This window comes from Mustela putorius, unplaced genomic scaffold (assembly GCF_011764305.1).
Source record: "Mustela putorius furo isolate JIRA1106 unplaced genomic scaffold, ASM1176430v1.1 tig00003853_pilon_pilon_pilon, whole genome shotgun sequence".
In the NCBI taxonomy this organism is placed as follows: Eukaryota; Metazoa; Chordata; class Mammalia; order Carnivora; family Mustelidae; genus Mustela; species Mustela putorius.
The window spans coordinates 75,156,477-75,300,655 of record NW_025422005.1 but is presented as its reverse complement, the minus strand read 5'-3'; the positions used below and the strand labels follow the sequence as shown (position 1 = coordinate 75,300,655).

Sequence of the window (144,179 nt, the reverse complement as noted above, 5' to 3'; positions counted from 1 at the left end):
CCACTGCCCAGTCACACTGACATGAGTTGCCACCCAAGGGCACTGCTGTGACATACTCCTGGAGCACCCTTGGTCCCCCTGCCTCCCAGTCTGACCAATCCTGCACACCCCCATTCCTCCTGAGCGTTCCCCATTGTGAAACAACTGTGTTCACCCTCCTGGAGCATTCCCTGTTCCCCTACCTCTAATTCTGGCCAACCTTGCACACCTCCAGTCCTCCTGAGTGTCCCCTGTCATGGCACTTGTCACATAAGGCTGTCATTTGTTTTCTCTCTGTATGTCCTTTTTGCTTGGAGTAGATCTCTTTCACAGATGCCTGGCTGGATGACAGATGAATGAATGGTTTCAGGATCTTTTGTCCTAGAACAGCAGGCATCCTTCAAAAATCTGATGAGCAGGGAAAGTCTCTGTCCCTCTGTGTGCCCCCTGCCTCGGTAGAACATAGTGTCCAGGACAAGGGACTTGGGAGTCCTCCCAGATGATGTTTGTTCTATGAAGGTGACTTCTTTCTGAGGTCACTATGCAACCATTTTGCATGGCCGTTCCTGTGGGAAAGAAAACACACTACTGTATTGTATTCTTCTTGCACACTATGGCTACCAAAGAGGAAACATACACTCACCCTCACAAGTTCACATGTACACCTCAATTTCCGAACATCATTACCATGTAAATGACAGGGAATTCTCCCTGAGAGTGTAGAGCTGTAGATGTGCCATTCAAGGTGTCAATAGAGGAGGATGGAGATAGCGTTCTGGCTAGAGGGATGGAAGTCCTTTTCTCTGGGGTTGAAGAAATTAGATTTTACTCAGAAGGCCTTACATTCTATTCAAAGAAGGGAGATGATCCTAGGTTCTTTGAGAACAGGGATTGGCACAGACTTTTCTGGAAAGTGTTCTGTAAATATGTTCTGTGAGGTGTTGCGGTCCATGTGGTATCTCTGACAATGATTCCACTCTTGCACTGTGGCTTTAAAGCAGCCACAGACCATCCATAACTAATGATCGAGACACGCTGGAATGAAAGAATATGGGGGGAGGTCCTGTTTGGCCCATGGGTGGTAGATTCCCACACTCTAGATCTGCAACATGATGGATGATGGGGGAGAGGGCTCTTCTTTTCCCTTGTCAGAGTGGGAATACACTGGAATCTATACTGTATGATCCTGGCTCTTCCAGTTGAAAAGAAATAAAAGATGATAGTGAGATTGGCCAACAATTAAGGCCTCAGGAATTCTCCCACCTTTCTCTGTTGGCCTTGAGCTTGCCACAAGATGTTTGTCTGTGTTTGAATTCCATGTAGGTATAGTTTGGCTTAGTCAGTCCCCATTGCCTGGCAGGTATATCTTGTGTGTTATATACCACACAGATGGTCATCTTGTTCAGGCCAATATCATGAGCACACTTAGGATTCCCCTGAGTTAGCAGAGGATTCAGCATGTGTGTGCTTCAGGACGAATCTGACAGCCTTCAGTAATATTATGGAGTGCCTGGCTTCCTGGGCCCTCTGTGGCACTGGCATGAACCAGGCCTAGGCCACTTTTGCAGTCACGATAGAAAAGCCCCTGGCCTGGTTGGTCCATCCCACGCATTGGCTCTGCAGGCTGAGACCCAAGATTCCTTCCACCTCATTGGCTGGGACCAGGTCACATGCCCATGGATGAGCCAATCCCTGTAGCCAGGGAGTGCTGGCTTAGCACCTAGCACCTCAGTTCCAGCACCTCAGTACCGTTGTACTACTCTTCAGAGACAATGTCTGAGAATGAACAAGGTGGATGGAAACTGGTCTGGAGTGCACAAGGCAAGGTTGTGTGACTCTGTGTGTGTGTGTGTGTGTGTGTGTGTGTGTGTGTGGTTGGAGATAATAGCTCTGGCCAAGCTCTATCTCCATATTATCTAGGTAATATGGGTAATCTGTGACGTTTCACTGCCAATTATTTGCAGATGGAGAATATGCCTTTTACACGGAGTGTGGCAAGACTTGTTTCAAGTCTTGTCTCAAGACTTGTTTCAAGTGTTGTCTAGTTGGTATGGAAGCTGGGAAGAGCAGCACCCTCCATCTGTTAGGATAGACGTGAGAGGCTGAGTGCTCTCAAGAAGGTGTCTGGCTTTCACGGGGCTCACTGTGAGCCTGCATACAGGACTAACTAGGACAATTCACGGTTTTGTTCTGAGGGTGGAGTGTCAGAAAAACAGGGTGCCCCATGTGATCCCGGGCAGGGGACAGACCTGGAGTCCACTGTAGAGTTACTTTGTGGGAGTGGTGGTGATCTGCAGCATCCACTTCACGAGATGTCTGTTCTTTATTGAGTTCTGGGTGTGGTTTCTGTGACTTTGTCCTAATGGCTGGGATTTCCAAGGAGTGGGATTTTTTTGGCTTCACTGTAAGAGTTGGTCCACCGGAAGTGGGCAAGTCTTGTTCTGCTGCTAAGAAGTGTGTCTCTAGTGGCTGGAGTGTCTATTATAAGCCTAGAGGTCAATGGTGAGGTGGTTACAGTGGTCAGCGGGCTATTGTTGATGATTTTTATGGGTGAATTCCAAGGACGAGATGTTAGATCTTATGGTTAGGGATCCTCATTAAGTGCCCATCAAGGGTGCTTTTTCTGAATTTCATATATGATACCTTTTTTTATTGCTTCTAATAGCTCTCCTTGTACTTGGTATTCCAATGAGCAGTGCATTACAACATTGCCTGCATTTTACCCCCATGTTGATGAGGATTTGGGAAAGAAAAATATTGTCAATGCTTCCACAAATTGTACGCTGGAACAGTCAAATAATAAAATCTTATTTTTGACACAAAGTAGGAAGTATCCTGCTCTGATTCTTAGTTTAAAGTGAGGAAACATGCCCTCTTTCAGTACTGGTAATGAGTACCATAGGCCTTCCTAGGGAACATTATCAGATTCTATTGGAGACTTGGTCTCTGTTATTGTGGAGGAATCAGGAGTCAACCAATTATTTGTCTCCTGTTTCATATTCCATGAACAGTTCCACAATATTTAGATTCACACTCTACCACTGTGAAGTCATCCCAGGTTTGGCACCAGCTCAGCCTTCTCTGCCAAGGGTATGTTTGAGCCAAGATAAAAGCTGCTTCTGGGTGACTGGGAGACCCTAGGATCAGAATACTGTAGGAGGATAGTTACTGAGATCCTAAAATTCTATCCCATCTCCTGAAACCCAGATGAAATACATTTCAGATTTAGAAACTTCTGATAGAAATTTTGTGTCCATCGATGTGGATGGAACTAGAGGGTATCATACTTAGCGAAATAAGTCAATCAGAGAAAGACAACTATCATATGCTCTCCCTGATATGAGGAAGTGGAGATGCAACATGGGGGATTAAGGGGGTAGGAGAAGAATGAATGAAACAAGATGGGATTGGGAGGGAGACTAACCATAAGTGACTCTTAATCTCACAAAACAAATTGAGGGTTGCTGGAGGGAGGAGGTTTGGGAGAGGGGGGTGGGGTTATGGACATTGGGAAGGGTATGTGCTATGGTGAGTGCTGTGAAGTATGTAAGCCTGGTGATTCACAGACCTGTACCCCTGGGGATAAAAATACATTATATGTTTATAAAAAATAAAAAAAATTATAAAAAAGGACTTGAATTGAAAAGTCACACTCTCCAAAACTGGGACAGTTTGTTCACTGAGAAGAATAAATTTCAATGTTTTAATATAATATCAAGTATGTTTGAGTCCATAAGCCCAACTGGTGCTAAAAAATAACAACAGCACCCAAAACCATAAGATACCTAGGAATAAACCTAACCAAAGAGGCACAGAATCTATACTCAGAAAATATAAAGTACTCATGAAAGAAATTGAGGAAGACACAAAAAAATGGAAAAATGTTCCATGCTCCTGGATTGGAAGAATAAATATTGTGAAAATGTCTATGCTACCTAAAGCAATCTACACATTTAATGCAATTCCTATCAAAGTACCATCCATCTTTTTCAAAGAAATGGAACAAATAATTCTAAAATTTATATGGAACCAGAAAAGACCTCGAATAGCCAAAGGGATATTGAAAAAGAAAGCCAAAGTTGGTGGCATCACAATTCCAGACTTCAAGCTCTATTACAAAGCTGTCATCATCAAGACAGCATGGTACTGGCACAAAAACAGACACATAGATCAATGGAACAGAATAGAGAGCCCAGAAATAGACCCTCAACTCTACGGTCAACTAATCTTCGACAAAGCAGGAAAGAATGTCCAATGGAAAAAAGACAGCCTCTTCAATAAATGGTGCTGGGAAAATTGGACAGCCACATGCCGAAAAATGAAATTGGACCATTTCCTTACACCACACATGGAGAGACTCAAAATGGATGAAGGACCTCAATGTGTGAAAGAAATCCATCAAAATCCTTGAGGAGAACACAGGCAGCAACCTCTTTGACCTCAGTCGCAGCAACATCTTCCTAGGAACATCACCAAAGGCAAGGGAAGCAAGGGCAAAAATGAACTATTGGGATTTCATCAAGATCAAAAGCTTTTGCACAGCAAAGGAAACAGTTAACAAAACCAAAAGACAACTGACAGAATGGGAGAAGATATTTGCAAACGACATATCAGATAAAGGACTAGTGTCCAAAATCTATAAAGAACTTAGCAAACTCAACACCCAAAGAACAAATAATCCAATCAAGAAATGGGCAGAGGAAATGAACAGATATTTCTGCAAAGAAGACATCCAGATGGCCAACAGACACATGAAAAAGTGCTCCATATCACTTGGCATCAGGGAAATACAAATCAAAACCACAATGAGATATCACCTCACACCAGTCAGAATGGCTAAAATAAACAAGTCAGGAAATGACAGATGCTGGCAAGGATGCGGAGAAAGGGGAACCCTCCTACACTGTTAGTGGGAATGCAAGCTGGTGCAGCCACTCTGGAAAACAGCATGGAGGTTCCTCAAAATGTTGAAAATAGAACTGCCCTATGACCCAGCAATAGCACTACTGGGTATTTACCCTAAAGATACAAACCTAGTGATCCAAAGGGGCACATGCACCCGAATGTTTATAGCAGCAATGTCCACAATAGCCAAACTATGGAAAGAACCTAGATGTCCATCAACAGATGAATGGATCAAGAAGATGTGGTATATATACACAATGGAATACTATGCAGCCATCAAAAGAAATGAAATCTTGCCATTTGCGACAACATGGATGGAACTAGAGCGTATCATGCTTAGCGAAATAAGTCAAGCAGAGAAAGACCGCTATCATATGATCTCCCTGATATGAGGAAGTGGAGATGCAACATGGGGGCTTAAGTGGGTAGGATAAGAATAAATGAAACAAGATGGAATTGGGAGGGAGACAAACCATAAGTGACTCTTAATCTCACAAAACAAACTGAGGGTTGCTGGGGGGAGGGGGGTTGGGAGAAGGGGGTGGGATTATGGACATTGGGGAGGGTATGTGCTTTGGTGAGTGCTGTGAAGTGTGTAAACCTGGTGATTCACAGACCTGTACCCCTGGGGATAAAAATATATGTTTATAAAAAAAATTAAAGTGATCTATATTTCATGAAGCAAAATAAAAAAAAAAATAACAACAGCAAAAAGGAAACCCAGTAGTAACTGATGGAAAATTAGGAATTATTCTGAAAACGGATACAAGGAAAGTATCAAGCAATTAACTCTCCCTTCCTATAAAGATCTATACCTCAGAGTAATCTAAATGACGATAAGGGGAAGTTTTTTTTTTTTTAAGAGGTGTTCCACTTACCAAGTGAAGAAGAAATGATGGAATTAGGAAAAAAAAAAAAAGAAATTTTGTGTTCCTGGTGACAACTTAAGAAAATGTGTTATACTTAAACCTAACCTTAACCCCTAACTTTAACACTGACACCTGACCCAACCTTAGTTCAAACTGGAATCCTGAATCCCAAACCTGAAATCGAATCCGAAGCCTAGACTTTGAACCTGAGCCCTGTATCCAAACCCTGAACCACAAATCCAAACCCTAAACCAGAATTCTGAGCCATGAACCCTGAACCCAAATCCCAGTATGAACCCAAACCCCAAATTTGACCTTGAACTTTATCTCTTTATCCCTGAGTCTTACACCCTAAATCATAAACCTAAAGCCCTAAACTCCAACTCTGTTTCCTTGCCCCTCACTCTAAATCCTCACCCTGACCCTAAACTCAAAGCCCGATATAGAACTCTGGCTGAAAGCTGAACCTGAACCCAAATTCAAATCCTTTACCACACTTTGTTTATGAATTCACCACTGGTGGATATTGGCAGTTTCTACCTTTTGATTCTTGTGAACACTGTTTGGGTTGGGTGATAGGGTTAGGGTCTTGGATTGGGGTCAGGGTCAGGCTTGAGAACAAGCTGAGGTCAGAGTGTGGGTCTGTGTCAGGGCCAGGGTCATGTTCGGAGCCACCGTTTGGGTCAGGGACTGTTGTCATTCCATATTGTTTCCAATTAATTGTTCCTTAGCTTTTTGGGGGAAGCTGGGGTTTTGGGCTCCATGCAGCTTGAATTTCCAGAATGAAATGGCTCCAGCTGGACCCTGGGAGGGAGCAGGTGCTGCCATTGAAGGGTGAACTCCCTTAGTCCTGCACTTCCCTCCCACGCCTGCAGAGGGCGCAGGATCCCAGCTCCTGCCCGGAGCCTGGCCTGCGCAGCCCCAGCTGGGACAGGAGTCAGGCCTCCTCAGGACACACTGTGGAGACTTCTGGAGGAACTGGGGTTCCTCCCATGCTGACAGCACGAGCTGGGGAGTATGTGGGTCCAGATCCATATGGACAGGACCCACTGTGGAGGATGTGGGTCCGTGTCCATGCTGACAGCAGCTTGCCCCCTCAGTACAGGCTGCTGGAGGAGAAGGTGAGAAGCTGCCTGAGTGGGGACTGGGGAGGTGTGTGCGTGGTCGCAGGACCCCACAGAGGAACGGCGTGCTGTGTAGTCACTGGGGCTTCCATGGTTTTGTGTGTGGTGACGTGTCCTCCTGCAGTGCTGTTTGCTGGGCTGTGGGGTCCCCTCTTCTGGGCTCAGATGCACGCCCCGTGTCCCACGTCTGTGTTTGTGTGCATGCGGATTCGGTTCCTGGGGCTCCTCAGACTGCAGTCAGGGAGTGGCCGCCTGCCTTGGTGCTCATGCTCCCCCCCCACCTTGGCCTGTAGTGTCCTTCCCATGTCCACACCCGCTTCAGGGTTGGTCTGGAGTCTGGCAGTTCTGGAGCAACAGTGCAGACTGTGTAGATGGCTTTGGGGAGAGTAGGTATTTTCCCAGTGTTGGTTCTTCCCTGAGCACAGACTGTCTTCCCGTCTCCGTGTGTCTCCCTCCCTATCTTTCATCAGTGTCCCATGGCTGTCAGAGGACAGACCTGTAACCTCCTTGGTTCAGGGGACTTCTATCTTGTTCTTTTGCATGCAATATTAAATGAGATTTCTCTCCATAGTGTCTTTCTGATGGTTCCTTGGAGCACATTTGTGTGTATTGATTTTGTTCCTTGCAAGTTTCTTAAATTTATTAGTTCTGTTCACCTTAAATGCAAACTGCCAGTTATTTGGCCAGGAAAATGGGTTTATTTGGAAATAGCAGAGAGTGGCAATCTGGGCTGAACAAGCTCCATCACATCACAGGCAAGTGCAAGAAACAAAGGAAAGGAACATTATTTCATGTAGAAGGAGGAAGAAGTTGGGAAGGTTGATTGGAAGGGAAGTCCACTGGAGAAAGGTAGGGGTTTGGGGGTGATGGAGGATTCTCACTGGCCAAGCTGTGGGGATGGTGAATTTCTTGTAGGAGATGAACCCTCTAGCTTCCCCTGTGGGGCCTGGAATGTATGAGTCTCTCCCGTGGGGGATTGCAATGTGGGGTCTATAATTGAACACCAGGTGCCCCCTTCCAGCCTCCCCTTCTGGCATCCCCAGTTTACTTTACTGAAGCTTCCCTTCATGCTTTTCCACAGTTCTAACCAGGTTGTGGTGGAGCATTGTGGAGATTTGGAATTCCGAATCCCACAGCTTCTACTGCACCCAAGACACAGGGCCCCGATTTAATCTTCCCACGGATCTCTTGCTAACACGTGGCCTCCTCCAAGGGTGTGTGGTCTCTCCATGGTGGGGGAACTGGATCTGGTGGGACTTGGCCTTCATCCTGATGTCTGATGTCTTCTCTGCTTCTGCAACATGGTACTAATGTGGATGTCCGGAAGAGTCATTTACTCTGTGGTGATCTCAAATCTGCAGTAACTTGTTACAGCAGCACAAATGTGCTTTAGTTCCACACTCAGACTCCTCAGCTGTCATTTCTTTACCACGTTTGCCACTTCACACAGGCTACTTCCATGCATTTTACCCCAAACAGGGCCATTGTCCCACACAACCACCACGTAACCCCAAGTGAGGAAATCATCATGGTTCCCACATTTGAACCCAGACCACAGGCCCACTTCAGCTGTCACCACCTGCCTGATGGTCTGAAATGTATTCTCCATTTGGAAGTTTTCTTCTTCTGGTGCTTCTTCCAGGACTTTCCCTTATTTGGGTAACCTTGATGGACTTAAGGAGCACAGACGGCTCCCATCTAAGTTGTATTTCTATATGGCTTATGTCACTGGGGCTGTTTTCAGTGTCCATCTACACTGTGACATCCATCAGTCCTTAATTCACTTTTTCACAGTGGCTAAACATAAGAACATTGACCCCTTAAAACATTCCAGGTACATAATTATCTGGCCTTAGCTGAGTTCCCACAGTCGTACATCATTCTCCAGAATTTTCTCATTCTCCCCAAGGGAGTCTATATGCATGAAACACCAACTCCCCATTGTCCTTTCCCCTCAGCCCCCTGCAGCCACATCCAGCTTTGTGTCCCAGACACCTCATCCAAGTCGATCATACAGTGTCTGTCCTTCTGTGACTTGGCTGATTTCACTCAGCATAATGACTTCCACGTTCAACCCATGTTGTAGCCTGTGTCAGAACTCCCTTCATTTTTAAGGCTAAATCATGTTCCATGGTGTATCAACCACATTTTGTTTATCCATTCATCTGTCAGTCGACACTTGAGTGGCTTCCACCTTTTGGCTGTTGTGAGAAATGCTGCTCTGAATATGGGTACTTCTACTTTCAAAATTAGGGGCCATATAGGCTACAGTGGAATTCTGTGTTTAATATTTTAAGGAACTACCATATTTTTTCCCCACAAATGAACCATTTTACTTCATTCCTTCATAGGTCAGAACAAGATAGCCCATTTATGGATCTACCTCATTTTGTTGATCCTTTTCCCCATGGAAGGACATTTGCATGTCATTTCCAAAAGGACATCCTTTTCCTCATGGATGGACATTTCTGGTTTTGCCTATTGTGAACACGGCTGCTATGAATATTCCTGTACATTTTTGTTTGTTTGTTTGAACCAGTGTTTCCAATTTGGGGGTTATATTTCTAGGAGTACACTTGTTCAACCATTTTACTATGGTAATTCTGCTTTGAACTATTTGAGTAAATGCCAAACTATTTTATATGTAGACTGCACTATTTTTCACAAGGGAGGTTTAAGGTTTCAGTTTCTCAATATCCTATTGTTATTTTTTGTTTTCTTGATCATAGTGATTCTACTTGTATAAAAGAACATCTGACTGGCTTAAATCTCCATTCCCATAAAGACTAATGATTTTTAACATCTATTCATGTGCTATTCACCATTTGTATGATTTCTCTGGAGAAGGGTCCGGCCAAGTCCTTTGTCCATTTAAAAAATGGGGTTGTCAGGTGCCTGGGTGGCTCAGTGGATTAAAGCCTCTGCCTTCCACTCAGGTCATGATCCCAGGGTCCTGGGATCAAGCCTTGCATTGGGCTCTCTGCTCAGCAGGGAGCCTGCCTCCTCCTCTCTCTCTCTCTCTCTGCCTGCATCTCTGCCTACTCGTGATCTCTGTCTGTCAAATAAATAAATAAAATCTTTAAAAAAATGGGCTTGTCTTTTTGTTGAGTTGTAAAAGCTCTTTATAGATTCTGGGAAACAGACTCTTATTAGACACACAATGTACAAATATTTCCTTCCTTCCATTCTGGGGGCTGTCTTTTCACTTTCTGGATAATATCTTCTGATGTACAATTTTTTTAAAATCTTTTTTTTACATTTCTTTTTAAAGAGTGAGTGAGAGAGAGTGTCCAAGTGGACAGGGTCAGAGGGAGAAGGGAAGAGAATCTTAAGCAGGCCCCACACTCAGTGTGGAACCTGACATGGGCTCAATCTCATGACCCTGATACCATGATCTGAACCAAAATTAAAAGTCAGATGGTTAACCAACTGAGCCCCCCAGGTACCTGGGACAGATTTTTAATTTTGAGAATATTATTTTATCTATTTTTTCTTTCCCTTCTCATGCTTTGGTGTCATATCTAAAAGCATTGCTAAATCCAAGGTTATGAAGATTTTTAAAAAAAGATTTCATTTATTTATTTGACATAGAGAGAGAGAGATCACAGGCAGGCAGAGAGACAGGCAGAGAGAGGGGGAGAAGCAGACTATCCACTGAGCAGAGAGCCTAATGCGGGGCTTGATCCCAGGACCCTGAGATCATGACCTGAACTGAAGGCAGAGGCAGAGGCTTAACCCACTGAGCCACCCAGAGGCCCGAAAGGTTATGATGATTTATCCCCATTTGTTTCTTCTAGGGTTTATAATTTTACCTCTTACATTTAAGCCTTTAACTTATATGGAATTAATGTTTATATGTGGTGTGAGGTAATGGTCCAGTTCCATTCCTCTGTACATGGATATCCGATTGTCTAACACCCTTTGTTGAAAAGACCATTCTGTCCCCCCAGTGTAATGTTGTCCACCCTTGTCAAAATTCAGTGGACCATACATGAAGGGGTTTATTTCTGGGATCTCAGTTAAATCCCACTGGTTTCTATGCATACTTTAAAAAAAATTATTTTATTTATTAATTTTTTTTAAAATTTAAATTCAATTAATTAACCTATAGTGTATTTTTTGTTTCAGGGTGTAAGCATACCTTTATGACAGTATCACAATGTTTTATTTACTGTTGCTTTGTATTAAGATTTGAACTTTGGAAGTATGAACTTTCACCTTTGATTTTCTTTTTCAAGATAGTTTTGGCTATCTTGTGGTCCCTTAAAATTCCATATGTCTGTTAGGATTAGCTTATGCATTTCTTCCCAAAGGCCTTTGTTAAATTTCTTGGGAGCACATTGAATTTCCACATTGCTTTATGTACTGTTGCCATCTTAACAATAGTATGTCTTTTCATCACCATGGGGTGTCCTCTGATTTATTTAAGTTTCCCTTACTTTCAGCAATGTTTTATAATTTTCAGTGTATAAGACATACACCTTGATTACATCTATTCTTACATATTTTGTCAATGTTCATAATCCCTAGAATGGAATTATTTTCTTAAATTCCTTTTTGGATGATTCATTGCTAGTATATACAAATAATAGAGATTTTTGTGTATTGATATTTTGTCCTGTAACTTTGTGGAATTAGGGAACTGGCTATGATCACTTTTTGTTGATTCTTTAGGAAGCTTTCTATATAAGATGATGCCATCTCTGGTCTCTGAATAGACCTTCTTCTACTTGTTTCCTCTCACATGTGGATTCCTTATTTCTTGCCTTATTGTTCTGGGTAAAACTTTCAGTACAATACTGAACAAGCAGTGAAAGCCTGCATGAGGGACTTGTTTGTGATTTCAGAGTAGAGCTGTCAGTCCTCAAAATTGAGCATGATGTTTGATTAGGGTTAGGTTAGGGTTTAGGTTAGGGTTAGGGTTAGGGCTTAGGGTTAGGGTCTTCCTGTTCTCCACTGTACAGAGCCCATTCTTTTCCAGTAACCAGCAGAGTGATCTTTTCAGAACATAACCTTTGAGCCTCTCTGTGATCCACTCCCCACCTGCCAGTCCTTTCCAGCCTTTCCTCTTCCACCATATTCCCTCCACCCTCATGGGCCTCCCAGGTGTGTGGTTGTCCCACATGTGCCTCAGGCCTGACTCTAGGCCTTTACACTCTCTCTGCCCTCTTCCTGGAGCACTCTTCTCTCTCCCAGCTTCATGTCTGGCTTGTCCTCCTGTTGGCTGGACCTGAGCTTGCCTCCCGGTGACCTGACTCATGTCCGCCAGCTGTGTGTAGCCTTGTCCCCTATTTAAATGTAGTGCCTACTTTGCCTGTGTGAGCAATTTACTAAGCTGCCAGGCATGGGACAGGCACTGGGAAGTAGCCTTATTGCCTGTGTGAAAAAAATCAGTCTCAGGGCACCTGGGTGACTCATTCATTAAGCATCTACCTTCGGCCTAGGTCATGATCCTGGGGTCCTGTGATTGAACCCTGCCACGTTGGGCTCCCTGCTCAGTGGGGAGCATGATTCTACCTCTCCCACTCCCCCTGCTTCTGTTCCCTCTCTCCTTGTCAAATAAATAAATAAAACCTTAACAAAATCAGTCGCAAAGGGGCTTACTACCCTTGCTGACAATGGGGGAGCTGCTCTCACCACAGGTAGTCCCCTTAGAGAGACAAGACTTCCAATTGCTTTAAGCCTGAGAAATGTATACCTGGACCTGGAAGCTTCCACTCTTGGATTCACAGCTGGGGTCCAAGCAAGCTCCCTGTATTTCTGGAGGTCCTCTTTCCCCTTTCCTGCCCATGTGCTATACCTGATTCCTGATCTGGGGAAGTTAGAGGGTGACCACTCCTAAGAATAGCCACTCCTAAGTGGTTGGCTGATGGACCTTGTCAGCAAGAGGCCCAGTAGCCTTCTAGGGAGGACCCTATGGGGTGGAGACAACTTTGTGGGAGACAGCGACAGCCCACTCAAAGCAAAGTGGGGCAGGAGGCCAACCCTGCTGATTCTAGCCAGTCTGTAGGCCATAGAAAGGAAGGCTGTGCCCAAAAGTGGTCCACTCCTGGCAGGTGGGGACAGGACCTGCAGGGAGTCTGCCAGGGGAGGGCACCTGCAGGGTTTGCCTGGGAGCATTCCTGGCTCCAGCATGCTGACTGTGGGTTTGGTTTCCCACCTCTGAAGCCTCAGGCTCCCCTTTGTATGATGGGGTGCTGATAGCCCCCATCTCTGGGGGCAGAAGTTAGGGAAGCCCCACAAGCAGACTTGCTCAGAACAGGCTGGGAGAGCAGCTGTTGCTTAAAGCAGCCCAGGGCATGCCCCTTGAAGAAGGTACACACATCCATGCCTCCTGGCCCCCAGCTCTGGGGTCCTGCTGCCAGCCTTTGACAGTGACCCTCCTCCCACCTTGTCCCTTGTCCCTGTAGATATGTGGTCTTCGTAGAGCTGTTCCAGCAGAGGGTGGAGAAGCTTATCATGGTGGAACACAGGGTCACCTACTAGATCGTCACCGACCAGTGGGCTGCTGGGCCCATGTGCCCACCGGGAGGGCTGAAGGGTGGTGGACCTTGAGGAATCTGGCACCCCACTCTGGCAGGATGTGTCCATGAAGCACATGGCGATGGTCAGCCATTTCTGTGAGCAGCGCTTCCTCTGTGAGTTGGATGACATGGTGGGTGCAGATATGGACACGAAGTTCTGTGACCCTGTGGTCATGGAGATCCTGTCCCCCTCTCTTTGGCACCCTGCACCCCAGTTTCTACCACGTGTCCTGTGAAGACTTCAGCTACCAGTGCCAGTCACAGTCCCAGACCCACAACCCCCGGGACCAGGATGATGTTTACTACATGGGGGCCTTTTTGGGGGGGTTGGTGGTGGAGGTTCACTGACTGACCTTGGCCTGTCACTAGGTGATGGGGGTCGACCTCGCCAATGGGATCAAGGTTGTGGGGGGTGATGACAGCCACTTGAAGAGGTACTCGCTGGACCACAAACCCACCAAAGTGCTATCCCTGAGGACCTGTGGGATCTGCGATGGCTGGGCTGTCCCCTGGAGGACCTGTGGTACTCATGGTGGCTGGACTGACCTCCACTCCCACTTCATGAAGAAGCTGAGATTCAGGCCACACCCAAGAATCACCAGGACTTCCAGGACTCATGAGGGGCTGTCCCTGGCTCCATCAGGGGGTGCTGTCCTGAGCAAAGCTGTCAGAGTAGGTTACTACTTCTGTCCCCTCAAGGGATACCATGGAACCCAGCCCTGCCTACATGTCCAGGCATGTCCACGGCCCCAGTTGCACCCGCACAGAGGAGGCTCCCTGGGGACACAATGTCCTCTCTTCGTGGTCACTACATTTTGATAACTTCTGGGTCATTTGAATCTGTAAATGGCTCCAGTTTTATGTTGGATGATTTCTGTGTCAGTGCTGAGCAACCGTCTTTAAAAAGAACAATCAAGAAAAAAGATCTTCTTCCTGGTTCTAGACAGATATGGCCTGGTGGGGCTGGGAGTGGTCTTGCAGCAGCCCTGGAGCCACGTTGGCCTCTGGTAGGGTCTTCCCTCCCAGTCCCTGCACCTTGCCACAGCCATGGGGCTTCAGAGAAAGGGGTGTGCCAAGCCACCTCTCAATCCTTCAGTAACCTGATTGCCAGAGGCCTTGGCTGTGCCCACCAGCTCAGCCTCCAGGAGCATGGAGCTCTCTGAATTATGTATGGTTTCTGCCTTGGTTTTATTTTTTATTTTTTAATTTAATTTTTAAAATTTAAATTCATTAGCCAACATATAGTACATCAGTAGATTTTAATGTAGTGTGCAGTGATTCATTAGTTGCCTGTAACATGCAGTGCTCATCACAACATGTACCATTCTTAATACCTGTCACCCAGCTACCCCATCCCCCTACCCCCTCCTTTCTGTAACCCTCAGTTTGGTTCCTGGAATCCAGAGTCTTTCATGGTTTATCTCCCTCTCTGATTTCTTCCCATTCAGTTTTCCCTCCCTTCCCCTGTGGTCCTCCACTCTGTTCCTTATGTTCCATGTGTGAGAGAAATCATATGATTAGTCTTTCTCTGCTTGGATTTCACTCAGCATGATCCCCTACAGCTCCATCCATGTCAAAGCAAGTGTTGGGTATTCATCCTTTCTGATGGCTGAGGAATATTCCCTTGTATATATGAACCATATCTTCTTTATCCATTCATCTGCCAAAGGACATCTAGGCTCTTTCCACAATTTGGCTATTGTAGATATTGCTATGATTATTGGGGTGCAGGTAGCCCTTTTTTTCACTACATCTGTATCATTCCGGTAAATACTCAGGGGCTCTATTGCTGGGTCATAGGGTAGTTCTATTTTCAACTTCTTGAGGAACCGCCATACTGTTTTCCAGAGTGACTGCACCAGCTTGCATTCCCACCAACAGTGTAAAAATGTTTCTTTTTCTCCACAACCTCGCCAACACTTGTTTCCTGTCTTGTTAATTTTAGCCATTCTAACTGGTGTAAGGTGGTATCTCATTATAGTTTTGTTTTGTGTTTCCCTCATATAGAGGGATGTTGAGCATTTTTTATGTGTCTGTTATGAGCCTCCTCAGTCTCCTCTGTTCCCCTCATTTTCCTCCTCAGCCTGAAAATTGACCCCAACCAGTTTGCAGCTTTGAAGACCAGTTCAGTCCAGATGCCGGGAACATACCCCGGGGGTCTTGGACTCACTTATGCCATCTGTTCTGTCCACATCAGGTGCCTGAACCTCCCTCCCACCCCCCACAGGCTGGCCACCTTCTCCTCTCACAGATGTCCCCATCTCAGGAGAGGGAAACACCAAGTCCAGACTCTTGGATTCCTCTGTGACTTGTTGCTTTCCATCAACCCTCCCAGTAGTGAGGTGGCTACTGGGGGACATTCGATGTCCAAAGCATCTAAAGTCATATGTGAGTCTCTGCTGCCTAGGGCAATGGATAAGAGTTGGGAAAATAGAAACCAAGCAGAATCACCAGAAGAAAGGCTGAGTCATGAGGAGCTTTTTAGGAAGAATGGCCTGGAAGCTCTAACCTATTCCCGAGCCCCGGGGCACTGCATGCATGGGCTTGGTGCCTGCTCAGGGCCAACCTGAGAAGGCCCTAGGCTCTGCCCTCTGGTGATAGTAAGATTTGGCAAGTAGGAAGTGAAGGCCAAGGCAGAGTGGTAAGAGGCCTAGGTGGTGCTGCAGGTGTATCCCGACACCCACACACCCAGAACCCTCCTCCCCATCTGTGAGGACTAGACTTTTTTTTGTTTTGTTTTGTTTGTTGGTTTGTTTGTTTTTTCAGAAGGAGGGCAGTTTCCAGATGTTTAAGGAAATCTCACCCAGTCGGCGGTTGACCACTACTTTCACAGACCAGACACTTCTGTGGCCACATGACAAGGAATACAGATTTGACAAAATCAGTTCAGAAATGTCACTAAGCCAACAGCAGAACTGCAGTGAGGAACAGCAGCAGTGAACCCTGGGGAGGGGAAGTACTGGCATTTGACTTGCTACACTATTCACAGTGTCCCTGATCTAAAGGCAGAGAGACGAGTGGTGGTGACACAGGGAAGGAATGTATTTCAGTGCAGCTGACACCAGAAGGCTGAGGACTGGCATGGTCTCAAGGTGTTGAAAACACTCCTGGACTTTTATATGAGGAAAATCTAGGACAAAGGTCGGTGGGCAGGTGCAGGGGGTCAGTAAAGTTCCGGTCAATCATTGTCTTGGGATCCATCATGTGGGGTCTTGCTGGTGTCAGGCACTGGTTATTGCTTGAGGGGTTGTTTTGGTGCCGTCTGGGTCTTTGAGTTGAGTTAACAGATGAGACAGAAGGAGGGATGTCATCAGTTAGGAAGTACAGACAAAGGTCAGAATGGAGGTAGGTAAAGGCCTCTTTCACTCTGAGAGTGGGGGAGCTCAGAGCCTCTGCTACACACCTTGCCCTGCTCATTGTTTCCAGTTGCCTGGTCTTGAGTTCTGTCCTTTTACTGAACTGGTCATCTAGTAAGTAACGTGTTTCTCTAAGTTCCATGAGCCACTCAAGCAGACTATTCTAACCTGAGGATAAGGCTGTGGGGCCCTCCCATCTGTAGTCATAGCTCAGAAACACGGGTGACCTTTCTGCCAAGCCACTGGCTGACCATTAAGTTAACAGCACAGGGATTCAGTGGCCACACACAGCAAAGAACACAGACTTGACAAAGTTAGTTCAGAAAAGTCACTAAGCCAACAGTAGCAATGACAATGAGCAGCAATGAGGAAGCCTGGGGTGGGGAGGGTCTGATATTCAGGATGCTTCCATTGTAATATTCATCATCACACACTGGACTTGTCAGTGGGGCCCAAGTCCCCCAGCTGGGGGTCAGGTAGCTTCCTATATGTTCCACCTGCCTCTCCCTGGCTCCCCCAGCCCTGCACAGCCCTGTGCTGCTTCCCAGCAGAGGGTCGTTTTAACCAAGGTCAGGAAGATGAGGTGGATTTTCCTGACTCCACCTGCCACCGCCCCCTGCCCAGGGCTGCAAGAGAGGAAAGTTTTCTTCAAGTCATCTTAAAGTCCCTGGCTGGTCTGGAAATTGACAAAGACAGATGAACAGGAGAAAACCTGGCAAAGTGTGTTGATTTTTTTTACTGGGAGGCTCACAAGAATATGGAGACGAGCAGAGGCAATTGGAGCAGACAGTCCTACATTTTAGCCAAAGAAGAAATAAATGTATGAAGAATTGAGAGACACAGGGGTTTGAGCTAGGGCTGGTAAATGGTAAAAAAGTAACTAGGAAGATAAAGGTTAGTTTAACCAGGTTTGTTCCTCTAGCCTTTGTGGCCCTAAATTCCTTGACTCTGGTGATAAGCATGTCCTCCCTGCAGTCTGGGGAGAGAAAGTGTCCCATGGGAGTATTCTGACTTGCTTCAGGGAAGAAAGGCTGATGGCTGGGGGTCAGAGAGAACTTTCTGCTTCTGCTCTATGGAAAATTCTTTCAGTTTCTGTATTTAATTTGCCAAGGTGCCATATTTGGGGTAGTGTGTCCTGACCCTTAGTGGACTGGTGCTGTACTCCATCTCATAGTATCCAGGACATTGAATGCGCTGCTGAGGAGACCTCCCAACCATGGGGCAGCCCCTTGTCCAGGGAGGCACCTGCCTCCAGGGGAGGGTTGCCTATGACTTCCCACATGGGTGCCCTGTTGCTAAGCGTGGCTACCCCTCCTAGGGGAGATTGGGTGAGAGTGTGCAGATCTTACTTCAAGAAACTGACTTAATTTCTTACAAATGTCCACCCAGTAGTGGGATTATAGAGGAGTTCTATTTTTAGTAATTGGGGGAAACTCCATACTTTTCCCAGCATGGCTGTGCCAACCAAGGTCAATTCTGGATGATTTTATCTATAAAACAAAGATTCTTGAGGAACCTCTCCGGCAGAGAACAGGAAGAGAACATTTTCAAGGACTTGCAAAGTATACTAACCATAGGAACGAACTGGTAACTCAGAAACTATTGAAATGAAGAACTCATTCTCTTTCTTCTATTTCTGGCTAGCGCACTGGTCTGTGGCTCAAACCCACCTCAGGGAGCTGGAAGGTTGACCTCCCAGGTCGGTTGCCACTGAGATGGCTGCTGTTTCCAGAAATTCTTTGGGGTGTGGCCAGGTTTCCCCACCTATGCACAGGTGGAGTTGGTGACCTCTGACAGAGGAGCCACAGGTCCTCCAGACATGGTAGCTCCCTCATCCCCCAGTGGAGCCATCACACCGAGGGTTTAGGGGGATGGGAGCTGCCCCTAGGCAAAGCCACCAGAGACTCTCACTGTCCCTACCTGACCTTCAGATGCTCCCCAGTTACTCCTGTTCCTCTGGTGTCTTCCTGGAACCCTGACCTGGCTGTTTTCAGACAGCTTGTCCAGCAGTAACCTCACTTTTTGGGAGGGAGATTTACTGGAGTCTGCAAGGTGTCCTGCTGCCCCACCTGGATTGCTTTTTGAAGGCACATATTCTGGGCTGCCTGAGGACCCAAGACTGTGGGTCTGTGGCCTGGAGGGATTCTGAGCAGAGCTGGTGGAATGAGCTGCAGGGCACAGAGGCAGGTTTCCAGAAAGCTGTCTGGGGTCCCTGGTATTCTACCACCTTTGAATCAAAGCCCTGAGATCTTTAAAATGCCAGAAATGTTACAGCATGGGCCAGAAAATCATACGGCTCTGTGTGCCCAACACCACCTAAACTATTGGGCATTTCTTGCACGTGAGCTGAGTACAAAGGATTGGGAGTAAGATCTTGAGAGGATGTCCTGGGCCAGACTTTGTGTTTGGGGACATAGGCCATCTAGACAAGCTTGTGCTGAGCCTCAAGAGGAGGCCTGTGTGGAGACCCCAACTGCAGACACTGCTGTCCACTGATGCCCTCTCAGTCCACCCCAGTGCACGTGCTCCTGACGGAGTGCCTGCCCCCTCCTCTCTACCTGAGGGCTCTCTCCTGTACCAGCTGTGCATCTCCCCTGCCAGTCACTGCCAGCCTGAGGCCTGGGAGGGTGGATACCCCAATGACCTCCAGCCTTGGGTACAGATCCAGTGCGGGTGGGAATTGGTCTCTTAGTAGGACTGAGCACCAGGCCCCCAGGGTGCTCACTGTCCTCCTGGGGGCTCACTGTGCCACGTCCTCCCTCAGGCTCTCTGGACCCAACTCCTTCTCAACTCAGGCACCACTCTCAGTCCAGACTCCACATGCTGGGACTGGGAGTGGGTCGTCTGGACCTTCCATGCCTGTGATGTGGACATAGGCTGGCCTCAAAGGCTCATCAGAGGAGACACAGGGCAGGAAGATGCAGGCTGTTTCAATGGAGAAGCCAGGTGATTGCAGAAGGAGCACACAGACCTTGCACAAAACAGGGCTTATAGAGCCCAGTGTGGGATGTGGGCACCCATCCAAGGCACAAGGGGGATCCTGGTGAAGATGGCCTTGGTGGGGGCAGGGGAAACCACAAAAGGGTTGCAGAAAAGGTATAAGGATGAGGATGACGACAGGACAGAGCTTCCCAAGGAGGTTGATGGAAGAGTCAGACAATCACAGAGACGGTTGGGAAAGCTCGGAGGCTCTGGAGGCTCTGGCTGAAATGCAGTCCTTTGGTCAGAAAAGTTGTGTCTCAAACTCCCAGTTGACACTGGATGATTTACTCTTTTCTTCTAGGAATCAGGGCATATGGGCCATTAGCACTCATATTGCATGAAGTCTAGGATATATTCATTTTTCATCACTTTTCAGGGCTAGATTTTTCTAGAGGAAGTGCTAAGCCTGGGCCTCTCCATTCTTTTCTTTGTGCAACCAGCCTCTGTTTTCGGGAGTAGATTCCTGGTGCTCATTACCACTGCTAGCCCTGAGGACTGCCCCTGTCACCTCCCACAGCGGTTATGACCATGTGGGTTCAGGGGAGTGCTCACTGATGAAGGCCCAGTGCTCAGTACAGAGCAGGGACCCAGATCTTTTGCTGAATGAGCGAGGGAGGATAAAGAGGGAGAGAGGGAAAAGTGGGAAGGAAGGAAAGGAGTAAGGGAGCGGAAGGAGGGAGAGCAGGATGGAGAAGGCATGGAGGGAGTGAGGAGACAGGGAGGGAGCGAGGGAGATAGGGAGGGGAGAGAAGGAAGATGGCGGGGTGGGAGGAGGGAGGGAAGATGGGAGGGAAGGCAGGAGGGTGGGCGGGATGGAGGGAAGATGAGAGGGAGGCAGGAGAAGGAGGGAGGAAGGATGAGAGGGAGGGAGTGAGGGAATGAGGGAGGAGGGATGGGAGGGAGGCAGGGAGGGTGATGGAGTGGGGGAGGGATGGGAGGGGTGGAAGGGAGGAGAGAGGGGGTAATGAGTGAGACGGTGAATAAATGAGGTAGGGAAGGAGGGGATGAAAGAGCAGAAGTCCAGTCCATACATCAGGAGCCATTATTTGGGGTGAGGTCCAAGGGCATCACAGCCTGGCCCCTGGATGTTGGCTCAGGGCACATCCCTCTGTCCTCCCAGTGCTGACCTTCTTTCTCCTTGGCCCTGCTGTCACCCTGGATCCTCTCTAGCTCCTCAAAAAATTCTGAATATTCCCAGAAGCAAGGTGGCAGGAGCGGGGTGGGGGGGGGTCTCAGGAGGGGCTTCCCGGATCCTGTGCCCAGACAACCCTGGGACAGGAGCTACAGGACATTCTATCATGAGGACTGGGACTGTGGATCCCTTCCATTTCCATCCCCTTGAACATTAGTTCTGTTCCATTCCCTGCTCTCTCCACCACTGCTGTGCTGAACACTCCTAACAATACATCTGTGAAATATCGTGCCAGAGTTTTGGGGACCGAGTCTGAGGCTGAGCACTGCTAGGTGATGGATGTACCTGCAGCCTGGGAGGGGTGCTGCTCACTGTTTTCCCAGACAGGGGTGCCTGTCACGCTTCTCTCCAGGGGACCTGCATTGAACCTCTGGCTCTTCACATTCTCTCCAGGTTGCCAGTCCCCAGACCAGACACCCGCCGCTCTAAGGGTGACCAGCGCTGCCTTCAGAGGGTTTCCTTTGCCAGAGCCCTTCCCCAGGAGCTCCCGCATCTCTGACACATACTCCCCAGGTGCCTGTCCTCCCCCCTGGATTTGCATGGATTTGGTCTCTGTCCCTGTGGAGCCCTATGACTTGGAGCCTGGTTTGGAGCAGTCAGGTGAAACTTTTCTCTGGCCTTGGGTTGTGAGCAATGTGTTTGCCCTCTGTGGTGTGTCTTCCAGCTTTCTGCATTTCCCTGGTTTCTGTGTGGGCCACAGGAGGAACCAGTTCAGTTCTGTCTGGGGTCAGGCTGTGGTGTCCCAGCAGGAACAGGGGTCTTGACCCCGAGATTGTGCTCATAATTCCTAAAGGGGCCTCTAAGATTACTTCTCATCTGTAATCCATCGGGGACTTCAATATCGAATAAGGGAAATTCTATGTCACATAAACAGAAAAAAAAAAAAACAAAAACCCAAGTCCCCTCTGAAAATAGGTGGGTGGACACAAAGGCACATATTGTGTGATTCTACATACAGAAACATCCAGAACAGATAAAGGAACAGAGAGAGAAAGCAGCTTAGGGGTTGTGAGAGGCCAGGCTGGAGAAGAAATGGGCAGGGAGGGCTTTGGGTTCAGGTCTCCTTTGGGGAAGGAGATATCTTGCAGGGATGTTCTGTGGTGTGGTGGCACAGGGTTGGGAATGTACTTAATGCTCATGAGGTGTTTAAGTGAAAACAAGTAATTTTTATTTAAAACAAATAATAAGAGTATGCAGACCATGGAAAGATAAAATAACAGTTAATATGTACAGAGAGAAAGAATATACAGGTAGGGGATGAAACATTCCTGTGGGTTGTCAGGGTCGGGGATAGAACAAGGGGTAATTGTATGAGGAGCAGGGCTGAGGGCTCTGGGTGTGGCTTTGGGAGCCCCGCAGGAACAGAAGTACAGGCAGAGGCTGAGACAGGGCAGGGACAAGAACCAGGACAGATGCAAGAGCAGGAGCACAGGCTGGGGCAGGGGAAGGGGGAGCGGTACTGGCAGGGGCAGGGGCTAGAACAGGAGCAGGAGCTGAGGCAGGGGAAGGAGCAGGGACAGGAGTAGGAACTGTAGCAGGAGCAGGGGCTGGGGCAGGGGAAGGCACCAGCTCTTCTGGGACAGTGTCAGGCTCTCAGTGGGCAGGTACCTGATCACCTGCTGGCTCCTGGTCTCCTGATGAAGTCTCTCTAGACACCATCCCCCCTCCTCTTGAGCTGTGGATGAAGTTGGGGCCAGCTCTGGCTCTTCAGAGCTAGACCCAGGTCTTCAGGCCCCCACATTCCAGAGATAGCCCCCTGCCCAGCTCATTTCATTGAGGATCCTGGAATGAAGAACATGTTTGCATGCCTTTGCAGAAATAGAGCTCAGCCCAGGGTGTCCCAGAGAAGCTACAGCCAGGAAGGAACCCTCGCTGGGACATCTCCCCAACTTGCAGTCCACCCGCTGGGTGCTCTGAGCCCATTCATTGCTTCTGGCCCCACACCAGCCTGTGGTGTCTCCTGCCTGTGGGGCCTAGTACCAACCCATCCCCAGACACCCACATACACCCAGTTGTGGACTTGTCACACTAGCTCTCAGCATCTGTGGGATGGACTGCAGTCCAGTGCGGTCCCAGCAGGGACAGTGGCCTGGGCAGTGTCAGAGGCCTTCCCAGGCAGTCCCTAGTCCCTGCTCCTGGAGAGACCGCTATGGTCACTCCCTGTATAAGGGAGATGGAGCTGGTGTCTGCTAGCTTCCTCCCTGTTTCATCATCCCTGGTGTCCTGCAAAGACAGGGACCAGTAGCTGGCCTAGGTGCATCACAGCCTTGCCCAGCAATCCTCACTGTCCTCCTGCCCAACCCCCTGCTGCTCCCAGATCACAGATCTGTGTGTGCACAGCCCCACACCGGGGACAGGGACCCATACCTGCAGGACACAGGATAAAACCTGGGGAGAATATCACAGACCCCCACACCCTGTCCCCACACCCCAGCCTTGACCTGGGGTCTGAATATGACCTGCTCACCAGGCATCTGACCTCTGCTCTTGAATCTAGTGGGCGCACCCCACGAGAGCCTTCTTTACAAACATACACACACATGGGGAGGGCACCTTGGGCTGCACAGGTTGGATCAGAGCCTGGGCTGGCTCTGGGCCTCATGGTGTCACTTTTCTGTACTTTTGGCCAAATGACTAGGGATGCCAGGGACCCCTGATATGACATCCCCAGCGAGGGAAAGTGTTTGCAGGGTGTGCTTTCCTCGGCCTGCAGCCTCTGGACTTTGGGATGCGACATGCAAACATGTTTTTTTTTTTTAATAATTTTAAAAATTAATTAATTTTTTAAATAAACATATAACATATTTTTATTCCCAGGGGTACAGGTCTGTGAATTGCCAGGTTTGCACATTTCACAGCACTCACCATAGCACATACCCTCCCCAATGTCCATATCCCCACCACCCTCTCCCATCCCTCTTCCCCCCAGCAACGCACAGTCTGTTTTTTGAGATTGAGTCTTTTATGGTTTGTCTCCCTCCCAATCCCATCTTTCATTTTTTCTTTTCCTACCCCAAACCCCCACACATTGCATCTTCACTTCCTCATATCAGGGAGATCCTATGATAGTTGTCTTTCTCCAATGGACTTATTTCGCTAAGCATAATATGCTCTAGTTCCATCCACATCATCGCAAATAGCAAGATTTCATTTCTTTTGATGGCTGCATAGTATTCCATTGTGTATAATACCACATCTTCTTTATCCATTCATATGTTGATGGACATCTAGGTTCTTTCCATAGTTTGGCTATTGTGGACATTGCTGCTAAAAACATTCAGGTGCACGTGCCCCTTCAGAGCACCACGTTTGTATCTTTAGGATATATAACCAGTAGTGCAATCGCTGGGTCATAGGGTAGCTCTATTTTCAATTTTTTGAGAAACCTCCACACTGTTTATCAGAGTGGTTGCACCAGCTTGTATTCCCACCAAAAGTGTAGGAGGATTCCCCTCTCTCCACATCCTCGACAGCATCTGTCATTTCTTGACTTGTTAATTTTAGCCATTCTGACTTTGAGGTGGTATCTCATTGTGGTTTGGATTTGTATTTCCCTGATGCCGAGTGATGTGGAACATTTTTTCATGTGTCTGTTGGCCATCTGGATGTCTTCTTTGCAAAAATGTCTGTTCATGTCCTCTGCCCATTTCTTGATTGGATTATTTGTTCTTTGGGTGTTGAGTTTGCTAAGTTCTTTATAGATTTTGGACACTAATCCTTTATCTGATATGTCGTTTGCAAATATCTTCTCCCATTCTGTCAGTTGTCTTTTGGTTTTGTTAACTGTTTCCTTTGCTGTGCAAAAGCTTTTGATCTTGATGAAATCCCAATAGTTCATTTTTGCCCTTGCTTCTGTTGTCTTGGCGATGTTCCTAGGAAGAAGTTGCTGCAGTTGAGGTCAAAGAGGTTGCTGCCTGTGTTCTCAAGAATTTTGATGGATTCCTTTTTCACATTGAGGTCGTTCATCCATTTTGAGTCTTTTTGTGTGTGGTGTAAGGAAATAGTCCAATTTCATTTTTCTGCATGTGGCTGTCCAATTTTTCCAGCGCCATTTGTTGAAGGGACTGTCTTTTTTCCATTGGACATTCCTTCCTGCTTTGTTGAAGATTAGTTGACCATAGAGTTGAGGGTCTATTTATGGGCTCTCTATTCTGTTCCATTGATCTATGTGTCTGTTTTTGTGCCAGTACCATACTGTCTTGATGATGACAGCTTTGTAATAGAGCTTGAACTCTGGAATTGTGATGCCACCAACTTTGGCTTTCTTTTTCAATATTCCTTTGACTATTTGAGGTCTTTTCTGGTTCCATATAAATTTTAGGATTGTTTGTTCTATTTCTTTGAAAAAAATGGATGGGATTTTGATAGGGATTGCATTAAATGTGTAGATTGCTTTAGGTAGAACAGACATTTTCACAATGTTTGTTCTTCCAATTCATGAGCATGGAACATTTTTCCATTTCTTCGTGTCTTCCTCAATTTCTTTCATGAGTACTTTATAGTTTTCTGAGTATAGATTCTTAGCCTCTTTCGTTAGGTTTATTCCTAGGTATCTTATTGTTTTGGGTGCAATTGTAAATGGGATTGACTCCTTAATTTCTCTTTCTTCTGTCTTGTTGTTAGTGTCAAGAAAGGCAACTGATTTCTGTGCATTGACTTTATATCCTGACACTTTACTGAATTCCTGTACAAGTTCTAGCAGTTTTGGAGTGGAGCCTTTTGGGTTTTCCACATATGGTATCATATCATCTGTGAAGAGTGATAGTTTAACTTCTTCTTTGCCGATTTGGATGTCTTTAGTTTCTTTTTGTTGTCTGATTGCTGAGGCTAGGACTTTTAGTACTATGTTGAACAGCAATGGTGATAACGGACATCCCTGCCATGTTCCTGACCTTAGCTGAAAAGCTTTCAGTTTTTCTCCATTGAGAATGATATTTGCAGTGGGTTTTTCATAGATGGCTTTGATAATGTTGAGGGATGTGCCCTCTATCCCTACACTTTGAAGAGTTTTAATCAGGAAAGGATGCTGCACTTTGTCAAATGTTTTTTCAGCATCTATTGAGAGTATCATATGGTTCTTGTTCTTTCTTTTATTAATGTATTGTATCACATTGATTGATTTGCAGATGTTGAACCAACCTTGCAGCCCTGGAATAAATCCCACTTGGTCATGGTGAATAATCCTTTTAATGCAATGTTGGATCCTATTGGCCAGTATTTCAGTGAGAATTTTCGCATCTGTGTTCATCAAGGATATTGGTCTGTAATTCTCTTTTTTGATGGGATCCTTGTCTGGTTTTGGGATCAAGGTGATGTTGGCCTCATAAAATGAGTTTGGAAGTTTTCCTTCCATTTCTATTTTTTGGAATAGTTTCAGAATAGGAATTAATTCCTCTTTAAATGTTTGGTAGAATTCCCCTGGGAAGCTGTCTGGCCCTGGACTCTTGTTTGTTGGGAGATTTTTGATGGCTGTTTCAATCTCCTTACTGGTTATGGATCTGTTCAGGTTTTCTATTTCTTCCTGGTTCACTTGTGTTAGTTTATATGTCCCTAGGAATACATCCATTTCTTCCAGATTGTCGAATATGCTGGCATAGTGTTGCTCATAGTATGTTCTTATAATTGTTTGCATTTTTTTTGGTGTTGGTTGTGATCTCTCCCCTTTCATTCATGATTTTATTTATTTGGGTCCTTTCTCTTTTTGCTAAGTTTGGCCAGGGGGTTGTCAATCTTATTAATCCTTTCAAAGAACCAGCTCCTAGTTTCATTGATTTGTTCTATTGCTTTTTTAGTTTCTATTTCATTGATTTCTGCTCTGATCTTTATGATTTCTCTTCTCCTGCTGGGTTTAGGCTTTCTTTGTTGTTCTTTCTCCAGTTCCTTTAGGTGTAGGGTTAGGTTGTGTACTTGAGACCTTTCTTGTTTCTTCAAAAAGGCTTGCACCACTTTATATTTTCCTCTGACTGCCTTTGTTGTGTCCCACAAATTTTGAACCATTGTGTTTTCATTATCATTTGTTTCCATGAATTTTTAAAATTCTTCTTTAATTTCCTGGTTGACCCATTCATTTTTTTAGAAGGATGCTGTTTAATCTCCATGTATTTGGGTTCTTTCCAAATTTCCTCTTGTGATTGAGTTCTAGCTTCAGAGCACTGTGGTCTGAAAATATGCAGGGAATGACCCCAATCTTTTGATACCGGTTGAGACCTGATTTATGACCCACGATGTGGTCTATTCTGGAGAATGTTCTATGTGTACTAGAGAAGAATGTATTCTGTTGCTTTGGGGTGGAATGTTCTGAATATATCTGTGATGTTCATCTGGTCCAGTGTGTTATTTAAGGCCTTTATTTCCTTGTTAATCTTTTGCTTGGGTGATCTGTCCATTTCAGTGAGGGGAGTGTTAAAGTCCCCTACTATTATTGTATTATTGTCGATGTATTTCTTTGATTTTATTATTAATTGGTTTATATAGTTGGCTGCTCCCATGTTAGGGGCATAGATATTTAAAATCGTTAGGTCTTCTTGTTGGACAGACCCTTTGAGTATGATATAGTGTCTTTACTCATCTCTTATTATAGTCTTTGGCTTAAAATTTAATTGTTCTGATATAAGGATTGCCACCCCAGCTTTCTTTTGATGTCCATTAGCATGGTAAATGGTTTTTCACCCCCTCACTTTAAATCTGGAGGTGGCTTCGGGTCTAAAATGAGTTTCTTGTAGGCAGCATATTGATGGTTTTTTTTTTTTAATACATTCTGATACCCTGTGTCTTTTGGTTGGGGCATTTTTCCCATTAACATTTAAAATAACTATTGAGAGATATGAATTCAGTGCCATTGTATTGCTTGTAAGGTGACTGTTACTGTATATTGTCTCTGTTTTTTTCTGATCTACTACTTTTAGGCTCTCTCTTTGCTCAGAGGACTCCTTTCAATATTTCCTGTAGAGCTGGTTTGGTGTTTGAAAATTCTTTCCATTTTTGTTTGTCCTGAAGCTTTTAATCTCTCCTTCTATTTTCAATGATAGCCTAGCTGGATATAGTATTCTTGGCTGCATGTTTTTCTCATTTAGTGCTCTGAATATATCATGCCAGTTCTTTCTGGCCTGTCAGGTCTCTGTGGATAGGTCCACTGCCAATCTAATGTTTTTACCCTTGTGTGTTACAGACTTCTTTTCCTGGGCTGCTTTCAGGATTTTCTCTTTGTTGCTAAGACTTGTAAATTTTACTATCAGGTGACGTGGACCTATTTTTATTGATTTTGAGGGGTCTTCTTTTTTTTTTTAAATTTTTTCAATCTATTCATTTTCAGAAAAACAGTATTCATTATTTTTTAACCACACCCAGTGTTCCATGCAATCCGTGTCCTATATAATACCTACCACCTGGTACCCCAACCTCCCACCCCCCTGCCACTTCAAACCCCTCAGATTGTTTTTCAGAGTCCATAGTCTCTCGTGATTCACCTCCCCTTCCAATTTACCCCAACTCCCTTCTCCTCTCTAACACACCTTGTCCACCATGATATTTGTTATGCTCCACAAATAAGTGAAACCATATGATAATTGACTCTCTCTGCTTGACTTATTTCACTCAGCATAATCTCTTCCAGTCCCGTCCATGTTGCTACAAAAGTTGGGTATTCATCCTTTCTGATGGAGGCATAATACTCCATAGTGTATATGGACAACATCTTCCTTATCCATTCATCTGTTGAAGGGCATCTTGGTTCTTTCCATAGTTTGGCGACCGTGGCCATTGCTGCTATAAACATTGGGGTCCAGATGGCCCTTCTTTTCATGACATCTGTATCCTTGGGGTAAATACCCAGTAGCGCAATTGCAGGGTCATAGGGAAGCTCTATTTTTAATTTCTTGAGGAATCTCCACACTGTTCTCCAAAGAGGCTGCACCATCTTGCATTCCCACCAACAGTGTAAGAGGGTTCCCCTTTCTCCACATCCTTTCCAACACATGTTGTTTCCTGTTTTGTTAATTTTGGCCATTCTAACTGGTGTTAGGTGATATCTCAATGTGGTTTTAATTTGAATCTACCTGATGGCTAGTGATGATGAACATTTTTTCATGTGTCTGATAGCTATTTGTATGTCTTGATTGGAGAAGTGTCTGTTCATATCTTCTGCCCATTTTTTGATCTGTTTTCCTGTTTCGTGTGTGTTGAGTTTGAGGAGTTCATTATAGATCCTGGATATAAACCTTTTGTCTGTACTGTCATTTGCAAATATCTTTTGAGGGGCCTTCTTAGCATCTTCTGGATTTTGATGTTTGTTCCCTTTGCCATATTAGGGAAATTCTCTACAATAATACTCTCCAATATACCCTCTTCTCCCCTCTGACTTTCTTCTTTTTCTGGAATCCAAATTATTCTAATGTTGTGTTGTCTTATGGTGTCACTTATCTCTCGAATTCTCTCCTTATGGTCCAGTATTTGTTTGTCTCTCTTTTGCTCAGCTTCTTCATTCTCTGTCATTTGGTCTTCTATGTCACTAATTCTTTCTTCTGCCTCATTTATCCTAGCAGTAAGAGCTTACTTTTTTTGATTGCACCTCATTAATAGCTTTTTTGATTTCAACTTCATTAGATTTCAGTTCTTTAAATTTCTCCAGAAAGGGCTTTTATCTCTCTGGAGAGCATTTCTCTAATATCTCTATGCCTTTTTCGAGCCCAGCTAGAACCTTGAGAATCTTAATTCTGACCTCTAGATCTGTCATATTATCAATGTCAGTATTGATTAGGTCCCCAGCCTTCAGTACTGCCTTTTGCTCTTTTTTTTGTGGTGAGTTTTTCCGCCTTGTCATTTTGTCCAGATAAGATTTGCTTTCTCCTCCTCTGGAATTCCGCTGTTTTCCTTGGTGAGTGAAGTTGGTATTGGTTGGCTTTCTAGTTGATCTTCTGGGGGAGGGGCCTGTTGTAGTGATTCTCAAGTGTCTTTGCCCCAGGCGGAATTGCATCGCCCTTACCAGGGCCTGGACTAAGTAATCCGCTTGGGTTTTCTTTCAGGAGCTTTTGTTCCCTGAGCGCTTTCTGTAGAGTTCCAGAGGATTGCAAGATGGTGGCCTCCCAGTCTCCGGCCTGGGGGAGCCAAGAGCTTGAGGTCCCGCTCCTCAGTGTGCCCTCAGAGAAAAGCACCCAGCTGTCTCCATCTCCCTGGCCTCTGGCTGTGCTTGGAGGAAAGCGCTCAGTTGCTCACACTTGGAGAAAAGCGCCCAGTAGCTTCTGTCTCTGTAGCCTCCAGCCACACTCAGATCTCACCCAGCCTGCGATGGTTGAAGGTAAGCCCGAGTTGAGAGCTCACTCCTCGGCTTTGTCGCTGTAGCTGGCTTCCCCACTCTAATACCTGCAAGCTCTGCGACACTCAGACCGCACCCCCATCCTTCTGTGACCCCACGGGGCTTGGGGTTACGTTGCTCCCACGTGGGCTTTGCCTTGGTTTAGCCTCTGGAGCGATGTCCCTCAGCAGAACAGACTTTTTTTTTTTAATTTTAAGATACTATTTATTTCAATTTCAAGTAGGTGGAGAGGCCGGCAGAGAGATAGAGAGTGAGAGAGAGAGAGGAGGAAGCAGGCTCCCCGCTGAGCAGAGAGCCCGATGTGGGGCTCGATCCCAGGACCCTGAGATCTTGACCTGAGCCAAAGGCAGAGGTTCAACCCACTGAGCCATACAGGTGCCCCCCAGAACAGACTTAAAAGTCATGATTTTGTGCTCCATTGCTCTGCTGCTTGCCAGGAGCTGGCCCCTCCCCCACGGTCTATCTTCCTGTCACTTTGGATTCACTATTCTGCCAGTCCTATCTTTCAAAAAGTAATCAATTTTCTTTTTCTAGAATTGCTGCTCTTCTTCTCTTTGATCTCCTTTTGGATCTGTAGGTGTTTGGAGTGGTTAGATAAGCTATCTCGCTGATCTCCTGCTACCTGATGTCGTCTCAGCCCGCTACTTCTCCGCTATCTTGACTCACACCCAAACATGTTCTTTTGAGGCTCTTCAATGAAATGAGCTGGCAGAGGGCTGTCTCTGGAATGTGGGTGCCTGGTTACCTGTGTTCCAAATTCTGTTAGGCTCTGTTGTCAAGAAAGTGAGGTCACCACTTCCTGGAGACCCTTTACCTGACTTCCTCCTCACACCAGAGCCCCCTGAGGGCTCCCCTCCCCTAGCTGCTCAATGCTCACCCTCTACGCCATGCCCCATCCATAGACTGACACCCACATAGCCTACCCACAGCCCCGTGAGGCCTCAGTGTCCCCGCTGTATGGACACAGTGCTGGGTTCAGACCAGGCTTCTGCTCATGCCCAGGACTGTGACTCTGGACAGACTCTGAGCCTCTCAGGGCCCCGCCCCCCAGGTTCCCCATCTGCACAGTGGGGTCTTCTGGCTTCTAATTCTAGGGACGCCATCAGGAGTAGGACCTCTACATACGTTCTTGCTCACAGGAGGCTGAGACACACACGTGGCAAAGCAAGGGTGAGTGAGGGGCTGAGTGGGGCATAGAACACATATCAGAGGGGCCTGGGTCTCTTTTAGGGCCACCCTCCTTCTGCCTGTCTCCCAGCCCCCATGGGAAGGTTGCAGTAAACTGATTCTGACCTTGCCCTCTTGTGACACAGATTTTCAGGGGCTCCCATTAGGTTTAGGCACAGGTACCAGGGCCTCGTCTGTGCCCATGTGCTTGGCAGTCCCCACAGTGCTTCCTGGCATTCCCGAATCTCGGCCACACATCCCTGTGGAATTCTCTTCCCTCCAGGGTGGGTGGCCTGTGAGACTGTGCTCTAAGGAATAGAATGGAGCAAAATGATGGGATGTTGTTTCCAACCCGATTGAAGAAAATCTGTGACTTCTCCTGGTTCCCTCACTTGTGTTCAATCTGTTTCTGTCTTCTCTGTGTGTCCACCAGGAGCAGGACCTGGGGGCTCTGGGGGCAATGTGAGAAACCTCAGAAGCCTACTTGCTCCCCGTTTCCCTCACCTGTCCTGGTGCTTGGTTCCTTCCTAAGCCCTCCTTACCCTGACCAGAGCACTGACTCTGGAACCTCTTCCAAATGGAGACCTTGAGGCTGCAACAAGGAGGGTCTTCACCTTGGTCCCTAGAACAGTGGTCCAGTGCTCTGCCATGTTCTGCAAACCCAGGTCATCAGGCCCCCAAGCCTGTAGGCTGTTCTCTGCTCAGAAGGACCTCAAGGAAATACAAAGCATTTTTCCCACGACTGGGAGCACAGTGGGTCAGGGATAAAGATCCAAGACCAACAAACTTATCTACACATCTGTGGGACCCTAGGGACTCCCCAACCCTGTAGTCCAATTGACAGAAGAGTAAGTTGAGGTCTTTTGTGCTATAACCCCATTTGGACTTGGGGGTATCTCTTCCCACTTCCAATAGCCCAGGATGGTGATGGACACCAGACCCCAGACTCTGTCCTCTTCCAGTGCCCTGGCAACCCCCCTGGGCCACTTGGGGACCCTCTGACATCAGCCTGGCCTGTCTCCCAACCCCATGCTATGGATTTGGGTTCTTACCAGGGGTCCTGATGCCCATGCCCCATGGTCCAGCTGTCTCTGACTTCTTTCTCTTTCCTCCTTGTCACCCACCTTGCTCCAAGTGTGTCTGCCCCTTCTGACCCTGAACTGGGCAGTCATAGTGGGGTGTGTGTGTGTGTGTGTGTGTGCAGGCACACATGCCTCTACTTGTCTGGGGATACCCAAGGTCATGTCTCCACATGAGACGGGGGGGGGGTAGCTATCCCCAAAGATCTGAGGGGCTCTCATTCCCAAAGCGAACCTCATGGGAGGGTTGGGGCTGGCCTGGGACTGGAGAGAAGCCCTGCTTCTTGGACTCTGTAGCCCTCCTTTGTCCTGGGTGATTCCCTGTCTCTCTTGACCCCAGGTTACCAACTGTCCCTGAGGGTTGGACTTGGAGATGTTTGAACTTGGCCACTCCTCCGGGGGTAGGTGGAGGTCAGGTGCATCAGACATACAAGCCTCCCTCCTGGGAGGGCCCAGTTTGCACAGGAGACCTGCACACAGCACCTGTACCATGACCCAGTCCCGTGGTGGACATGCATGACACCCATGCCTCTGCACCTGACCAGTCCCCCATGTTTCCTCAACACTGCCAAGGTGTCTGTGGCCCCAAAGTCCACTTAGCACTAGAACTGTGCCATGCTGGGCAGAAAGCCTCAGTGTGCAAGGCCAGGTGGGTTGGACATCTGAGGACACAAAGGTCACTGAATACCTCCCACCCATTTGGCCAGGAATGCAGACTGCTTCCCAGGATCCACCTAAGTGTAGGGCTGGTCCAGAGGACCTGGAGGCAGCAGTGGAGGCCAACTCAGGGTGGGGAGAAGAGCAGCCCACCACATTCCCCTTCTCCTCTCCTTCTTCTTCCTTGTCTTCCTGGCAGGACCCTGGGACAGAGATCTGGCCTGTCCCTGGCTGCAGCCCTGGCTGGAGTCAGAGATGTGGGAAGGAGGCTAGGGAGGAGGGGTCCACCAACAGGATGCCCAAGTGTGAGGATGTTTATTACTGTAATGAAGGACCCCATGGACATTCAGGGCTTTCAACCCTTTTTAGACATGAGCAGTGGCCCAGGACTTGGCCCCGACTTATCCTTCACCATCCACATGGCCTCACATCTCTCCCAGCCCAGTCCTTGTCTGCAGCCCTTCCTCCCTCCAGCCTCAGGAAATCCAACTGCTCCAAGGGCTGCAAACTCATTACAAGCTGCAGCCGAGTCAGCCCTATGGGGTCTGGTTCTGGGCCCTGGAGCTCCACAGTGAGGAGAGGTGATGCAGCACAGGGGCTGGGGGAGGGCAGAAAGGACTCTTCCTGGAAGCCACAGCTCCCTGGTCATCACAAATCCTGTTGTGTGCCGGCCCCTAGGGCACCCAGACTCCAGCTCTCAGGCAGGCTCCGGGAGGGAGACCAGAATGTGGCTCCTGCTAGATCAGACTTTCCACTCTGTCCTATAGCTACAGCCTGTCACACCGGCTGCACTCCCCCTCCTAGTTGGCCAGCAACACCCTCAGGGCCAAGAACAGTACATCATCCAGCTCAGGGGCCAGCCTGTGGCTGGGCAGGCAGGGAAGGGCTAGCTCTGGGTTTAGAGAGAGTGGCTGGGCTCGCAGGGGCTTGGGAGGGCTGGCCTTCCAGCACCTCAGCTGACCAGTCCTGTGACTGGAGCCATTTGCCTCCCCTCTCTGGGCCTTGCTTTCTGCCTCTGTGCAATGTGCTGATGCTGAATGATCACTCCCATGGTAGGAGCATGTGGGGGTGCTGGTGATTGACCTAAACTGGGCACAGGGCCTGGACAGCAGAGTGCAGGGGGTGGTGGTGAATGGTGTTACCAGTGAGCACCCCTTCCCCTAAAAGCAATTCAGCCCTTCCATGCAGTTGCCAGGCCCCTGGGAGACCACACTCCTGACACCAGGTCCCTGTGTGTGGCTCTTCCTAAGCAGTGGGACAGGGTGGGGACCCCAGGACATGGGGCCAGCTCCTCCCTCTGAGGGAATGAGAACAAGGAAGACATTCCCTGGGGTCCCCCAAGGCCATGTAAGAGGGGAGATGGCTGCCCCCAAATAGGACATTGAAGTTCTGCTTCTGCTAGAACCTGAGCATTGGGGTTTGGTTCTTTCACTTGTTGAGCCATTGAGACACACACGCTCTCCATGACTCCTCCTCCTTGAATGAGGAGCTCTTGCAGGGCCTGCCCCTCCCTGGCTCCTGAAGGAGACCCATCCTCCCAAAGACAGGATCATTTCAGGTCATGATCCTGGGTAAGGATGGGAGACAGCCCCTCACATCTCCCAACTCTGTGGCTGAGAGGCCTTTCTCAGGCACAGCAATGCCCATTGAACACAGGGACTTCAGAAAAAACACATGCCTGGCCCAGGTCCTGCCCCAGGATGGTGGCTGCCTTCCCCAGCTCTGGAGGAAGAGGGACATCCTCTCCTTCTCTCAGTAAAGATTCCTCTGACCCACGACCAGTGTTCTAGTCCACCCCTGGAAGTTCACCAGCACTGAGTGGGCCAATTACTGTCCACATATGAACATGGACAATGTGCTAATGAAATGCCAGAGGTGATCCTGTGCAAATGGCCTGTGGCTGGAAGGGCTGGTGGTTTCAGTGCCCTCCAGTGGGCCCCCTTTCCATGGATGGGAATCCTCCTGGACTCTCTGTCCTCAGAGCTTTCTTTCTGCTGGTTTCAGGACCGAGGGAGAGACTGTGGTGTGGCTTAGAAGGCTCCATCCCAGCCTCCCTCCTTCTACACATATCACTGCTCCCCAAGAAGCAGGGGCTGCTGCTCCCACAGACCCCACACAAGGCTTGTTTAAGGCACTCATTCCCTATAAGGCCCAGCAGCTCTGGCTCTGTCCATACACAGTGACCACGGCTGCCTCGCTGGGCCAGGAGTCCCAGGAGAGCTCTCCTTTCCAAGGATCAAGGTTCATAGTCCTGAGCAGAGAAGGAAGTCCCATTTTTCCTCTGCTAGAGAAGGTGATTTCCTGGGCTGGGTGGCCCTCAGGTGCCTGAGGACATGGCAGTCCCCTGTAGAGAAGGGTGACAGGCACTCCTATCTGAGAAACAGTGAGCAGCACCCATCACCTAGCAGTGCTCGTACTCAGACTCACCCCAGGAAACTCTGGCATGGTTTTTCATAGATATATTTTCAGGAGTGTTCAGCAGTGGTGGAGAGAGCAGGGAATGTACCAATGCCCATGGAGATGGATGGTGGCTCAGTCAGGTAAGCCACTGACTGTCAGTTTTGGCTCAGGATATGATCTCATGGTGTGGGATCAAGCCCCATGTAGGGTCTGTGTTTGGTGCAGTGTGAGCTCACGATTCTCTCTTCCACTTCCTGCCTCTCCCACAACTCTCATGCCATGCCCTCTCTCTCTCTCTAAAATAAATTAATAAAATCTTTATAAAAATGGAATAATACAGAATGTACTTTTAAAAAATTATAAAAATTCCTAACATTGATTTGGCCATTTTAAACATTTTCAGTGTGAAGTCCAGTAGTGTTAATTATATTTACACTGCTGTGAAACGTATCTTGAAAATATTTCTTCATGCAACTCTGACATTCTGTTCCCATTATTATATGTTTTTATGTGGAAAGCATATTTATTTATTTATGTTTAGTTAGCCAACATATAGTACAACTTTGGTTTTTGATGAAGTGTTCAACGATTCATTAGTTGCACGTAACACCTAGTGCTCATCACAACATGTGTCCTCCTTAATACCCATCACCTGTTACCCCATCCCTCTCCCCTCTGTAATCCTCAGTTTGGTTCCCAGAGTCCAGAGTCTCTCATGGTTTGTCTCCCTCTCTGATTTCTTCCCTTTCATTTTCTCTTCCCTTCCCCCATAGTTAGTCTACCACACTATTCCTTACATTCCACATATGAGTGAAACCATATGGTAATTGTCCTTCTCTGCCTGACTTATTTCATTCAGCATAATCCCCTCCAATTCCATCCATGTTGATGCAAATGGTAGGTATGCATCCTTTCTGATTGCTGAGGAATATTCCATTGTGTATATGAATCACATCTTCTTTATCCATTCATGTGTTGAAAGTCATTTCAGCTCCTTCTACAGTTTGGCTATTGTAGACATCGCTGCTATGAACATTGGGATGCAGGTGCCCCTTCTTTTCATTATGTCTGTAACTTTGGGATAGATACCCAGTAGTGAAATTGCTGGGTGGTAGGGTAGTTCTATTTTTAACATCTTGAGGAACCCCCATACTGTTTTCTAGGATGGCTGCACCAGCTTGCTTTTCCACCAGTAGTGTAGGAAGGTTCCCCTTTCTCCACATCCATCTGTCATCTCTTGACTTGTTAATTTTGGCCATTTCAACTGGTGTAAGGTGGTATCTCACTATGGTTTTGATTTGTATTTCCCCAATGGCAAGTGATGTTGAACATGTTGCTGTGTGTCTGCCATTTGCATGTCTTTGGAGAAATGTGTGTTCATGTCTTCTGTTCATTTCATGATTGGGTTATTTCTTTTGGGGGTGTTGAGTTTGAGAAGTTCTTTATAGATCTTGGATACCCACCCTTTATATGACATATCATTTCCAGACATCTCTAATACCATGGATTGACTTTGTTTTGTTGACTGCTTCCTTCAATGGGCAGAAGTGTTTTATCTTGGCAAAGTCCCAATAGTTTATTTTTGCTTTTGTTTCCCTTCCCTTTTGGTGATGCTGTGGCTGATGTCGAAGAGGTGACTGCGTATGCTCTTCTCTAGGATTTTGATGGATTCCTGTCTCACACTGAGGTCTTCCATCCATTTTGAGTTTATCTTTGTGTATGATGTAAGAGAATGGTTGAATTTCAACCTTCCTCAATGTAGCTGTCCCATTTTCCCAGCACCATTAATTGGAGAGACTGTCTTTTTTTTTTTTTTTAATTGGATATTCATTCCTGCTTTGTCAAAGATGCATTGACCATAGAGTTGATGGTCCATTTCTGGGTTCTTCATTCTGTTCCATTGATCAATGTGCCTGTTTTTGTGTGAATACTATGCTGTCATAGCTTTGTAATATAGCTTGAAGTCAGGCATTGTGATGCCCCAGATTTGGTTTTCTTTTTCAACATTTCCCTGGCTGTGTGGGGTCTTTCTGTTTCCATACAAGTTTTAGGATTGTTTGTTCCAGCTTGATGAAAAATGCTAATGGTATTTTAATAGGTTGATGTTGAAAGTGTATGTTGCTCTGGGCAGCATAGACATTTTAGCATGTTTATTCTTCCAATCCATGAGCATGGAATGATTTTCCATCTTTTTGTGTCTTCCTCCATTTATTTCATAAGTGTTCTCTAGTTTTTAGAGCATAGGTCCTTTTCCTCTTTGGTTAGGTGTATTCCAAGGTATCTTACAGTTTTTGGTGCTATTGTAAATGGAATCAATTCCCTAATTTCTCTTTCTACAGTTTCATTGTTAGTGTATAGAAAAGCAACAGATTTCTGCACATTGATTTTTGCATTCTGCCACTTCACTGATTTGCTATATGAATTCTAGTAATTTGGGAGTGGAGTATTTTGTGTTTTCCACACAAAATATCATGTCATCTGGGAAGAGAGAGTTTGACTTTTTTACCAATTTGAATGCCTTTTATTTCTTTCTGTAGTCTGTTTGCTGAGGCTATGACTTCTAGTACTATGTTGGACAATAGTGGTGAGAGTGGGCATCCTGTTGTTTTCTGTTCCTAAGGAAAAAGCCCTCAGCTTTTCCCTATTGAGAATGATTATTTGCTGTGGGCTTTTTTTGGGTTGGGTAGTTTTTAATGATACTGAGGAATGTGCCCTCTATCCCAACAATCCAAAGAGTTTTAATCAGGAAAGGGTACTGTATTTTGTCAAATGCTTTTTCTATCAAATGCTCTTTGCTCTTTTTCTGTCAAATGCTCTTTCATTAATTGAGAGGATCTTATTGTTCTTGTCTTTTTTTTGGTAAAGATTTTATTTATTTATTTGACAAAATGAGAGAGATCGCAAGTAGACTGAGACAGGCAGAGAGAGAGGGTAAGCAGGCTTTCTGCTGAGCAGAGAGCCCTATGCGGGACTTGATCCCATGACCTGAGACCACAACCAGAGCTGAAGGTGGAGGCTTAACTCACTGACACACCCAGGCACCTTATCTTTTCTTTTATTAGTGTGCTCTATCACGTTGATTGATTTGTGAATGTTGAACCACACACTTGCATCCCAGGAATAAATTCCAGCTGGTCATGATGGATAATCCTTTTAACGTACTGTTGGATCCTATTGTCTAGGATCTTTTTGAGTATTTTGGCACCCATGTTGATCAGGGATATTGTTCTATAATTCCCCTTTTTGATGGGGTCTTTGCCTGGTTTGGGGATCAAGGTAATGCTGGCCTCATAGAATGAGTTTGGAAGTTCTCCTTCTGTTTCTATTTTTTGAACCAGCTTCAGAAGAATAGGTATTATTTCTTCTTTGAACAACAGCCTTTCTGGATAAAGTATCCTTGGCTGTTCTTTCGTTGAGTATCCTGAATATGTCTTGCCAGCCCGTTCTGGCTTACCAGGTCTCTGTGGACAGGTCTGACATTATTCTAATGTTCCTCCATCCATCCATAAGAAATCTCTTCCCCTGGGCTAATTCCTGGATTTCTTTCTTGGTTCTAAGATTTGTAAGTTTTCTATTTTTAATTCCTAATAGTGCATTTATAGACCATTTTGTATGTTCTTTGTACAACCTCATATTATCTGTGAATAGTCACAATTATATCCCCTCAATTCTTATTCTTTTTGTTTCTCTTGCCTTATAATACTTTGGTATTTTAAGGTAGATTCTTTGGTAGATTCTCCAATGAAATGTTGACTAGAGTAGCACTGTTTGAAGACTTTAATAGAACTTTCTCAATAACTGATAGAAAAAGCAGATGAAACATTGGCAACAAATGTGACCTAATTGACATATGTGGATTACACATTAAGTACAGAATACATTATTTTCAAGTGGTCCTAGGGTATTTACCCAAATGTTTGGCCATGAAGCAACTCCACACATTTTAAATCCTGAAATTAGCTAGATTATATTCTTAGGGCACAGGAGAATTGAGCCATAGTCATAATGGAAAGAAAACCAGGAAGTCCCTCAATGTTTAAAAATTACATGTAACTTTGTTACATATCCTAATGGTTAGAGAGGGAATCACAAGGGAAATTCTCAACCTTTCCTACATCAGAGCTTGCAGACAATGGCACTCTATCTGTGAAGAGGAGTATAATTAGCTAGACAGGAGTTGAGCCTTAAGTCAGAGTTCTGCCAGAGTTCTGCCCAGCCACACCTGGCAGCCTTACCTGTGGTTCCTGCACAGGTGGTCCCCCGCCCTTTCTGGTGGCCCTGAGCTAAGAGGGGCAACATGGCCCTATGGACATGGGAAGTTCCATATCCCTAGTGATGACGGTGCTATTGTATTGTCCTCACCAGTCCAACAGCATGCTTTCAGAGTGAAATATGACACAATAATAGGTTCTTGACCTTCCTTAAGGTTTGAAAATTGTCTTGTGAGTCATCTCTCAGAAACATGGATTCAACATGTGTTCTTTGTTCTGGAAAAGAAATAGACCCCAATAGTAATCATGGCTTCCTGAGCACCTTCTTTGAGAGCCATCACACTGGCTCTTGTGGAATTCTCCATCTTAAAGGTGTGTGGCCTACTTAAACTTCCAAACTATGATGTAGATATTATTGGTGACATTTTCTAGATGGCTAGACAGGGGCTCAGAGATGATTCGAGTAACAGAGGATTTTAGTGTCAGAAACCTAAGTGGGATCCCAAACTGACTCCAAATCCCTTATTATTCCATACACAGTACTATTTCCCTCTTATCTCTGGTCTTCTTGATCTGGAAACATCTCAAGTGTCAGGATTTTCTTGTGTGGTCAACTGGAAGGAATTCAGCTGGCCTTTTTACCTCTGGCCATCATGATCATTAAGTGTGGAGGACCTTGGAGTAAGATATGCAAAGATCCCTAGGAATAGAGAAATTATAATAGTTTTCTAAAGTTTCTGAAAGAACTATCTTTTAAAAATTGATTCAGGTTCTGGTATATTCAGAGTGTGCTGCAAGATAGGTCTGAAATAATATTTTAAAACACTCAGCTCAGCCTCTTCTACAAAGTGAGACAATGCTGATAAACTTTACTAAACTATGCCCTTACCCATGCTTATTTACTTCCCAAACATTGTAGTGTTTATATAGTATGACTATGACGTACTTAGTCAAAATCTGCAGGGAAAGAGCTAAGTGTATCCAAGTGTATCCAAGCTTTAGAGGGATTTCATGTTTCAATTAGTGTTGTGACAATGAGCTACTCTGTTTTATTCTGTAGACTTCTCTAAGATGTTGGGAGGTTCTAAAATTCTGACTTTATCTGTGTGCTTCAGAGATTTGGGCAGGAGAAAGGGAGGAGCCCAGCTTCTGTGAACACCTCTGTTACCTGTGTTGACCATGAAACAGGTAAACTTCTGTAGGCATCATTTTGATCTCTTATTAGGATTGTTACAGGTGCTTTTGTCTCAATTTCCTCTCTTTAGTAGTAATTAGAATGGTAATGGAAATTTTTGTCTTTTACCATCCATGGGCCTGGATCCTGGGCTCCCAGGGAAGCTATCCTTTAACATATCACTAAACTCAAAATGACTGGGCAAAACCTCAGAGCATGGGCCCTATTTCTGCTCCACAGCACATGCTGTACACCTTCTTTGAGATGAAAAAGAGAACAAAAAAAATGCTATTGCAAACATAAAGATAAGAAGAACAAAAGGACCTCTCCTGCTCCCATAAGATTAAAGTCATACTAACTTGCACATACTGAAAACATAAGAAAAAGTCCGTAACTTTCTGGAATGTTCTTCCTCATGATGATGTGTCACTCTGTATGCAAAACAAAACAGACAGAATATAGAAATCTTCGCCAAATGTTCCTACCCCGAGCACTTCTTCCTTGTGAAGATTGTGTCTCACAGGCAGCTGTCTCCACTTGGGTTTGAATAAAACTCTCTTCTTTTCTCTCTAAAGTGTTTAAAGTGATTTGTTATTGTGTCAACAATAACAATATGTTTTCTTTTTAAGTGAAAAATCGATGTTCCTGATTCAGCATTCCAACAGCACAGAAGGGCGGTTGTTCTTTTTCTTGCTTCCCTGCAGAACCAAGCATATGAATATATATTCCAGCACAAATGGGCTCATCCTAGAAGGATGCTCAGAAGGTCTGAGTAGCACTATCCACTCCATGGGTGAGACCAGAAGGTGAAGATCCTCCCCCCTAGAGCATTATTTTTTTGGGTCTTAAAATTGCCTTGGAAATGTGGGAAACCATTGCATTTCCTTTTCTTTTCTAAGATTTTATTTATTATTTGACAGAGATACAGTGAGAGAGGGAACACAAGCAGGGGGAGTGGGAGAGGGAGTAGCAGGCCTCCCGCTGAGCCAGGAGCCAGATGCCAGGCTTGATCAGAACCCTGGGATCATGACCTGAGGTGAAGACAGATGCATAATGTCTGAGCCACCCGGGTGCCTCAACCAGGCCTGGGAAAGTCTGAGAGCAGCTGACTTTGCCAGGAGCCAGAACAGCTCCGCAGGCAGGGCTAGTGCAAGAATGGAAGGGGCAGGGTTCTGAGGGTGGTTTTCAGCCATAGAGAACTCTGAAAGGGGCCAGATGTTGGGGGGAGGGAGGTCTTGTTCACGACCCGTCCATGGCTGCCCCTTGGACCCAGGTGTTTCAGCGAGGAGGCGGCGCTGCCTCCAGTAAGTTGTGCAAAAGCGGGGTGGTGAGAGTGTGAGGGCGGGTCGCCCGGTACAGGCAGGCGTGGCATCCAATGGGCTCAGGGAACCACCCTCCCCAACCAATCAGCACCTGGAGGTGGAGCTGTGTCCTCTGTGGGTGGACCCAGAGCTGCCTTAGGATGCAGAGGTGGAGCAGGCACAGGGGAGCTGGAAGAGATCCTGGACTGCTGTCCTACTTTGGTGAGTGCAGGCTGTGCGCTGGCATGGGGGGTTTCAGGGTTAGGGTCCTCGAAGGGCACATGAAGCGAGTTCATCATGGGTACTCAGATGGGTTTTCTTTTTCCCTTGAAAGTCTCTTCTGCCCGATGTCCATCAACTGGCCCTCTCCCCCAGATCTCTGAACTCCAGGGCGCCTGCTCACCCAAGCTTTTGTGGAATGAGTTGTGGATATTTCAGGGTTTCTCTTGTTCCCCAGGAAGAGTGCATGTAAGGGCAGCACACAGTTCCCAACTTCAGTGGTGTGCCTCCAGTCCCCTGGCACAGTGCAAGTAATGGATATTGAGCAACACCCCAAGCTCAGCAGGGTGTTCCCTGTTCCCCACACCCCACAGGTGTGGCTCTAACAAGCCCCAGAACAGTTCCCCAGCTTCAAAATTTTGAGCCCTGTCCCCATGGGGTTGGTGGTAACGGGATGTCTGTGTTGTGCACCAAGGTTCTCCAGGCTCCTGCCCCCACCAAACACTTGGGGCAGGTAACAGCCCCAGAGCCATCCCCCAATTTTAGCATTGTGTCCATGTCCCAGGGGATGGTGGTAATGGGCTGTCAGGAGCCTGCAGGAGTGTCCTCCAGGTGGGGGCTGGAAGCTGGAGGAAACCAGACCCCACTCAAGTTGCATGATGAACAGGTGAGTTGAGGTGTCCCTTTGGAAGGATAATTTCACTTTCCAAAAAAGACAAAGTTATTGGCCTACTTTAGAATGTTGATAATTACTACTTAAAAAACAAGTATGTGTTTCCAAAAAAGAAAAAAGAGAAAAGAAAAGAAAAAAAGAAAGGAAGAAAGAAAGAAAGAAAGAAAGAAAGAAAGAAAGAAAGAAAAAGAAAGAAAGAAAACAAACAAGTATGTGTTTTCCCTTTTCTCAGGAACAGAAGCAGGTGTGCCAGTCTTAGGTCAGAGGTGCTTATCCCCACCTGACAACACTTCTCTGATCTGGCTCCATGAGACCCAATGTTTTGAACAATAGCGTCTGAGTCAGCCATGCAGCTTGTCACAGGATGTCCATGTTCTGAGAAAGCAGCAGGTACATTGGACACTTGTCAGGACTGGGGGTAAGACTTCTTTTTAACCCAAAACCTCCTGGGCTTTTCTTTTTCCTCTAGTTGAGCCATGAAGTAAAATTTAAGTAGCTGTCAGCATTCTGGATTTGGTGCAAGATTACTTAGTTTCCCCGAAGGCAGAACATTGCAGGGAATACCACTTTCTCTGTTCATTTACTGCTTACAAAATGTAATATGAACATCTGTTTCTTAAGAAATCACTTGTATTAGAGAAGGAAGATGAGATTTACTCTTTGTGGGTTTTAACATATAATTTGATCCCTCATCTAACAGTGTTTATTCACTTGGGCCTAAGGTATGGTTGAATGGCCAACATCGTGAGTTAGGTGGCTTTTTGCAGCCAGATAGAGACATGGACGATGTCTTGTCATTTGTCAAAGGTGATGTTTCATACCTGATTAGTGTTTTCATCTAGAGAGTTCCACTTCAGGTAGAGGGAAAATTCAAAATTATTCAAAGTAGGCTTTTGCCATTTAAAAGTAAAGCTTGACTTTCTAGTTGGACTAAATGTATCATCTAGATATTTTAACATGCCGTACTTTCTCTGTAGTTTCTTTGGTGGTGGAGTCAGAAGGGGATTCTTTGGGAATTCTCCTGGATAGAGGCACACTGGGGGCATCAGGGGGCTTAGCAGACTTCACCCTGGGGTGAATTCTGGAACTGCTTGCCTGACTCTGGGTGTCGGGTTATCCCACAGAGTTTGTTTCTCCTCATGAAATTGCTGGAAGGTAGTATCTGTGGAAACACTTTTTACACAGTAACTTTTGGGCTAACGAAGAGTAACTAACAATGAGGTGATTTGGGCTGTATTATTCTGTAAATAATAGTTTCATAACCCCCGTCATAGGCTATGGTATTTTATTGCACAAGGAGTCTTCAGAAGTCTACAATGAAAGACTCAGATTTCAGAGCATGTTCATGTTCCATTGATATGTGACTTACAGTTTGCCCAGGTAGGAAGGTAAGTTGAGAGAAATATGATATATTTATGAATGCATTGGAACAGTGTAATTTTGATAATGGGGGTAATCCTGGAGTGTTGCAGCAGACAGAAGATTTCCAGGTCTAGGTCGAGCTGACAGGGGTCCCAGAGGAGAGTGGAGTGGTTTCTGCAGGAGGGTGTGGGCAGGGCTGGCTCCAGGGGTGGCTGTGTGTCACCCCTGTGACAGTTGTGACAGGTCAGGGCTGTGAGCAGGTTCATGGCTGAGGACAGGTGAGGCCTGGGTGGAGAGCTGGCAGAGCACCTTCTTCTGTGCCACTAGCCTCAGCCAACACACACGAGCTCCTTGTCTGTCCCTGTCATTCCAGTTCAGACTTCTCCATGTTGCCAGGTCAGGACATTGTTTTAGGCTTCTTTCTTTGAGTGTGTGTGTAGTTTCAAAACCTAGATGATGACATAATGGGTCTTCAGAATGTCTGTTCAGAATGTATTTCCTGCTCTCCTCTACTGCAGTGAGTCATATCTACTATCTGTGCATTTCTATTTCCTGTTTTAAATAAACAATGGGAGACAAATCTCCTGAAATATTAAAAGAATTCTTTGTGGTGTTCATGTTTTTCTCTTCCGTGAACCACATTCCAATATTAGAAAATATTTTTTTAAAGTAAAGCACAGGCGTGGGGCTCTAACAGGTTACAGTGGCCTTTGTGAGGAGGACACATGGCGAAAGAGTGCAGATTGTTGAGTAGCTCAGGGAGAGGGTCATTGTGTTCCCAGAGAAAATCTTCCCTCCCTGGGGGGAGGGGTGGCTGCTAACTTGGTGGCCCATCCTGGGCTCTGAAACCTGACCCAGTGAGTCCCTTATGACTAGAACTGGGGAATTGATGAAGAAAACAGAATGAACCCTGGCGGGTGACAGCACCCTTTACACTCAGACTCCTTGGAGCAAAGGAGCTCATCATCCACAAGGCATATCAGGATCCCTGAGGGTGTGGGCTTTGCTTCCTGGGAAGAAGTTTTGTCTTCATCCTCTGAACCAGAGCCTTGTTGTCCAGTTACAGACACCCAGGCCTTTATGTGACCATGTCATTATTATTCTTGTTATTTTAAGAAAGCAATATAGATACTGACTTCAAGATCTAAATATCAAAAGGAAAAACACAAGGTCAGCTATGTATATGAGGACCAAACTTGTGGGGACTCTCATTAGTATGGGCGATGTCGGGCTGCCCATATGAAAAGGAACATGGAATTCTATTTGGATAGAAATGTGCTGTACACATGTAGTGTTTTAGTCTATCCTTTTCCTTCACTGAAAGGAAAATAGAGTGCAGACTGGAGCTTTGTTTCTGATTTGAAGGAAGAGGAGGTAAGAGATTTGAAAGAGCAGTGTTCATGCTGACATGGTGCTCTGTGCCTAGTGAGTGAGCATTTGAAGCTTGGACTTGAAAGCGTTAGTGTTCAGGGAGGTTGTGGTCCAAGTTTCCCACACAGAGAGCCGCTTGACTGGTCTGCCTAAATGGACTCGTTGCTGCCTTTTGAAGGGCAGCTTGAAGGTGGCTTGAAACCCTAGGGCACTGGAGGAATGATCTGGAAGGGACACTGGGTGGGCCAGTGTAGGAAAAACCCAAGGAATTCCAGAGCTAATGATGAACACGTTTCTGAGACTGGAGTTGGCTTCTCTGTGAGCATCATTGAGCTGGGCTGGAAAACAGTCTCTGGGTCTTAGGAGTTACCATGTCAGCAGGTGTGAGCCTGGCAGGGAAGTCATATCAGATAGCTGGGAGACTGTGAAGCTGTGGTGGTGGCCTTCACTCTTGATGCACAGGCCAGCTTGCTCCAGGACAGGGCTCTGCTCCCCAGCCAGCCCTCCTGCTGCAGATGTGATAGAAAACTTGCTTCCTCTTTGGTCCTCCAGCCCTCATCTCAGCAGGGGGCTTGGTGGGAAGCATCCCATAGGCAGCATTATGGCTTCTTGCCCAGTGTGCCCCTTGCTTCCTCAGATGAGGCACCGCAGGTGTCCTCTGCCTGGTGCCTGTGATTTCAGCCAGCAAAAGCACTTCTTCCAGAGCCAGACCTCTGAGAGATCCTCCACTTTGCTGTGCTGTGTGGAAGAGGCTGGTTTACATTTGAAACTGAAATCTCAGCTCCTGCCATGAAGTTCCAAGGCCACATGGCACACCATTCTCCTTGAAGCTCTAGTTCCACGTGGGGCCTGACGTGTGAGACTGAGGCTGATCCTGGGCAGCCTGCTGCTGTTTCTGCTGCTGCTGCAGGTTCCTTTCTGAAAACTGTGTAGCAAAGCCTGGTTTGTGATGGCATCCCAGAAGAGAGGGATAGGTGCAGCATTCTGCCCCAGCACAGGAGGATGATGGATATTAATCACAGGTGGCTGTTGCAGAGAGGAGAGATGTCTGTTTCCCAGGACCTTAGCCAGAGGGATATTTGGACCCTGGGATGCTTCTCTGCTCAGCTTTCTCAGATGATCACATCAGGCAAGTAGATGATATGTGTGTGTGCTCACCTGGAATTGAGGAAGGTGTCTGGTTTCAGGTTTCATGTGCAAGTGGATTTCTCTTATGGCTCATTTTCCTGATGGTCTTCAGGGTTTCTGAGAGTAACCCATTGTTCTGGGCATCCTGGCTGTACAAGAGCTCTGGCCAGCTTCTCACACATAAGATGTGCAGATATTTTTTTCTCATTGGGGAGGTTTCTTTTAAGGGTTTGATGGTTTCTTTTGCCATGCAGAAATTTCAGTTTGATGTCCTTCCACTTGTTTATTTTTCCTTTTGTTGCCTTTGCTTTTGGTGTCTGATATAAAAGTCTCTTCCCCAAAACCAGTATCAAGAAACCTACTACCTGTGTTTTCTTTTTGGAGGTTTATGGATTCATTTCTTACATTCAAGTCAATCATCCATTCATAATTTGTATGTGCAGTGTAGGAAAGTGATACAGTCACATCCAGTCACATTCTTCTGCATTTAGTGTCCAGGTTACCCAATACCATTCACTGAAGAGACAGTCCTTTCTCCATTGTATATTTTCTGCTGTGTCATAAGTTAAGACCATATGTGTGTGGGTTAGTTTCTGGGGTTTCTTTCTTTCTTTCTTTCTTTCTGTATGTCTTACAGTTTATTTGTTGGGAAAATATTTTTCCTGTCAGAATATATGCAGTGTGGACTTCACTGATGTCTTCATACTCTTCAGTAGGATTTTTCTCTGACATCTGTGTTTATGTAAATGAGTAGCTGGATCTATAGATTTCAAAAGTTTGAACATTTGGGCAGAATTACTTAAGTAGTATTCTGTTCCTCCACCAGACACGAGATTTGTCTGAGTGTCTTCTTTTGTGATGTTCTCAGTTGTGATGATGGATATCTATATTTCCTTTTCTGTGGTAGGTTTATTGAAGTGAATTTAACTTTTCCTAAAAGCATGGATTCTAAATCATCCTTATTTTATAATAAATATGTATATAAAACAGCATGCTTAAAAATGGATTTATTGGAAGCAAATGTTGGAACAGTACATCAATATTATAAATTCCCATTCAGTGTTAATAATTCTATCAGAGCTAAGTTTAAACATACTTTTAATATACAAATGAATAAATGTTTTAAAAAGTACTGTGATTATTAGTTTCCAAGCTGTTTGTTGTGTTCCATTGACCTGTGTGTCTGTTTTTATGCTAGTACCATACTGTTTTGATGACAATAGCTTTGTAATCTAGCTTGAAATTGGAGTGTGGTGACTCCAAGTGGCTTAGTTGCTTGCTTGCTTGCTTTCATTCATTCTTTCTTTCTATCAATGAGATTATTTATTTTTATGTAGTTTACATTTGTATTCTAAATGTTTTTCTTTCACTTCTTTTTCATTATAATCCTATAATGTGTTATATGTTTCAGGGGTAGAGGTTTGAGATCCTTCATTTTACACAGCACACAGTGTTCACCACAACACATACCCTCCCCATGCCCATCACCCAGCTACCCCATTCTCTCACCTTCCTCTCCTTCAGAAACCCTCAGTTTGTTTCCTGAGATTAAATGTCTTTTTTCCTTTTATTCCCCCTCTGGTTTCTTTTTCCTCAATTCCCCTATGATCCTCTGTATTGTTTCTTTAATTCCACATATCAGTGAGTTCATATAATAATTGTCCTTTTCTGATTGAATTATTTCACTTAGCATAATACCCTCTAGTTCTATCCATGTCATTGCAAATGGCAAGATTTCATTTTTTGATGGCTGCATAATACTCAATGGTATATATACCCATATATATCCATTCATCTGTTGATGGAAGTCTGGGCCCTTTGCATACTCTGGCTCTTGTGGGCATTGCTGCTATAGACATTGGGGTACAGGTGTCCTTTTAGAGCGCTACATTTTTATCTTTGGATTAAATACCCAGTTGTGCAGTTGCAGGGTTGTAGGGTAGCTCTATTTTCAACTTCTTGAGGAATCTCCACACTGTTTTCCAGGGTGGCTTCACCAGCTTGCATATAAAAGTGTTCCCCTTTCTCCACATCCTCACCAATAACTGTATTTTCCTATCTTGTTCATTTTAGCCATTCTAACTGGTGTAAGGTGGGATCTCATTATGGATTTGAGTTGCACTTTTCAAATATTGAGGGATGTTGAGCACTTTTTAAAGTGTCTGTTGGCCATTAGAATGTCTTCTTTGAAGAAATGTCTATTCATGTCTTTGCTCTATTTCTTTCTTTCTTTTTCTTCTTCTTTTTTTTTTTTTTTGATATTGCTCTATTTCTTGATTGGATTATTTGTCCTGTGGATTTTGAGTTTGGTAAGTTCTTTCTAGATTTTGGATACAAGCCCTTTATTTGATATGCCATTTGAGATATCTTCTCTCATTCTTTTTGTTGCCTTTTGATTTTGTTGTTGACTGTTTCCTTTGCTGTGTAAAAGCTTGCTATCTTGATGAAATCCCAACAGTTCATTTTTGCTTTTTTTCCCCTTGCCTTTGGAGATGCATGTAACAAGAAGTTGCTGTGGTTGAGGTCAAAGAGATTGCTGCCTCTATTCTCCTCAAGGATTTGGATGAATTCCTATCTCACATTGAGGTCTTTCATCCACTTGGAGTCTATATTATATGTATGGTATAAGGAAATGGTCCAGTTTCATTCTTCTTCATGTGGCTCTACCTTGTTCCCAACACCATTTATTGAAGACACTTTTTTCCCCCATTGGATATTCTTATCTGCTTTGAGGAAGATTAGTTGACCCTAGAGTTGAGGTTTATATATTCTGTTCCATTGATCTTTGTGTCTGTTTGTGTGCCAGGATCATACTCTCTTGATTATTAGAGCTTTGTAATAGAGCTTGAAGTCTGCAATTGGGTGGCCATCAACATTGGTTTTCTTTTTTAACATCCCTTTGGCTATTTGGGGTCTTTTCTGTTTCCATACAAATTTTGGGATTATTCATTCCTGTACTATGAAAAATGTGGATGGTATTTTGATAGGTATTGCATTGAATCTGTGAATTGCTGTGGGTAGCATAGACATTTTCACAATATTTTTTCTTCCAATCCATGACCATGGAATGTTTCTCCATTTCTTTGTGTCTTCCTCCATTTCTTTCATGACAATGGTATAGTTTTCTGAGTATGGATCCTTTGCCTTTTTGGTTAGATGAAGTCAGAAGTATCTTATGGTTTGGGGTGCAATTATACATGGGATGGACTCCCTAATTTCTCTTTCTTCTGTTGTATTGTTGCTGCAGACAAATACAAGTGATTTCTGTGTATTGATTTTATACCCTGACACTTTATAGAATTCCTGGATGACTTCTAGAAATTTTGGAGTGGAGTCTTTTGGGTTTATCCACAGAAAGTATCCTGTTGTCTGCAAAGAGTGAGAGTTTGACTTCTTTGCTTATTCGGACACCTATCTTTCTTTTTGTTGTCTGATGGCTGAGGCCAAGAATTCTAGTACTATGTTGAACAATAGTGATGAGAATGGACATCCCTGTCATCTTCCTAACCTGAAGGGAAAAGCTCTTAGTTTTTCCCCTTTGAGAATGATATTCTCTGTGGGTTTTCCATAGATGGCCTTTATGTGGAGGTACCCTCTATCCCTCCACAGTGAAGAGCTTTGATCAAGAAGGGATGCATTAATTTGTTGAATGCTTTTTTCTGCATCTATTGAGAAGATCCTATGGTTCTTGTTCTTTCTTCTCTTAAGGTTGTGGATTCCATTGATTGATTTGTGGTTGTCAAGCCACCCTTGCAGCCCAGGAATAAATGCAATTTGGTCATGGTGAATTATCCTTTTAATGGGCTGTTGGATCCTATTAGCTTGTATGTTAGTGAGAATTTTTGCATCCATATTCATCAGGCATAGTGGTCTGTAATTCTTTTGGGTGGGATCTTTGGATTTGGGATCAAGGTAATTCTGAACATATCAACAAGGGTTTGGAAGTTTTCTTCCAGTTCGGGTTTTTTTTTTTGTTGTTGTTGTTTGTTTTTTTGTTTTTTTGGTTTTTTTTTTGTTTTTTTAAGTTTCAGAAGAAGAGTTACTAAATCTTCTTTAATGTTTGGTAGAATTCCCCTGGGAAGCCATCTGGTGCTGACGGGCATCTTGGTTCTTTCCACAGTTTGGCGACTGTGACCATTGCTGCTATAAACGTTGGGGTACAGATGGCCCTTCTTTTCACTACATCTGTATCTCTGGGGTAAATATCCAGGAGTGCAATTGCAGGGTCATAGGGAAGCTCTATTTTTAATTTCTTGAGGAATCTTCACACTGTTCTCCAAAGTGGCTGTACCAGACTTGCATTTCCACCAACAATGTAAGAGGGTTCCCCTTTCTCCACATCCTCTCCAACACACGTTGTTTCCTGTCTTGCTAATTTTGGCCATTCTAACTGGTGTAAGGTGGTATCTCAATGTGGTTTTAATTTGAATCTCCCTGATGGCTAGTGATGATGAACATTTTTTCATGTGTCTGATAGCCATTTGTATGTCTTGATTGGAGAAGTGTCTGTTCATATCTTCTGCCCATTTTTTTTTTTTTTTACATGATTGTCTGTTTTGTGTGTGTTGAGTTTGAGGAGTTCTTTAGAGATCCTGGATATCAACTTTTTGTCTGTACTGCCATTTGCAAATATCTTCTCCCATTCTGTGGGTTGCCTCTTTGTTTTCTTGACTGTTTCATTTGCTGTGCAGAAGCTTTTGATCTTGATGAAGTCCCAAAAGTTCATTTTTGCTTTTGTTTCCTTTGCCTTTGGAGACATATCGAAAGAAGTTGCTGTGGCTGATATCGAAGAGATTACTGCCTATGTTCTCCTCTAGGATTCTGATGGATTCCTGTCTCACATTGAAGTCTTTTATCCATTTTGAGTTTTTCTTTGTGTACAGTGTAAGAGAATGGTCAAGTTTCATTCTTCTACATATAGCTGTCCAATTTTCCCAGCACCGTTTATTGAAGAAACTGTCGTTTTTCCACTGTATATTTTTTCCTGCTTTGTCGAAGATTATTTGACCATAGAGTTAAGGGTACATATCTGGGCTCTCTACTCTCTTCCACTGGTCTATGTGCCTGTTTTTATGCCAGTACCATACTGTCTTGGTGATCAGAGATTTGTAGTAAAGTTTGAAATCAGGTAACGTGATGCCACCAGTTTTTTGTTTTTCAACAATATTTGCTCCAGCTCTTTGAAAAATACCGGTGGAATTTTCGTTAAAAGTATACATTGCTCTAGGCAGTATAGATATTTTAACAAGGTTTATTCTTCTGATCCAAGAGCATAGAATGGTCTTCTATCTTTTTGTGTCTTCTTCAATTTCTTTCATGAGTGTTCTGTAGTTCCTCAAGTACAGATCCTTAACTTCTTTGGTTAGGTTTATTCCCAGGTATCTTATCATTCTAGATGCTATAGTAAATGGCAGAAAATCAGAAAATCAATAAAGAAACAAGAGCATTGAATGACACATTGGACCAGATGGACTTCATAGATATATTCAGAACATTCCACCCTAAAACAACAGAATACTCATTCTTCTCAAGTGCACATGGAACCTTCTCCAGAATAGACCACATACTGGGTCACAAATCAGGGCTCAACTGATACCAAAAGACTGAGATTATTCCCTGCATATCCTCAGATCACAATGCTTTGAACCTGGAGCTCAATCACAAGGAAAAGCTTGGAAGGAACTCAAACACCTGGAAGCTAAAGACCACCCTGCTTAAGAATACTTGTATCAACCAGGAGATCAAACAAGAATTTAACAATTCATGGAAACCAATGATAATGAAAATACTTTGGCCCAAAACTTATGGGATACAGCAAAGGCCATCCTAAGGGGGAAATATATAGCCATCCAAGCCTCTGTCAAAAAAAATTGAAAAATCCAGAATACACCAGCTGTCTCTACACCTTAAAGAATTGGAGAATCAACAACAAATTAAGCCATCTCCACACACAAGAAGGGTAAAAATGAAGATTAGAGCAGAGATCAATGAGATAGAAACTAGAGATACAGTAGAACATATCAATGAAACTAGAAGCTGGTTTTTTGAAAGAATCAATAAGGTTGATAAATCATTGTCCACACTAATCCCAAAGAAAAGAGAGAAGGCTCAAATTAATAAAATTATGAATGAAAAGGGAGAGATCACAACTAACACCAAGGAAATAGAAACAATCATCAGGTTATTATCAACAGTTATATGCCAGTAAGTTAAGCAATCTAGATGAAATGAATGCATTCCTGGAAAGCTATAAACTCCCAAAATTGAACCAGGAAGAAATTGACAACCTGAATAGACTGATATCTAGTAATGAGATTTGAAGCAGTGATCAAAAACCTCCCCAAAAACAAGAGCCCAGGACCTGACGGATTCCCTGGGAAATTCTACCAGACTTTCAAAGAAGAAATAATACCTATTCTCCTGAAGCTGTTTCAAAAAATTGAAGCAGAAGGAAAACTTCCAGACTCTTTTTATGAAGCCAACATTACCCTGATCCCCAAACCAGGCAAAGATCACACCAAAAAGGAGAATTTCAGACCAATATCACTGATGAATATGGATGCTAAGATTCTCAACAAGATCCTAGCAAATATGATCCAACGGCACATTAAAAAGGTTATCCACCAGGTGGGATTCATTCCTGGATTACAAGAATGGTTCAGCATTTGCAAATCAATAAATGTGATAGAACCAATCAATAAGAGAAGAAAGAAGAACCACATGGTCCTCTCAATTGATGCAGAAAGAGCATTTGACAAAATCCAGCCTCCATTCCTGATTAAAATGCTTCAAAGTATAGGGATAGAGGGAACATTCCTGAACTTCATAAAATCTATCTATGAAAAAAACCACAGCAAATTTCATCCTCAATGGGAAAAAGCTCACAACCTTCCTTTTGACATCAGGAACACCACAGAGATGCCCACTCTCACTCTTGTTCAACATAGTATTAGAAGCCCTAGGAACAGCAATCAGACAACAAAGAGAAATAAAAGGTATCCAAATTGGCAATGAAGAAGTCAAACTCTCTCCCTTTGCAGATGACAGGATGCTTTATATGGAAAACCCAAAAGACTCCACTCCCAAACTACTAGAACTCATACAGCAATTCAGTAATGTGGCAGGATACAAAGTCAATGTACAGAAATCAGTGGCTTTCTTATACACTAACAATGAAAATACAGAAAGGGAAATTAGAGAATTGATTCCATTTACTATGTTCTATAATATTTAAGATGAAAACTCTCATAGTATCTTCAGCTTATTGTGAAATTATATTTTTACATATATATGAATATAAATACATACATGAATACCAACCCACATAATTACATCCATATGCATGTGTGTAGGCAGACAGAAAGGGAGAAGAAAGAAATACAGCAAAATAATGATTATTTATCAATGTGTGGGTTGTAGTGTTCATTGTGTTATTCATTATGTTGTCTGATTGCAGACCTGTATAAGAACTAGTTTAAAAAAAAAAAGTGTACTCAGCTCTATTTCTTTGAAGCACTTAGACTATGTATTGCCAAAATATTATGTAATTCAATACAACTTATTTTGACTTATTAATTTTATGTAAAGAATTTCAATAGGTGAAAGATGCTATTCAATTTAAGAAGCTAAATAATTGCTTACAACATAGAGCTTATTATGGTTATAAGCATTATGGTGCTAAAATAAATGAAAAGTGCTTCAGAAATGCTTCTTTTGTAAATTATCTCCATTTTTATACAGTTTTTGGAGATATCAGTTTACCATGTGTTCCATCTGAGGACTCTAAACTAGGAAAATCTTGATACAGAGAATAATGAAGACTTTCCCTGTAAGAACATCTGTTAACTTAAGGCTCCAGAAATATCTCTACTAGGGGCACCTGGGTGGCTCAGTGGGTTAAGCCTCTGCCTTTGGCTCAGGTCATGGTCTCGGGGTCCTGGGATCGGCTCAGCGGGGAGCCTGCTTCCTCCTCTCCCTCTGCCTGCTTGTGATCTCTCTCTCTCTCTGTGTCAAATAAATAAAATCTTAAAAAAAAAAGAAATACCTCTACTAGAAACATTTTAGGACAGGGAGAGAAGTAGCCATATTTTCAATTTACATTCAGTATCTCTCCTATTATTTAGATGATACACTGTTAATAGTCTCAAGTTCCCAGAACATGATCACAAGTTGATTAGAAATAAAAAAGGGGGAAGGAGATAGGGATTCCTGGGATTACAAATGATAAATATACATCCATTGGCAATAGTGATATTCTGGCAGGAATAACAGAAAATAAGAAGTAACTAAATGGACATAAGTTTAAGGTTATATAACATATATATTATGGTATATAATATATACAGTAATGTATAATATCAGTTTAAGATCAAATAATATATATTGAAAAGGCTCGCAATAATACATTTACTTAATAAGCAGTAAACAAATACACTGAATGCTGTAAATACACACTCTGATGGATGAACATTAGGACAGGACAATGGAGAAGCCACTGTGTTCTAGAAATCATTTTAAAAATAGTAGCTGTCAGGGCGTGTGTGTGGCTCAGAGGGTTAAGCCTCTGCCTTTAGCTCAGGTGATGATCTCACGGTCCTGGGATCCAGCCCTGCATCGGGCTCTCTGCTCAGCAGAGAGCCCGGTTCTCCCTCTCTGCCTGCTTCTCTGTCTACTTGTGATCTCTGTCAAACAAATAAACAAAATCTTAAAAAGAAAATAGTAGCTGTCATAAGGTCCGGCCTGTGAAATTATAATTAAATCAAGTAAGTCTAGGAGAGTAAAAGAACAAAGAAACGTCCAAATAAGTTAATTTCTCTTTTACCCTTAAATACTTCATGGATTTAATTCCATATCATTGTATGAAGGGAATGGTATCAGATAACTTTTTATTTAATTTTAAGTTCATTCTTAGATTGCCTATATTACCAGGAACTATGCCAAACTGCAGTTTTTTTTTTTCAGGCTAAAGGAAAATTATATAGTTCATAAACTTGGCTCTCTCTAAAGAAGGATAGAAATACCATGCTAACACTAATCAAAAGAAAAATGGAGTAGCTATGTTAACTTCAGATGAAGCCAACTTCAGGGCAAGGGGAAAAAAGTTATCAAGAATAAAGTTAAAATAGTAAGGTGGGGGACTATATAATGATGTGTACATCTCACAAAATTGTGGATTTTTTTTTCCTTTAGCAAAATCCCATTGTCAGATCTAAAAATGTATCAATTCTTTTGTATCTAATACTATTTCATGTGGTAGTTCATCATTTGTATCAAAATACCTATTTTGAAATAGTTTGTTCAAATTATATACATTGGATTGGGTTGCTCTGTTTCTGGGGTCTTTGTTAACCTAGAATTTCTATTCAAATCCTCTTTTTTCTTGTTTCACATGCTGTCACATTGCAAAAGCCTTGTCGGTCGTCCAATGGTATGAACTACATTCTTAATTTTTCTGCCTCCTTTCTCTGATGTTATTTAAATTTTTGGAGGAGTTTTATTACTCAAAAATTGGAACTATTGGGGGCACCTGGGTGGCTCAGTGGGTTAAAGCCTCTGCCTTCAGCTCAGGTCATGATCCCAGGCTCCTGGGATCGAGCCCCGCATCGGGCTCTCTGCTCCGCAGGGAGCCTGCTTCCTCCCCCCTCTCTCTGCCTGCCTCTCTGCCTGCTTGTGATCTCTGTCTGTCAAATAAATAAATAAAATCTTAAAAAAAAATTGGAACTATTGGGGCGCCTGGGTGGCTCAGTGGGTTGGACCTCTGCCTTCAGCTCAGGTCATGATCTCAGGGTCCTGGGATCAAGTCCAGCATCGGGCTCTCTGCTCAGTGGGGCCTGCTTCCCCCTTCTCTCTCTGCCTGCTTCCCTGCCTAGTTGTGGTCTCTCTCTGTCAAATAAATAAGTAAAATCTTAAAAAAATTGGAACTATTATCTAGAAGTCTGCATAAATCCAGGTTCAACTTTAGGAATAATGCTTCCAAGAGGTATAAAATATCTGGCTGTTTCACTTTCGATAATCGAAAGATTGGTTATTGATATTCTGGTGGTAACAGCCTAATTCCTCCTTTATAAAGTTCCCCATCATTTTTTTAAATTGTTTACCCATCTGCCTAAAACAATTATTTTATTAAAAAGTGAAAAATGGCAATATTCTAATTCTGATTTTTCTTCCTTATTAAATTCTTCTCTATAAACCCTTTGTCATCATTAGCTAAGGGTATCTGATTACACTCAAATACAGTTAATGGGAGATCAGCAGAAAGTTATTAAATTTTCCTTTAATTGTCAGTTCCAGAGTAAGGAAGTGGTGTTCTAAATACCCAGGTGGGAATCAATAAAGTTTCTGTTTGTGTTCCATTTGGTTTTGTTGTTGTTTGACTAAATCTTCTCTTTAAGTATCCTTATTCACTCACTTTTAAAATATATACTCCAGTTATATTAATGAATAGAATCTGATTTTATTTTTATTGAATGAGTTTTCCCATCTTGTTCAGTGGAAGTTCCTTTGTTTTGATCTCAAAGTCCTTTGGTTATAAAACTATCAAGACTTTATTATTTCTTTGCTTTCTTATACAAATATCACAGACTCACCCTGAATATTTCTTATACCAGTCCTGGAATCAGCCAGGTACAATTTCAAATGTACAAGCTGTTGTAGAATTTCAGAACTCACCGTTTTAGGAACAGAAACTGGAATGCCATTATTTATTTATTTTTGAACAGAATTAGGATGAATGGAGGGATGGAGAGGCAGACAGACAGATACCTGATAGACAAATATGTGTGCATATTTTTTTTCTGATATAGAAAGACTCATCAACAGGTTATAGTCTTTATAACTTAATAAATTAACATAACTAGAAAGTAACTTTTGTTAAAGTTATAAAAAGTACACTGTAGCCTTACAGAAAAGACAGGGAAGAGAAACACCAATGGAGAAGACAACTTGGGACGTAATCTTGAGTTTGGTGTTCACAGGAAAGGAAGTCTTAGCTAACGGATTGTGAATTTGCCAGCATTGATGATAAATGTAAATCCCACGTGGATATGGCTGTAGGCAATTTTAGGCAAGAGACTGGGAAGATTTCCAGAACTTGCAGCAAAATTATACCACAATCTTGCCATTAACATTTGATTTACAGAAGTCCTTTTGTTGTTAGTCAGTCTCTTTTTTAGTGAACTTCTAATGCCTATGCATGCAGATTATAGGCAGACTTTAGCATTTGGCACTTACTTTATTTCTGTGAATACAATTTTTAACTTTAAGAAATGTTACCTTTAAGATATGTGGTTTCTCTATAGCTCAACTAAGAGAAAGAATATGCTGATCATGCGAATATTGTATTCACAATTTCTTTTAGTGATGCAGAAAGGTAATCTTTGTGGTTGATATCATTTTGGTCAAAATCACAATTGCTGTGACCTTATGCAATTAAAAAATAATGGGAGGTTACATAGATCTTTTTGATGTGTATATTAATTTCTGCAATTCTAAAGCCAGATGAACACAGGCATGACAGTCAACTCTGCTAATGATCTCAGGCAAGTTACATTCTCTTTCTAGAACTCAGTTTTCTTATCTGAAAACTGGAACTGTTCATACGGTTGCTGCAAGGATTAAGTAAGTGGACATGTGTAGAGCATTCCTAAGAGTCTGGGGCACATGGGAGCAGTATGTTAAGTGTTAGCTGTTATGATTGTGAATCCATTGGTCCTAATCTGCATATTCTCAAGGAGTTAGCACATCTTATTATTTGTTAACATACCTTACTCCAATAACTGAGTAAAATCAGGTCCAGAGAAATCAAGTAAACAGTCAAGATCACACAGCTTAAGTGGCAAATCTGTGTCCCAGCTTCAGATATAAATGGTGTGAAGAAATAGGGAATGTCTTTTTTGGAGATGTTCATTCTTTTTTGGTGTTCTAAGAATCCATGGTCAGTGTTCCGAGGGATGTAGTAATACATGAAGTGCTTGGTTTTAAATTCAAGATGTCCATTTGCCTGTATCATTTTTCTTTTACTGAAAGTATAATTAGCTTAACCACTTATTTTAATAATGGGCCATTTCTTGGTGCCCCTTGTAAGGGCCTACTTAGCAAGAGCAATTTCATCTTGGTTAAATGGTGATTTTGTTATTTATGCAGTAAAACTTAAACTAACCCTGCCCAACCCACATCCCCTGCAGGGGAACTAACTTAGAAGCAAGTCTGGGAAACCAGTAAAATATTGTTGACCAGTCCCTGATAACAGAGCCCAAATGCAAGGACGAGTCAGGCCAGATGGAGACCATCTCATTGGCCAGGCTCAACCACATGGCCTTTGCTCTATAAAACCTAGTCTATGAAACTGGGGGTCATCACTCTCTCTGTAAGAGGCGGCCCCAACCAGTCAGTTTGATTCTTGATACTGGTGTAAAATAAAGCTCTGCTTGACCTTCATTTTGTATTGGTCTTACTCCTTTGATCACAGACCCTAACACTCCTGAGTTAGGGAAGTTTTCTAAGGGAAAAAAAAAATTCTCTGAGCTTGAATTTTGAGATATAAGCTGTCTTTGTTATTTTTCCATTTTTAAAAATTTCTTTTGTTTTTGTTTTCTATTGGTGGTTTTTCTTTTTTTTTTCTTTTTCTTTTTTTTTAATATAATTTTTTATTTTTTATAAACATATATTTTTATCCCCAGGGGTACAGGTCTGTGAAATATTGGTGGTTTTTGCATTGTAGTTTTTTCCAAAAGAGAGATGGGGTAACAATTCTTATATCAGATAAATTACATTTGTTGATCTTCTTGGTGGATAGACCCTTTAAGCATGATGCAGTGTCCTTCTATATCTCTGACTACAGTCTTTAGCTTAAAATATAAATATTTATGCTCCCAATATGGGAGCAGCCAACTATATAAACCAACTATTAATCAAAATAAAGAGTCATATTGATATTAATACATTAATTGTAGGGGATCTTAACATGCCACTCTAAGTAATAGATAGATCATCCAAGCAGAAAATGAAATAAAAAACAGGAGCTTTGAATGACACATTGGACCAGATGGACCTCATAGATATATACAGAACATTCCATCCTACAATAACAGAACACTCATTCTTCTCTAGCGCATATGGAACTTTCTCCAGAATAAACCACATAGTGAGTCACAAATCAGGGCCCAACCAATACCAAAAGGTTGAGATTATTCCCTGCATATTCTCAGACCACAAAGCTTTGAAACTGGAACTCAACCACAAGAAAAGTTTGGAAGGAATTCAAACACTTGGAAGCTAAATACCAACCTGCTCAAGAATCTTTGGATCAACCAGGAAATCAAAGAAGAACTTAAACAATTCATGGAAGGCAATGAAAATTGTAAGGGCCTGCTTAGCCAGAGGGAGTCATTTTGTGTTTATGCAGTGAACTTAGATTGACCCGGCCCCTCCCAGAGGAACTTACTTGCAAAACCTAGATATAACGGCGGGTCAGGCCAGGTGAAGACATCCAATCAATGGAGCACCCATATATCTACTAGGGTAAATTGAAATTCAATTGGCCACCCGTGTGTAACCTAGCAGTTTTCTCTGTGTGTTGCAGACCTAGCATGACTGTGCAGTTTTCTCTGTATATTGCAATATCATTGGCCACCTGTGTATAGCCTGGCGAAACTATCTCTATAAAAGTTAGTCTGTGAGACTGGGAGGGGTCGCCTCTTTGCAAGAGATGGCCCTGACCAGTCAGTTTGATTCTCAATGCTTGGTGCAAAATAAAGCTTTGACCTACGCTTTGTATCAGTCTCGCTCCTTTGATTATGGGCCCTAACAAAAATGAAGACACATTGGTCCCAAAACTATGAGATATGGCAAAGGCAGTCCTAAGGGAGAAATACATAGCCATCCAAGCCTCACTCAAAAAAAAAAAAATTGAGAAATCCTGAATACACCAGCTCTCTTTACACCTTAAGGAACTGGAAAACCAACAACAAATTAAGCCAACTGCACACACAAGAAGGGAATAAGATTAGAGCAAGGACCAATGAGTTTGAAACTAGAGATACAGTAGAACACACAGTGAAACTAGAAGCTGGTTTTTTGAAATAATCAGTAAGATCAATAAGCCACTGGCCAAACTAATCCAAAGAAAAGAGAGAGGACTCAAATTATAAAATTTTGAATGAAAAGGGAGAGATCACAACCAACACCAAGGAAATAGAAACAATCACCAGAAATTATCATCAACAGCTATATGCCAATAAGTTAAGCAACCTAGAAGAATTGGATGCATTCTAAGAAATAGATGCAACTTCCAAGACTGAAACAGGAAGAAATTGACAACCTGAATAGACTGATATCTAGTAACAAGATTGAAGCAGTGATCAAAAACCTCCCTTTAAAAAACAAGAGCCCAGGACTTGATGGATTCTGAGAGGAATTCTACCAAACTTTCAAAGAAGCAGTAATAGCCATTCTCCAGAAGCTGTTTCAGAAAATAGAAACAGAAGGAAAACTTCCAGACTCTATGAAGCCAGCATTACCCTGATTCCCAAACCAGACAAAGACCCCATGAAAAAGGAGAATTTCAGGCCAATATCCCTTATGAATATGGATGCCAAGATTCTCAACAAAATCCTAGCTAATTGGATCCAACAGTACATTAAAAGGATTATCCACCATGACCAGGTGGGATTTATCCCTGGGACGCAAGAGTGGTTCAACATTCACAAATCAATCAGTGTGATAGAACAAATCAATAAGAGAAGAAAGAAGAATCACATGGTCCTCTCAACAATGCAAAAAAAAGCATTTGACAAGATACAGCATCTGTTCCTGATTAAAACTCTTTGAAGTATAGGGACAGAGGGAAAATTCCTCAACTTCATAAAACCTATCTATGAGAAACCCATGGCAATTATCATTCTCAGTGGGGAGAAGATGACAGCCTTCTCTTTGAGATCAGGAACATGACAAGGATGCCCAATCTCACCACTGTTGTTCAACACAGTACTAGAAGTCCTAGCAACAGTGATCAGAAAATGAAAAGAAATAAAAGGTATTCAAATTGGTAAAGAAGTCAAACTTTCTGTCTTCGCAGATAACATAATACTTTATATGGAAAACCCAAAAGACTTCACCCCCAAACCACTAGAACTCATATAGAAATGCAGTAATGTGACAGGATACAAAATCAATGCACAGAAGTCAGCTGCTTTCTTATACATTAACAATAAAAATATAGAAAGGGAAATTAGAGAATTGATTCCATTTACTATAGCACCAAGAACCATAAGATACCTGGAAATAAACCTAACCAAAGTGGTAAAGGATCTGTACTTGAGGAGCTACAGAACACTCATGAAAGAAACTGAAGACACAAAAACATGGAAAAGCATTCCATGATAATGGATCAGAAGCATAAACACTGTTAAAATATCCATACCACCCTGGGATGCCTGGGTGGCTCAGTTGGTTAAGCTGCTGCCTTCAACTCAGGTCATCATCCCAGGGTCCTGAGATCAAGTCCACATCCGGCTCCTTGCTTGGCAGGGAGCCTGCTTCTGTCTACACCTCTGTCTGCTATTCTGCCTGCTTGTGAGCTCACTCGCTACCCCTCTCTCTCTCTCTCTCAAATAAATTAAATAAGTAAATAAATAAATACCTTTAAAAAAAATGTCCACACTGCCCAGGGCAATCTATACTTTCAATGCCATCCCAATAAAAATTCCACTGGCATTTTTCAAAGTGCTGGAACAAACAATCCTAAAACTTGTATGGAACCAGAAAAGACCCTGAATCGCTAAGGAAATTTTCCAAAAGAAAAACAAAGCTGGGGGCATTACACTGCCTGATTTCAAGCTTTACTACAAAGCAGTGTTCACCAAAACAGCATGGTACTGGTACAAAATCACACATAGACCAGTGGAACAGAGTAGAGAGCCCAGATATGGACCCACAACTCTATGGTCAAGTAATCTTTGACAGAGCAGGAAAAAAATATACAGTGGAAAAAAGTCTCCTCAATGAGTGGTGCTGGGAATATTGGACAGCTATGTATAGAAGAATGAAACTGGATGATTCTCTTACATCATACACAAAGATAAACTCAAAATGGATAAAGACCTCAATGTGAGGCTATAATCTATCAAAATTCTAGAGGAGACCATAGGCAGTAACCTCTTCAACATTGGCCACAGCAACTTCTTTCAAGGCATGGCTCCAAAGACAAAGGAAACAATAGCAAAAATGAACTTTTGGGACTTCAAGATCAAAAGTTTCTGCATGGCAAAGGAAACAGTCAACAAAACAAGGAAACAACTCATGGAATGGGAGAAGATATTCTCAAATGACACTACATACAAAGGGCTGATATCCAAGATCTATAAAGAACTCCTCAAACTCAACACTCAAAAAACAGACAGTCACATCCAAAAAATGGGCAGAAGACATGAGCAGACACTTCTCCAAAGAAAACATACAAACGGCTAACAGACACGTGAAAAAATGTTCATCACTACCCATCAGGAAGGTTCAAATCAAAACCACATTGAGATACCACCTTACACCAGTCAGAATGGCCAAAATTAACAGGACAGGAAACAACAAATGTTGGAGAGAATGTGGAGAAAGGGGAACTCTCTTACACTGTTGGTCGGAATGCAAGTTGGTGCAGCCACTTTGGAAAACAGTGTGGAGATTCCTTAATAAATTAAAAATAGTGCTACCCTATGACCCTGCAACTGCACTACTGTGTATTTACCCTGAAGAAAGAGATGTAGTGAAAATAAGGGTCATCTGTGCCCAAATGTTCATAGCAGCAATGGCCATGGTAGCCAAACTGAGGAAGGAGTCAAGAGCCAAGATACCCTTCAACAGACAATGGCTAAAGAAGATATGGTCCATATATGCAATGGATTATTATTGCCTCCATCAGAAAGAATGAATACGCAACTTTTGTATCAACATGGACAGGACTGGAGGAGATTATGCTGAGTGAAATAAGTCAAGCAGAGATAGTCAATTATCATATGGTTTCTCTTATTTGTGGAACATAAGGAATAACATGGAGGACATTAGGAGAAGGAAAGGAAAAGTGAATTGGGGGAAACTGGAGGGGGAGAGGAACAATGAGAGACTGTGGATTCTGAGAAACAAACTGAGGCTTTTGGAGGGGCAGGAGAGGGGGAATGGGTGAGCCTGGTGGTGGGTATTAAGGAGGGCACGGATTGCATGGAGCACTAGGGGTTATACATAAACAATGAATCCTGGAACAATAAAAAAATAAAATAAAAAGACTGTAAAAAGAAAAATATATTTAGGATATTAACCCCTCATTAGATACATAGTTTACAAATATCTTTTTCCCTTTCCATAGATTATCTTTTCACTATGTTGATGTTCTCTTTTGCTGTGCAGAAGCTTTTTAGTTGGATATAGCCCCACGTATTTATTCTCAATTTTGTTCCTTGTGTTTTTGGTATCATATCTGAAAAATCATTACCAAGATCCACATCAAGGTGCTTTATTCCTATGTTTTCTTCTAAGTGTTTCACGGTTTTAGGTCTTACTTTTAATTCTTTAGTCCATTCTAGGGTGATTTTTGTGAGTGGTGTAGGTTCTGAATCCAGTTTCACTGTTTTATATGTGATTACTCAATTTTCCAGCACCATTTACTGAGGAAATGCCTTTTCCCCATTGAGTATTCTTGGTTTCCCCATCAAATATTAGTTCACTGTATGTGCTTGGCTTTATTTCTGGGCTTTTGATGCTGTTCCTTTGGCCCATTTGTTTGTTTATATGCTAGTACCATACTGTTTTTGATGATAACAGATTTGTAGTATAGCCTGAAATTAGGAAGTACGATTCTTCCTGCTTTGTAATTCTTCCTCAGAATTTCATTGGGTATCAGGAGTCTCTTGTGATTCCATATAAATTTTAAGAGTCTTTTTTCTACTACTGTAAAAAGTGTCATTCAATCCTGATAGAATTTGTATTGAACCTATAGATGGATTTTGGTAGACATTTTAACAGCATTAATTCTTCCAACTCATGAACATGGAATAACTTTCCATTTATTTGAATCCCCTTCAATTTTTTAAAAGAATTGGTACAGTTTTCTGCATAAAGATCTTTTATCTCCTTAATTAAATTGATTCCTAAGTATTATTTTTGATGCTATTGTAACTGGGATTGATTTTTTCAATTTTCAGAAAATCTACTGTTTGTGTATTGAAAAGCTACTGATTTTAATGCTAATTTTGTATCCTGAAACTTCCTAAATTCTTTGATTAATGGCTTTTGGTTGAATCTTGAGATTCTATATATAAAACAATATCATTTGCAAATAGAGACAATTTTACTTCTCTCTTTTAAATTCTAATACATTTTACTCTTGTCCTTGCTGGCATGCTCTAGTGAGTACTTCCAGCAGCATATTGAGTATGAGAGCTAGAGTAGACACCCTTGTTTGGGTCCATATTATAGAGATTTTATCCAGTACTTCTGTGCTCATAATGCCACTATTTTGTTTCACAGAATATAGGTTCTTGTTATTGTATTTAACCTTTATATTCCTTATGTGGGGAATCTTTTAAATTTTTTGAGCAAGTTTTAAAACTTACTAAGTAGGGGTGTCTGGGTGGCTCAGTGGGTTAAGCCTCTGCCTCCAGCTCAGGTCATGATCTCAGGGTCCTGGGATTGAGCCCCATATGGGGCTCTCTGCTCAGCAGAGAGCCTGCTTCTCCCCCTCTCTCTGTCTGCCTCTCTGCCTACTTGTGATCTCTGTCTGCCAAATAAATAAAATCTTTAAAAAAAAACTTACTACATATGAAAATCATGCTTTAACTCTTCATTACTGTAATGCCACAGCCTGGACAATGCTGAGCACAATACGCTCTTAATAAAAATCTATTCTATCTGCTGACCAGCAGTATTAATTTCTCCTTTATTCTTATATAAAACACACACCCTCAAACTCTTGGCAGGTGGAACACTCAAAGTTTATTTCTTTATATATAATTGATTCCTAGCAACATGTGGGGATGTCTCACTTATCTTTGCATTTGTAAGACTGGGACCAGTGCCAGCCATCTACTAGGAGCTGAGTAACTTATTCCTGAGGAATAAAATGACTGAAGTCTCATTACTCTCAACCTCAGATACACATGTATAGCCAGCAGGATTCAGATATTAATAGAAAGAGGACATGTTTTGAGAGCATCTTGCTTATATTTGCTGTAAATTCTTTATCTCCTTACACAATAATTTCTGATTTCCACTATGCATTTGCCACCCAGATCAATTGTTCTCTGCCATATCCAGCAGTCCATATTAAGAATAATATGTTAATATCATTTTCACCTTTAATAACAAGGCAAAGTGGTTTCCTTTTTTTTTTTTTATTTTATTTTTATTCCTTGGTTTTCACAATCTCTACCTTGATCATCACTGTCTTTGCCAGGAGCTACTATTTGTTTTCATATTCAATTTTGAATAAAAGTGCCAATTGGGAAAATCTCATTTTGCTTTTAGCCTAAAAATCAGTTGCATTTTTTTTTCCTTTTCCTTTAGGCAAAAGAAATGCTTTCAAAGACACTACATTTTATAAATACTACCTATGAAAAAGTTAAATACAGGGACGCCTGGGTGGCTCAGTTGGTTAAGCAGCTGCCTTCGGCTCAGGTCATGATCCCAGGGTCCTGGGATCGAGTCCCACATCGGGCTCCTTGCTCGGCAGGGAGCCTGCTTCTCCCTCTGCCTCTGCCTGCCTCTTTGTCTGTGCTTGCTCGCTCTCTCTCTCTCCCTCTGTCTCTGACAAATAAATAAATACAATCTTTAAAAAAAAAAAAGTTAAATACATAGAGAAATAGAACATTTTTACTGTGGTGGTGATTTTCCTTCCAGAATTCTAAGAAAGCAGAGGGCTGGGCTTTGGTCTTGAGCAGTGACAGGTAAAATAAGACATTTTATTTGTTAAAGAAGAATAAATGGCAAGATGTCAGTTTTTAAGGTCTTGATTTGGTCTTTGACTGGGCTGAGAATATCATTTCATGGCTATTAAGTAGCCTCCCAGCTGCACTTTCTTTACAATAATGCACGTGGTTTCCTTTGGCACAATGTTTCAGCATGGCATGCATAAGTCATATTGGCCCTGCAAGTCCATGTTCCTCCTGCAGGATGATGTTAAATGTGATGTTCTTAGTTTATATGTTGACCAAGACTCTTGCCCTATTCATTTGATTCTTTGTCTTGAAGGCTTGAGTTTTCGCATAGCCTTATTTTGAGATTTGATTATTGAAATGTAATTTGTGTCACTAAAATATTGTGAAACTGGGCCATCTACCTCTCAGTCTCTCTCTATAGACATAGAATGAATAGAAGTAGAGGGGAGAAGGTTAGAGGGAGAAACAGACTTCTCACAGAGCTGGGAGCCCTATGTGGGACTGGATCCTGAGACTCTGGGATCATGACCTGAGCTGAAGACAGTTGCTCAACCAACTGAGCTAACCAGGCACCCCAAAAGATATCCTTTAAATGCCTTTCCTGAAAGCAAGTACTGTCACTGAGTTTGTGAAAGGTAGCTGCCCAAAGTCTATCTATCTGAAGCTTAATGAAAGGTAATGTGGGAGGAAGTCAAGATGGCAGAGAAGTAGCAGGCTGAGACTATATCAGGTAGCAGGAGACCAGCTAGATAGCTTATCAAACCATTGCAAACACCTACAAATCCAATGGGAGATCAAAGAGAAGAGACAGCAATTCCAGAAACAGAAAATTGATCACTTTCTGAAAGGTAGGACCAGCAAAGGGAATCCAAAGCAACGGGAAGATAGATCGTGGGGGGAGGGGCCGGCTTCTGGCAAATGGTGGAGCAATGGAGCACAAAATCAGGATTTTTAAAAGTCTGCTCCACTGAGGGACATTGCTCCAGAGGCTAAACTGGGGTGAAGCCCACATGGGGCCAGCGTGGCCCTAGGTGCCGCAGGGTTACAGAAGGATTGGGGGTATCTGAGTGTCGCAGAGCTCACAGGTATTAGACCAGGGAAGTTGGCTAGAGAGACAGAGGTGAGGAGTGCGCTCTCAGCTCAGGGATACCTTGAACCAGTCGCAGGCTGGGTGAGATCAGAGCGCAGCCAGAGGCCAGGGAGATGGGAGTGATTGGGTTCTTTTTTCTGAGGGCGTACTGAGGAGTGGGGCCCCGAGCTCTTGGCTCCTCTGGGCCAGAGACTGGGAGGCTTCCATTTTCATTCCCATCCTCTGGAACTCTACGGAAAGCGTTTAGGGGACAAAAGCTCCTGAAAGCGAACCCAAGCATATTACTTACCCTGGTTCCTAGTAAGGGCAGTGCAATTCCACCTTGGGCAAAGACACTTGAGAATCACTACAACAGGCCCTTCTGCCAGAAGATCAACAAGAAATCCAGCCAAGACAAAGTTCACCTACCAAGGAGAGCAGCAGAATTCCAGTGGAGGAGAAAGCAAAGCACGGAACTCATGGCTTTCTCCCCACGATTCTTTAGTCTTGCAGTTAATTTAAATTTTTTTTCTTCTGCTAAATTTTTTTAACTTTTGCCCTTTTAAAATGTTTTTTAACTAGTTTAACTAATATATATATATATGTATATTCTTTTTTATATTTTTTCTTTATTTGTTTTCTTTTTCTAATTTTTTTTTCTGAACATCTTTTTATCCCCTTTCTCCCTCCCACAATTTGGGGTCTCTTCTGACTTGGTTAAAGTGTATTTTCCTGGGGTCTTTGCCACCCTCCCTTTCAGTATTTTATTTGCTAATTCATATACTCTTATCTGGACAAAATGACAAGGCGGAAAAACTCACCACACACAAAAAAGAGCAAGAGGCAGTACCAAAGGCTAGGGACCTAATCAATACAGATATTGGTAATATGTCAGATCTAGAGTTCAGAATGACAATTCTCAAGGTTCTAGCCGGACTCGAAAAAAGCATGGAAGATATTAGAGAAAGCCTTTCAGGAGAGATAAAAGCCCTTTCTGGAGAAATAAAAGAACTAAAATATAACCAAGTTGAAATAAAAAAAACTATTAATGAGGTGCAATCAAAAAAGGAATCTCTTACTGCTAGGATAAATGAGGCAGAAGAAAGAATTAGTTATATACAAGAACAAATGATAGAGAATAAAGAAGCTGAGCAAAAGAGGGACAAACAGCTATTGGACCACTAGGGGAGAATTCGAGAGATAGTGACACCATAAGATGAAACAACATGAGAATAATTGGGATTCCAGAAGAAGAAAGAGAGGAGGAGCAGAAGGTATATTGGAGAGAAATATTGTAGAGAATTTCCCTAATATGGCAAAGGGAGCAAGCATCAAAATCCAGGAGGTGCAAAGAACCCCCCGCAAAATAAAAAAGAAGAGGTCCATACCCCATCATCTATTAGTAAAGTTTATAAGACTTAGCAACAAATAGAAAATCCTGAAAGCAGCCTGGGAAAAGAAATCTAACATACAATGGTAAAAATATTAGGTTGGTAGCAGATTTATCCACAGAGACCTGGCAGGCCAGAAAGAACTGGCATGATATATTCAGAGCACTAAACAAGAAAAACACACAGCCAAGAATACTATATCCAGCTAGGCTATCATTGAAAATAGAAGGAGAGATAAAAAGCTTCCAGGACAAACAAAAACTGAAAGAATTTACAAACACCAAACCAGCTCTACTGGAAATATCAAAAGGGGACCTCTAAGCAAAGAGAGAGCCTAAAAGTAGTAGATCAGAAAGGAGCAGAGACAATATACAGTAACAGTCACCTTACAGGCAATACAATGGCACTCAATTCATATCTCTCAATAATTACCCTAAATGTAAATGGGCTAAATGCCCAATCAAAAGACACAGGGTATCAGAATGGATTAAAAAAAACAAGACCCATCAATATGCTGTCTACAAGAAACTCATTTTAGACCCAAAGACATCTCCAGATTTAAAGTGAGGGGATGGAAAACCATTTACCATGCTAATGGACATCAGAAGAAAGCTGGGGTGGCAATCCTTAGATCAATTGGACTTTTTAAAAAAATTTTTTATTTTTTTAAACATATATTTTTATCCCCAGGGGTACAGGTCCGTGAATCGCCAGGTCCACACACCCCACAGAACTCACCAAAAGATCAATTAGATTTTAAGCCAAAGACTATAATAAGAGATGAGGAAGGATGCCACATCATACCCAAAGGGTCTGTCCAACAAGATCTAACAATTTTAAGTATCTATGCCCTTAACATGGGAGCAGCCAACTATATAAACCAATTAATAACAAAATCAAAGAAACACATCAACAATAGTACAATAATAGTAGGGGACTTTAACATTCCCCTCACTGAAATGGACAGATCATCCAAGCAAAAAATCAACAAGGAAATAAAGGCCTTAAATAACACACTGGACCAGGTGGACATCAAACATATATTCAGAACATTTCATCCCAAAGCAACAGAATACACATTCTTCTCTAGTGCACGTGGAACATTCTCCAGAATAGACCACATCCTGGGTCATAAATCAGGTCTCAACTGGTATCAAAAGATTGGGATCATTCCCTGCATATTTTCAGACCACAATGCTCTGAAGCTAGAGCTCAATCACAAGAGGAAATTTGGAAAGAACACAAATAGATGGAGACTAAGCAGCATCCTTCTAAAGAATGAATGGGTCAACCAGGAAATTAAAGAAGAATTGAAAAAATTCATGAAAACAAATGATAATGAAAACACAACAGTTCAAAATCTGTGTGACACAGCAAAGGCAGTCCTGAGAGGAAAATATATAGCGGTCCAAGCCTTTTTCAAGAAACAAGAAAGGTCTCAAATACACAACCTAACCCTACACTTAAAGGAGCTGGAGAAAGAACAAGAAAGAAAGCCTAAACCCAGCAGGAAAAGAGAAATCATAAAGATTAGAAGAGAAATCAATGAAATAGAAACAACAACAACAACAACAAAAACCCAATAGAACAAATCAAGGAAACTAGGAGCTGATTCTTTGAAAGAATTAATAAGATTGACAAGCCAGACTTATCAAAAAGAAAAGAGAAAGGACCCAAATAAATAAAATCATGAATGAAAGGGGAGAGATCACAACCAACACCAAAGAAATACAAACAATTATAAGAACATACTATGAGCAACTCTATGCCAACAAACTCGACAATCTGGAAGAAATGGATGCATTCCTAGGGACATATAAACTAATACAACTGAACCAGGAAGAAATAGAAAACCTGAACAGACCCATAACCAGTAAGGAGATTGAAACAGTCATCAAAAATCTCTAAACAAACAAAAGCCCAGGGCCAGATGGCTTCCCAGGGGAATTCTACCAAACATTTAAAGAATAACTAATTTCTATTCTTTTGAAACTGTTCCAAGAAATAGAAATGGAAGAAAAACTTACAAACTCATTTTGAGGCCAGCATCACTTTGATCCCAAAACCAGACAAGGATCCCATCAAAAAAGAGAATTACAGACCAATATCCTTGATGAACACAGATGCAAAAATTCTCACCAAAATACTAGCCAATAAGATTCAACAGTACATTAAAAGGATTATTCACCACAACCAAGTGGGATTTATTCCAGGGCTGCAAGGTTGGTTCAACATCAGCAAATCAATCAATGTGATACAACACATTAATAAAAGAAAGAACAAAAAACACAGAATACTCTTAATAGATGCTGAAACAGCATTTGACAAAGTACAGCATCCCTTCCTGATCAAAACTCTTCAAAGTGTAGGGATAGAGGGCACATACCTCAATATCATCAAAGCCATCTATGAAAAACCCACTGCAAATATCATTCTCAATGGAGAAAAACTGAAAGCTTTTCTGCTAAGGTCAGGAACACGGCAGGGATGTCCATGATCACCACTGCTATTCAACATAGTACTAGAAGTCCTAGCCTCAGCAATCAGAAAACAAAAAGAAATTAAAGGCATCCAAACCGGCAAATAAGAAGTCAAACTATCACTCTTTGCAGATGATATGATACTATATGTGGAAAACCCCAAAGACTCCACTCCAAAACTGCTAGAACTTGTACAGGAATTCAGTAAAGTGTCAGGATATAAAATCAATGCACAGAAATCAGTTGCATTTCTCTACACCAACAACAAGACAGAAGAAAGAGAAATTAAGGACTCAATCCGATTTACAATTGCACCCAAAACTATAAGATACCTAGGAATAAACCTAATCAAAGAGGCTAAGAATCTATACTCACAAAACTATAAAGTACTCATGAAAGAGATTGAGGACGACACAAAGAAATGGAAAAATGTTCCATTCTCCTGGATTGGAAGAACAAATATTGTGAAAATATCTGTTCTACCTAAAGCAATCTACACATTTAATGCAATCCCTATCAAAATCCCACCCATTTTTTTCAATGAAATGGAACAAATAATCATAAAATTTATATGGAACCAGAAAAGACCTCAAATAGCCAAAGGAATATTGAAAAAGAAAGCCAAAGTTGGTGGCATCATAATTCTGGACTTCAAGCTCTTTTACAAAGCTTTCATCATCAATACAGTATGGTACTGGCACCAAAATAGACACATAGATCAGTGGAACAGAATAGAGATCCCCTAAATAGACCCTCAACTCAATGGTCAACTAATCTTTGACAAAGCAGGAAACAGTGTCCAATGGAAAAAACACAGCCTTTTCAATAAATGGTGTTGGGAAAATTGGATGGCCACATGCAGAAAAGTGAAATTGGACCATTTCCTTACACCACACACGAAAAGAGACTCAAAATGGATGAAGGACCTCAATGTGGGAAAGGAATCCATCAAAATACTTGAGGAGAACACAAGCAGCAACTTCTTCAACCTTAGCCACAGCAACGTCTTCCTAGGAACACTGCCAAACGCAAGGGAAGCAAGGGCAAAAATGAACTATTGGGATTCCATCAAGATCAAAAGCTTTTGCACAGCAAAGAAAACAGTTAACAAAACCAAAAGACAACTGACAGAATGGGAGAAGATATTTGAAAACGACATATCAGATAAAGAGCTAGTGTCCAATAAAGAGCTTAGCAAACTCAACAGCCAAAGAGCAAATAATCCAATCAAGAAATGGGCAGAAAACATGAACAGACATTTCTGCAAAAAAGACATCCAGATGGCCAACAGACACATGAAAAAGTGCTTCACATCACTCAGCATCAGGGAAATACAAATCAAAACCACAATGAGATATCATCTCATACTAGTCAGAATGGCTAAAGTTAACAAGTCAGGAAATGACAGATGCTGGTGAGGATGCGGAGAAAGGGGAACCCTCCTACACTGTTGGTGGGAATGCAAGCTGGTACAACTACTTTGGAAAACAGCATGGAGGTTCCTCAAAAAGTTGAAAAGCGAGCTACCCTATGACCCAGCAATTGCACTACTGGTATTTACCCTAAAGATACAAATGTAGTGATCTAAAGGGGCATGTGTACCCAAATGTTTATAGCAGCAATGTCCACAATAGCCAAACTATGGAAAGAACCTAATGTCCATCAACAGATGAATGGATAAAGATGAAGTGGTATATATACACAATGGAATACTATGCAGCCATCAAAAGAAATGAAATCTTGCCATTTGCAATGATGTGGATGGAACTAGAGGGTATTATGCTTAGTGAAATAATTCAATCGGAGAAAGACAGCTATCATATGATCTCCCTGTTATGAGGAAGTGGAGATGCATCGTTGGGGGTTAGGGGGTTACGAGAAGAATATATGAAACAAGATGGGATGGGGAGGGAGAAAAACCATAAGTGACTCTTAATCTCACAAAACAAACTGAGGGTTGCTGGGTGGAGGGGGTTTGGGAGAGGGGGTGGGGTTATGGACATTGGGAAGGGTATGTGGTATGGTGAGTGCTGTGAAGTATATAAACCTGGCGATTCACAGACCTGTACCCCTGGGGATAAAAACACATTATATGTTTATAAAAAATAAAAAATAAAATTTAAAAAAAAGGTATTGTTTATGGATCATTTTTTTTTTTATGGTCTCTGGGGAGGAAAAAAAATTAGATTTCCTATATTTCCTGTAATAATTTTGGCTGTGAGATACTAATTATTATAGTTATAAATATGTATGATATTTCATACATACTTTCATACATACATTCAATAATTTTGGCTGTGAGATAAATAATTTATTATAGTTATAAATATGTATGATATTTCATTAACACATTTAACTTTATTAATGAAGATCGAGAATCAGACAGCATTTTTTTTTAATTTTTTATTTTTTATAAACATATATTTTTATCCCCAGGGGTACAGGTCTGTGAATCACCAGGTTTACACACTTCACAGCACTCACCCAAGCACATACCCTCCCCAATGTCCATAATCCCACCCCCTTCTCCCAAACCCCCTCCCCCCAGCAACCCTCAGTTTGTTTTGTGAGATTAAGAGTCACTTATGGTTTGTCACCCTCCCAAGACAGCATTTTTAAATTGTTGAAGAATACAGAAAGTTGAACAAGATTTGGTCTGTGTCTTATCAGTTATTCAAGGTAAGACAGGCTGTAAGGCCAGGAACATAGGTTCTTTTCACCTCTCAACCCTTGAGCAAGTTGCTAAATATCGCAATCTCTTTTCAGTCCTGCACTAGTAATTCAAGGGAGAAGAGTATCTTTTTACTCCAGATAAAATGGGACTATCGGGAGTGACCTTAAGTGAAAGACATCTATGGCCGGTTGTTTGGCTACCTCAGTGAAGTCCACTGGCAGCAAAGACAATACTCTGGCAGAAACAGACGATATTGTTCCAAATGAATTATCAATAAATTGATATTTGCTTGAAGATGACTCACTAAAGACCAGGAAGGAGAGAAACAGGACAAAACCAAAATAAAGTCTATTTGTATTTTATTTCCTTGAGTAAAGAATAGTTGACAGTAAATTATTCTGATAGAGCTTGAATCCTTCCAATGTTACATCAGGGTTTGATAACGTCAATCTGCAATCTTCCACATTTTCAACAGAGAAACTATATTGACATAATACTTGTAAGAAACAGAAGTTCTTGAATTTGTCTAAAAATAGCATATTGTGAATTAAAGAAATTTTTCAAGGCTAGCAGAATGTTTTTACTTTGTTTAGAAATCTGTGACTAGGTTACTTGGGTGACATCAGTGTTAAAATGAATGTCAAATAGTTAAAATGATAGGTCAAAAGGTTGGCTGTTTACTTGGGTATTAATGGAGTAAAGCCTTATAGTAGTGATGAGGGAACAGAAGGCTAGCTGAGGACAAAGGAGAAGCTGGCACCCTACATCACCCCCTCCAGCCTGCACTCCCTGACTTGTATGACATTCCTCAGGCACTCCTGGCTGCCCTCAAGAAAAAACAAATAGTTAACTTGTAGAGATCACAATCCTGCAAGGCCGGAGTCTCCCTCACATTACAAATGCCCTTGTGATTTACAAGGAAGAGGCTTTCTTACCAACAGCCTAACTTCCAAAGACTCATAACTCAGTTCCTAAAGCCCTAACACCATCTTCCCCTCCCTAAAATTGAGGGAGCCTGAGGCAGAGGGAAATGTAAGTAAAGTCAAATTTCTTCTAAACCTAAAGCTCATTGATAAGGACAGATGATAGCAGGAGTGTGACATTCCATTAGGAAGCTCTCAACTATCTTACCATTAATGCCTTACTAAAAGGAAAAACCACCTTAACTTGGCAAACAGCCAAGCCTCTGGTATCCTGTGTGTCTCCTTTAAAAACATGTAAGTTCTTTGAAACCCTCCCTTTTCTTCACCTCCCCTAATCCCATAGTCAATCATCACCACTCCTCACAACCTCGGGGCAGCAGCTCTTTCTGCCCATGGGTCCTGCCCTGTGCTGTAATAAACCATCATTTTGCACCAGAGATGTCTCAAGAATTCCTTCTTGGTCATCAGCTCCACCCCAATGAACCTCACCTGAATTCTAGAATTTCATCAGCTTGACAGGGATAGAGAAGACTGTGGTGGTCACTTGGATTAGTAGTACTCAAAACTTTTTAATTCAAATTGTAAAAAGTCCAAATATTTAAAAAAAAAAAAAAGCTAAAAGCAAATCTGCTCTATTAAGATAGAAGACCCACCGGCCCTTAAAGTTCCCCTTGTCCCTGTTAAAAGCACATCATTAGAGGCATTTCCAAGAAATCTCAAAGAATCCTTGCGGGTTTGAAAACCTGTGATTTGATACAAAGTTGTCTTTTAGACACGGGGACAAGTCCTCAGGCTGCTGAGAGGAAAGGCAGGCTGGAAAATCATTGAGTTCCTCTGGGCTCTGTTCCTCTGCTAGCCAGGGGACTCTACAGCTGCCCTAATCCCTGCTGCTCCCACAGCTTTTCCAAAGTCTTTCAGTTTAAGTGTCCTGGCTCTGCTGAGATAAGGGAACTCAGGCAAAAATCAAAGGAAAAGACTTTCCGTCTGAGCAGCTGAGAGTGAACAGGGAGGGAGAAATTGGAGCAGTTATTTCTCAGTACAGTCTAAGGCAGTCTGGTTCATCACAGGATGGCTATTCTGGTAAATTCAGCACCCTACTGACAGTGTTGTTGTCTTAAGTACCTGAATACATGAGACAGTTACTGGTAAAGCCCACACAGAATTTTTCTTTCTGTGAATCTGTTAGATTGGAAAAAGGACTTATGTCTTCAAACATGTATGCTCATCTGGGGGCGGGCGTGTTCTATGATAAAAACAGTATTTTCTCTGGAATAGTTTTTTTTTAAATATAATTTTATAATTTATAATTTTATAATTTATATATTTTTAATATTTTTAAAAATTTTGTTATTTAACACTGAAGCAAAGTTAAATTTTTTTGAATTTAAAGAACTCTGTATTAGGAGAGACTCTTAATGTCACAAAACAAACAGATGGCGGAGGGGGTAGGGGGGTAGGGAGAGGGTGGTGGGGTTATGGATATTGGGGATATGTGCTATGGTGAGTGCTGTGAAGTGTGTAAACCTGGTGATTCACAGTGTACCCCTGGGGATAATAATACATTATATGTTTATAAAAAAAAAATTTAAAAAAAGAAGAACTCTGTAATAGGAAAAGTAAGAATGCTTCCTCAAACTCTAGTGCCTATTTTGTGCAGGTAAAAGATGCAGAAGGTCTATTTTTCTATGAATGTATTAACATATGGAAGCATCCAAGAATACCCTTTCTGCACAGATATAGGCACATTCAGTCAAGATCCTTAGGCCCTGGAGAAATCAAGAAATTCTGAAGTATTTTTAAAGACTTCTATGGACAATGTAACTGGAAGAGTAAAGAAAGCAAATTGAAATAAATAAATAAATAAATAAATAGGAAATCATATTCATTAGAGGACTTTGGAGGTAATTTCTTTGACAGTTGATTAGCCTAACCTGCTTATCAGAATTCAGAGCAAAGAAGATTAATATATTTAATATACCCTAAAAGTTTCTCAAAATTTAGGAAGGGGTCATGAGCAGATCAATTGATCTATAATATACCACAAGTAGGCTATAATTTTTATGCTAAATTTAGGAGTACCTCTTATATAAAGATAATGCTAGCTTCATGGTCAGAGTTGAGAAAGCCAAAAAAAAGTTGGAAGAATGTGGGAAAATACCACCTTTGGGAAGGACAAATATCACCTAATAAAAAATGACCCATAACTGACAGATATTGGATATGAGGAAAGAGAACATTAAATTTAGTACATAAGCTCAAAGAAACACTTTGTGTCATGTTCTAGGAATCACCAAGTTTTCCAGTATCAGAGGGGAGCAGGCCCTATTTAGCTCTGTGTAAACATCAATCACTGTTCCTTCTAATTCTTCCAGGTGCTTTTTTCCTGGTCTTGATGAGTTTTCTCACATGCAAGCCTGGTAAGTACTCAGCTGAATATTCAAAGAAACCTTCTATTGATCTCTGAAATTTTCTCTCTGCAACTCTTTCCTCACAGGATTCCCTACCATGAACCCCTGCCACTTTGACCTAGATTCCCAGCTACTGCTAATGCAGAGACCTCTAGAACTAGACTTGGCTCTGTCCTCTGTAATGCCCCAGACTAAAAAGTCTTAATGCAGTAAGCATGGGTCTTTCTAGGGCTCATGTTCCTCCCCACCCCATTTCTAAGGGATCATTTTTCTTCATTTTGTGGTGCCCAGTATCTTGAAAACCACTTTTTCATAATCTCGTTCATTTTTTAAATAGTTTCACTTGGAAGCATAGATCTGGTTCCTGTTACTCCATCCTGGCCAGAAGCTGAATTTCTGTACTGACGTCTTGCTTCTTACTGATAACTCACTTCTTATTCAAGACATTTTAATTCTGTTAATGTCAGGTTATAACTAATATTATGCCTTATTCCTGAAGAATGATTTCACTTGGCTCTCATGTTTGACATTTTCCCTAAGTAAATATGGAAAATTACAGAAAATATCCTGTGTATTCTTCCATCTGGAAACTACCATTATAAATGTGCTAGAACCCTCTCTATTCTTCCCATTTCTCATGTTTACCTTTCTCTTCTTATATGTGTGTATTCCCATGTCTAACAGTTCTTTAATTTTCTTCATTTAACAATTTTTAGGCTATTTATTATATTAAAATACTCTGTATTTTCATTTCTAGATATTGATTTTGCTCTCTTATGTAATATTTTAAAGTTGTGTTGTCTTATGGAATTCTGATCTCTTCTCATGTGTGGTCCAGGACTAGGGATTCAAGTTTTCAAAGATCTTTTTATTTTTCCCATCCATAGCATAAAGGAAAGAATTCTGTTCTGAAGCTTGTCTTCTTCATTTTTAGAGATTGTCACTTCAAGTATCCTGGCCTTGTGAGTGGTCTTCTTTATAGCCAGCTTCAAGGTTCCTTCAAATAAGGCCACATCACTATTTACCACAGTCCACACAGAAACCCAGTCCTCAGGGCCATGCAAGGATCACCAGTGTCAACTTGATTTCTTTACTCTGAAATTCTTCTTCCTCTTTCTAATTTGAGACAGAGCTTCCTTTTTACCATTTTTTGAAAAAAATATTTGACATATAATGACATTTTGGTCATGACTTGGCAATAGTTTTCATGAAGTTTGCCTGTATAGTGATCCACACTAGATCAACTTGCTAAGATTGTGAGAAAACTTCATGTAACTTTCAATATACATTATTTAACTTATTCCTCATAATGGCCCAATGAATACAGGTGGATGGGGGGGGGGAGCTTAAGCATTTTAAAAGGTCTGACCAGAATTAAATGATTAGTAAACATTTTGACTATGATTCAAATCCAGGTCATGACATCTCAGGGTTATGCACTTAGCCATTCACCTCTATAACCTATCTTTAAAGACACAAGACATTTTTTACATCTTACAGATGTATTTTTCTAGCAGAAGAAAAGGACCTCAATTATTTGACCTGTGCTTGAGAGTTGAGTGTGAGTATAGCCTATGTTCTTTGCTATTTAAGTATCTTGTGAATCTTCACAATGACTGGAACTGGAGGAAAAATGCAAGAAAATAAGGAAAAATAACATTATAATAATAGACCCTGGCAAGTGGATCAAGCTTATGTCTCTTCCTTTGCTGTAAAGTTACACTATTTCAAATTCCACAGATGGCTACTGGATCCCTTCCTCTCATGAAAATTCTGAGTTTACTTTGTGATGTGCTAAAATCAGACTATTTGAAGTTACTCATGATCAGTCCTTAATATTGCTTGTGCTTTATCTCTTTATCTTGAATTAAAAAGCTTACTTAGTGATGTATTGTTCTGTATTCAGTTTGCTATGTCAGCACTACTGTCATTTGCATTTAAAAAGGTGAACATTTAAAGCTTTGATAAATTTCTCCTTTCAACAGCAAAAGCATCACTTACTCCATGGATGAGATTAAACAGATACATGTCCTTGATATATTATTATCATCATTGTCATCACATCCCTATACCAAAAAGCAAAGTTCAGATTATTTTCTCTAAATGTTGATATTGTCTCTATGATATTTTTCTTCAGCTCTGCAGAATTTTCCAAAGGGTTTCTCAAAATCACATAAATTTTAGCAACTCCCAGGGAATTTTACAGACATAAGCATTCATGTCTCTGGTATACACAGATTACTGCTCATCTTAAATTCTAAGTCAGACTGAATCTTACTAATCCAGTCCCAATTAATTTGAAAATAACACTATTTTGTAAGTACAATGTCCTAGTAAGATAGAAGTTTCTATCCTTAAATGTTTGTCCTACGTATTTTCCAATTCTTTTAAAATTGTGAGACTTGCACAGTGTACCGCCTGCATGATTATTAGCACAGATAATTGTATCAGTGATAGAAAAACACTGAAGGACACAGGACACAGTTTCAATGTGACAAAAGTTATGTAAGCTTATGGGGATGACTGAACAAAAGAGGAATTTGTCCAGGGGTCAATGTCTAAACCCCCAAAATAGCTCACTTCAGGTAAGTGAGGTGTAAGTGGTTTGTGAGATATAAGGGAATCATTCCACTTATACATGGTGAGAATGTGGATTTTTGAAGCTTGCCTTTCCTGTTTTGTACTCCTGTGTTCTGCTACCCATCCCCCAAAACCCCTGCCTGACTCTGTCTCAGCTGCTCTGGAGACTTGAATATCTTTCTGTCTATTGCACTAAGTTCTAAGCACAAACCAACTATTATGAACTCTCTTTGAGATTCAGTAAAGTTAAAGTTTGTCACCCCAAAACAAAGGTCAGTGGGTCCTAGATTTAGACCTCTGTGAGATCCATTCCTGTATGGTCATACGAGATTCCAAAACTTTAATTAATCGATTGTAGTGGCAAGCTTGACCACATGCTATTTACCAAGGTAAACTCAACAACTTTTTCAGAAATTACTCTCAATCTTGTTTAGTCTAATCAATTACTAATCATAGCATAATTCTTGCTAGTTTATTTGTAGACAGGTACCATAGGCCAATATGAGAAATAAAGCCCACTTCTTTAATGATATGTATAAGCCATTGAATTAACTGATGCTGAATCTACCCATTTTAATATATATTTAATTTGAAATAAGTCACTCTGTTAATTCAGTAACTTTTCCCTGGTTACCTGCACCTAAGTGTAACTTAACTGATATATTTTCTCAATCTTGGCCATGAGTTATCCCATTCTTGAATGTATTTTTATGGTATTCTTATATTTTTTTGGTTATACATTTTTAGAGGTAGACTTTGTACATATGAGCAGTTAGGTTGTAGTCATCCTGTTAAAGCATCAGTCTCTACTAAGCAAGCGCCCTCCAGGAAGGTTGTATTAATTTATGTCCCCAGCAGCACTACATCATTACCAATAGTGGAATGAGGAGAAGCAGGAGGAAGAGGAGGAGGTGGAGAGGAAGGGCAAAGACTACTACTACTACTTTTTAATTTTGGTCCTGGGTAAGGGTCTATGTCTCCTGGGGGGGGGGGGAGGTTTTGCCTCTAAAATTCAACAATTCAAAGACCTACTGAGATTTCTTTTCTTGAATGCACTAGATCATGTTTTCAAACATGACCGACAAAATTATTTAAAAAAAATTCAAATCAAATATAAGGTTGAAGAGTTAACTAAGCATTTCAGAATATAGATCTATAAGAGAGAGTGATAACAAAAAGAAAAAGGCTCAATGGAGAATCTAATACTTTCTAGACAGACTTGTATACAGACACATCATCATGAAATTTCAGGATTGAAACAAAACAAAGAGTGTAAAAGTGGAGATAATAAAAGACATTTTCAATATAATATAAATGATATTTAAAAAGTACTATCAATTACCTAGAAACCAATAAAAAAAAATTCAACATGTACTTTTATCAGCTACCAAAGTATTAACCATACAGGTATGGAATAAAAACATTTTCAAACAGGAAAACTCAGAAAATTTACCTCTTTTACACTCCATTCTTAGGGAGGTTGCTTCAAGTTGTGCTCTGGCAAATTAAAAAGCTAAGCCAAGAAGTAATAAGCAAACAGCAGATTCAACCTAAGAAATGAAAGAAAAGACATTCTAGTTGAAAGATAAAGAATTAGAAGTATAAATGTATTATTTTAGACATGATAATGACTCAAGAAAAAAATCAAAATATTCTAAGAGAGTTCCAAGTTGACTTTGTAGATAGTCTCTGTGTTCTCTGTAACAAAGTGAGTTTCTGCAGCTGCTTGGAAATATTACCTAATGTCTCTGTCCTGAGGGAGACTAACCCCAGTTGGCTTTAGTTACAGCCATCAACCTGGGAAATGAGTAAGGGAGAAGCCCCCACATCTGTTAGGAGGAACACAGAGAGAGGGAGAAAGTCAGAGTCCCCTTTGCTGGGGATGGCCTGTGTATCTGCCAGCAACCTGGGTTTACTAGGAGGCAGCTTAGTTACCTAATCATCATCCAATATGTCAGAAGGGGGTTACCAGCCAGATACATCCAGGTAAACACATTCTTCAAGAGGCCCTGGTGTAGAGCTGTGAAGGCCTAGGCATGAGCCACGAAGGTCCCCTAGGTCCATTCACCCTATTTGCTGTGAAGGAGACCTAACTGATAGATCCCACTGAGGCCATGCTGTGTTCCAGGAGCTCAGTCCTTTTCTAAGTTTGCAATGTAGTTTGCTTCCAATGGGTTAAAAGGCACCCTAAGGTAGAGTCCTTGGGAACTGAAGAAGCCTACTGAGGCCACACTCCAAGAAAAGTAAAGAAAGTCTATTGCCAAATCCCCCTGGACTCCTGGCTGGCATCCCATGTGGGATTCATCAGAGGTTCCCTGTGTCAAAGGTGAATGGAGGGATCCCTCAGTCAAGACATAGCTGTTGACCATGATCCTGCCTTCCCTGTGAAGGCATTCCTGCCATCAAAGGCCCTGGAGGGGTGGCGGCATCCCTTCCTTTCCCCATCAAGTCCTAGGCTACAGATGAGTGCCTGGTGAATGGACTGAAATGTCATGCCATGCCACGGCACCATCTGTCCTGAAGGCTGCGTACTGTCCTGTTATTTTAAACATGGAAAATACTAGAAAAGATTTACAAGAGGAAATTACCAAATTTTGTAGTTTTAAGTAGTTAGTAGAGGACACTGACAAGAAACAGTAAAGGCTGAAATCCATCATGGTCTAAGTGACATTCCCACACACATTATCCTGACAGCCAACTTCCCTAAGAAAGGGTTCCTGGTGGGTTTTAATTCAATCGGGTACTGGTTTCACCCAGCTCCCAGGGATGAGGGAAGAGAATGCTGGCTGAGGACAAAGCAAAAGGCTGACACCCTGCAATCTTCCCCCACCTCCACGCCTGGGTGGAACTGATTTGGGGGGAGGTAAGGGAAAGGGAGGTTTCTAAAGAACTTTCATATGCTAAACAGGACTACAAGGAACCAGACACCAGAGGCCTTGCCATTTTCAAGGTTTTTCCTCTAGCAAGGTATTAACATAAAGATAGTTGGGGGAGATTCCTGGAAGAGTATCCCCCATGTCCCACCCAGGAGTGGGGGGCTGGGGGGGAGGGTGCAGATGGTGGCCTGTGCTTGCACTCCGCTTGCCTTATGTTCCCTCAATAGTGGAATATGATTCCAAAGGGTCAGAAACAAGAAAGTTTTCATTTTGTTTTCCATAGAATTGTTCTCTCATTCTGCCTAATGAGAGAACTGCACATGTTTTCACAGGGCAAACCTCAAAGATACAGTTTGTGCTCCAAGCAATGTGATAAATTAAGTATCTTAGAGACTTTTTTTATAGAACAATGTAGCCACCCTTCCCCAGATGAGTACATGGTACCAATAAAATGTTCTTTTGACCTCCCTGAGTTTGGCAGTGCTACACACTCATACTTCCAGTGGGACAGTTCATCATCTGGAATGAATTAGTGTGATGGGTGATACAAAATTGGTGGGAGTAGAATAAGTAAAATAAGTCAATAAACACTATTAGAACCATGTTAAAAATATGATAGGAGCGATTCTGTCCCATAAGAGCCATAAAGGAGATGTCCATCATCCTGAGAGACCTCTGAAAAGTTGCTGTTATTTGTTTTTACATACTTTCCTATATACCAAGGGAAAATGGGAGTCGTACAAAATTTGTTGGAATTATTGGCAAACATATTCAGAGAAGGAGAATGTAATACTTCTTTATGCAGTTTGCAGTATGTGTTTGGGGATTTTCTAAAAATAGTTCATTTAAAAAATATTTAGATGGTGATCCATGGTTTTTTGACTAGTGTAAATGTTCTTAAAATCCCAAAGAATGAGATGAAATTGCTCTGTAAAATTTCCAAGAACCTAAGAAGTAGCGATCATCCTTATATACTACAGTCGTTGATAGAAAATCATATCATTGTATGTACAGAATGTCACCTGGAGACCATAAAATTCAGTTTTCTTCTGTTAGGTCCCCAATGTTGCGTCCCCCAATAATGGGTCTGTGATTAAAGGAGCGAGACTGATACAAAGTGAAGGTCAAGCAAAGCTTTATTTCACGCCAAGTATCAAGAATCAAACCAACCATCAAACAGACCAGTCGGCGCTGCCCCTTACAGAGAGGGTGACCTCTCTCTGTTACACAGACTAACTTTTATAAAGCAAAGGCCATGTGGTTGGGCCTGGCCATGCACAGGTGGCCAATGAAATTGTAACACACAGAGAAAGCTGCACAGTCATATTAGTTCACACATAAGTGACCAATTGAATTACAATTTACCCCTAGTAGACCAGCCTATCACCTTGGTCAGAATTGGTGCCCAAAATGTGCCCAAAGGGCAGGACCCATACTCCTTGGTAACTAGGGAAAGAGTATGTGCCCCCCCCCCATCGGATGTCTCCACCTGGCCTCACCCACCCTTGTATTTGGGCTTCGTTACCTGGGACTGGTTTCTGGGACTTGTTTTTAAGAAGTTCCCCTGGGGGGGTGGGCAGAGTCAATTTAAGTTTTACAACATAAACAACAAAATGGCAGTTCGACTGGAGTGGGGCCTCTCTGGCTAAATAGGCCCTTACACTACTCCTGTTAGCATGTTCCCTCTCTTACTCAGCAAGGGACAGGAGATAATCTACTCAGCATGAAACAACAGGGATGCATTTTTTTCCTTACCAATCTCTCTACTTCCATAGCATTAATGGCTATATGCTGACACAAAGCCCATTACTTGACATTTAACAAGTATTTGGACATTATAAAAGGAAATTAAGTATTCTATTAAATATGAACTTCATTGCTAAAAATAACATTTATTCATACAATTACATGCCAAGTACTTGAGTCTTTCAAAGTTTTTGTTTAAGCATTTTTTTTATTTAGTCTAAATGTACCTTCTAATCACTTTTGACTCTGGTAGTTTGTTATGGCATCACCATGACTGACTGATATTTATGGCCTGTATGAGTGATCAATAATAATTTGCTACCTTTTGGTTAAGAGTCAAATGTCGAGGCATATTGAAGGAAACCCCAATGTTCCATTTCGTTTCATTTTTTACTACATTTGCATTTTTTCCTCCATCTTGATCCCTTTTACCCTAAGTAGATTACATGTCATTTAACATCATGCCTTCAAAAAATTTCATTAAATTTAGCCAGAAGCAAATTTCAAGTTTATTAATTCTGAAAACAAAAATCCATTTAGGACCTACTATGTGTCAGGTACTTTTCTGGCTCTGGGGATTTGGTGGAGAACAAGACAGACTTCTCTTAGGACTTAAACATTCTTGCTCTTTGAGAGTGCCTATTTGTTTTTCTCTTGCGGTTAAGGAAATTGTTTTCTAGCTAACTCTGATAGCCTGCCGAATTCTTTTCTCTTCCTGAAAATCTGAATATCATCCTATTTGGTTTTCAGATATTTTTCTCCAAGTCTCATCTTTTCCCTCATGTATTTTATATCATTCTTGACACTTCAAAATACTGTTTCCACTTGATTTTATGAGACAAGAGGTTTTGCCCCACCATTTATGGACTTGAATTTGTTATTCTGGAAGACATTTTTCAGTTACATAATGTGCTTGGTGGGATGTGATGTGCTTTGTTTTCTACACAGAAGACAGAGACCTTTCTCCTGAGGCCTGGCTGGGCAGTGGGAGCATTGTGGGGAAGCTCAGAGCACTCCCAAATCCTAAAGTAGCCCCAGGACCTATCACAGGCAGCTGGTATTCCTTATCTCCCAAAGGGCCAGTTAAGCTTGTACACACAGTCTAGTCAGGCTCCCTTGAATAGCACTCTCCAGGCTCTGCTGGAGGGAAAGATCAGCACCAGCTTTTCCCTGGAACAGGCTCCAAGCTCCAAGCTCCCCGAAGTGGTTGGCTCAGGAGAAGTGACAGAGAAATGTGTGTATACCTGGGTAAGTATGTATTCAGTGCCATGTATTCCCAGAACTTCTGTGGGAGACACCAGAGTACTAATTTTTTTTTTTAAGAGAAATCTCGCCACACAACTTTCTCTTACAGAACATAGTAGTAGAATATCACTGCCATTCAAACTATTGAAAATGACCTTTGCATCTTGTGCCCTCAGAGTATGGATTATTTCTAAGCCTCTTCTGTCCTTTTCCTGTCAGCCAATCATACTGGACTGGACAGACTGCTTCCAGGTCTGCATGCCACATTCCTTCTCTCTTCAGAACCCACTATTCTGTTTTCCCCTCTGCCTATCAGTCTCCTCTCTCTTCCTTTCATTTGGCTCCTGATTACTCAACATTTCCTTTCTTCCCTCTTTCCTTCAGTGTGTGCTTACTGGGTACTATTATGTGCTAAGGGCTAGTGATACTCTGGGGATCAAGATTAATATGGTTTAGGTCTTTAAGGAGTTTTCAGTTAACTAGGGGGAGCAGACCAAAAAAAGTGCATATAAATATATAAACTTTATCATAAATTCAGTGAAAAAATGATACATTTGTCTATGGACACACAGTTAACTGAGTGAAGGGGTTGAGATAATGAACTCTTTTCAAGAACTTTTCACAACCACAACATTATTCCATATTTAATAATTAGATTTATATTAGTTTACTTCTCATACCTTCATTTTTCTTTTTAATAGTCACTACTTAGGATATATCCTGATCCAGTTAGAAAAACACAGCAAATTGCAACAGCACTAAAAAATGAATTGCATTATTTTTCACACCTTCTCACTTTTGTCTGCCAAGTGATCTGCAGTCCTGTCTACTAAGAGTCTACAGCATTCCTCCATTTCATGGATCCTGGGCACATAGGTTAGTAAGTGGTTTGTTATGTAGTGTTTGTGATGATAATTGACAAAAACTGTAGATACTGCCAAGTTTCTTCTGTAGTTTAGAAAACCTCTTGGTGCACTCTAATCTTCAGTGTAAGAAGGCATTACCTCACAAACATTTCTTTTGTGGCATAATACAAAGAGAATTACAAATTGCTTCTTTAAAATAATTATGGATGCATATTTTTACATAGGAACCTCAACTGCAACTCTCACACTATGTCCCCAAAAGTATGATTACTGGAAAAAAGGAAGCCAAACTACTGACTAAAACAGAGACATCCCTGTCTTGTACTCCCTGTAGTGTTTATTTTTTAAGATGTAGAAAAAGGGAGTTTAGATCTCTGCACTTCCTGTTCAGAAAGACATTTGTATAGGTGTTAAGATGCTCCCATACTACAATGAAACTGGAGTTTGCAACCCAAACCTTTAATGATGGCTTGGTGGTATGAGGAAAAAAATAACTCAGGAAGGTCACTAATTCAAGAAGATTTTAACAGAGATGGTGGTGAGAGATATTGGTGGATGATTAAAATAAAGTGTAAAAGTCAGACAGGTCAAAGATGGAATGAGTTGACTTTCATTTGGTACCATTCCCAGAGATTAAGAATAAAATCTGTTTGTGATGTGTGCTGTCTTGAAACACACACACACACACACAGAGGCCCCATTTCTCCCTAAGTATCACTCTCTGCTCTATTTGACAGTCTTCTCAAAGCAATTGGCTAAACTTATTCTCTGAAGCTTATTCTCCTCAAGAATATTCTAGTGAGACTTTGATGCCACAACTACTCTCAAAATCACCTAGAAACACATTGCTTAATGCAGGAGTCCTCAGCTTTTCCCGTCCTTTCCTTATCAGCAGAATTTTACATATTATTCACTCCCACTTTTCTTATTTGAGAGAATTGATTTGTAACATTATAGTAGTTTTAGGCATAGCCATTTTCTAAAAACCCTTCTTCAGTGGTGTTCTGGGGCCCTTCCTCCTCCCAGTGTGTTCCCTTCTGTATCAGTGGTCATTCCTTTTAGCTTCCCATTTTCCTAACATATAGAACCATTAAACAAAATATTTGGATATTTCTCCTTATTTAAATCTACTCCTTGATAATCATAGCTTTAAATATCTAAATATGAGTGAACTCTAAAAGTATTCTCCAGCCTGGATTTCTCCCTGAATTGCAGACCTGTGCAATATCACCTACTGTCTTTACCTAAGTAGTCAAAGACAACTTGAACTCAACATTTCCAAAGCAGACTTGTCCTATCTCCCAAAGCCTGCTTCCCCTGACATCTTCTCCATCTGGATTATAGCTACATTGTTTTTTAGCTGCCCAAGCTAAAAATCTTGGTGTCATCCTTAATTCTTCTTCTTTTATAGCCAGCATTCACTTCTTTGGCTGCCAATCCTATCAGCTCTACTTTCATAAATATGTTTAAAATTCTGTAGCTTACCACATTCACCACAGTGACACGATCCAAGCCATCCATGATTCTAGTCTAGAGAATTGTGAATTGTGATGGTCTCCTCATTTGTTCCCTGATTCTGATTTCAACCCAGTTATCTATTCTCCACACTGAAGCTGGGGGAAATTATCCATATCTATATTTATATTGACACCAATATATAAATATATAGACATTCGTCTTTTAGAATGTCAATATAGTGCCACTCAATCCTTCAAAACCTATCAATGACTTGCCCTATTAGTCAGAGAAAAAGCAAAAATCATTACAGTAGCCTACAATGTCTCAGGAGATCTACATATCATTTCCTCTAATCACATTACCTCTCTGACCACGTGTCCTGTTATTATCTCCCTTATTTCTTGTGTGTTAGCCACACAGGAGCTTTGCTCTTCAAAAACACCAGGCACTATACATCTAAGAGCTTTTATAGATGTAAGTGTTTGGGTTAGGGTTTTGGCTTCGTCTAGAAAGCTCTTCTGTGGATACTTCTTCAGTGAGGTGTTTCCTAATCATCTGATTTGAAATTGAGCCCCATCATTCCCTTTGGCAATTCTTTTCCCTATTTCATGTAGGTTCTTAATGATACCTGACATCATACCTTTTTGCTAATTATTTTTGGTTTTTGGTCTTTCTTTTCCTACTCAAATGTAAAATTCATGAGAGCTGGGATTTTTGCTATTTCTCAATTGTATCATCAGAGCCCAGTATGAAATGAATATTCAAAGAAAAATGGATAAATGAATGAATCTCATAAATCCTGTTTGGCTGAAATCATTGGTGAATATATTAGTTAATAATTAATAATAAATTGTATTTATTATTATTACATTATTAATAATTAATAATAAATTAGTGAATAAATGAGTTAAAACTGTCAGAGCAGATTCCAGCACCAAACAGAAGTATAGGTTTTCTGATCTTTAGATATCCCTTATACCTTAAAGTCTTAGGGTTCTCTGGAGACTGGGCACATATTGGATAAGAGAAAATTACATTAATACTTCCTTTTTCTTTCTCCTCCTCCAGATGGTGACAGCACAAGAAATATAGCTGATAATGCAGAACAACAGCTCTGCTTCAGCACAGCAGAGGACAATGGGCCATAGGAAATGGGACACATTAAGAGTTAAGTATGTCTTCCTAAATGCTGAGTGAGCACAATCCCATGTATTCCATGCTGTGTACGCCTATGTCTGCCTTTCAAAAGCCATAATAACCAACTGATAATCACCCTGATTAATTTCACATATTAAGTAGAAATTTGATGACAGGATGGTTTGGCCTTGCAGGTAGTACTTGTGAAGATAATCTTGTATCACTGAGTGGTGGTGTTGAATTTCTATTCCTGTCAAGACCCAAACCCACATACATTTCACTCAACACAGGGGATTTATAGTGTTAGCAGTGACAATGCAATTTTCATCTGCTGTGCATAGAGAAGGATTTGAAACAGCAAGAACATATCATCCATGGGCACTGAGGAACGAAAGCCATAAAGTGCGTGTGCACGCACATACACATATTAAGGGCAAGGGCACTAGAAAGGGAGAGTACAAAAATATACCTGGCTTCTTAATTATTTTCAATCAAAAAAGCATATGTAGAAGTTGATTTGACTGTCTGTCTAGAGAGTTTACATTTCCAGAGTCTCAAATTCCTTTAACTTCTTTTATTTTTTATTAAATTTATTTACTTTTTTAAAGAAACCTATAATGTATTTTTATCCCCAGGGGTACAGGTCTGTGAATCACCAGGTTTACACATTTCACAGCACTCATCATAGCACATACCCTCCCCAATGTCCATAACCCCACCACCCTCTCCCGTCCCCCCTCCCACCAGCAACCCACAGTCTGTTTTTTGAGATTGAATCTTTTATGGTTTGTCTCCCTCCCAATCCCACCTTCTTTCATTTTTTCTTTTCCTACCCTCTAACCCCCCCACATTACATCTCCACTTCTTCATATCAGGGAGATCATATGATAGTTGTCTTTCTCCAGTTGACTTATTTCGCTAAGCATAATACCCTCTAGTTCCATCCACGTTGTTGCAAATGGCAAGATTTCATTTCTTTTGATGGCTGCATAGTATTCCATTGTGTATATATACCACTTCATCTTTATCCATTCATCTGTTGATGGACATCTAGGTTCTTTCCATAGTTTGGCTATTGTGGACATTGCTGCTATAAACATTTGGATGCATGTGCCACTTCAGAGCACCATGTTTGTATCTTTAGGATATATACCCAGTAGTGCAATCACTGGGTTATAGGGTTGCTCTATTTTCAGTTTTTTGAGGAACCTCCACATGGCTTTCCAGAGTGGTTACACCAGCTTGCATTCCCACCAACAGTATAGGAGGGTTCCCCTCTTTCCACACCCTTGCCAGCATCTGTCATTTCTTAACTTGTTAATTTTAGCCATTCTGACTGGTGTGAGGTAGTATCTCATTGTGGTTTTTTGATTTATATTTCCCTGATACCCTGTGATGTGGAGCACTTTTTCATGTGTCTGTTGGCCATCTGGATGTGTTCTTTGCAGAAATGTCTGTTGATGTCCTCTGCCCATTTCTTGATTGGATTATTTGTTCTTTAGGTGCTGAGTTTGCTAAGCTTTTTATAGATATTGGACACTAGTCCTTTATCTGATATGTCGTTTGCAAATATCTTCTCCCATTTTGTCAGTTGTCTTTTGGTTTTGTTAACTGTTTCTTTTGCTGTGCAAAAGCTTTTGTTCTTGATGAAATCCCAATAGTTCATTTTTGCCCTTGCTTCCCTTGCCTTTGGCGATGTTCCTAGGAAGAAGTTGCTGAGGTTGAGGTCGAAGAGGTTGCTGCCAGTGTTCTCCTCAAGGATTTTGATGGATTCCTTTCTCACATTGAGGTTCTTCATCCATTTTGAGTCTATTTTCATGTATGGTGTAAGGAAATAGTCCAATTTCATTTTTCTGCATGTGGTTGTCCAATTTTCCAGGCACCATTTATTGAAGAGGCTGTCTTTTTTCCATTGGACATTCCTTCCTGCTTTGTCAAAAATTAGTTGGTCATAGAGTTGAGGGTCTATTTCCGGGCTCTCTATTATGTTCTATTGATCTATGTGTCTGTTTTTGTGCCAGTACCATGCTGTCTTGATGAGGACAGCTTTGTAATAGAGCTTGAAGTCCAGAATTATGATGCCACCAACTTTGGCTTTCTTTTTCAATATTCCTTTGGCTATTCAAGGTCTTTTCTGGTTCCACATAAATTTTGGGATTGTTTGTTCTATTTCTTTGAAAAAAAAATGGGATTTTGATAGGAATTGGTTTAAATGTGTAGATTGCTTTAGGTAGCATAGACATTTTCACAATATTTGTTCTTCCAATCCAGGAGCATGGAACATTTTTCTATTTCTTTGTGTCTTCCTCAATTTCTTTCATGAGTACTTTATAGTTTTCTGAGTATAGATTCTTAGCCTCTTTGGATACGTTTATTCCTAGGTATCTTATGGTTTTGGGTGCAATTGTAAATGGGATTGACTCCTTAATTTCTCTTTCTTCTGTCTTGTTGTTAGTGTAAAGAAGTGAAAATGATTTCTGTGCATTGACTTTATATCCTGACACTTTACTGAATTCCTGTACAAGTTCTAGCAGTTTTGGAGTGGAGTCTTTTGGGTTTTCCACATATAGTATCATATCATCTGCGAAGAGTGATAGTTTGACTTCTCCTTTGCTGATTTGGATGCCTTTAATTTCTTTTTGTTGTCTGATTGCTGAGGCTAAGACTTCTAGTACTATGTTGAACAGCAGTGGTGATAACGGACATCCTTGCCATCCTTCGTGACCTTAGCAGAAAAGCTTTCAGTTTTTCTCCATTGAGAATGATATTTGCAGTGGGTTTTACATAGATGGCTTTGATAATACTGAAGCATGTGCCTTCTATCCCTACTCTTTGAAGAGTTTTAATCAGGAAGGGATGCTGCACTACGTCAAATGCTTTTTCAGTATCTATTGAGAGTATCATATGGTTCTTATTCTTTCTTTTGTTAATGTATTGTATCACATTGATTGATCTGTGGATGTTGAACCAACCTTGCATCCCTGGAATACATCCCACTTGGCGTGGTGAATAGTCCTTTTAATGTACTGTTGGATCCTATTGGCCAGTATTTTGGTGAGAATTTTCGCATCTGTGTTCATCAAGGATATTGGTCTGTAATTCTCTTTTTTGATGGGATCCTTGTCTGGTTTGGGGATCAAGGTGATGCTAGCCTCATGAGTTTGGAAGTTTTCCTTCCATTTCTATTTTTTGGAGCAGTTTCAGGAGAATAGACATTAATTCTTCTTTAAATGTTTGATAGAATTCCCCTGGGAAGCCGTGTGGCCCTGTGCTTTTGTTTGTTTGGAGATTTTTGATGGCTGTTTCAATCTCTTTACTGGTTATGGGTCTTTTCAGGTTTTCTATTTCTTCCTGGTTCAGTTGTGGTAGTTTATATGTCTCTAGAAATGTATCCATTTCTTCCAGATGTTGATTTGTTGGCGTAGAGTTGCTCATACTATGTTCTTATAATTGTTTGTATTTCTTTGGTGTTGGTTGTGATCTCTCCCCTTTCATTCATGATTTTATTTATTTGGGTCCTTTCTCTTTTCTTTTTGATAGGTCTGGCCAGGGGTTTCTTCCAAAGAAACAGCTCCTAGTTTTGTTGATTTGTTCCTTTGTTTTTTTTTTTTTTTTTTTTTTTTTTTTTTTTTTTTTTTTTTTTTTTAGTTTCTATTTCATTGATTTCTGCACTGATCTTTATGATTTCTCTTCTCCTGCTGGGTTTAGGCTTTCTTTCTTATTCTTTCTCCAGCTCCTTTAAGTGTAGGGATGGTTGTGTATTTGAGACCTTTCTTGTTTCTTGAGAAAGGATTGGACTGCTATATATTTTCCTCTCAGGACTGCCTTTGCTGTGTCGCACAGATTTTGAACCATTGTGTTTTCATTATCATTTGTTTCCATGAATTTTTTCAATTCTTCTTTAATTTCCTGGTTGACCCATTCATTCTTTAGAAGGATGCTGTTTAGTCTCCATGTATTTGGGTTCTTTCCAAATTTCCTCTTGTGATTGAGTTCTACCTTCAGAGCATTGTGGTCTGAAAATATGCAGGGAATGATCCCAATCTTTTGATACCAGTTGTGACCTGATTTAAGACCCAGGATGTGATCTATTCTGGAGAATGTTCCATGTGCACTAGAGAAGAATGTATATTCTGTTGCCTTGGGATGGAATGTTCTAAATATATCTGTGATGTCCATCCAGTTCAATGTGTCATTTAAGGCCTTTATTTCCTCGTTGATCTTTTGCTTAGATGATCTGCCCATTTCAGTGAGGGGAGTGTTAAAGTCCCCTACTTTTATTCTATTATTGTCGATGTATTTCTTTGATTTTGTTATTAATTGGTTTATATATATGGGTGCTCCTACATTAGGGGCATAGATATTTAAAATTGTTAGGTCTTCTTGTTGGACAGACCCTTTGAGTATGATATAGTGTCCTTCCTCATCTCTTATTATAGTCTTTGGCTGAAAATCTAATTGATCTGATATAGGGATTGCCACTCCTGCTTTCATCTGATGTCCATTATCATGGTACATTGTTTTCCACCCCCTCACTTTAAACCTAGAGGTGTGTTTGGGTCTAAAATGAGTTTCTTGTAGGCAGCATATTGATGAGTTTTTTTTTTTTTTTATCCATTCTGATACCCTGTGTCTTTTGATTGGGGCATTTAGCCCATTAACATTCAGGGTAACTATTGAGAGATATTAATTTAGAGACATTGTATTGCCTGTAAGGTGACTGTTACTGTATATTGTCTCTGTTTCTTTCTGATCTACTACTTTTAGGGTCTCTCTTTGCTTAGAGGAGCCCTTTCAATATTTCCTGTAGAGCTGGTTTGGTGTTTGCAAATTCTTTCAGTTTTTGTTTGTCCTGGAAGCTTTTTATCTCTCCTTCTATTTTCAATGATAGCCTAGCTGGATATAGTATTCTTGGCTGCATGTTTTTCTCGTTTAGTGCTCTGAATATATCATGCCAGTTCTTTCTGGCCTGCCCTCTGTGGATAGGTCCACTGCCAATCTAATGTTTTTACCCTTGTATGTTACAGACTTCTTGTCCCAGGCTGCTTTCAGGATTTTCTCTTTGTCACTAAGACTTGTAAATTTTACTATCAGGTGACGAGGTGTGGACCTATTTTTATTGATTTTGAGGGGCGTTCTTAGCATCTCCTTGATTTTGATGTTTGTTCCCTTTGCCATATTAGGGAAATTCTCTCCATTAATTCTCTCCAGTATACCTTCTGCTCCCCTCTGTCCTTCTTCTTCTGGAATCCCAATTATTCTAACATTGTGTCGTCTTATGGTATCACTTATCCCTTGAATTCTCTCCTCATGGTCCAGTATTTGTTTGTGTCTCTTTTGCTCAGCTTCTTTATTCTTTGTCATTTGGTCTTCTATGTCACTAATTCTTTTTTCTGCCTCATTTATCCTAGCAGTAAGAGCCTCCATTTTTTATTGCACCTCGTTAATAGCTTTTTTAATTTCAACTCTGTTAGATTTTAGTTCTTTTATTTCTCGAGTAAGGGCTTTTATCTCTCTGGAGAGGGTTTCTCTAATATCTTCTATGCCTTTTTTGAGCCCAGCTAGAGCCTTGAGAATCATCATTCTGAACTCTAGATCTGTCATATTAGCAATGTCTGTATTGATTAGGTCCCCAGCCTTCAGTACTGGCTCTTGTTCTTTTTTGTGTTGGTGAGTTTTTCTGCCTTGTCATTTTGTCCAGATAAGATTTGCTTTCTCCTCCTCTGTAATTCTGCTGTTCTCCTTGGTGAGTGAAGTTGGTCTTAGCTGGGTTTCTTGTTGATCTTCTGGGGGAGGGGCCTGTTGTAGTGATTCTCAAGTGTCTTTGCCTCAGGCAGAATTGCACTGCCCTTACCAGGGGCTGGGCTAAGTAATCTGTTTGGGTTTGCTTTCAGGAGCTTTTGTTTCCTGAGCACTTTCCGTAGAGTTCCAGAGGATGGGAATGAAGATGGCGGCCTCCCAATCTCTGGCCTTGAGGAGCCAAGAGCTCGTGGTCCTGCTCCTCAGTGCGCCCTCAGAGAAAAGTGCCCAACCATCCCCATCTCCTTGGCCTCTGGTCACGGTTGTAGGAAATTGCTCAATTGGTCGTGGAGAAAAGCGCCTGGTCACTTCCATCTCTGTGGCCGCTGCTCTCCAAGCTCACCCAGCCTGTGACCAGTTCAAGGTATCCCAAGCTATGAGCTCACTCCTCAGCTTTGTCACTGTAGTCGGCTTCCCTGCTCTAATACTGGCAAGCTCTGTGACAGTCAGACACCCCCAGTCCTTCTGTGACCCCACGGGACATGGGGTTATGCTGACCCAACATGGGCTTCCCCCTGGTTTAGCCTCTGGAGCGATGTCCCTCCGTGGAGCAGACTTTTAAAAGTCCTGATTTTGTGCTCCGTTGCTCTGCAACTTGCCGGGAGCTGGCCCCTCTCCCCGTGGTCTATCTTCCCGTCACTTAGGATTCACTTCTCTGTAGGTCCTACGTTTCCAAAAGTGATCAATTTTCTGTTTCTAGAATTGTTGCTCTTCTTCTCTTCGATTTCCTGTTGGATTTGTAGGTATTCACAATGGTTAGATAAGCTATCTAGCTGATCTCCTGCTTCTTGATGTCATCTCAGCCTGCTACTTCTCCGCCATCTTGACTCCTCCTCCCTCAAATTCCTTTAACTTCTAAAGATACCACTATTGTATTACGGCTTTATTAAAAGACTGGAGAAACATATTCCTGATCTCTTGTGTAGTCATAGAGGCAAGTGAGTGGATAAAAGCTTAATTATATAGATGAATTTGACATAAACGGAAGTTCACAGAAGTGAACAATGAACGTTTTCACTTTCATGTAGTGCTGAGGAGAACATGTAACCAAAATAAAGGGAAGCTAGCCAGTGCATAAAGAGCTGGTCTTAATAGTATGTGGTAAATCTTCTTCCTGCCTTTATGCCATAAAATAGTTAACTGCACAATGCTTACAAAATTACAAAAATCAGTAAATTCAGAACAATTCAATATCAGGGTAAAGACGCTGATTCAGAATTCAAAGGGTCAGGAACTAAAGAAACATATAGTAATTCCTGTGTCTCACCTCTTACTTTTTCCTAAAAAACATGTGTCTCAGAACAGAAATGTTGAATTTGAGACCTCAGTTTGACAGATGTCAGTTTGCGAGATATTCAGATGGTGAAGTACTTGGCACAAAGTAAAATTAAAAAAAGAAAACATAAAAATTAAAAAAGAGAAAACAAAAAATCTAGGCCAGGAGACTGTGTTTCTAAACAGATTCAAGGGAATAAAGCAGTGAGGACTTGTGTACGTGATAATTGAGAGTACGGCAGAAAGTAGCACATCAAAAACATGATTAAAATGACTGTGCCCAGCAAGAACACCACCACTATGGCTCAGAAAATAGGAAAGGTAATAAAGTGGCTGTGAAGATCAGAATATTCCATGTACCACATCAGCAAATTAATGAAGGGACAGCACTAATCACAACACAGATGCTTCTGACTATTCCTAAAACAAGGCCTCATATATGACAGTTTTCATGACTTAAAATTTGAGATACCTTATCACAAGTTCTTAGCAATATGGCCACACAGAAACTGAAACCTTTATAGTCTGAGTTTGATCACCCCTCCAAGACTCTCATGAACACAGTTCCTGTTTATTATTCACTTTCCTTTCCATGCCATTATTAATTCCATGCCACTGTGAATTTGTTCTTGTATTTTTGCTTTCTTCATCTCATTTACTGTAGGAAAATTCCACCTCCCTGACACATTAGGTTTCCTACCATGATTTCACCTCAGTATGCCCATCTTCATAGTTATCCCTGGGCTTTTCCAATGAGCCTAAGGTGACAGTATGCTATTAAAATACCTTTTCTTGTATCATGGATTATTTTTATAAACAATAGCTTAATTCTTTGCTTTAACTGAAATTTTACTTTTTACTCCAACTCTCTTCACCAGAGAATATTGTTTTCTATCTTTCCCAATTCATTAGAAGACTGAGTAGATTTCCATGCTAATTGCAGACCATGCTTTTGCCTCCATGAGACAGCACTCACTTTTTTGCAATTGTTACCAAACCTTCACACTAGCTTTTTCACAAGTGGTATCAGCAACTAACAGTCAAAATGCAATCCCTCTCATTGATGACTTCACCAGCAAGCTCCTGGCTTTTATCACTATCTCCTACCTCGTCAGATATTTTTACAATTTCACCATCTGCAGCAATGACCCTCTACCACCTGAAATATCAATCACTAAATATTTCAAGACCTCTATCATTCATTTCACCCTTGAAGAGATGGGTCATGCTTTTCATGTTTGGAAATGATCAGTATTAATGAGCTCCCACTTCGTGCATACCAAAATCATATTTATTGCATCTTTTTCTTTACCTTTTTGCATTCCCATTCCTCAATTAAGAAGCTTTGCCACCATATTAATTGACTAATGATTTGTTTAATTCAGTTAATTATTACTAATTCTTATGAATAGGCACTGTATTAGAGAATTAGGATTTGAAGAATTTAACTTTGATTAATTAATCTTAATTAATTATCAAGAAGGGTTGATAATTATAGTACCTCCCCCTAGAAAATTTAATTCTGTAAGTACTAGAAAATACTGTCCCAATAGCTGCATAGCCAGAATGTTGTAAAACAAAAATCCAACAGTACCAACTGAGGTGGCTCAATAGGTAAGATGATAGGCTCTGTCAAGAAGCCCAGAAAATATATGTGTGATGATAAAATAAGATACTCAGAAGTTTTAGTGTGGTAATGGAGACATTAAAAGGTTTAGAGTCAGGCTGAAAAAGATGCAAGGAAGGACTTCTTGACTGAGGACAAATAGTTTGCACCAAGTCATCCAAAAGTAGATGCCTGAACACTGTCCCTGCAAAGACCAGCCAGAAAGTCACATCTCACTGATCACAAGCACAGAGTCACAGAGTCTGGACTACACCAGGGACAACACGATGGGACAAGCAAGATGAGAGGGGTGCTCAAAATCAAAAGGAAATTCAAGGCCTTCTTATCCTCTGTGACTCCAAGAACACTGAAAGACTTATTATGTCATGACCTCATCTTGAAGAAAATGAGAACAAGAAGCAAGCATCGGAAAGGCAGAATTCTCCCCCCACCCCCATTTTAGTAAGAAATAACTGACATCTACCATTGTGTAAGTTTAAGGAATATATACCATGAGGGTGTGATTTACATGTATAGTGAAATGATTACCACAGGAGGTTCAGTTAACATCCATCATTTCCTATAGATCCAGGAAAAAGCAAAGAAAGGAGAAAAAAGAAAAAAAAAAGTGCTCCTTGTAATGAGAAGTCTCATGGTTTAATCTTTTTAAACTGGTTTAAACTTTGCTATATATCCTACAGCAGTGTTAGCTGTAATCATGTTGTGTATTATGTCCCTAGCATTTATTTATCCTATAATTGGTAATTTGTGCATTTTGACCATTTTACTCCCATTTCTCCTCGCCCCCCAAACCTCTGCCTCTGAAATCCTCAAGTCTGATCTCTTTATGCATGTTTAGATTACTTGTATATTTAGATAACATATATATTTAGAGCCCATATATGAGATCATGCCGTATTTGTCTTTTAATCGTATAGTATTTCTCTTTCTCTCTGGCTTATTTCACTTAGTACAATGCCTTGAATGTCCATCTATTTTACTGAATATGGTAAGATTTCCTGGTTGTGTGTGTGTGACTGAATCATATTCCACTGTCTATATATAGACCATAACTTCCATATCCATTCATCCATCAATGGACACTTAAGTTGTTTCCAAGTATTGGCTACTGTAAACAATGCAGCTGTGAACATGGGGGTGCAGCTATCTTCTCAAGTTAATGTTTTGATTTCCTTTGGATATATTCCCAGGAGTGGAATTTTTGGATCCTAGGCTAGTTCTATTTTTAGTTTTTTGGATCCTCCATACTGTTTTCCATAATGGCTGCACCAGTTTACAATTCTACCAACAGTGCACTAGGATTCTTCTTCACATTCATGCTGACATTTCTTATCTCATCTTTCTGATAATGGCCATCCTAACAGGTTGAGGTGATACATCATTCTAGTTTGAACTTGAGCACCTTTGCATGTACCCACTGGCCTGAAAAGCAGTGTATTTATCTAAAAGTGACTAAATAATTGAAAATAGGTTTTTAATTCTTGTGAAGACTGTGAGATCGTATGCTGGGAGGTTAAACTACATGACTGACCCTTGAACAGCATGAGGGTTAAGGTCACTAACCCCTGTAAAATTGAAAATCCAAGTGTAACTTTTGACTCCCTAAACACTTAATTACTAAAAGCCTGTGAGAAGAAGCTTTATGGATAACTTAAACAGTCTATGAACACATATTTGGAAGGTTATAGCTTTTCTATACTGCATTCTTATCATTAAGAAGGTAAGGAAAATATTAAGAAAATTACAAGGAAGAGAAATAATACATTCACAGTACTGTACTCTACTGAAAAAGCTGACACATCAATAGACCTATGCAGTCCAAATCTGTTGTTTAAAAGTCACCTGTTTTTTTTTTCCTTCTTTTAAAACACAGCAAAATGGAAAACTGCTAGCAAATTTAGATCTTTTACAGGAAACAAAAATGCTAGATTTCCTTTATATGTTTAAGGAGTATTATGAGTAAATTTTTAAACCTGCAATTACTATCTATTTTCTCTTCAATCTAGATCTCTGTAATGTGTCATCAGGAAAAGAGGAGTATAAAACAAACACTTTCTGAGACACAGCAGAACTTATACAATCAAATGTGAGTTGATTTTCTAAGTCGTCAGTGACCTAACACTCACTCTCCATAGATGACAGATCTTCAGAGCAGCAGCTCATTTGGAATTAGCTATGAAGGCATTTCACCGGTGCCATAAGGAAAGCAGTTACATGACTCGGTGACGAAACCTTGAATTCCTCATCATGTCATCTCTCTCAGTGTAACTATCTATCTACTCATGACTTTTCTGCAGCCACGCATATTTTTAGCTTTAAGGGAGAATTAGTAATACCCCATCTGTCAACTAACACACAGGAAAACCCAAAAGCTCTGCGAGAAAGTTGGGTTTTGCAATGATCATAACAAGTTTTCTCAGAACCATGGACAGTAGACAGCAGCAACCACCCTACTGCCCTGCTGTGGATTACAGCCTTAATCTGTGCCAGGAATAGTGCCAGGCCATTTACATGTAACTACTCAACAGATACGAGAGAGAGAAATGTGGAACATGTTCCTGCCAGTGAAACTGGATATGGACAAAATAAGAACGTTTGGAAGATACACAGGTTGTGACTAGACTTTGAAACTAATTCAGACTAATTTCAGTTTCTGAGTTGAGTTTTTTTTTTGTTTGTTTGTTTTTTTCAAAGATTTTTATTTATCCATTTGACAGATCACAAGTAGGGAGAGAGGCAGGCAGAGAGAGAGGAGGAAGCAGGGTCCCCACTGAGCAGAGAGCCTGATGCAGGGCTCGATCTCAGAACCCTGAGATCATGACCTGAGCCAAAGGCAGAGGCTTTAACCCATTGAGCTACCCAGGTGCCCCTCTGATTTGAGTTTTATTTTTAACTTTGCTGCTGGAATATTGGCAGGTGCCTGAGTTTGATTAATACACTCCAGGATGATGCTAGAAAGTGTGTGTGAGGCTCATGCAAATGAAATACTGTTTTTGTTGGATTATGTTCTGAAAATTGTTTCAGTAAGCAATTGCCTTCATTGTCTAAGAAAATTTTAAATGTTCTAGAAGGAAATGCTATGGCTCTGTACCTTGAGGACTGCCTTCTAGCTTAAAGATAGAAAGACATCAAATGTTTTATAATGAGTTTTCTTTGAAAAGAAAAATCATAACTTCACGACAGCTGGCATGTATACCCTAGAGAATCAGGCAAGAAAAGGAAACTGTAAATATGGCAAAACAAAACTGTACAGGTTTTGAAAAGAATATAGGAAGATAAGATTTAGGGAAGCATTCTGTGTTATATTTATTGATATTTCAATTATGTATGATATTTGTCACTGCCTTTGACACTCTAAGGAGTAGTATCAATTTTTGAAATGACAGAATGCAAATTATATTAATGATTGGTGTAGCAAAAAAAAATTGGCTTGAAGAATTATCAAAATAATCTTACAAATGCTAAAAAAAAAAAAAAAAACAGCAGGACTTTTAATAATAAAAAAAAAATCCCTGATCCATTCCCCTTTAACCCTTTGTCTAAAAATTGAGTTCTTATATTACTAATTTTGGTTCACTGATTTTTCTCTACTAGGTTATTTCTCAAATATCCTTAACTCTCTCATTTTCCAAACTTGATTGTTACCCTTTTTAAACAGGACATGATGTGTTTTTTTGTTTGTTTTTGTTTTAGGACATGATGTTTTATCTGATAAAATTATGTTTTGTTCTTTGCCCCCAGTTCATAAAGTGCTCTGTAACTTTTATTTCTTGTAGAGCTCTTTCTCCCTGTGATTCTCCCTAGACTCCCAACTTATATTGCCTGTCTTAAATTGTTCTAAAAACTCAAAAAAAGAAAAAGATGAATCTCTTGCTTATTCCTTTTTATTCACCAAACACCTCCCTTTCTCCTGGAAACTGCAGCCTTGCCTCTGTAGTTTGGACTGGCTGCCATCTCTAGATCTGCTACTGCAGGGGACTGGAACTCTGATGTGATTTCCTTTTTCACCTTTATTTATGGTTTATTTCCTTCTAATGCTAAAACATCTAAATAACGTTCTAGGACCAGATATGTGGAAAGAAGTTTTCTGATGTTTGAAATTGTTTTTTATTTTAAATCAAAGTTAATTGAAAATACTGAGTAGTAAACAGCTGGTTTAAAATCATCTCTCAAAATTAAAAACAAAACGGAACAAAAAACAGTCACTCCTCTGTCATCTGTTATCCAGTGTTGCTGATGAGAATACTAATGCTAATTAAATGATCCCTGCTTCGCAGGTAACTATTTCCCAGCATCTTCTGCCTCCTCACTCTCCTTCCTCCAGACAAATCAAAAAAAGAGGAAAAAAAAATCCCTTCTAATTTCTTTAGTTTCTCTGCAATTTCAGAACTCTTCATCACAGTACTGGGATTTCTATTTTCATGGGTTTGGGATGCTTCTTCAATAAGAAGACACGTTTTTTTCTTTTTTTTTTTTTCTTCCTTCCTTTCTTTTCTTTTTTTTTTAAGATTTTATTTATTTGTCAGAGAGAGAGAGAGAGAGAGAGAAAGAGAGAGCAAGCAAGCATGCGCACGAACGCACAAGCAGGCAGAGGCAGAGAAAGAAGCGGGCTTCCTGCCAAGCAGAGAGCCCTATGCGGCCGATCCCAGGACCCTGAGATTGTGACCTGAGCCGCAGGCAGAAGCTTAACCCACTGAACCACCCAGGCGCCCCAAGAAGACATGTTTTTTCACTTTGCCCTTCTGAGAAGCCCTGTCAGATTGAGGTCAGGCAGTCTCAATGGATATTCTCCATGTCACCTTCTGCTTGCGTACTCTGTGTCGTCCATTTCTCTTTCCTTGGGATATCATCCATTGCCCTTTTTTACTAATTGCTATTCAGCAAAGATACTTTCATTTCTTCTCCCCTTCCAATACCCTTCTGTCTCTCACTTCTGGTGAACAGCATCACACTCCATTGCATGCTTTTTCTGAAGATACATTCATTTGAGAAAGACTGCTTATCCATCTTGTTCTCCTGCTCTCCCTCTGCCAGGTTTCAGGCTTTCCTCAAATCTGTGTTGGTCTTGACCATCTCTTCATATTTTTTTAAAGATATTATTTATTTATTTGAGAGAGAGAGAGAGAGAGAGAGAATGAGAGGAGAGAGGTCAGCGGGAGAAGCAGACTCCCTGCAGAGCAAAGAGCCCAGTGCAGGACTCCATCCCGGGACTCCAGGATCATGACCTGAGCAGAAGAGAGTTGCTTAACCAACTGAGCCACCCAGGTGCCCTATCTGCTCATATTTAACAATGAGACCATGGGAGCAAAATCCAGGAGCACTGTGTACTGTGTTGGGGTGGACTAATGAAGATTCAGTGTTTCCCTGTGTGACTGAAGGACAGGGCAGGCTTTTAGAGTGGGGCTAAGTGCTGGTATGTGAAGAACTTTCTACCCCAGAGCCATTCATTTCTCTCTCTTTACCTGGGTAGCAGAATACAGTTTTCTATATTGAAGACGTTTTGTCAGTACTCAAGAGGAGAAGTCTATTGTTTGAAACACCATTTTACTCGCATTTAGGTTTCCTTTCGTGGCTCACATCTGTCCCATGTTATTACCAACTTCTCGAAATACTGATCTCCAAGGTTATCCATAGGACAATGTCTTACTTTTGTCTTAATATTTCTGTATCAGAAACCAGGTTAAATCTTGTTCTTCTCCCAGTTATTGGTTAACCCTTACTGATCTGTTCTCTGGGACTTAAAACTGTGTTGAAATGTTTTGTCTACTACTGGCACCCCATTTTCTTCTTCTTTTTTGTTATGAAATTATATCCTTTTGCTTCATTTATTTTCAATTTAATGTATCTTCAGAGAAAGGAAAAAGGTACGTATGACCAATTTTTCTTTTTGATAAATGCTATTGTTTGGAAAATTAATGCACAACTTGGCAGAGAAAGGATGTATAGCTTCTGACTTTTCAGATCTAATATTATGGTGGTTCAAATTATTTTTCTTTATCCAAATATATTTGGAGTTCTTAGAAAAATGACAAGCCACAAAATTACCTAAATATGACTGGCACTGGCATGCAGTCCATAACCCATAAAATGGGTTATTTCAAAAATTAAGGTATGATTGTGTGAATGAGTATGCGTGCATGCGTGCGTGTGTGTGTGTGTGTGTGTGTGTGTGTGTATTTTCAAGCCTGGAGTATCTAGTACTTTAGGTTCTTCTGATAATTTTATTCAACATATTATTCAAAGTCTTAGCCACAGCAGTTAGGCACAAGAAATAGCAAGTATCCAAATCAGAAAAGAATAAATAAAGCTGTCACTATTTGCAGAACCTATGATTTGATATTTAGAAAACCCTAAAGACTTTACCAAAAAAGTGAGAACTTATAAACAAATTCAGTAAAATTGCAGAGTACAAAATCAATACACAAAAATCTGTTCTGTTTCTCTCTATTATTTACAAACTACCAAAGGAATTAAGAAAATAATTCCATTCACAATTTTGTCAAAAGAATAAATTTCTAGGAATAAATTTAACCAAGGAAGTGAAAGATCTGTCTCCTAAAATGTGTATACAGTTGATAAAGAAATTAGAAATAAATTGAAAGACACTCTGTGCTCATAGATTGAAACAATTATAATTTTTTAAAGATTTTATTTATTTATTTGACAGAGAGAGAGATCACAAGTAGGTAGAGAGGCAGGCAGAGAGAGAGGGGAAGCAGGCTCCCTGCTGAGCAGAGAGTCCGATGTGGGGCTTCATCCCAGGACCCTGAGATCATGACCTGAGCTGAAGGCAGAGGCTTAACCCACTGAGCCACCCAGGCGCCCCAAGAATTTGCTTTTTATTTATTTATTTATTTATTTATTTTTATTTTTTTAAAGATTTTTATTTATTTGATAGAGATCACAAGTAGGCAGAGAGGCAGGCAGAGAGAGAGGGAAGCAGGCTCCCCGCTGAGCAGAGAGCCCGATGTGGGGCTCGATCCCAGGACCCTGAGATCATGACCTGAGCCGAAGGCAGAGGCCTAAACCAATGAGCCACCCAGGTGCCCCAATAATTAATATTTTTAAAATGTCTGTATTACTTTAAGCCATCTAGAGATTAGATGAAATCCCTATCAAGTACCAAGCAGCATTTAAAAAAAATTTTAATATATTTTTCAAGACTTTATTTATTTATTTGACAGACAGAGATCACAAGTAGGCAGAGAGGCAGGCAGAAAGAGAGGAAGGGAAGCAGGCTCCCCGCTGAGCAGAGAGCCCAACGAGGGGCTTGATCCCAGGATCCTGAGATCATGACCTGAGCCAAAGGCAGAGGCTTTAACCCACTGAGCCACCCAGGCACCCCCCAAGCAGCATTTTTAAACAAAAATAGAACAAACAATGTTAAAATTTGTCTGGAACAACAAAGATCCTAAATAGTCAAAGCAATCTTGAGAAGGAACAAAGCTGGAGCCATCATGCTCCCTGATTTCAAACTATATTACCTATCTACAGTAACCAAAATAGTACGGTGTTAGCAGAAAACCAACGCATAGATCAATGGAACAGAATAGACAGAAAAAACGTCATGCATGTATGAGAACTTATGTTAAAGAAGACCAGAATATAAAATGGAGAAAGGATAGTCTCAATCCATGGCATTTGGAAAACAGGACAACATGCAAGCACACACACCAAATCAGACTATTCTTTTATACTATATACAAAAATCAACTCAAACATGGTTGAAGATTTGAACCTAAGACATGAACCTATGAAACACTCATTTAAAAAAAAAAATCCTAGGTGGTAAATTCCAGAACACCGATCTTAGTGATGATTTTTTTTTTTTTTAATGTGACTCCAAAAGCAAAAGAACAAAAGCAAAAATAAATGAGTGGGACTATATCAAATTAAAAAGCTTCAGCAGAGCAAAGGAAACCATCAAAAAAATCAGAAGGCAGGGGCGCCTGGGTGGCTCAGTGGGTTAAAGCCTCTGCCTTCGGCTCGGGTCATGATCTCAGGGTCCTGGGATCAAGTCCCATATTGGGCTCTCTGCTCAGCAGGGGGCCTGCTTCCTCCTCACTCTCTTTGCCTGCATCTCTGTCTGCTTGTGATCTCTGTCCGTCAAATAAATAAAAAAAAATCAGAAGGCAAAAAAAAAAAAAATCAGAAAGCAACCAACTGCAGAAAAAAAATCTGATTAAAAAATAGGCAGAGGATGTGAATAGACATATTCCCAAAGAAGAGGTACAAATGGACAACATGAAAATGTGCCAAAATCACTAATCATCATGGAATTGCAAATCAACACCACAATGACATATTATTCCATACCTGTCAGAATGGTTATTATCAAAAAGAAAAGAAATAAGGGGGCATCTGGGTGGCTCAGTCACTTAAGCGTCTGATTCTTGATTTCAGCTTAGGTCATAATTTTAGGCTTGTGAGATCAAGCACCATTTCAGGCTTGGTGTGGGGCATGGATCCCACTTTAGATTCTTTTTCTTCCTTCTCACCCTCTACACTCCACCTCCCCAAAAAGGCAAGAAATAACAAGTGTTGGCATAAAGAAAAGGAAACTAGAAATTTAAATTAGCATAACCAATATGGAAAACATATTGGCATAAAGAAAAGGAAACTAGAAATTTAAATTTAAATTTAAATTAGCATAACCAATATGGAAAACATTACAAAAGTTCCTCTAAAAATTAAAAATAGAACTATCATATGATCCTGCAATTCCACTTCTGGGTATTTTTCTGAAGTAAATAAAAATACTAATTTCAAAAAAGATATATGCACCCCTATATTTATTGCAGCATTATTTATAATAACTAAGATATGAAACGACCTAAGTATCCATCAATGGATGAATGCATAGGGATGATGTAAAGGCATGTGTGTGTGTGTGTGTGTGTATACACATACATACATCTGTAATATGTATATACATGTACATTATATATATATATAATTGAATTCTGTGTTTTATATATACAGGAATATATACAAGGAATATGAGGAACACACATATACTATGTATGCTATGGATTTATGGATAGATATGGAGGTATTTAGGAATACTACTCAGCCATAAAAAGAATGAAATCATATTGCAACAACATGGTTGAAGCTTGAGGATATTATGCCATGTGAAATAAGTCAGAAAAAGAAAGAGAAATCCATATAATATTACTTTTATGTGGAACCTAAAAAACAAAACAAATGAACAAAATCAAACAAAACTCATGGATACAGAGAACCAGAAGGGTGGTTGCCAGAGGAGAGGAAGGTGGGGGGTTAAGTGAAATGAATGAAGGGAGTCAAGTGGTTTCAATTTTAGTTATGAAATAAGCAGGTCCTGGGGATGTAATTTTATAGGATGGGGATTAGCATCAATAACATTGTATTTCATTGCATATTTGAAAGTTACTAAAGGTAAATCTTAAATGCTGTAATCATAAACAAATGTTTTGTATCATTGTATGAAGACTGATAGTAACTACTTATTGTGGTAAACATTTTGCAGCATCTACAAATACTGAATCATTATGTTGTATAGCTGAAACTAATATACTGTTATATGACAGTTACACCTCAATAAAAATATCCATAAAGTATGGTGAAATTAAGGAAAACTTTGTTTTTTTGTAGCAAATACTGCTTGGGATAGCAAAGGTAGAAATCGACTTACTAGTTCTGTCCTTATATCTAGAAACAAAATGCCTTTGCAGAAGGACTTTATTGATATCAGTATTTCTGTTGTACTGTCCAGAGTTTGTGGCACAAGATGTTTCAGCTGTTAAAAATAAGGGGGAGTGGTGAGGGGTAGAGAAGGGGGACCCTTGCGTTACAGTATAGAACTACTTTCTTCATAGATGTTGGTGTCAACAATCCTTGATGATAAACTGAAAAACAATTCTAGATAATGCCGTAAAATTGCTATTCCTCAGGAACCAGCTCACTTGCACACACTTAACAATGGTGTGAAATGTAGACAAAGAGAACACAAATCCTCTGCTAAGAAATCAGAAGGTGTAGCAGAAGAAGACTTTGCAGCAGGATGCTTTAGCCAAAAGGGGCATCACAGGAACACTTCCAAGAAAATGGGACAGATTTGCTTAGTGTTTTGAAGATGAAGAGTCAGTTCAAAAACTGTAAGTAGAAAGAGTTCAGGGTCCCCAGAGAAAGAGAAAGGAGACATAGCTTACATGACACAAAGCCATTCATTTTAGGCTCCCAGTGATTTTCTGTGATCTATACTCTATTGCCCAAGCACATGTGTTGCAGAACTCCTAGAAAGTGTTAGAATTACACACACACACACACACACACACACACACACAATCTTGGTAGTTAAGGACTTTAAGGGGGGAAAGGGACTGCAAAAAATGAACAGTCTATCAGACAAGGAAAGAGCCTAGCCATATCAGAGACACTAAATGGGTAGAAAAGCCCCAGTGCTGGGTCAGAAGTAGGTGAGGCCCTGCATTCCTGACCTGAGACAAGGAGTCCCAAACCCCATCTAGTTTGTTATTTACTATTTATTTACTTATTTTACTATCAACCTGTCATTTAAATTCCAGTTTGTGAACATACAGTATAATATTAGTTTCACATGGGGATGCCTGGGTGGCTCAGTGGGTTAAAGCCTCTGCCTTCAGCTTAGGTCATGGTCTCAGGGTCCTGGGATCGAGCCCCACATCGGGCTCTCTGCTCAGCAGGGAGCCTGCTTCCTCCTCTCTCTCTGCCTGCCTCTCTGTCTACTTGTGATCTCTGTCTGTCAAATGAATGAATAAAATATTTAAAAAATATATATTAGTTTCACATGTAAAATTTAGTTATTCATTTACATGACACCAGTGCTCATCACAGCCAGTCCCCATCCAGTTTATACAATCTCTCAGAACAGGCCCACAGCCCCCTTCCCTTCTTCCTGCCTCTGCTTTATTATAATGTTAAAATCTCCACTCAAGGAGCACTACATACCTCATGAACATAACATACAATGCATGTATAGGCATGTTTCCTAAGCACTCACACATGACATCACACCGACCTGACATGCGATGACAACACTCCCCTTTGTGAACATTCATCTTAACCCTAAATAAAAGAAACCCACTCCCCCCAACTGGGGAGTCACAGCTTTGTAACTTCTTCTGCAACATCTTCTTTGCTTCAAAAAGCATCCTTGTATGACAACTTTATCTGGTATGGTCACTCTCTATAACTCACCAAGAGGTGAATTTACATTAGTTCTGTTACAATATTAGTCTTAGGAGACATTTTTTAATACAGAAGCCAATTAAGTCTCTGCAAGGCCTTGGAGAAAATGTTTTGGCTTCAGTTGGCAAAATCCTCTGATTTAAATGGAAATGAAATCTTATGGAAAACCATGTTGACCAAAAACCACTTGGAAACTGGTTTTTTGTGCTTAGGCTTAAGAGTGAGGAAGGAAATCAAGTCTTAAGTCCTATTGATGGATGGACAGCACTACAGGACAAAATGAGCACTTAGCTTCCTTCCTGGACTGAGTGAGTGTAGCCCTTTTTCTGAACCTTTGGCTTGGTCAGAATAGTGGACTTTGAGAGAAGAAAATGTCAGTGAGTTGTAGTATGTAGTCTGATGACACTCCAATTGAGATGACTGCTTTGTCCTAAGCCAGCAGTGTATTTCTGTCACAGTTCTGTTAAGACTGTCTTGCCATTCATAAGGAAGCAGTGAATATTTTGCTGCGTTTTCCATTCTTTTATGTGTGAGCAAGCTGCTGTGTTTAACAAGCATCCTGAGCAAGAGTAGAATTTATTTCACTTCAAATGAAAATAAATCCCTTTGCATTTAACTCAGTTTTGCCTGAGAATTAAGTATTTTGTGCAGCAAAAACTAGGCGCAGGTCTCACATTAAAGAAATTTCAATTCTTTACTTGTAGCATAAAAATACTTTTTATACATCCACAAGCTTGTAAAAGGAGTTCAAGGAAATAAAGCCTTTATATGGTAATTCTGTAATTACTATGCCTAACAACTCACTTCTATGAGGCCACTCCATAAGGAATGTTTTTTCAAAGTCATATAAATCTGTGTCTTAGACTAATTCGTTTTCATATTGTTTTGAATAACGACTGAGTTAAAATTTGCTATTGAACACTGTCAAGAACATTAATGAAAATCAACTTTGATTTTACTTCAGCAATTTAACAAAAACTAAAATTGACCTCATGAATTTTAAAAATTTATACAAAGAAACAAAATTAAAGTCAATTCTTCCTAAGAGCCTTTTTTGTTCTTCCCAAGAAGTTTGCCTTTTGAGAATGGGGAACCTTGAAACTGATGCTAAATAAATCACGTACAATTTATCTACTTTATTAGCAACTTGTATAGAAAAACTTGTGAAAAGAATTTAAGATCTAATTGAATACATTTTTGGCATGGAAAAACTGTAATTTCAATGACCTGCCTTTGTGACATAATGTGGATATAGTTCATAGGGACAGGAAGCTACACAGAGAGAGTGAGCTAATGAATTGGCTGAAATAAGCCCATCTGCAGGAAAATGGCACTCTCTCCTTAAAGTAGCAGTGAAAATTATTTCTGGAATATTATATCTACAAATTAGTGACCTCATTAAGTTACTAAAAGCTGTGAATATAACAACTTATTGTGTGGCTAAACCTAAAAATTACTCCAGAAATATCCCCTGAGTGAAATGATTAAGAAATACTGCTATTATAGATTATATAGATATATTACATATATACAAATACATGAACATAGAAGAAAGAAAGAAAGAGAGAGATTGAAATAGAGAGAGGGAGGGAGAGAGAGAGAGAGAAAGGGAATCTTTCTCTATTATAATGCCCTACCACTGTTAAAGTACTCTAGTATGCACCTTCTAAAAATCAGGACACTCTTCTACAGTACCATCATACAACTCTCCATTTAGGAAATCAACATTCCTATGATGTTATGTTTCAGTTCAGAGATGTCACTGTAATTTTCCCAGCCATCACAGAATGTGCCTTCTCCTTTTCTAGTCTAGCTGCTTGCCTAGGAAATAGTTGCTTGTGATTTTCATGTTTCATAAATCTTCAGTCTGAAAGTTGCTTAATCTGGCCTGTATTTTATATCCTTAACAATCTTGAACTTTTGCAAGTTTTCACATTATAAAATGATCCCTCACCTGGGTCTGGAGGATGTTTCCTCTTAACCAGACTCTGATTTCTCTGTGGTAAAATCATCATTGTGAAGAGAGCTATTTCAGTATTACACCAACATACTGTTCCTTAACAAAGCTTCAGCCACCAGCATTATTTTCCCAGTTACTAATGCCTAGAATTACTTCCTTATTTTGTTATTTTATTAAAGAAGAGTTTTCTTTTCTCCCTTATATATTTGTGTTAGTATGGACTCATGAGTTCCTGTTTTATGAAATGGGATATAATCTGATAGTTTTAATTAATTTGATGCCCAATTGTCCTAGATAATACTCAGTGACAGAACCATCAAGAAGGCTTTTATATACCTTGACATGTCTTTATCATTCTTTGAGCACATTTTCACTTTCTAATATAAGATATAAGTTATTCCTGGACAAGAAATCTTTTTAGTGAAGATGATATTCAGAAGCCAAAAATAATGGTAAGTGGCTATCAGTAAGCCTATATTCATTTGTGAATACACACACACACACACACACACCTGATTCTCATTATTTATAGCATAAAAATAGACTTTATTCTATGACATCATTGCAAGTTCCAAATTAGGGAACACTGAATCATTGTTCCTGTGGTTATAGGGTTAATTCCCTAGCAGCCTCTAGTCACATTTCCACCAACTGATCAATACATGACCACATTCTCTGCATGCTTCTGGTTGAAAACCTATTTTTAAATATATATTATTAATTCATTAACATATGACTCATGGTAACCGTGTAAGTCAAACCTGAATAAATTATCTAAAACGTGTATTTATTCCATAAGGCACATCATAGTTACCTCATACCAGGAACACTAGATGGAGGGGCACCTGACCAACTCTTGATTTTGGCTCAGGTCATGATCTCAGGGTTGTGAGGTCGAGCCCTGCTTTGGGTTTTATGCTGGGCATGCAGTCTGCTTAAGATTCTCTCTCTCCCTCTCTCTTTGACCCCTTTCTCTCCCTCTCTAAAGTAAAAATAAAATTATTAGTAAGTTAATTAAAACTTTTTAAAGAAATAACTAGACAGACCATCAGCACTTAATTAATTAGTAAGTTAATTAATTAAAACTTTTAAAAAGAGCTAGACAGACCTTCAGCACTATTTTGGGGGAGCCATGTTAAGCAACAAAATCTGCCCCCCCCCCATACAGAAATGTGAAAACCGTGGCACCAAGCAGACTGAAAAAACAAAATTTGTTCACACTATGGGAATTTAAATGATAAGCAGGACATTGCTTTGTTTGCCCTCAGTTGCCAACATGCAAGTTAGACAACTCTGATTTTTTTATAACTCTATTCATGTCTGCAATTAACTATGAAAAGAGTAGGTTGATTTGGGAGTTACAAATAAATTCTTGCAAGCAAATGAATCCTGAAACATGTAATCCATGAATAATTGGGATTAAGTTGTATATTTAAGAAGATGATTAGAGTTCATACCCCTATTTTCAATTTCAACTCCAAATCTCAAGGTTCAAACTGGCCTTTGTCCCTGCCATGTTTATGAATCCTTTGTTAGTGCATTATCTAAGTGTAAATCCAACTATTCACAATGTATTGACTTATTTACCCAATCAACAAACTTGACACAATGTAACCAAACTTCCAGTCACTCTGATCGCCTTCTCACCTAACCTGTCACTTCCTTCTTCTCTAGGACAGTAGGCACCTTACGAGAGAGCCAATGATTTTGAACAATGATGAAGAATGGATGGGAGATATGATAGTCTGTGCCAAACTGGTGTCAACTTCTCGTTTTCTTTCTGGGACAATAATTAACCTTCTCTGGGTGATGAAACACCCGGGGGAGATTTATTATGATTGATATCTTTGGAGTATCTCTCTTTAGATAGATGAGAGGAATTCAAAGAGAGACTTCAACTCAAAATAATCTCTATTCCAAAGGGCCATGTGTTAGGATACTGTGTCCTGAGCTCCTTCACTATCAACATAGTGTAGTTAATTTAGGTTAATGTTCCAAGAGAAAATCTCAGGAAAGTCCACTTATAGGCAATGAAAAGCAAGCAAAAGCAAACTAATACTAAAGAAGAGTCTATAATTGAAAGAAGAAACCATATTGTCAAAGTAACAAATTTGTGAGTCTTTGTTCAATTATAGTCCCAAATCTGTGTGCTTCTTGGGAAGGCAGAAAGCTACAGGATTCCTGGCTTGGTATGTCAGAGCACAGAGTTTGCAGCACAGTACAAATCTAGAGTTAAATGAAGAACATGGGGAGAAGGAAATCAGGTGAGGTAAATGCCAAAATCTGCATGTAATATTTATCCAAATCCTTTGCTGACCACTAAATTATATAAACATAGGGAGGGGTCAGGGGTGGTGGTGAGGGGGGAGGTGGTGGGGTTCGACAAAGAAAAAGCAGCTTCCAGAAACTAAAAAATCTCAGCAGAGATTTCAGTTACCATTATCTTTGAGGGACTCCAGTCTGGAGTTTGAGTCCATTCAAATTAACTGTATGCTGGAAGAAAATCACTCTTCAGAGACATTACAGACCCTGAACTTCTAAATACCTTGTTCAAAATATGCAAGATACACTGCACATCTATTGTTCAAAATCTGAAATTAAGGGGCATGTGGGTGGCACAGTCCATTGTACTCGACTCTTAGTTTTAGCTCAGGTCGTGATCTCAGGGTCATGAGATTGAGGACTACATTCGGCTCTAGGCTCAGTGTTGACTCTACTTGACATTCTGTCTACCTCTCCCTTAGCCCCTCCTGCGTGTGCCCTCTCTCTCTAAAATAAATATATAAATCTTTTTAAAATTTCAAATTAAAAATAAGCAAATGACATATCAACAAACAGGAAAATGACTCACACTCAAGAAAAAAAACAATACTTGAAGTAATTAAGATGTTGTATCTACTAGAAAAGGAATTCAAATAAACTATTATAAACACATTAAAATATGTAAAGAAAGCATACATATCTCAAAAAATAAAAATTAAAAACAAATGGGACTTTTCAATTTGAGAATTTTAATATTACTGTCAAAAATTCAGTAGATGGGCTTAACAACAGACTAGAAGAAAACATGTATGAAATCAAAGACAGATTGTTAGAAAATATCCTTTCTAAAGACAGCAATTAAAAGGACTACTCATGATGAACAAGTAGAATTTGCAATTAAAAACACAGTAGCTCTTACATTAACATACCCCAAGTGAAACACCTATAAATCTAAAAAAAAAAAGTATAAAAGCTACATGAGGAAAAATGTAAAACTCATGAGTGAAATCAAAAAACTAAAGAAATCTGAGAATATTCCATTTTCATATTTGAGAAGACTCAACACTGTCAAGATGTCAGTTCTTTCCAACTTGATATACAGACTAAACACAATCCTAATTCCAGCAAGATTTTTATGATTATTGACAAACTGATTCTTAAATTTGAATGAAGAGATAAAAGACCCAGAATAGCCAACACAACAGGGAAGGGGAAGAACACAACTGGAAGACTGACGCTACCCAACTTGAGACTTAATGTAAAGTGATAGTAACCAAGACAGTGTGGTGTTTGTAAACGAGTAAATAAATCAGCAGAACAGAAGAGAGAGCCCAGAAATAGATTCACACAAATATACTCAATTGACCCTTGACAACGAAGCAAGACAATGAAGTGAGATAAGTCTCTTTAACACAAATAGTGTTGAAACTGGACATCCACATGCAAAAAATGAATCTAGACCCAGATTTTACATCTCTGAGAAAAATTACCTCAAAATGGATCACAGACCAAAATATATAATACTAAAGTATAAAACTCAGAAAAAAAAGAAAGAAAGAAAGAAAAAAATCTAGATGATCTTGAGTTTGGTGATACATTTTTGTTACAATCTGAAATGAGTGATCCATGAAAAAATTAATATCTTGGAATTCAATAAAATTAAAAAGGTGTTCTCTGTGAAAGACACTGTTACACAGGGGAGCCTGGGTGGCTAAGTCGTCAAGCGTCAGCCTTTGGCTCACATCATGATCCCAGGGTCCAGGCTCCCTGCTTGGCAGGAGGTCTGGTTCTTTCTCTGCCTCCCACTCCCACTCCACCTGCTTATTTTCCCATTCTTGCTATCTCTCTCTCTCTCTGTCAAATAAATAAAATAAAATCTTAAAAAGAAAGACGCTGTTATGCAAATGAAAAGGCACGGACTGGTAGCAAATATGTGCAAATACCTATGGTGAAGAATGGTATCCAATATATATAAAGATTCCTAAAGATTAAAGATTCCTAAAATTCAATATTAAGAAATTAATAACTAATTAAAACTTGGATAAGATATGAATAGATCCCTCACGAAAGAAGATATACAGATAGCAAGTAGTCACTTGAAAAGATGTTCAGCATCTTAAGTTACCAGGGAATTGCTGATTAAACAATGAGACAGGCACCTGGGTGGCTCAGTTGGTTAAAAGCAGATAAAAGTACTTATTTACTATTTTAAAATGAAAATCTTTGACTTTTGATTTTGAATCGGGTCATGATGTGAGTTCAAGCTCCGTGTCAAACTCTGCGCTCCACAGGGAGCCTGCTTCAGATTCTCTCTTTCCCTCTGCCCATCCCCTCAACATGTACAGATACAAGCTCTCTCAAAACAGAGGAACAAGGGGTGCCTGGGTGGCTCAGTGGATTGAGCCGCTGCCTTCGGCTCAGGTCATGATCTCGGGGTCCTGGGATCGAGTCCCACATCGGGCTCTCTGCTCAGCGGGGAGCCTGCTTCCCTCTATCTCTCTCTCTGCCTGCTTCTCCGTCTGCTTGTGATCTCTCTCCGTCAAATAAATAAATAAAATCTTAAAAAAAAAAAAACAGAGGAACAAAACACTGAGTTACCACTCCACAGCTTTTTAGAGCACCAGACATCCAAGATGCTGACAGCACCAAATGCTGGTGGGGATAGAGATCACTAGGAACAAGACTGATTGTTGATGGGATGCAAAATCATATAGCTGCTTTGAAAGACAGTTTGACAGTTTCTTACAAAACTTAGCCTACAGTCAAACATGTGTACTTCATGGCATTTACCTAAATAAGCTGAAATCTTGCATACAGAACAAATCTGGAATACAAATATCCACACAAAATCTTACATAGGAATGTTTATAGCAGCTTCACTGATAATTGCTAAAACTTGGGAGCAACCAAGATGTCCTTCAGCAGGTAAATAAGCTGATGGAATATTGTTCAAGGCTAAACAGAAATGAGCTAACAAACCAGGATATGACATGGGGAAGACTTAAATACATACTGCTAAATAAAAAAAGCCAATCTGAGAGGTTTATGTGCTGTATGACATTCTGGAAAACATAAATCAGTGAAGGTAGTAAAAAAGCCCAATGGTGGCTAGGGGGTCAAAGGGAGGGACAGAGGGTAAAAATAGGCAGAAAATGTCATTTTTTTTAGGGCAAAGTGTCATATACGTTACTGTATCAGTGGATACATGTATTTCTGCATTTGTCAAAAGCAATAGAATTGACAATAGGAAGAAGGTAAATTAAGAACTTTAATAATAATGTAACAGTATTGGCCCATCATTTTAATAGTTGTATCTCACTAGTGCAAGATAGTAATAGTGGGAAATGACATACATGATGGGGTGAAGGGTATATAGAAACTCTCTGTACTTCCAGCTCCTATTTCAGTGAAATTAAAACTGCTTTAGGGGTGCCTGGGTGGCTCAGTCTGTTAAGTTTTTGATTCTTGATATCGACTCAGGTCATGGTCTCAGAGTTTTGAGACTGAGCCCCACATTGGGCTGTGCATGGGGCATGAGCCTGCTTGTGATTCTCTCTCTCTCTCCTCCTCTGCCTCAGTCCCTTCCCAGCTCTCTTTTAAATAAACAAACAAATAAATAAATAAAATGTAAGGAAAAAAAAATCTGTCATTTCCTGACTTGTTGATTTTAGCCATTCTGACTGGTGTGAGGTGATATCTCATTGTGGTTTTGATTTGTATTTCCCTGATGCCGAGTGATATGGAGCACTTTTTCATGTGTCTGTTGGCCATCTGGATGTCTTCTTTGCAGAAATGTCTGTTCATGTCCTCTGCCCATTTCTTGATTGGATTATTTGTTCTTTGGGTGTTGAGTTTGCTAAGTTCTTTATAGATTCTGGACACTAGTCCTTTATCTGATATGTCGTTTGCAAATATCTTCTCCCATTCTGTCAGTTGTCTTTTGATTTTGTTAACTGTTTCCTTTGCTGTGCAAAAGCTTTTGATCGTGATGAAATCCCAATAGTTCATTTTTTCCCTTGCTTCCCTTGCCTTTTGCGTTGCGGAGAAAGGGGAACCCTCCTACACTGTTGGTGGGAATGCAAGCTGGTGCAGCTACTCTGGAAAACAGCATGGAGGTTCCTCAAAATGTTGAAAATAGAACTGCCCTATGACCCAGCAATTGCACTATTGGGTATTTACCCTAAAGATACAAACATAGTGATCCAAAGGGGCATGTGCATCCGAATGTTTATAGCAGCAATGTCCACAATAGCCAAACTATGGAAAGAACCTAGATGTCCATCAACAGATGAATGGATAAAGAAGAAGTGGTATATATACACAATGGAATACTATGCAGCCATCAAAAGAAATGAAATCTTGCCATTTGCGACAACATGGATGGAACTAGAGCGTATCATGCTTAGTGAAATAAGTCAAGCAGAGAAAGACAACTATCATATGATCTCCCTGATATGAGGAAGTGGTGATGCAACATGGGGGCTTAAGTGGGTAGGAGAAGAATCAATGAAACAAGATGGGATTGGGAGGGAGACAAACCATAAGTGACTCTTAATCTCACAAAACAAACTGAGGGTTGCTGGGGGGAGGAGGTTTGGGAGAAGGGGGTGGGATTATGGACATTGGGGAGGGTATGTGCTTTGGTGAGTGCTGTGAAGTGTGTAAACCTGGTGATTCACAGACCTGTACCCCTGGGGATAAAAATATATGTTTATAAAAAATTAAAAAAAAAACCTGCTCTAAAAATATGGTCTATTAATAAAAATCATAAAATAAATAAAAATTCAAACATTTAAATCAGTGCTGTACGAATAAGTAGACTAAACTCTCAGAAGGCTGAGATTTTTTAGGCTAGGTGAAAAATCTAAACTCAAGTATATGCTTTTACTAAAGGAACATGTTAAATTGAAAAGCACAAAGACACTGGAACTAAACAGAAGCAAAATTATGCACTATGCATCTTGAATTGTAATTAAGCTTGAGTGACTAGAATAATTGTCTGAATGCAAGAACAAATAGAGAGTGGGACAAGGAATATTACCAAAGGGCAGAAGTGACAATTCATAATGATTACAGGCTCAATAGGTCAGAAAATTTAACATTTTTAACTACATATTCCCCCAAGTAATGGAAATAATGGAACTGCAAAATAGCTGAGGTATGATTTGGCAAAACTACCAGGCAAGTCCGTAATCATAATTGTGATCTTTAACACCACTCAGTAATTGACAGACCAACTACACAAAATAGAAATAGAGATATGGAAGACTTGAATATCACTATTGACTACTGTATCCCAAATGGTATTCCTAGAAAACTACATCCAGTACCTAGATAATACAAGTTCTTCTCTGAACACATGAAACATTTAACAGTGCAGACACTGAGCTGGGCCAGAAAACAAATGTCCTTCAATTTCAAAGGAGAGCACCCTTTCAGACTATGCCCTCTGACACAAACAGAAGCAAATTAGAATCAGTAAAATTAGATACCCGAGTAAGTCCTAAGTATTTAAAAATAACAACAACACTCACTTTTTAATAGCATATAGGTCAAAAAAGAAGAATTCATGGGTCAATTTAGGAAATTACAAGTGATTTTAAATAAATTATAATGAACATATTACATATCAATATTTGCAGAAGGCATTTATTATGCTTAGAGAGAAAAATATAGCTTTACACTCTTATGATAGAAAATAGGAGAGGGGTGCGCCTGGGTAGCTCAGTGGATTAAAAACTCTGTCTTCAGCTCAGGTCATGATCTCAGGGTGTTAGGATCAAGCCCCACATCAGGCTCTCTGTTTAGTGGGGAGCCTGCTTCCCCCACCCAGCCCCCGCCTGCCTCCCTGCCTACTTGTGATCTCTGTCTGTCAAATAAATAAAAATCTTTAAAAAAAAGAAAATGGGAAAAGCCCAAGATTAAGAATCTAAATGTTCACCTTATAAATCTAGAGAAGAGCAAATTAAATGGCAAGGATGGAGGAGGGAAATAATTCAGTAAGGAATCAATGATGTAGCAAATAAACAATAAATTCACAAAGCCAAAAGTTCAGAAGTTTGTCCTTTGAAACAATCAAGAAAATTGTAACAACCTCTAACAGTGACACCAAAAGAGAGGAACACAGATACAAAGAGAAAACAAACTGCTATAGTGAGAATGTAAAAAGGTCTTACCACTTAAATTCCAAGAATATAAAAAATATAACTATTATGAATATCTTCATTCCATTACTTTGTTGAGGTACAAAAATTATCCCCCAATTTCTCTCTCATTCTTAAGGCTTTCAGACAACTAATCTCATACCAAATGAACAACTCAACATAGAGGTCAAGCACTGTGTGAAGTTATCACAGAGGAAAGAACAAAGTAACACCTTACATACAATTAAAATCTGACTTAGGTTCACACTCACAACGCAGATAAAAATAATTATTTACTATTTTAAAGTGAAAATCTCAGAAATGAGGGGAGAATAAGTAAGAAAGTTAATAAGTGAAAAACACACTTCAGACATGAAAAATAAGTGGTAAGAAATACTAGGATGACTAAATCCACTTACTATTCCTAAAAGTAAGAAGTTAAAATTTTTCGTCCTAATTTTAAAAGTCACATGTGGTGTTCAGGACTGGGTGTTATAAGTAACTAATGAATCATTGAACACTGTATCAAAAATTAATGATGTCCTATATGTTGGCTAATTGAATAAAATAAAAATAAAAGGCTGAGTATTTTTTAAAAAATTAAATAAAGGTATAATATGAAATTTAAGCAAAACAAACCTGACGTTTAAAATAGTACAATGTACTAATTAAGTACGTCCCTTAATCATTTGTTCATGAAAAAGAAAAGATGCAAAGCAAAAATAGCAAACTGTAACTCTCAGGATTAGATAGGGAATAGGATAACAGGTCTGAAGAGGAGATCATATGAAGTAATTATTAATATCTTTATTTGCTTATTGATTATTTGGCAAACTCCTTCAAAGTAACACTGGCTAAAGCAGACAGAAGAAACATGAATTCACACTGTCTCTGTAGTTCCTAATCTGCACTGAGGCATGTTAAGACAATATAGTGAACTCCAAGGTCTAACACCATGTATTTTAAATATATGTCATGCATGCATAAAATGCAACTTTTGGAGACAAAAGTTGCACTTGGATGACACTAGAGAAGATAAAAATTTCTGTAGTGGATGCAAAATGTGTTAACCATTAAGGGATTATAGTAGAAGGAAGAACTTTTGTTTATCAACTATTAAGAGAGTGAAAAGTCAATCGATAAAGTGGAGAAGTAATATTCCCAATATTTGAGGAAACATGTATAAAGAGAATGTACAAGAGACTATGTATAAACACACACAACAAAAACTGCTGAGTTTTTTTTTTGATCATTTGATAAATGTCAGTTAAAACCACCATGATGTACTACCATAAATCCACCAGATTTGTGAAGATCTATAATAATGACAAAAATACTAAGTTTTAGAGAAAATATAGAGAATGGTAACTCTCTTATATTGCTGAAGACAGTGTAAGCTGGTACTTCTTTGAAAATATATTTTTGTGGTCTCTATAAAACCAGAAATGCATTCCATATGCTCTTGGATTTCTACTCCTGTAGTTATGCCTAAAAGAAAAGCACACAAAATTCCATCCAAAATATGTACTAGAATGTTCATTGTAATAGACGTATTTGTTTGTTTTTTGTTTCTTTTTTTTAAAGATTTTTTTGAGAGAGAGAGCAAGTGCATGAGCAGGGAGTGATGGCAGAGGAAGAGAGAGGAGAGAGAGAAAATCTCAAGCAGATGCCCCATGAGTGGGGAGCCAGCTGAACCCAGAGATCATGACCTAAGCTGAAATCAAGAGTTGGATACTTAACCAGCTGAGCCATCCAGGCGCCCTAGCAATAGCACTATTTGAAGTAGTCAAAGCCTTAGAAACTAATTTAAAAACGTTCAGCAATAAAACAGATAAATAAATGGTGCTATAGTCACACCGATTACATGGCATTAAGATGAAATATCTAAATCATATAACAGCATAGCTGAAACCCATAAATGTAATGAAACTGAATGAAAAGAGACCCAAACAAAATGTACACTGTTTATCTCATTCACATATAGTGCAAAAAACAAAAAAGAAAGAAAGAAAAGAAAAGAAGAAAAGAAAAGAAAAAAAGAAAAAGAAAAAGACAGGTATTTATTTTAGAAGTCAGGACTGTGGTTATCCATTCATGTATCAGTGACTGGAAGGGAACATGAAAGGTAATTAGGAGATATGGACAGTATTCTAGTATTCTTTTCATTTTGGTGATATTTATACAGATACAATCCATTTGTAAAAATTCATCCTAATTTCTCTGCTTTACCTCTTAACACTCACCACTTCTATCAAAGCAAACCATTTATAACTCAAACCAGATCAAGTCAATACCCTGCTTAAAACATATGTGTTGCTCATGATGTTTCTTTTGTCTGGATGATGTCACCTACACCTTCCTCTAAGTCTTACTCTTCCTAAAACTCAGTTCAATTGTCAACACCTCTGTGAATATCAAAGTGACCTTCCAGGTCCAGAGACAACCCCATGCTTCCCTCTGCTGTATCACATCGAATGGGAAAGTTTCAAGTCCCAGGTAAAAAAAAAGAATGGGTTCTCTCTCAGTGTAGTCACATCCATATCTTTAAAAAAGCAAAAATAGGTTTTATTCACACTTGTCAGTTCCTCAAGAGCTGCATTGGAATCTGATAGCAATTATTAACTTGGAAATATGACTATTGTTTTCTCTATTCTGCCAGAAAAGAGGATTCCCTAGTCTGCAGTCTTGCTTGCTTTCGCTGGTGATCTGCTTTCTTTAAACCCAGTCTGTCTGCCAGTGTCTCCATCATAACCGTAATGTTTCTGTGTCATTGGTGATTCACTGGGGATGACAGGCCCCAGCAATGTGATTTCTGATTTCTTTTAAATTTGAGCTAGGGGCTCTCTGATGTCACTAAGTTCACTTCTATGACAAAAATAATTTGTATCAACATAAAGAAACTTTAGCCGGTTTACCTCAAATTCCTCAGGGAGGAGGAAGCATTAATATATTTGAATAAGAGAACAAGGTTTCATTCATGAGTCCAAACTTGTTTCCATCTCTACCTGTTATTAAACAATTCAACAAATGCCTACTGATTGGCCAGTCCTGATAGAGGCAATGCTAATTTCTGAGACTGCAATCTTATACAAATAATAACGGTTTTGTGTTAAAAAAAAATTAGTTTTAATGGAGATGGCAGTTTAATCATTTAATAAACAAAAGAAACCAAATGTGGTGACTATTAAAAGACAAAATAAATGAAGCTATGAAGCCATTTAACGAGGTGTTTTACCTTATGAAATCAGTGCTGACTGGAAGGAAGCCAATTTCCTTCCCCAGTCTCTGCTGGTCACTTTCTTCTCATGCTTGGCTTAAGAATGGATCTCTCTAAGAAGACTTATTTGAGTAATTCTATTTCACTTTGAATGTTCCTTTACCCTGAGTATACTCAGGCACTTGTATAGTGATAGGATGTGCTTGCTTACATAAAACTTTTTAATGGTGGTTTAGCATACAAATTTTATGACCTCTACTAGTTTACCAACTTCGTGGAATATTCTGTTCATTTTGCTTCTCATAACAACTTGTGAGCTCCCATTCACACACAAGACTTTCCTAAGTGCTCATTTATAGTGCTTAATGAATCTACACTGAGTCAGGGAGATTAAAGTAGAAGAATGGAGGAATGCTTTACATGTAAAATGTCTTTAATTCTAGAAATAGAGCAGTAAAGTATTAGGGAGCTCATCCCCGGCAATTGTCACATGCAGACAGTCACTCTATTTCATTCATTCAGTTCCAAATTCACTCTGTGTGTTCCTGGCTAGGAGACAGTTCTCAGAGGTAGGCCAAGCTTTCTGAACCAGTATAAGGAATTTTAGGACATCTAAGTTATTCAGATTTTATGCTCCTAAGGAACACAATCTGCATATGTTAAATTAGCCAACAGGAAGTCTATTTGCTGGCCTATAAATGTCAGGGAAGCATACTGAAACAGATAAAAGGGAAGTAAGCATTTACATAGGTGATGTGAAGCTTAAATATCATCCCACAGATGAGAACAGTTTCCATCTACAGAGGAATTTAAAAAAGGGGTTTTACTTTCTTCAAGTTTTTTGAAGATCAAAATAATAAATGAAAAATGGTTGCTTCTCTTTTATGTTGCTCCATGTAATTCTCATTAAAAAAAAAAAAAGAATGATGCATGCATTTAACTGAAAGGCTATTATTTTGCACCCATAGGCCTTAATATCTCCATCTCTTGCATGATCATCTGCTGGGGAATGTCACCTGAAGCCTGGTGTTCTTGTTCAGTGTCTCATCAGCATGTGATGCCTCAGAGCCACGGTGTTAGCTGATTTAATTGCAGACTTTTGTTTGCTGCATATTTTAAAGGGGTCTTCCCATTAGGAATTCCCATCTGTACATTCAGAATAAAATTGTGAAATTTAAGAATGTAAGCTCAAGGATAGTGTTTTAAAATAGTTAATATTGAAATAGAATTATAAGAAAGAGTAGAAAACTCTTACTTTGGAATATGTCTTTATATCTTTTTATATCTTTATAATATATTTGATATGCCATGGAGGGGGCTTTCCAATGTTTGAGCTTTAAGAGCAGGAAAAATAAAGCTAGAGAAACAACTACCAGTATTAAGTACTCACAGATATCAAGAGTGGTATCACAACTATTTTCAGTACATTACCAAGTAGTCAAAAGTAAGCTACATGATGATAGGCCTTTCTGAAATTCTTTTTTGAAATACACTGAAGATTCTTATGAGACTGTGGAAGGTAGTATATGAAGATGGAATTGATGGGATATAGAAACATTCTTGTCACCTGTCACACAGGAACATGTGTGTTGCCCAAATGGTACAAGCTGATTAGCAGACAATCTAGTAGATTAGGAGAATTCATTAGTAGAATAAAATCTTTTAGTCTATCACTAATTAGTAAAATTAATTAGAAGAATTAGAGTTAGAATTAATTAGTAGAACAAGTCTCTCAAAGACAAACATATTCACAATAATGATCTGTGTATTTGGATTAAAGAGATTAATACAAATTTGGAAATAAAGCAATTGTCTTCTTTTTTTTCTTCCTCCACAGTTGGAAAAATGAAGAAATTCTGAGAGAAATACAGCCTCTGCTTACTCTCTAATCAGTATGAACACAAAAAGTATCAACCAGCTCCCTTGTTTCTGCCAAATTAGTTTCATTATGCCAGAAGATACAAGACTGATCACAGTATAGAAAGAATACGTGAACTATTTTTAAACATGTCTAAATATGTTGCAAAATGCTAGTGTGACGTTACAGTTAGGTTTCAAATGCTTTACTTGACCTTTCAACACCTTTCCATTGGTGCTAGAGAAAGTATTGCTTTCAGTTGGGTGGGAGAGCAGGGTTGGGAGAGCAGAAATAGTAAGATAGCAAAGGTTCTGGAAATCTTCATCTGTAGGCTGCCCGGAGTGCTGACCAAACTTTGTGTAGTACAGAACACCTCGTGCCCCTCAAGTGCATAAAGAAAACAAATAATAAGAGCGAATCCAGCTTTTAAAAATCTAGACAAAAAATAGTTTTCAATGCAATGTAAGATTTTTATGATCTTAGAAACTCTCTGCCAGAATTGTTTACTGTGGTATTTGTGAGAACTGAATACAAATTAGTATTTGTATTGAATACAAAATAGTTTTGCTGGTTTGGGATGCATCTTAACCAAATAACTATTAAACTTCCCCTTCCAGTGAAGATCTTTCCTCTTGTTATTAAATTTTAGAAAGCTCATGTTTTTCAATTTTAAAAGTCACTTTTTATTTTTGAATGAAGCTCCTAACTTGGCATTTAAAAAAAAAAAATGGTTTAAAAAGCCATGAGGGTCACTTGACAAATGCAAAGCCAAGTAAATCATTTACCATGATCAGAAAACTGACTGGGTCATGAAAAAGTATAAATTTTTATTTCCAAGTGAATTATTACCTACAGTGACTCTATTTAATTATATGAATTTTTATTTAAATATTGGAATTTCTATTAGTATACGGAACACAAACATGGAATTGCCAGATGTGTTCCATGTCCTGGAGGGCAAGCTCGAGATTCTATTGCCCACAACATGAACCCTGGAATAGCATAATTTTTATCCATTTATCTAGCAGACTTCCATTTCAGTGTTACTTCCTTCAAGGAAGGATTTTCATCTAAAATAGGCTTTAAAAATAAATAGATTAAGATATTAACAAATAGTCATTAAGCGTCAAATCTCAGGTAATTGTCGTGGATTCTATAACATAATATTATAATGAAGTCAAACATTAACATTTAAAATACTATCAAGTAGTCATCAGATTATTTCATTTGTGTCCAGAGACAGGGGCAGATTGGACAGAATTTTCCTCCTTTGTTATACTTAACAAAGATGACTCAGTGTGCTTCTTGTACACAGGGTTCTTGGTAACATTTTAACTCTTATCTTCAGGACCCTTTTCAAAAGAGTTCCTGGGGAAACAAGGGAATGTGGACTTCTCTGCAGTAAAAAAAGGCTCCTAGCCTGATGAAACTGCAAATAAATCCGGTTTGATGTTGATGACCTGTGTCCTTTTTGTGACTTCAATTGTTAACAGATAACATTAGCAATCCTGGTTTTAGAGTTTTCTGAATACTGTAAAAATGAACTAGGGCTTAGTTAGGACCTGGAAACCCAAATTTAAACGTACCAAAATTAATATACCAAATATTTCAGAGAAGTTTTTCAGAAATACTAATACCCTGAGTACAACATGGAGACTCTCCCCTCTTCCCTCTCTGTCCTCTCCTCATTGTTCCTGCTCTCTTTTTAAAATTCATTATGTGTTGGGGCGCCTGGGTGGCTCAGTGGGTTAAGCCGCTGCCTTCGGCTCAGGTCATGATCTCAGAGTCCTGGGATCGAGTCCCACATCGGGCTCTCTGCTCAGCAGGGAGCCTGCTTCCTCCTCTCTCTCTGCCTGCCTCTCTGCCTAACTTGTGATCTCTCTCTCTGTCAAATAAATAAATCTTAAAAAAAAAAATTCATTATGTGTTGCATGTAATAAAATGTATGAAGAACACAGAATTCTACAGCCTAATGACATGTACTCAAGTAAATGTGCAGTTAACTGAGACACTTAGGTCAAGAGGCTGAATGTAGCCAGTGTACCATAGCCCCTCTCAAACTCCATGTGATGGTACCTATATTTTGACATCTATTCTTTTGCATTTATTTAGAGCTTTAAGTTCTCTAAACACCACTGTTTAGTTTTTCATTTTATTTTATATAAATGAAGTCATAAGGGGTGTATACATGTGGGTCTGGCTTCTTACATTCAAATTTTTATCTGTGAGATCCATTTCTGTTGTTTGGAGCTGCAGTTGTTGATTTTTAATGATACATTGTATTCCATTCTGTTAATAAAATGCAGTTTATGTATGCATCCTGCTGCTAAGTGGGAATTTGGGTTGTTTCTACTTTTTGATTAATAGATAGAATGCAATTCTAAATGGTTTGGGATATATCTCTGACACGTAGATCAGTTTATCAACTTTTACCTTTCTTTATTTTTATGCTTATTTTTGAATGTCCTGTTGATTAAATCTTGGCCTATCCCCAGACCATAAGATATTCACCTATATTAACTTCTGGAATTTAATTATTTTGCATTTTACCTATTGATTTCTATTTTGATTGAATTTTGTGTGTGATGTAAGGTGAACACCAAGCTTTATTTTCTTCCACAAGGTTATGCAATTGATCTAGCACAATTTACTGAAAAGGACAATTCTTTCCCAATGTTTTATAATACCATTTTTTTCCCTTTAAATCATGTTCTGGGTTTCATCTAAACTCTCTTTTGAGTTCCACTAGTTTGTTTCTTTTTTTAGGACCCCAAATCCTACTTTAGCAAAAGTTAGGATATGTAGTAAAGCATATCTTCCTTATCTTCTATTTGCCCCATGTCTATCCTTGGCCTTCAAAGTTTCATATAAAGTTAAAGTCACTTGTCAAGTTCTACAATAAGACTGTAATACAGTTTGGAATGCTGTGATTACACTGGATATATGGAGTAACTTGGGGAGTATTTACATCTTTCTAGTATTGAATTGTATTCAATTTTGAGGTTTGTGTTGACCTTAAAAGTTTGTATTAAAGTTTTATTCTCTGTAATAGTCTATCAAACATTGGTATTACCTACTCATTTGTTCCCTTTATCCAGAGTTTCCTTTGAGGGAGAATTTGAAATTATGAATGTTTCTTACATAGTTACAGGAATATTAGGTTCTAAATTTTCTTCATGTAGCTTTGATAAGTTGTATTTTCCTAGAAGTTGTTGGTACATGGCCTATTTTTTTAAACTTATCAGCAGGAAGTTATTCATAATATTTTCTCATTTTTAAGTATGTGTAATAGGTAGTAACATATCTTTTAAATATTTTGATTTTAGTTTTGTTTCTCAATTGTCATTTTGAAAAATCAATTTTAATTGACTCGTCCATTCTTTGTTTTCAATATTGTTAACTGCCATCTTTAATTTTCTTTAATTTTTCAGTTTGCTTTCTTTCTCTATAAAATAGATATCTAACTTAGTTCAGTATTTTTTCTAACATATGAATTTAAAGCTACAAATTTTCTTCCAAGTCTGGATTATTTCAGTTTTTAAATTAATTATTTAGTGCAAAATTAAAAAAAAAACCAGAAACATATTAATAAACTAGGAAAAAGCAATCAACCATAGTACCTATTTAAAGGAAGGAAAACAGGGGAGGAGTCAAAATGGCAGAGAAGTAACAGGCTACTTGGACATCAGGTAGGAGGAGATCGGCTAGATAGCTTATTGAACCATTGCAAACACCTACAAATCCAACAGAAGATCGAAGAGAAAAAGAGCAACAATTCTAGAAAATAGGAAATTGACCACTTTCTGAAAGGTAGGACTGGCAGAGAAGTGAATCCAAAGCGACAAAGATAGACTGCAGGGGGAGGGGCCGGCTCCCGGCAAGCGGCAGAACAACGGAGCACAAAATCAGGACTTTTAAAAGTCTGCTCCCCTGAGGGACATCACTCCAGAGACTAAACCGGGGTGAAGCCCATGCAGGGTCAGTGTGGCTCCAGGTCCTGCGAGGTCACAGAAGGACTGGGGATGTCTGAGTGTCGCAGATTTTGCAGGTATTAGAGCAGGGAAGCTGGCTACAGAGACAGAGCCGAGGAGTGAGCTTTCAACTTGGGGTTACCTTTAACCGGTCACAGGCTTGGTGAGCTCAGGGCATGACCAGAGGCCAGGGAGACAAGAGTGATTGAGCCCTTTTCTGTGAGGGCACACTGAGGAGTGGGGCCCCAAACTCTCTGCTCCTCCCAGCTGGAGATTGGGAGGCCACCATTTTCATTCTCATCCTCCAGAACTCAATGGAAAGCACTCAGGGAACAAAAGCTCCCGAAAGCGAGCCCGAGCAGATTACTTAGCCTGGTAAGAGTGGTGCAATTCCGCCTTGGGCAAAGACACTGAAAATCACTACAACAGGCCTTTCCCCTAGAAGATCAGCAAAAAATCCAGCCAAGACCAAGTTCACTTACCAAGTAGAATGGCAGAATTCCAGAAGAGGAGAAAGCAAAGCATGGAATTCATGGCTTTCTCCCCATGATTCTTTAGTCTTGCAGTTAATTAATATTTTTTTAATTTTATTTTTTTCTTCTGCTAATTTTTTTAACTTTTACCCTTTCCTCTTTTAATGTTTTTTAACTAGTTTATCTTAAAAGTAACTTTCATTAAAAAAAGATAATCTTTTTTGAACCTTCATTACTATTATTTATCCTTCATTGTATCTAATTTTATTTTTTGTATACACATAGGCTTTTTTCTTCTAAAAAATTTGGGGTAAAACTTCTTCTAATAGATCAAAACATATCCTAAATCTAGCTCTGGGCTTGTTCTAGTCTCCAACCAGAGCAAATTCTCTCCACTTTTTCTTTATTCTCCCAACCAACTTACTCTATCAACTCCTTTTTTAGAAATTAAAAAAAATGGTTTTTTTCATCTTTATAGGCCTATTCCATCCCTTCATTGTGTTTACCCTTATATATGTTTTTCATTCTTTAAATTTTGGGAGATAGTTTCTTCTAAGAGACCAAAATACTCCCAAAATTAAATGGGTGACCCTGTTCTAGTCACCAGTCTAATATATATATTTTTTCTATTTCATATTTTTTCTTTGTTTTCCTTTTTAAAATTTTTTTTCTGAACTTTTTTTTTAAAGATTTTATTTATTTATTTGACAGAGAGAGATCACAAGTAAGCAGAGAGGCAGGTAGAGAGAGAGGAAGGGAAGCAGGCTCCCTGCTGAGCAGAGAGCCCGATGCGGGACTCGATCACGTACCCTGAGATCATGACTGGAGTCAAAGGCAGCGGCTTAACCCACTGAGCCACCCAGGCACCCCTGAACTTCTTTTTATCCCCTTTCTTCCCTCCCCACAATTTGAGGTCTCTTCTGATTTGGTTAAAGCACATTTTCCTGGAGTCTTTGACACCCTTTTAGTATTTTATTTGCTCCTCCATATATTCTTATCTGGACAAAATGACAAGGCAGAAAAACTCACCACAAAACAAACAAACAAACAAACAAAAAACAAGAGGCAGTATCAAAGGCTAGGGACTTAATCAACATGGACATTGGTCATATGTCAGATATAGAGTTCAGAATGACGATTCTCAAGGTTCTAGCCAGGCTCGAAAAAGGCATGAAAGATATTAGAGAAACCCTCACTGGAGAGATAAAAGCCCTTTCTGGAGAAATAAAAGAACTAAAATATAACCAAGTTGAAATCAAAAAAGCTATTAATGAGGTGCAATAAAAAATGGAGGCTCTAACGGCTAGGATAAATGAGGCAGAAGAAAGAATTAGTGATATAGAAGACCAAATGACAGAAAATAAAGAAGCTGAGCCAAACAGAGACAAGCAACTACTGGACCATGAGTGGAGAATTCGAGAGATAGGTGATAACATAAGATGAAACAACATGAGAATAATTGGGATTTCAGAAGAAGAAGAAAGAGAGGGGGGAGCAGAAGGTATATTGGAGAGAATTATTGGAGAGAATTTCCCTAATATGGCAAAGGGAACAAGCATCAAAATCCAGGAGGTACAGAGAACCCCCCTCAAAATCAATAAGAATAGGTCCACACCCCATGATCTATTAGTAAAATTTACAAGTCTTAGCGACAAAGAGAAAATCCTGAAAGCAGCGTGGGAAAGGAAGTCTGTAACATACAATGGTAAAAATATTAGATTGGCAGCAGATTTATCCACAGAGACCTGGCAGGCCAGAAAGAACTGGCATGATATATTCAGAGCACTAAATGAGAAAAACATGCAGCCATGAATACTATATCCAGCTAGGTTATCATTGAAAATAGAAAGAGAGATAAAAAGCTTCCAGGACAAACAAAAACTAAAAGAATTTGCAAACACCAAACCAGCTCTACTGGAAATATAAAAAGGGGTGCTCTAAGCAAAGAGAGAGCCTAAAAGTAGTAGATCAGAAAGGAACAGAGATAATATACAGTAACAGTCACCTTACAGGCAATACGATGGCAGTAAATTTATATCTCTCAATAGTTACCCTAAATGTAAATGGGCTAAATGCCCAATCAAAAGACACAGGGTATCAGAATGGATAAAAAAACCAAAACCATCAATATGCTGTCTACAGGAAACTCATTTTAGACCCAAAGACACCTCCAGGTTTAAAGTGAGGGGAAAAATGGAAAACCATTTTAATGGACATCAGAAGAAAGCTGGGGTGGCAATCCTTATATCAGAACAATTACATTTTAAGCCAAAGAGTATAATAAGAGATGAAGAAGGACACTACATCATACTCAAAGGGTCTGTCCAACAAGAAGATCTAACAATTTTAAGTATCTATGCCCCTAACATGGGAGCAGCCAAATATATAAACCAATTTAATAACAAAATCAAAGAAACACATCAACAATAATACAGTAATAGTAGGGGCCTTCAACACTCCCCTCACTGAAATGGACAGATCATCCAAGCAAAAGACCAACAAGGAAATAAGGGCCTTAAATGACACACTGGACCAGACGGACATCACAGATATATTCAGAACATTTCATCCCAAAGCAACAGAATACATTCTTCTCTAGTGCACATGGAACATTCTCCAGAATACATCACATCCTTGGTCATAAATCAGGTCTCAACCAATATCAAAAGACTGGGATCATTCCCTGCATATTTTCAGACCACAATGCTCTGAAGGTAGAACTCAATCACAAGAGGAAATTTGGAAAGAACCCAAATACATGGAGACTAAACAGCATCCTTCTAAAGAATGAATGGGTCAACCAGGAAATTAAAGAAGAATTGAAAAAATTCATGGAAACAAATGATAATGAAAACACAATGGTTCAAAATCTGTGCGACACAGCAGAAGAGAAATCATAAAGATCAGTGCAGAAATCAATGAAATAGAAACAAACAAACAAACAAACAAACAAAAAAAAACCAATAGAACAAATCAACAAAACTAGGAGCTGGTTCTTTGAAAGAATTAATAAGATTGATAAACCCCTGGCCAGACTTATTAAAAAGAAAAGAGAAAGACCCAAATAAATAAAATCATGAATGAAAGAGGAGAGATCACAACCAACACCAAAGAAATACAAACAATTATAAGAACATACTATGAGCAACTCTATGCAAACAAATTTGACAATCTGGAAGAAATGGATGCATTTCTAGAGACATATAAAGTACCACAATTGAACCAGGAAGAAATAGAAAACCTGAACAGACCCATAACCAGTAAGGAGATTGAAGCAGTCATCAAAAATCTCCCAACAAACAAGAACTGAGGGCCAGACAGCTTCCCAGGGGGAATTCTACCAAAAATTTAAAGAAGAATTAATTCCTATTCTCCTGAAACTATTCCAAAAAACAGAAATGGAAGGAAAACTTCCAAACTCATTTTATGAGGCCAGCATCACCTTGATCCCCAAAAAACAACAAGGATCCCATTAAAAAAGAGAATTACAGAACGATATCCTTGATAAACACAGATGTGAAAATTCTCATCAAAATACTAGCCAATAGGATCCAACGGTACATTAAAAGGGTTAATCATCACGATCAAGTGGGATTTATTCCAGGGCTGCAAGTTTGGTTCAACCTCCATAAATCAATCAATGTGATACAATACATTAATAAAAGAAAGAATAAGAACCATAGGATACCCTCAATAGATGCTGAAACAGCATTTGACAAAGTACAGCATCCCTTCCTGATCAAAACTCTTCAAAGTGTAGGGATGGAGGGCACATACCTCAATATCATTAAAGCCATCTACGAAAAACCCACCGCAAATATCATTCTCAATGGAGAAAAACTGAAAGCTTTTCTGCTAAGGTCAGGAACACGGCAGGGATGTCCATTATCACCACTGCTATTCAACATAGTACTAGAAGTTCTAGCCTCAGCAATCAGACAACAAAAAGAAATTAAAGGCATCCAAATCAGCAAAGAAAAAGTCAAACTATCACTCTTCGCAGATGATATGATACTATATGTGGAAAACCCAAAAGACTCCACTCCAAAACTGCTAGAACTTGTACAGGAATTCAGTAAAGTGTCAGGATATAAAATCAATGCACAGAAATCAGTTGCATTTCTTTACACCAACAACAAGATAGAAGAAAGAGAAATTAAAGAGTCAATCCCATTTACAATTGCACCCAAAACCATAAAATGCCTACTAATAAACCTACCCAAAGAGGCAAAGAATCTATCCTGAGAAAACTATACAGTACTCATGAAAGAAATTGAGGAAGACACAAAGAAATGGAAAAATGTTCCATGCTCCTGAATTGGAAGAACAAATATTGTGAAAATGTCTATGCTACCTAAAGCAATCTATACACTTAATTTAATCCCTATCAAAATCTCATTCAATTTTTTTCAAAGAAATGGAACAAATAATCCTAAAATTTATATGGAACCAGAAAAGACCTCGAATAGCCAAAAGAATATTGAAAAAGAAAGCCAAAGTTGGTGGCATCATAATTCTGGACTTCAAGCTCTATTACAAAGCTGTCATCAACAAGGCAGTATTGTACTGGCACAAAAACAGACACATAGATCAATGGAACAGACTAGAAAGCCCAGAAATAGACCCTTAACTCTATGGTCAACTAATCTTTGACAAAGCAGGAAAGAATGTCCCATGGAAAAAAGACAGCCTCTTTAACAAATGGTGTTGGGAAAATTGGACAGCCACATGCAGAAAAATAAAATTGGACCATTTCCTTACACCACACACGAAAATAGATTCAAAATGGATGAAGGACCTCAAAGTGAGAAAGGAATCCATCAAAATCCTTGAGGAGAACACAGGCAGCAACCTCTTCGACCTCAGCCACAGCAACTTCTTCCTGGGAACATTGCCAAAAGCAAGGGAAGCAAGGGCAAAAATGAACTATTGGGATTTCATCAAGATCAAAAGCTTTTGCACAGCAAAGGAAACATTTAACAAAACCAAAAGACAACTGACGGAATGGGGGAAGATATTTGCAAATGACATATCAGATAAAGGGCTAGTATTTTGGTTCCCCTTTCTCCTCATCCTCACCAGCATCTGCCATTTCCTGACTTGTTAATTTTACCCATTCTGGCTGGTGTGAGGTGGTATCTCACTGTGGTTTTGATTTGTATTTCCCTGATGCTGAGTGATGTGGAGCACTTTTTCATGTGTCTGTTGGCCATCTGGATGTCTTCCTTTTTTTTTTTTTAAGATTTTATTTATTTATTTGACAGACAGATCACAAGTAGGCAAAGAATTAGGCAGAGAGAGAAGGAAGCAGGCTCTGCTGAGCAGATAGTCTGATGCGGGGCTGGATCCCTGAGATCATGACCTGAGCTGAAAGCAAAGGCCTTAACTCACTGACCCACCCAGATGCCCCTGCATGTCTTCTTTGCAGAAATGTCTGTTCATGTCCTCTGTCCAATTCTTGCAATCAAGAAATGATTTGTTCTTTGGGTGTTGAGTTTGCTAAGCTCTTTATAGATTTTGGATACTAGCTCTTTATCTGATATGTCATTTGCAAATATCTTCTCCCATTCTGTCAGTTGTCTTTTGGTTTTGTTAACGGTTTCCTTTGCTGTGCAAAAGCTTTTGATCTTGATGAAATCCCAATAGTTCATTTTTGCCCTTGCTTCCCTTGCCTTTGGCGATGTTCCTAGAAAGACATTGCTGTGGCTGAGGTTGAAGAGGTTGCTGCCTGTGTTCTCCTCAAGGATTTTGATGGATTCCTTTCTCACATTGAGGTCATTAATGAAGTTTATTTTTATACATAAATTTTAAACGAGTAAATTTGAAATACAGATATAAAAGACAATTTAGGTATATATAAATGCCAAAACTGACTGAAGAGTTGCAAAGTTGATAACTTCAATACAATAGAAGGTGGAAATATAGACAATAAAAGGAAATAAAAAATTAAAATAAATTCACTACAACCATTTGAAGAGAAATCTTAGAGATATGCAGAGTAAATTGTCAGGAGACTTGATGAGACATAAGCAAAATGCTATTTACTTTTTAGAGAATCCATTCTCTAAGAAGAATTCCTGTGAGTATGTAGCTTTTAAAAAATATCCACAATAAATTTGTAGTAACATTTTGCATTTACAGTGCAGTCCAGAACAGCAAGTTCACATGCTTGAAATTGGAACTAGCTCAGTTACGAAGCAGTATTTGACAGTTTTTAGAAGTCTTCCTGGGAGCCTACATGCACTGAGAAGCATACTGATTTCCTAGACTTAGTAGGCAGTAGAAGAAGTGACAGGAATTTATTTATGTAACTCCTGGAGGGAGGCAGCCTAGCCCTAGACAGGACTCAGTGCTGTCAATCAAAGTAGACAGATTATCACTCCATGTTTAGCAAATGTTCATGCAGACTAAAGGTAAACATGCCCTGAAGGTGAGGGACCGTGGAGTGAGCCTGACCAGGAAGAATTTACTATAGATTAGGAATACTTTGCTTCTGTTTCTACAGACATCAAAAACATGGACGCTATTTAAATAATTATTAAAAGTTCCTTTCTCCTTAAGAGTAATAACCAATTTAAAATTAAGATTAGCTTTAAACTTTAATAATGATTAGTTGGGGAGGGGGGAGAAAAAGGAAAGTCTGTTCTTTTTTTAATGCTTTTTTTTTTCTCTACAGGAAAAATAATACCCAAGGATAAAACAGCATTGTTGTTTTTTTTTTATTCTGAGAAATAGTAACTCTACTGGATCTTATAATCAAGTTTCTCTCTGTCCTGCAGTTTTAATGATTGAGTCACTGGAAAGAGGTCTTTGGTATACCTTGTTGAGTTGAAATAATTGGGTATTCTGGGAATACAATCATAGAAGGAAGAACCAATTTTTCTGGAAAGTCATAATGCAAATTTCCACCAATTATGCACATCCTCCCTGGCTTGCCTCTACAACTCGAAAGTCACATTCTTAGATTGTGGCAAGTTTCCAGTACTCATGGACACTGGATTCTGTCCCACCAAATATAACAGAAAGAAAACGTGTCTTCTATGAACATGTATTGTAGAAATTATCAGCAAATGTCCCTTAAGTGAATTGAAAGACATGTTTCCCCAGGTGATCTGAATATTTTTAAATGTTTTTACACAGTCCATCAAACATTTGTTCTCTAGAATATAGAGCTACTGCATCACCGTGAACGAATGTATTTTTTCCAGGTATTAATGAGATAGGTTTGGATTTAAAAACTTAGTCTTGTGGTTAACAAGAAACAAAGGTAGAAATAATCGGTTCCCAGTACTGTCTCCTCACCTCAGGGATGTTTAAAAGAGAAGAGGCAAGAACTCAGGTATGGACAGCTCCAAATCATCAATAAATTAGACCAGTGACACCTTGAAATGTTTTTTGTTGCTGCTGCTGCTGGAGCTGGAAAGCTCTTAATTCAAAGAAATCTTTAGTGGGGATTCACCACACAACAAAGAAAGCAGAGCTGTTCTGGATAAAGCAGCTCTGAGTCGCCAGGCCTGCTTTAGGCAGCTAAGGTCACATACTATTTTCACATGATGAACTCCTTTTCTAAATTACATGGAGCCCCATAGATATGTCACAAAAGGCTCTTACTGAACCATCTATCTAACCATCATATCTATCTTTCTGAAAAGATAACAACTTTTCCATTAACCTTTATTGCTAGTACAAATAATGACAGTTCCTTTGGTTATGACTATACCCTTGTTTAAACACTAATGTCCTTGCAGGGGTAATTAATTCAATCCATTATAAATTATTAACACACTAAAATAAATTACTTTTCACAACTCTTCCTTAAGGCAAGAAAATAGATAAAACATATTCTACCCTGAAATATTATAAAAGCTTTGACTATTTAAATCAAACTTTTGCTTCATCCAATTTCTGTAAGATGCAAGTCAAATGTATTTTAATATAATTTTAATTAAATTTTATTATAAAATAACAGGTACAGAATCCTGGATTTGGAAGCTTCATAAAATCAGGGAAGTGGTCAGAGATTAAGACACAATGGTGAAGAGAAAAGTAGTCAGGATGACAAATCTGAAGGGTAGCATGCAAGTCTTGGCACTTGGAATGTTGCCTATCAGTTAAGAAGCTGGTGAGGAAATAATTCTCCACAGATCCTTTGTCATTCTACACATCTTGTGAAGAGTTCTTGATAGCTTTTGTTCTCAGCTATCATTTCCAAGTTTCATATAGAAAACAGCCTTAGAAGAAAGAGACAGTGTCTCTTTCCAGGGTAGAGGCAGATACATTTCTCTGCTAGGTTAGTCAAGATAATGTCTCCTTTTGGGGAAAGGTAAAGCAGGTTTTCCAGCTCTCCCATACTAACCACGTGTGTTTCCTGCTAGGCTGGGAGTAATACATTTCTTTGTCTCTGGTCCAGAAGTCTTGTATGTTCTGCCACCATCTGTAAAATCATGACAAGCTAAATTGTTAACATCTAGTGTAAAATCTCACCCCCTTCTACAATCTTTACAGCAGTGTATTAAACAGAAAAGGTCAGGAACAGAAAATATTGCTCCCAATAAGTAGTGCAGTGGGGCCTGTACTGGCCAAGAATGGACATGAAAATTCTATTAAAGCAGGGTTGAAAAAAGAAAAAAAAAAAAGAGCTCTCACAAGTTACTGGAAAATATATGAGAATAAAAAGACAAGCAACTGTTCACAAAAAGGGGTTCCTTGTATCTTGGACATGATTATTAGCCTTGAGACCACCAGGCCTAATTTTGTTGTTCTTAGTCCTGTTTCTGTAGGTTATCACAAAGAAACCCAAATTCGTAACATTCTTCACTACCCATCCACTTCTGTCTCCCCTATGCCTCCCCACACAAAGTCTTTATCCTCCTTCCAGATTTTTATTTTCCCCAGCATTCATGACCATATGACTATATTGTGCATGTTTTGTAGGACTTTATTGTTTGACTTCTTCCACTAGAATATAAGCTCCAAAATGGTAGAGACTCTTGTCTGTTCTGTTCACTTTATTAATCTTTACTTCTGGAATAGAGTCTAGCATTGCATAAGTAATAGGCATTAATCAGGATGAATTAATTAGTAGGTGAACAGAGAAACAAGAATGGGGGATTGTGGTTAAACATTTCCGTTTTTGTCAAGACTTTCATTTCCTTTGAGCCTTCCTTCCCAAACCCACTTCTTAAAGCATGGCTTTAATCTGGACCCTTGATGGCCAATATGACAGGTATTCAAATTTATCTAAATAGAAAAATATACCCAGCTTTGGAGTGTATAAATTTGAAGCTGGTGATCAGACAACCCCGACTGGGTGACAGTGCATAGAAAGAAAAAAAACGACTCAGTCATCAGAAAGGATGAATACCCAACTTTTGCATCAACATGGAAAGGACTGGAGGAGATTATGCTGAGTGAAGTAAGTCAAGCAGAGAAGGTCAATTATCATTTGGTTTCACTTACTTGTGAAGCATAAGGAATAACAAGGAGGACATTAGGAGAAAGAAAGGAAAAGTGAATTGGGGGAAATCAGAGGGGTAGACAAATCATGAGAGACTGTGGACTCTGACAAACAAACTGAGGGTTTTAGAGGGGACGGGGTGGGAGGAGGGGAAGTCTGGTGGTAGGTATTAAGGAGGGCACATATGGCATGGAGCACTGGGTGTTATACATAAATGAATCTTGGAACACTGTATCAAAAACTAATGATGTATTTTATGGTGAATAACATAACAATTTTAAAAAGCGAGGAAAAAAATGTGTTTCACACCTGTCTGAAATGAGAAAAATTTACGAGGGATTAATATTAGTCAATTGTGATTTTCCTCTTACAAATAAAAGTACATCATTATTAGCAGGTAATGGTTTAGTCTTTGTCCACACAGTCCAGTTGCATTTAGTAATTGATAAATACATACACACACACATATAGATAAACATATATACACATGTATAAATACGTTCTTTTTTGTTGTTGTTAAAGATTTTATTTATTTATTTGACAGACAGAGATCACAAGTAGGCAGAGAGGCAGGCAGAGAGAGAGGCAGGGAAGCAGGCTCCCAGTTGAGCAGAGAGCCCGATGTGGGGCTCGATCCCAGGACCCTGGGATCATGACCTGAGCTGAAGGCAGAGGTTTTTAACCCACTGACCCACCCAGGAGCCCATAAATATGTATTTTTTTAAAGATTTACTTGTTTTAGGGAGAGGGAGAGGAAGTTCAAGGGGGAAGGACAAAGGGAGAAGGACAGAGAATCTGAAGCCGACTCCTTGCTGAGCAAGGAGCCCAATGCTGAGTTCAATCTCATGGCCCTGAGATCACAACCTGAGCCAAAACTGAGAGTCAGAAGGTTAACCAGTTGTGCCACACATTGCACCTATAAATATGTATTTTTAAAATGTATATACTGTTTTTTAAAATGATTTTAAGAACAAAACAAAAAATATAAACAACTTGGGTGTAATTACTCTAGAAAGAAAGACCACTGTGAAATTAGAGGAACAAGAATTTTAGAATTTTTTTTAATATGTAGGAGGAAATATTACATGGCTTATTATATATAAATGTTATACTTTTGGTTGTCATAAAACTTTAAGATATGTTCCTGAAATTTACTGTTCTAAGAATAAATTTAATTTTTTCAAAAAGTTAATATTCACCGTATGACATGTAACTTACTTTTGACTGTCAGACTATTCAAGTTGGATTTTTAAACCTTATCAATGCCTATGGAAAACTTCTACAAATCAACACCCAAAACCAAATAATCCAGTTAAGAAATCAGCAGAAGATACGAACATTTTTCCCAAAGAAGACATCTAGATGGCCAACAGACTCAAGGAAATATGCTCAGCCTCACTCATGACCAGGAAAATGTATATCAAAACCACAATGAGATGCCACCTCACCCCTGTTAAAGGACTAAAAACAAAAATTAAGGAACATGTGTTGCTGACAATACAGGGGAAAAGGATACTTGGTACACTGTTGGTAGAAATGCAGCCACTGTGGAAAACAGTATGAAATTTCCTTAGAAAGTTAAAGACAGAACTACCTTATGATCCAGTAATCACACTATTGGGTATTTGCCCCCAAAATAAAAAACACTAATTCAAAGGGATACATGCACTCCTATGTTTGTTGTAGCTTTACTTACAATAGCCAAGTTATGGAAGCAGCCAGTGTCCACAGATAGATGAATGGATAAAAGAGGTGTGTATGTGTATGTGTGTGTGTGTGTGTGTATTACAGTGGATTATTATTCAACCATAAAAAGAATGAAATCTTACCATGTGCACAGCATGGATGGATCTAGAGAACATAAGGCTAAGTGAAAGAAGCTGGAGAAAGATAAATACTATATAACTACCATTGGGTAGACTTTATTGTTTTTATTATTTTTTAAAGATTTTATTTATTTGTCAGAGAGAGAGAGAATGTACTTGCACAAGCAAGGGTAGGGGCAGCAGGCAGAGGGAGAAGCAGGCTCCCTGCTGAGCTAGAAGCCCAATGCAGGACTCCATCCCAGGACCCAGGAAACACAAGCTGAGCCGAAGGTGGATGTTTAACTTACTGAGCCACCCAGTTGTCCCACAGATAGAATTTAAAAAACAAAATGAACAAGGAAAAAAAAGTGAGAAATTTATTATGGTGCTGTTTCTAAATAGTCAGTAGCTTCAAAATAATAAAGTTCATCAAAAATTAGAAAATGAAAATTTCAAAGAGGAATGGATAAAATAGGAACAAAGATAATTGTTGAAGAGAGGTCTGAGCACATATATTGACCTGTATCCATCTTTAGACCCATTTAAAAATGAAGGTCATTAAATGTACTTGTCACAGCCAAGAAATCTGAGTGTGTATGAGTGAGCTGGGGATGGGGAGCACAGTGGGTAACATAATTAAATCTATTTATGGGAGAGTAAGAGATGGTGGACACTTCTTTACTGATGAAACCGAGGAGGAAGGGGCCATGCAGGTAATCTGGAAAGGCTCCTGGATCTAGCTCTGAAAAAAAACAAGACAGGCAGAAAGATTGGGCAGGGATGGGTAAGCAGGGATTGAGAGTGGTTTCTTGGAAGTCCATATATGGAACAAGCGGAGTAGGTGACACCCCTCCACTCACACTCCTGGTCCTGTATCCTGTATCTGGCCATTTTAGATTCCACTGAGGACAGAGATTACCCAGAGGACAGACTTTACCCAGGTCAGTGGAGAACTATACACCTCAACAGAAATTTATCACAATTCCTGAAAGAATGAGAGATCCCATGGTAGATGCAGCTTCCAGAATCTAAATTATCTTCTTATTGCTACACGCATGATGCAAATCAGCAGCAGAGTAAGGAATGACCAAGAAGAACTAATAGCATGAAAGGAATGAAAACAATTAGAATTGCAGGCTTCAAGAGAAAATTTAAACATTTCAAATTCATATTTTCAGAATGACTTAAGTATGTATTAGTTACACAATGCCAGAATATTATACAAAATGAACCTTAAAAAAGTAGGATGGGGTGGGGAAGAGAGTTTTAAAATTATATACTCAGAGCACCTGGGTGGCTCAGTGGGTTAAAGCCTATGCCTTCAGTTTGGTCATGATCTCAGGGCCCTGGGATCGAGCCCCACATTGGGCTCTCTGCTCAGCAGGGAGCCTCCTTCCCCCTCTTTCTCTGCCTCTCTGCCTACTTGTGATCTCCCTCTCTGTCAAATCAATAAATAAAATCTTTAAAAAAATAAAAATAAAATTGTATATTCATTATGTAAATTAAAACTTTTAAAACATTAAAGAATGCCAAAAGAAAAAAAGGAAGGAAATTTTATTCAGAGTTAAAAAAAGACTAAGAGAGATTAATTTTGAGAGAAAAGCAGCCTAATGCAGCCTTCCAATAGCGTACATATAAGAATGGAGTGAATTTGAGCTGTGGAAAAGAGGGGGAAAAATGGAGAAGGAGAAATACTTACAGCAGGGAGTGAAGTCATTTATAAAAGCTGATGGGGAAAAAATCCTCACAGATTTCACAATAAAAGTGACTGCTCAGTGCTCTTGGGAATAGGTGGAAAATATAACTAAATAAATCTTCCCCTTGATATGTAACTTTGAAATCCAGAGCATCAGGTTTCTAGAGAGAAAATATAGGAGAACTGCATCAGATTTTCATCAGAGCTGAATCTACAAATAAAATTGTGGTGTATCGTCAATATTTTCATTATAAAATACAATTTGGAACCTAAAATTCTCTGTCTACAAGACCACCAGACAGAAAAGTTACCTCCTATGTTTCCTCTCCTCCTGTGTCTTTCATACTTTGTGTATCTTCCTGCCTGCCTGCCTCTTTCCCTATCTTCATTTCTTTTTAAGGAAGTTGTCTGAACATATTAATAGGAGAAATACAAGTGAAAAGTAAAATGAAGGAAGGCTATACCCACAATAGTGAAGTTCACCTAGAGTTCTAGCAAAACAGAAATGGTAACTTGGTATGTGCACTAAGGAGACCTTGAAATACAGTATTAAAATAAGAACATAAGTTGAGTGCCATCTAAAGGAAAAATAGTCTTGAAGAAAAAGAATGGATTAGATACCAAAAAATATGTATGGAACAAATAGTCCACGCTAAAGAAAGCTCACATTACTTCAGTCAATAAGGACTGCATAAAGGTGAAATAGAAATTCTGGAAAAAGACAAACAAGACAAGCCTGATTCAAATATAAAACAACTGTCACACTAAAATAACAAATCACACTTTTGAGACTTTGATGATGAGTAAGAAGACAGAATCCATTTCAACAAGATGTGAGTTCCCTTCTTGAGCAGCCCAGAGCTAGGACACTGGTCCACAGAGAAATAAGTTTGGCATCGGTATACTACTGCCTATACAAGGAGCATGGTTCTAAGTCATAGAATTTTAACATTTATTGTTTTTCATCTTGGCTGAAAACTTCAATATCCAGCAGTGTAAATTTTAATCAACTTAGACAACATGAAAGCAAAGATTATAACTGCCAGAAAATGATTAATGGGAAGGAGAAAGGAAGGTAGACAGAGGGATTTTTTTCATCTGAGAGACAAATCAAGAGGCAGAATGTAAACCAGTTAGGACAAAAAAATGGAAGTTACAATGTATCTTTTAAATATCCCAGAAGTAAAAAATTTAAAATGATAGGAGTAGTGACAGGATGGTGAATTTGATCTGCACTCTTATCCATAAGTTAGTAGTGAGTTATGAGATGATCTCTAAAGATAAATAAAGAACACAGACCATGTTATTCAGTGATATGGAGGTAACAGTCAGATTTGTGAGAAGTGGTACTAGATTGGGCTAGGACTCCAGCTTTCAATTATGACCCTTCACTTTTTTTGTGCCATGCATATACCCATTATTATATATTAACTATGAAAAAACAAATCAATGCACTGTATACATGTATGTTTTTGAAATTATAATTATTAAATTATTAACTTATTATAGATATATGTCAAATATAGGTGAAATTTATTTTTACGAGCCATAAAGTGATAGTTTTCCTATGTTAATTTAAAAATAAATCTAACATAATTTTTGGTAGTGATCTTTACTCACTCTCGATTTAATCACATGTTCTGCCTGTAATCAAATTTAACAGTTTTCATATA

General features: G+C 40.2%; 1 long non-coding RNA gene across 1 annotated transcript; it reads left to right on the top strand.

Moving 5' to 3' along the window:
• The first annotated feature begins 41,990 nt into the window (after window positions 1-41,990).
• On the top strand, window positions 41,991-126,825 carry LOC123387360. Its single transcript, XR_006601811.1, has 4 exons — window positions 41,991-42,452; window positions 77,809-77,853; window positions 89,684-89,782; window positions 125,084-126,825. It is a non-coding gene; the product is annotated as an uncharacterized LOC123387360 (long non-coding RNA).
• Window positions 126,826-144,179: the final 17,354 nt, after the last annotated feature.